Here is a 144,179-nt window from a genome sequence, read left to right as displayed (position 1 = left end):
TACATCAGAGAAATTGAAGCAGAACAAAGGAGACTAAGGCACAGGGAATGTAGACCTGAAGAAAGGCTAGTCACGGAATTGCAGGTGCTGGAGTCCAGGAAACACAGGGCTAGGTAGTAGGTCAATTGACTGTGAGGGAACAATTGATCTAAATTAAAGTACTAGGTCTGGAGCTTAGAAAAGGAATAGCCCTACTTCCCTAAAGACTTAGGGAAGTCTCTTGCTGAGAAAGAGCTTAATTTGGACTTGTAGAGACAACCAATAAGAAAGTATAATTATACTAGGAGTGGGGCCCAAAGGTAGGACCTTTTTAATGAAAGGGAGTGAAACAGAAACTCAAAGAACTTGTTTGTGTTCAAACTAATTGTGTTATGGAAGGCCTATAGCAAACCTAACCTCCATGCCATCCATGTTTCAGACAAAACCATTCTTCCCACATAGGTCTAGGAAGATTCGCTCAAATGCCCATCACAGGACATGTGGAAAGTTTCCCCATTCACGATACACTTCTGCAGTTTCTCAGCACGCTTACCTTCTCACGGTCCTCTTTGATTCTAAGTTCTTGCTGCTGCTAAAGGAGTAATTCAATAAAGCAGTCAGAAAAGAGCACACACTCTGGAGTCAGACTACCTCGGTTCAAATCTTCTTTTATCACTAATTGGCTGGGTATCCTTGGGCAAATTACTTAACCTCTCTGTGCCTTAGTCTACAGTTTGAAAAATCGAGTCCTTCCTTGTACCTACAGGATTGTAATTAAGATTTAAAAAATCGATATATGTAGAGCTTTTAAAGCTGTGTCTTGTGTGTGTTATCTTGCTGTGCTGTCTTTGATTTCATGCCTTCTTGTATCTCACCAAAGATCCATTCACATGAAATCATTGAGTATGTAGCAAAGATTACTGGAGCAGTACTCTCCAATAGAAATATAGTGTGAACCAACTACATAATTAAAAATTCCATAGTAGCACATTTTAAAAAAGATAAAATTAACTTTAATAGTATGTTTTATTTAATATGTCCAAAATACCAATAAAATCAGTTTTGACCAATAAGATATTATTATTAATGAGATTTTAAAACTTTCTTCTCATTCATATAGCCTTCAAAATCTAGTGTATAGTTTACACTTGGAGTGCAGTTCAATTCTTTCGTCACATTTCAAGTACCGAACAGCTACCTATAGAAGCCATTATATCGGACAATGCAAGTCTAGGGAGCCAGGCAACTTACATTTAATTATTAGATATCTTTGTTTCCAAAAGTCTCTTCCCTGAGGAACTTTTAAAGGCCCTGGCATTCTTTTTTTTTTTTTTTTTTTTTTAATTTTTTTCAACGTTTATTTATTTTTGGGACAGAGAGAGACAGAGCATGAACGGGGGAGGGGCAGAGAGAGAGGGAGACACAGAATCGGAAACAGGCTCCAGGCTCTGAGCCATCAGCCCAGAGCCTGACGCGGGGCTCGAACTCCGGACCGCGAGATCGTGACCTGGCTGAAGTCGGACGCTTAACCGACGGCGCCACCCAGGCGCCCCAAAAGGCCCTGGCATTCTGTGGAATGTCCTGGCCTCTTGATATCAGTCTGGTTTCTCTCTCTTTTCTCCCCTGCCTGTGTTTTCAGGACCAAAGAGAAAGAAATCAGAAGGAAACAAATGCACCCAATGATTATGTAGAGCAAGTCAGCTTTCCTCAGCCCTGAGCTCAGATCCTAGCCTCTCCTTGAAAGACAGGCAGTCCTTGATTTGCGCAGCATTGTATTAACTCAAACTTGCACATACCGGAACTGTGTATTTGCTTTGCACATTGTTTTGATAACTGAGCTGGGACTGCCTGTAGTACTTCTAAGGTTTTGATTTCTTTTATTTAAAAAAATTTTTTTTATGTTGATTTATTTTTGATTGTTGATTGATTTTATTTTTGAGAGACAGAGACAGGGGTGGGGGAGGTGCAGAGAGAGAGGGAGACACAGAATCCAAAGCAGGTTCCAGGCTCTGAGCTGTCAGCACAGAGCCCAACGTGGGGCTCAAACTTACCAACCATGAGATGGTGACCCAAGCAGAAGCCAGATGGAGGATTAACTGACTGAGCCACCCAGGCGCCCCAAGATTTTGATTTCTTAGACAAAGACTAATCTTCTTCTGGTCTCTATGTGGGGAGTAGGTGGGGACAATGATTTTGTTCTTTTGGTTATAATTTATTATTTACGATCTGAGGTTTTTGTGCACAGATTTAAATTATCTTGTTCCCATATATTGATTTAGTGTGATTTATACTGCTGGGGAAACACTAGACAAAGGATTCCATTGCAGAAATAAAACAGTGTAGTATTCCCAGTTTCAAAGAAATGCCATTTTCTTCCCCCCTAGGGTCAGAGTGGCAGAAAGTTGCCCAAATAGTAGGAGGGAGTCCCCCTGGGGCTTCCTTAGGTTTATCCATTTTATCATTTGTTATATTCAGAGGAAATTTAAGATTGTAAAAGTAATTGAAAAATCTCTATTTTAATACCTGAAATAAAATTTTGAGTGTCATAGTTCGTAATCAATCAAACTTAAGACATGCTTTAAAGGATAATGCATGATCAATGAGTCAATCAATCAAATTAACAACAAACTTTTACTTAGAGCTTTTGTGTTGAATGAGGTACCAGAAGATGAAATCTTGAAGTGATAGCATTCTACTGTTCATTGAAAAGATCCTTGATATAGCAAAAGCTAACTTCATTATAAATGTATTTCATTTCTAATGGATTTATTATTATGTCTCCTCAGGAAATTCTTGTGGCCAGACTCATTTGTCTTTGCTCAGGTAGAGTATAACTGATGGCCCAGAATTTTTATATCAGAAAAACCAATGAATCCCATGCTTTGACACATTACCAGTCCAATGAAAATCCATGTATATAGTTCATATTATATCTTTCTAGAATGAATGATTGAGCAACTATATTACTTCACTCTGGCACCATAATATATAAACAAATTTATTGTAAACATAAGAGATATTTTAAAATACTATCATTATTATTATAAGAGGTTATGGAAATATGCTTTGATAAAATCTGTAATTGAGATTTTTTTGAAGAAAATATTTTGGGGAGAAGCATTTTTCTATTTGTGGTACTCATGATCTCTGTCAACATTTTTTTTCCCCCTCTCACACATTCATCTGAGACTCAAAAGTGAAAGACACCAGTTGAGATAAAAAGGAAAACTAGCCATACAGTGCTCTGACATTTTATCTACTGGACATGCAGAAAGAATCTACACAGTGGAATGTTTTTTCCCTTGAAAAGCTTTTTCATTTTCCTTGCTTCTCTGACCTGCACTGTGTAAACAATTCCTAATCACTAGCTAGCTCTGATCTCTCTCCTGAGCTCAGGTCCTGCATTCCCCACTGCCAATGGACATTTGCACTTGGACCACATTAATGCTCAGCATGTTTACAGCATGTCTACAGTTGAATTCCCATTCTTCCCACCTACTATTTCAATGGTAACCATTCTCCAGCTTACCTTGACTGAAAACTGCAAATTCACTGCTGAAGTCTTTTTTTCCCTCTAACCTCTATCTGTCAGTTGATCCAGTTGTTTCTTTGAAAAGTCTTTAGCAGCTTCCTGTTTATTCTGCCCTTCTTCTAGTTGAGGCTCTTATCCCATATATGTGAACCACAATAACTTTCCCATCTGGCCTCCTTGTGGCATGTGTTTTCCTCCTTCAGCTTGTTCTACTGCTTCCACCATAATTAGTATATTAAAATAACCAGAGGGAATACAGACAGTTTGAGACCAATCATGAGAAAATAGGACCAGAAAGGGTGTGGCTGATGAATGCTGTAGGACAGCCAGATAAAAGGTCAAATTCAAAGAAGCATAGACAGGGTGGAAAGATCAGTGGTTTTTATAGGTTGAGCAGGGAAGAAGTGGAAGCTCAAAAGGTTCTGGTGAGTCAGGAAGGATCAGGTGGTGAGACAGTTAAAGTTCTAGAAAAGGAAGATCTTGAGTCTCAACGTCAGAAACAAATAGTACAAGGGACCAGGCAGGATAGCTATTGCATCCCAAATAGTTGGTTAGTTCCCTCAAGGCTGGAACTATTTGCTAAAGATCTTAGCACCGTCCTTTCTTTACTAAAGCATGTCTCACACACACACAGAAAGTTTTAGTCTCAGCTCTGTTTACTTTCCCTACTGCTGCTGGATTACCCTGGACCTGTTGTTGATAACCATAACCAGAAGCAGTGATAGGATTGGGCATGAACTTTAACCCTTAAACAGATTCACTCTACTACTTTTACCTAGAGGTCCCCTCTATAGGTGGTAATTCCTAATTGTATTAATTGTATTAATTAGCTACCTTTTAGTAGCTCCCTATTCTCAACCAGATGAAGTTCAAACTCCTTATCTTGGTATTCAAGGCTCTTCAGACACTGAATCCAAACTAATTAATTCTCTATCCCGCTAACATCTAGTATTTCTGTCTAAATGCTCTTCTCTGCTTTGTCTGTCAAGCTTTATCATGTTGATCTGGAGTCAGACTGAATGGAATGAAATCTTTGTTTTACCATTAACTAGCTTTGTGATGTGAGAAAATTACTTAACCTAAGTTGTAGTTTCCTCCTGTGTAAGAAAGTAATGATAATGTACCTATGTCATACAGTTTTGATACAGATTAGATCAGATAATAAATGGAACACATTTATTATACTTGCTGGGACTTAGTGATAATGTAAGTAATAAAAATGTTAAGTGAATAGTATTTCCCCAAACTTACTCATCTTTCAAAGTCCAAATCAAATACTACTAGATAATATGCTGTGCTGATAAAGAGTATGGGTTCTGGATTTGCATCCTAGCTCTGCCACTTAAACTAGTGATAAAACTGTGCAAATTTCTTCACCTCTGCAAATGGTAGTAATAGTATTTCCTACTTCATAATTTTGTTACTCGGTTCTGGTAGAGGATAAAGCCTGACCATGGAACATAATGTGACTGAGTTGTTCAAACTGCATTATTGACTAGTGTTATCTGAGCTACTGAAGCATAAATTAGACAGGAGCAGCAACATTCTCTTATAATATGGTAATGGCTATTGGATATTGGGTTTGAGGAGGTCCAGAGGCATAAGGAAATTGCATAAGCAGGTGGTCCAGATTCATATTATTGGCTCTATTGCTTTGATGCCTCTCTCTCATCTCATATCTTTAGCGTCACAGAGAATTCCTCTGACTAATTCCTGGAGGAGGGAAAAAAAATGTGGGCCTGTCTTACTTGTGTATCTGCATGGTATACTGGCACCAGGCAGGAGTAGATGCTCTTGCACTGAAGCCTTACTTAATGGAGACTCCAAAAGACAGGGGTAAAAGTGGATATATATATAATTTCAATAGGCAGAACTTTAGGTCAGACTGGTAACTCACTTTGGAAAGTGGGTATGGAAAAAGAGAGCCTTAGTCACAGATCAAAACTTATTTGTGGCCAGGGGCTACTGGGCAGGCCAGAGGATCAGGCTCTTGGAGATATATATAACTGGAAAATTGAAGATAAGAAAAGATATATACTTGGATCTCCCAGAAGGGCTTTTTCCTCTTTGAGGAATGTTTTTCCCCATGATCTTCACATGACTTCTCATCTTTCAGAAGGAATGTGTTTGGAACTCAGGGGTTCTCTTGGGTGCATGTTTATACTTCCTTGTCTAATAGTTCTGTTCAAAGGAAAATACCAACAGACCCAAAATGACAAGGCCACCAAATACTTAGATCCTACAGGTCACACTTCCACATAAAAATCCCTCTGCAAGCACCTTGGCTGTAAAAGAAACATGGACTGTGTAGTGGAGGAAGGCAATTTAGTTTCTTGACCAGCTATAGGAGTGGGGACTGAAACAGCCATGTTTTACATTAATTGATAATTTTGTGATCCCTCTTTTTTTTTGCCTTATTACTTAATATAGAAAATACTGGTGATTTCTAATGTTTGAAATGTGGTAGTATAGCCAAATTATCAACTTATGATGGATGTTTAGTCCCCTAGGTTGAAGGTATAAACTTTTTAACCAGATGAAGGACAAACATAGATGCTGAAGAACAAACGCAGTAGACTTTCATGGGTGGCATCTATTTATTCTTCTGAAATCACACTGCCTTCCCCCCACTCTACATCTTAAGAAGTTGACCTCTCTAGATAATATCCTTAGCCAGAGCTGTAACAGAGTCCAAGACCAGTGTTTTATCCACTAAATCATACATAGTTGCCTCTTCCTGAAGATGCCTTTGTTCTCTCACTCAAGGATAGGAGACCCAAGTTAGCTGTGATGGAGCAGCTGAGGTACCCTGTGGCAGTGTCCAGCAACAGTGGATGCATTTAATGCCAGTGATGGTCAGGTACCATGATGATATCAAGTGATACGATTGGTGCATAGCTGTGTCTGGTGGTGATGTCCTGGATTATTCTTCCTGATGTGTAGCCCTCAGAGCCTCCTTGGTTTCAGCCTAATTTTCCAACCTGTTCCTTCATCTTTCTGCCAATTCTCTGAGCTACTAGGTATCTTTAAAATGATCCAATAAATTCATTGTATTTTTTTGTTTTAGACTGCCAGATACAGCTTATATTCTACATGGTGGAAGGGTGGTGTCAACAAGCAAAGAAATAAGCAAAAGGAATATCAAAAAGTGATGGTTATATAGAGAAGACTCAAACAGGTTTACTGAGAGATTATTTTATATCAGGTGTTCTGGGAAGACCTCCATGTGGAGATGATATTTAAGATGAGATCTGAAAGATAAGAAGGAACCAGTCATGTGAAGATTATGAGGAAAAACATTCTTTAATAAGGAAGCAGTTACTTCACAGGTAGCCTCAAGGTGGGGAAACAAACTCAGTATGTTTGAGGTACCAAAGACAGAATAATTGACAGAGAGATATGAAATGCTAAGAAGGGAAGGATTACAAGGCTTTGATGCCTATGGTGAGGAGTTATTCTAAGTGTGATAGGAACCCATTAGAGGACTTTAAGTGGGAGAGTGATGTGATGGCATTTACATTTTAAGACCATGCTTGGGTTACTGTTTGGAGAATTGACTGAAAGGGGAGAAGAGTGAAAATAAGGAGATTATATGAATTAGGGTCATAGCCTAATGATCTCATCTCAGAAGGTTCAAGAAACTTTAGTGAAGGAATTACTTATAGAAGAGTGGGGAGGTTCAAGGCAATCTGCAAATCTATTAAAGCACCAAAAGACTGGCAACAGCAGAAAGCTTCAGGCCTCCCTCGGCCTGAAAAAGAAATGGTAAGAAATCATGGAACCAGAGCTCTGGGAGAGTCAGAGTTGCAAGAAGTTGTTCCACAGAGACTCTAGTCAAGGGGAGATATATCTTCAGCCACAAATGTAGTGCCAAAGAAGGATGGAAAGGGAAAGAAATACCTTGGCTTTTCTTTTACTTTCTGATTTTCTGCTGGTGTTTCTTTGACCAGAATCTGGCTGGCAAAGGAGTCTGGATGTTGTAGTCTGTAGAGCTGGACTTCTGGGGTACAGAGCAGGACACAGAAGGATTTAGATTAGATCCAGAGAAGGTAGTGGGATGATAAATAGAAATAACTAGCACAGAAACCAATTAGGAGGCTAATTGCAGCAGCCCAAATGAGAACAACCTGAGACACTTTTAGGGACTTTTAGTGCAAATAAAGAGAAGTGGATGAATTTAAGACATTCTCCAAAGATAGAAAAAATGGGACCTGTTCACTTAACCAGATATGGGGATGGGTGAAGGAAGGGAAGGAGGAAAAATCAACAATCAATATTATTTTACTGTGAAACACAAATAGTTGTACCTAGGGAAGATTCTGTGGGTAAAAAGCTAAGACCAGAAAGATGCTCCCTGGATATCTCATAGCAAATAGGCTCTTTGGGGTTTTAGATTGGGTGTACTTAAGTTGGAGACATGAAACATCCAATAATAATTTATTAGGAAGTGGGTTAGCCTATATGGTAAAATAGGGTGGTTCAGCTCCTTCCAGAGAAGTCTTAAGGATGACATTGAGATTGCTGGCTCAAACTGGATTATTAATTTATCACATTTTTTCATAATTGCATAAATATGCTTCTCCTACTAGCTGATTCAGGGCAGGGACTGGGTCTTATTTATCATGTTTTATCCAGTTCTTAATCCATTGTAAGGGTTCATAGAGTAGGAATGGAATAAATTCTTGCTAAATCGTCCTGAGTTGACTTTGAATAATAATAATAATTAATAATAAAATAATAATAGTAATAAAAGTGTTCTTATTTAGTTGTTATGGCAAGTAGTAGAGACCATTTAAATACTACTTTCTCTTTTGTTATGTTTTCATTTACTTTAATTTGGGTCATTTTTTTAGATGTAAAAATAGCTGAATGAAGCAGAAGAGAAGAGACTCAGATATTATATGTTGAAGTAGGAACTTGCTTTACCTTTTGCAGGACATTTTTGTCCTCCTAATTTGCTTTCTTCTTTTGATTGAGAATAGATAAAAGGACAAGGATGGAGAGGAGGGAGACAAAAAGCAGTGGGGGTGATGTATAACCCAAAGTGAAGGGAATATAGAGAAGATGAAGAAGGGAAAGGAGAGTGGGGGCCAAGAGAGGAGGGAATAAAAGCAACAAGAGAGGAGCTGAGGAGTCCATCACTTTTCCTGACTCCATTCCCATTGTTGTTGGTTTACGTTCAAACCCACCCCACAAACACAATTTAAACATGAAATCCTTAATGGAACAAGAAACTCTTGGGTGCATGCAGGTGGTACATCTAGATGAAATGACTAAGTTAGAACTAATAGCCTTTCAATTTTGGTTTCATAGCTTCAATTTAAATGCTCCTGCTGTGCTTTGTGAGGTCTAAATATAGTCAGCATATCTGTTCCATAGCTTCTAAGTTATTAAGTGTAGATTTGTCTCCATGAGACCATGCTACCAGCTGTCTCCCCTGGGCACCCTGTGGAGAAGTATATTCAGTAAATGTGGGAGTGGAGAGAGTCATGCAGGTGTGAAGGTCATTTACAACTTGAACTTCTATGGGTCAGAGAGGAATTATTTTTCCCCTTTCCCCTCTTTTATGCACTGTAGAAAATTAAAGCAAAAGGATATTTACAATCCAGGTAACAATGTTAATGGCTGCATTGCTCAGCATTCAGCTGTGAACAAAATTGTCTAGCTATATAGTTGGAATCCACCCTAGTGAATTTATGTAGAAAAGAATTTATTCTAGCATATCAAATGGCTTACAGAATTGTTGGGTGGGATGAAGCAACGAATAATATGTTGTGCTTTCAGGAATGAATCCCAAAGCCACATGCAATATTGGACCTTTAAAGATGTTGCTGCTTTTTCTGTGATCAGGAAGCTGTTGATTTCAGCTCAAACCACCATTGCCACAGTCAGGATAGTCTATGATTAGGAAATTCTTGCTACTGCTGACAGAGCTTGAACCACACCACCTCCTACAATCTGTACCTATACCTGTAAAATGGATGGCTCGTATGCACCATTCATTAAGGTGATGACTGGAACCTTTGTAACCTTTTCAAATATAGCCAATGGAAAACAAATGTCTCCAAAATCTTGGTTGACAGCAAAAACAAAAACGACACCAGAAAAAGAGGAGAAGAGAAGAGTGGCATATTTCTCACTTTTGTTTTTCACTTTTAGGCAAGTTACTCTTACTTCCAAAACTACATCACCTTCAGGTTTTGGCAGTAATTTCTTCAATATGACACCAAAAGCACAGGTAACAAAACTGAAAAAACAAACAAACAAAACAAAACACAACAAACGGACAAAAACGAATAATCAACAGAGTAAAAAGGCAATCTACAGAATGGGAGAGATTATTTAAAACCATATATATGATAAGGGGTTAATATTCAAAACATATAAGAAAGTCCTACAACTCCTTTTAGCAAAAAGCAAAAAACAAAACAAAATAAAAAACCCAAACAAACCCTTCAAATAATTCTCTTAAAAAATGGACTTGAACAGAGATTTCTCCAAAGAAGGCATGCAAATGGCCACCAGGTATATCAAAAAGTACTCAACATCTCTAATCATCAGGAGATGCAAATTAAAGCCACAGTCAGAAATCACCTCACACATCTGTTAAGATGGTCATTATAAAAAAAAAAAAGACCCAGAAAATAATGAGGGTTGGTAAAGATTTGGAGAAATTGGAACCTTTGTATACTGTCAGTAAGAATATAAACTAATGCAGCTGCTAAAGAAAATAGTCTAGAGGTTCCTCAAACAATTAGAAATAATTACAAATTTAGGGGCACCTGGGTGGCTCAGTTGGTTGAGCATCCGACTTCAGCTCAGGTCATGATCTCACAGTTCATGGTTCGAGCTCCGCATCAGGCTCTGTGCTGACAGAGCTGTGGAGCCTGCTTCGGATTCTGTGTCTCCTTCTCTCTCTGCTCCTCTCCGGCTCGCACTCTGTCTGTCTCTCTCTCTCAAAAATAAGTAAACAGTAAAAAATTTTTTAAAAATTACAAATTTAAAATATGATTGGCAATACCATTCCTGGGTATTTATTTCAGAGAATTGAAATTGGGATTTCAAGGCGATATTTGCATTCCTGTGTTCATTGCAACATTATTCACAATAGTCATGAGGTGGAAACCACCTAAATGTCCTTCAAGGATGAACGGATAAAGAAAATGTGATTAAATGTATCTATATATATACAATGGAATATTATTCAGCCATAAAATAGAAGGAAATCTCGTCATCGGCTCCCACACTGATGAACCTTGAGGACATCATACTAAGTGAAATAAGCCTGTCACAGAAAGACAAATACTATAGTATTCCATTTACATGAGGGATTTAAAGTAACTGAACTAATTGAAGCAGAAAGTAGACTGGCGATTGCCAGAGACAAGAGGGAGAAGGAAATGGGGAGTTGCTGTTCAATAGTTAGAAAGTTTCAGTCATGCAAGATAAAAAAGTTCTAGAGATCTGCTGTGCGACATGGCTCTTATACTCTGCTTATACGGTCTTAGCAATACTGTACTGTACATTTAAACATTTGTCAAGAGAATTGATTTGATCTTATGCATTTTTTACCACAATAAAAAATACATTTATGAGCTATATTCTGTGTGCTAGGTACAGTGTGCTAGAGGATAGATAACCACAGGGAAAACAAACAGAAACAAAAATGTGCTGTCACCGTTCTGGAAAACAGTGTGGAGGTTCCTCAAGAAAATTAAAAACAGAAGTACCTCATGACCCAGCAATAGCACTGTTAGGAATTTGCCCAAGGCATACAGGAGTGCTGATGCATAGGGGTACATATACCCCAATGTTTATTGCAGCACTTTCAACAATAGCCAAAATATGGAAAGAGTCTAAATGTCCATCAACTGATGAATGGATAAAGAAGATGTGGTTGATATATACAATGGAATACTACTTGGCAATGAGAAAGAATGAAATCCTGCCATTTGTGGCAACGTGGATGGAACTGGAAGGTATTATGCTGAGTGAATTAAATCAGTTTTAGAAGGACAGATATCATGTTTTCACTATGTGGATCTTGAGAAACTTAACAGAAAACCATTGGAGAAGGGGAGGGGAAAAAATAGTGTCAAACAGAGAGGGAGGGAGGCAAACCACAAGAGACTCTTAAATACATAGAATAAACTGAGGGTGGATGGAGGGGCCGTGGGGGAGAGGGGAAATGGGTGATGGGTATTGAGGAGGCCATTTGTTGGAGTTGGAGTGAGCAGTGGGTGTTGTATGTGAGCCAATTTGACCATAAATTATATTAAAAAAGAAAAAAAAGAAAAAAAATGTGCTGCCAGCCCTCACAGGACTCTTGGTATCTGGTAGAAAAGGATTTAAAAAAGAGCAGTTATATAGGATGAATAATTCTAGAGATCTAATGTATAGCATAATGACTATAGTTAATAATATTGTATCAAATACTGGAAATTTGCTGAGAGTACGTTTCAGGTGCTCTCACCACACACACATACACACACACACACACACACACACACGATAAATATGTGGGATGATATTCTAATTAGCTTGACTGTGGTAATCATTTTACTCTGTATGTATATATATATGTATGTAGATATATATGTATATGTATATGTATATATATGTATATGTATATCTATATGTCTATATATCTATGTATATACAGACATATAGATATATATGTATATAATACAGATATATATATATCTATATATATAGATATCTCAAATATACATATCTATATATATCAAATCATGTATACCTTTAATATATAAAATTTTTATTTAAAAATAAAATTTAAAAATGAACCAAAATGAAACCTTATAGTTGCTATTAAAATAAACTAAGCCACCTAAACAAACAATGAAATCACCTTCAGAATCCTACACTCAAGGGATTGTGGGAAATACAGACTTTAGCTTTCCAGCTTCTGTAGTAAATAAAGGAAGGTATGCTAGGAGGTGGCTAGAATGATAGGTAAAACCAACTCACTATATCCACTACAATATTTCAATTTCTGGTCTTTGCATTTGGGGCAGATGTTATTACACATAGGATGCAAAATAAATTTCCAAAGGAGTATTCAGATGGCAATTTAGAGTGTAATAGAGAAAAGTGTGAGCCTCAGAATAGGACAGGCCTGATACTCATTATCTTTGTGACCCAGGGCAAGCCATTGAACCTGAGTTTTCCCATCTGTAAAATAGAGATCATAAAACTTATCTTGCAGTATTATACAGAGGATTAAATGTAAAGCTTCTGGCATCTTGTGAGTGTTCAATAAAGTTACTGCTGTTGTTGTTTTAATGAACAAAGAGGAATGTTTAAGGTTAAAATTAAGTTTAAAACCCTGAGATTATTTCTAAGTTCTAATGGAATCTCTGGAAATTGAAAATTCTTTGTATAAGACACATTTTCTTTGGAATCAGCTACTTTGCTACAATGCAAACTTCATGTGCATCATATCCACACCCTCTTGCAATGTGATTTTGTAGCTCCTCGTATCAAGAGCCTACCTGTTCCTGCCTTAAATCTGGGCTGGCTTCATGCCTTGTGTATACTAATAGGATATAGCTGCAAGCAGGTCGTGCCCATTCTCCAGAGGCCTTGAATGCTTCCTTCCGTTCCCTGGGAAGCCTGCCCCCACCATGGGAACGCTAGCCTGCTGGGGGATGGGAAACTAACTGAGCAGAGGGCAGTAGTTACAGTTGAAGACCCCTTACGCAGGCCCCCAGTCTGCTCTGCAGTTGACACATGAATGAGCCTCTTTGTGACCAGAAGAGTCACTCAGCTGACTCTCATCTAAATTAGCCATCCACAGACTTTTGAAACAAATCAGTGGTTATTATTTTAAACCACTAAATTTTTGTGTTGTTATACAGCAAAAACTAATTTAATAGGTTACTATCATTGTTATTTTGGGAGATGACCGGAAGGGAAGTTGTTCAAGGAAAACCCTTTTTGTAGATTTGTATAGTCTTCCACTCCCACCCAAACCAAATTGAACATTGTTATGCTCTGAGAGCTTTGCCATTGACACTGTTTCTCCTTCCCTCTGGTCTCCTTGCTACAACTGCCCCTAGGACCTCCATCACCATTTCCCACTTTATCAGGACACCCTTGCTGCCTACTTCCCCAATATTTTGGCTTACATATCTTCTGCCCTTTTTAAAAGTGCAACTTCGGCCCAGCGAGAGGATAGAAGAGAAGACAGTAGTGAAGAGTCAGTCTTGAATTCAAGACAAGTGTCCTACCTTGAAAAAAGAATGATCCAAGCACCTCAACAAATGGGGAATGGTAGATGGTTGCAGAAAGGCAGTGTGGCAGCTGCACTAACATGAAACTTTTGTATGTTGTCTTGGGCATAACAGGCAGAGCATGAGTTAGAAGCTCTCTTCTATTCTGAATTTTCAAAGTGTCATCATTGTATTAGAAATCACAGATAAGATGGGGAAAAGATAGGCTTGAGCATTTAACAGATGTGGGCTTACATTTCAGCTCCTTTATTTAATGGAACCTGAGATAATTACCTCTCTCAGATCAGTTTCCTCTTTTATAAAGTGGGTATACTATCATCTTAAAATGCAGATAATAATAGTCTAAGGATAATATCTTCCTTGTATGTTTATAGCAAACAGCGCGATGGAGCACATAAAGGACCTAGAACATTTACTGTGCCAGGCCCTGTTTCCAAGGACGTTGTTTTTATTCCATAGAAACACAAAGCACATCTCATCTCATCTATTTGCACAAAAGTTTTTGGTGCTTACCGGTAGACAGAGCTCTAATTCTTGTTTACTGATGAACTCTAGTGCCTCACACAAACTTAGACATTTGATACACATTTATAGGATTGATGAATGAATTAAGGATTGCGTGAACCAATGGTTCCAAGTTAGTTGTTCAAAGTACTAAAAAAAGTGATGAAGTAAAAACAGGATGGGATTTCAATTACTTTTTTCACATAGACAACAATTATTTGGTGTCTTGTAAACAGGCAGATGTTTAAATGTTTGCATTGTTCTGCATAAAATGGAAAAATGATTTAAATAAATGAAAGTAAATGATACATGCTCTACAAAGGATGTGCAAAAATAAAAATGAGATATCAGATGTAACTGTGAACTGAAAACTTTAGTGTCTGATGTAAGAGCTGTCAGTTACCACTACCAGTTTATATTACAAGGAGAACATAAATATTATTCCACTAGCTTCATAAACTGTATTGGGATAAATGCTCTTTGGGGGAAAAGTTGTTCACTAAACAAATATTTACTAAGGGCCAACCAGGCATTGTGCTTGTTGCAGATAAAGAGCTTAAAAAGCCATGGTTTCTACCCTTGAAGAGTTTTCATTCTGAAAACGGAGGCAGACATGGAGCCACTCAAGTGAAATTTCAGTGTTTCAAATGTTTCTGCAAGGCTCTTTTGGCACTGTGAATGCTTTTGCAGACTTGCCTTGCCCTCACTATGCCTTTTTCTCAATATTTTGATTATCAGTTTCTTTGACATTATCGATTTAATATTCAGTTCCCGGTGGATGGTTTTGAGAAGGAAAAGTTGATAGAGGTTGACCTTGTAGCCCTTAGTGGCTGTGAGGCTGGACTTCCATCTCCCGTCGGGGTACGCCCAAGGCTTGTCACCAAGAGTAGACATAAGTTCCTTTGGGCTGCGTGCAGGGCTGGTGCTTGGTGTCAGGGGCTGGGCACCAAGAACTGTGCACTGGGGAATAACAGAAGGATATTGGGAAGGTGGTCCTCAGACCTTGAGAACACCTTTTATGCATGTTTCTTGATTATCAACATCTAATTGGGTTTCTTGTTCTTACCAACTTGTAACCTTTTCTCAGCTATGATCTCAAATACACTCATAAACTTCTACTTGCAACTCCTGGATTTTACATGTCTATTTATAACAAAAATAATACCAATAACAACCACTTGTATTTGCTGACTACAAGAAGACCCTCTTTTTTTTAAAAAAATTTTTTTAACGTTTATTTATTTTTGAGACAGAGAGAGAGAGAGCATGAACGGGGAAGGAGCAGAGAGTGAGGGAGACCCAGAATCGGAAGCAGGCTCCAGGCTCTGAGCCATCAGCCCAGAGCCCGATGCTGGGCTCGAACCCACGAACTGCAAGATCGTGACCTGGCTGAAGTCGGACGCTTAACCGACTGCGCCACCCAGTCGCCCCAAGAAGACCCTCTTAAAAATCTTATTAAGAAGTAATTTTTTAGATGGGAAAACTCAGGCAGAGAGAAATTAGGTCATTTGTCCCATTAAATACAGTTAGAAAGTAGAGAAACAAGAATTTGTGTGCTTAAAATGTTTTCTTGTGGATAGTCGCTTAATATTTTTTGAAAAACGATGTACCTTCTTGTACATTGTTAGGTTTACATCTATTTTTAATTTATTAATTTTTAAACAAGGAGTATTTTTATTACTATTATTATTTTTTTTTTTTTATTTTACAGAGAGAGAGAGAGAGAGAGAGAGAGAGAGAGAGAGAGCACACAAGCAGGGGAGAGGGATAGAAGGAGAGAAAAAATCTCAAGCAGTCTCTATGTTCAGCGCAGAGCCCACACGCAGGGCTCAATGCGGGCTCCATCCCACGACCCCGGAGTCAAGACCTGAGCAGAAATCAAGAGTCATCTGTTCAACCAACTGAGCCACCCATGTGCCTCAAAGATTATTTTAAAGAACAGTTTAATATATCCAGGAAACTTACAAAGATAATACAGAGAATTCCCCTACTCCTACAGCTAGTTTCTCTTATTATTAACAGCTTATCATTATTATGGTACTTTTTTTTTTTTTTTACAATTAATGAACCAATATTGTTGCATTATTATAAACTAAAGTCCATAGTTTATTCAGATTTCCTTAATTTGTACCTAATGTCCTTTTTCTGTTCTGAGGATCTCATCCTGGATACCACAGCACAGTTAATCATCATACCTCTCCTTGGCTGTGACAGTTTCTTAGACTTTGTTTTTGATGACGTTGACAGTTTTGAGTAGTACTTGTCAGATATATTGCAGGATGGTCCTCTACTGGGATTTGTCTATTGTCAGGATTAGACTGGGAGTAATTAGTTTTAATCATTATTTTAATTTTTAATCATTAAAGAAATGTAAAGAATGTAATTTCTGAAATACTTCAATGTGCATATTTTAAACAAAACTGTGAAAATGCTCTTTTAAATGTACCCAATATAATCTAAATACCATGGCAATTTCGTAGCCGCCACCAATCAGTTTAAAAATAAAAGGAGCTCTTTTTTCATTGTAGGAAATTGAACATCATTTTCTCCCTTAGCTCTAAATTTTAGTTCACTTCCCTCACAGAGTTTTGTGTTAAGAAAACATATTTTTATTCTTAAAATTCTTTTATGGACCCCCATCATACTTATTTTTCACAAAACTATGTTTATACATTTAAATTAAAATGTTTTATTATATTAAAACATATGATCTGGATCATTTTTTCACTGAATTGTGGGTATGCAATTTGATCTAAATAATATGTGCATATTATAATTTTGATAGCTATTTAACAAAGATAATTTAATTAAGCACTTAATCAATAATTTGTACTTTTTTTCACTAATTAATGTACTCCTAGGTAAATATTTGTTATTTGAGTAGCATAGGGAGGGTTCAGCATCAATTCACATAGATAAGTAGATGAAATGGCAATGGATTTTGTTATAGTGATGTTCGTTAGTTTTTTGAACACTTTTTGAGTAACACACCAAACATCTCAAAGTGGTCTAGCATCAAAAATCATTTTTAATGATATATTAGGTGAATATTCTACTAGGTTTGCCTTCAATTTTGTTGAAAGCAAATAATTGAAAATCAACTCACTTGCAAAGATTTGTCACCCAGTTGTTGGGGTCATTCATTTTCTCAGTTTCTGGGAACTGTACCAAAAATGGTTTCCAATACTTTTCAAATGGCTGTTTATTATATCTGTTACTTTTGCCCTTAGAGGCATATGGCTTAATCCAGTGCACTCAGAAAGAACTGAGCCATGAAATAATAATTTCAATATATGTTGCCAATATAATAGTTTTATAAAATGCTTGTCTCTTTCATATCCCCTATGCTTTAAATATATTTTTGTCAAAACCTGAGGCTTCAAGTGTAGTTCATTCAGTTAACTGAAAATTTCTACTCTGCAACCTAATTAACAAAGCCTGTCCTCATTGACAAACCAATCAATCAAATTAAGCTCAGTCATTGTTAGAAAAAGTCTGGCTTTACTTTTTTAATTCAACTAATAAGGTTAATACATGTGCTTCAACAACTATTATAATGAACACTGAAAAACAAATTATGGAATGAATCTTACAGGATAGATCACCAAAAGCAGTCAAGTCTTATTTAAAATTGTATATAATCAGGGTATCAATTTTTATAAATCATGAAGCAAAATATAATCAGGGTATCTTTGTGAATCATAAAGCAAAACATATCTATATGCTATTGTTTTTTAATAGATTTTATTTTTAGAATAGTTTGGGTTCACAGCAAAATTGAGAAGAAGGTGCAGAGATTTCCCATATAATCCCTGCCCCTATGAATGCATAGTATCCCCCATTATCAATATTCCCCACCAGAGCAGTTCATTAGTTACCATTGATGAACCTACATTGACACATCATCACCCAAAGTCTATAGTTTATATTTGGGTTCGCTCTTGGTGTATACATTATACAAATGTATAATGACATGTATCCATTATTGTAGTATCATACATTGCTGCCGTAAAAATCCCCTTCTCCTATTCATCCGACCCTCCCTACTAACCCCTGTCAACCACTGATCAGTTTACTGTCTCCATAGTTTTGCCTTTTCAAAATGTCATATAGTTGGACTCATACACTATATAACCTTTTCATATTGGCTTCTTTCACTTATAATAGACATTTAAGTTTCCTCCATGTCTTTTCATGGCTTGAGAGCTCTTTTCTTTTTAGTGCTGAATAATATTCCATTATCTTGATGTATCATAGTTTATTCACCTATTGAAAGACATCTTGGTTGCTTCCAAGTTTTGGCAATTATGAATAAAGCTGATATAAGCATATGGGTGTAGGTGTTTGTGTGGAAATTTCAACCCCTTTGGGTAAACACAAAGAGTTACGATAGATGGATTGTACAGTAAGAGTATGTTTGTGACTGTTTTCCAAAATGGCTATACCACTTTGCATTCCCACCAGCAATGAATGAGAGTTCCTGTTGCTCTACAACCTCACCAACAATTTGTGTTGTCAGTCAGTGTTCTGGATTTTGGCCATTCTAATAGAGTGCAGTGGTATCTCATTGTTCTTTCAACTTGCATTTCTCTGATGATATATTATGTGGAACATCTTTTCATTAGGGTCTTTTGCCAATTTTTAAATAAACTTGTTTGTTTTGTTAGTGTTGAGTTTGTATGTTTTGGATAGCAGTCTTTATCACATATTTCTTTTGCAAATGTTTTCTCCCAGTTTGTCGTTAGTCCTCTTATTCTCTTGGCACTATCTTTTGCAGAACAAAAATTTTTACTTTTAATGTAATTCATTATTTCTATCATGGATCATGTCTTAGGTGTTAAAAATTTATTGCCAAACCCAAGATCATCTAGGTTTTCTCCTATATTAACCTCTAGGAGTTTTATAGTTTTGCACTTTGAATTTAGGTCTTTGATCAATTTTGAGTTAATTTTTGTGAAGTGTATAAGTTCTATTTCTTAATTTATTTTTTTTGCACATGGATATCCAACTGTTCCAGCACCATTTATTAAAAGACTATCTTTTTATCATTGCATTGTCTTTGCTCCTTTGTCAAAGATCAGTTGACTATATTTATGTGGGTCTATTCCTGGGCTCTCAGTTCAACTCCATTGATACATTTGTCTATTCTTTCACTAGTATCACACTATCTGATTTTTGTCGATTTATAGAAAGTCTTGAATTCATGTAGTATCAGTACTACAACTTTGTTATTCAAGGTTGTGTTGACTATTCTGAATCTTTTGCTTCTTTATATAAATTGTAAAATCAGTTTGTCAATATCCACAAAATAACTTGCTGGAGTTTTGATTGGGATTGCATTGAATCTATAGGTTATGTTGGGAAGAACTGACATCTTGACAATATTGTGTCTTCCTACCAATGAACATGGAATATCTTTCTTTTTATTTATCTCCTCTTTGAATTCTTTTATCAGTTTTATAGTTTTCCTCTTATAGGTCTTATACATGTTTTGTTAAGTTTATACCCAAATATTAATATTTTAGGGTGCTAATGTAAATGGTATTATGTTTGTAATTTCAAATTCTGCTCATTAATTGCTAATACATATAGGAAAGTGATTGATTTTTGTATATTAACTTTGTATCCTGAAACTTTGCTTTACTGCTTATTACTGCTAAGAGATTTTTTTTTTTTTTGGTCAATTCTTGGATTTTCTACACAGGTAATCAGGTCATCTGTGAAAAAAGACAGTTTCATTTTTTGCCTCCCAATAAATATACCCTTTATTTTCCTTTCTTGTCTTATTACATTAGGTAGAACTTATCGTGTGATTTTGGAAATGAGTGGTGAGAAGGGACATCCTTGCTTTTTTCCTGATCTTAGTGGGAAAGTTCCTAGGTTTTCACCTTAAGTATAATGGTGGGTTTTTTGTAGATACCCTCTCTCAAGTTGAGGAAATAGCACCCTATTTGTAGTTAACTGAGAGTTTTTGTCATGAATCTGTGCTAGATTTTGTCAAATGCTTTTTCTGCAGCTGTTAATGCAATCATGTGATTTTTTTTTTCTTTAGCTTGTTGATTTGATACATTACACAAATTGAGTTTTGAATATGGAACTAGCCTTGCCTACCTGGAATAAATTCCACTTGGTTATGGTGTATAATTCTTTTTATATACATTTTTGGATTTTATTTGCTAATATTTTATTGAGTATTTTTGCATTTATTTTCATGAGTGATACTGGTCTGAATGCTTTTTTCCTGTAAAGTCTTTATCTGGTTTTGATATTAGGGTAATATGCCTCATAGAATACATTAACAATTATTCTCTATGTTTCTATTTTATGAAAGAGATTTTATAGAATTGATTTCTTCCTTATGATTTCTTTCTTAAATATTTGATAACATTCACCAGTGAGGCCATCTGGGCTCAGTGCTTTCTGTTTTGGAAGTTTATTAATTATTGATTCAATTTCTTTAATAGTTATAGGCCTACTCAAATGGTCATTTTCATTTTGTGTGAGTTTTGGCAGATTGTGTCATTCAGGGAATTGGTCCATTTCTTCAAGGTTTTCATACTTGTGAGCATGGAGTTGTTCACAGTATTCCTTTCCTGTTTTCAATTGCATTAATTTCTGCTTTCATATTTATTATTTCTTTTATGCTTACTTTTATTTTCCTCTTCTTTTTCTATTTTCCTAAGATGGATATTCAGATGATTCATTTTAGATCTTTGTTCTGTTCTAATATATGCAATCACTGCTATAAATTTCCTCTAAGCACTAGTTTTGCTATATTCCACAAATTTTCACGAGTCATATTTTCATTTTAATTTAGTTTAAAATATTTTCAATTTGTCTTGAGATTTCTTCTCTGACACATGAATTATTTAAAGGTATGTTATTTACTCTCCATGTATTTTAGGATTGTGCAGTTATTTTTCTATTATTGATGTTTACTTTAGTTCCATTGTGGTTTAAAAGCAAGGATTGTATGATTCCTATTCTTTTAAATTTGTTAAGATGTGCTTTATGTCCTGGAATGTAGTCTATCTTGGTGAATGTTCCATGTGAGATTGAGAAGAAAGTGTATTCTGCTATTGTTGGATAAAGTAGTATATATATGTCCTGTATATCCAGTTGATTAACGTCGTTGAGTTCAACTATGTTCTTACTGATTTTCTGCCTACTAGATCTGTCCATTTCTGATAGAGTGGAGTTGAAGCCTCCAAATATAATAGTGGATTCTTCCATTTCTCTTGGCAGTTCTATCTTTTGCCTCATGAATTTTGACACCATTGTAGGAGCATACATATTAAAGATTGTTATGTCTTCCTGGAGAAATGACTCCTTTATTATTATGTGATGTACACCTTTATCCTTGATAATATTCTTTGCTTTGAAGTGTGCTCTGTCTGAAATTAATATAGCTATTCCTGCTTTTTTTGTTTAAATTAGTGTGGTATATCTTTCTCCATTCACTTACCTTTAATCTATATGTTCATTATATTTAAAGTCAGTTTCTTATAGACAACATATAGTTTGGTTTTGTTTTTTGATCCACTCTGACAATCTGTGTCTTTTGATTGGTGCACTTAGATCAGTGATGTTCAAATTTATTGTTGATGTAGTTAGATTAATATCTGTCATATTTGTTACCATTTTCTATTTGTAGCCTTTGTTCATTGTTTCTACTTTTGCTGTCCACTCTTTCTGCAATTTTTTTCATTTTTTTGAGCATTTTACATGATTCCCTTTTCTTTCCTTTCGTAGCACATTATTATTATTATTATTATTATTATTATTATTTAGTGGTCTCCCTAGTGTTTGTAATACGCACTTACAACTAATCCAAATCTGTTTCAAATAATACTATACTACTTTACAGGCAGTGTGAGCAATTTATAATAAAATAATCCTAACTCTTCTCTCCCATCCTTTGTATCATTGCTGTCATTCAATTCACTTATATATAAGCATACAAATATGTATACACACACACACACACACACACATGCATATATATAGAGTATACAGGTCTGAGTTTCTGACCTATATTATTTTCCTTTTCTCTAAAGACTTAACATTTCTTGTAAGTCTTGTCTACTGGCAACAAACTCCCTCAGTTTTTGTTTGTTGGAGAAAGTCTTTATTTCTTTAGTCTTTATTTATTTAGAAGCATAATTTCACAGGGCACAGGATTCTAGGTTGGTGGTTTTCTTTTCTCAACACCTTAAATATTTCATTCCATTCTCTTCTTCCTTGGTTTCTGAGGAGAAGTTGGATGTAATTTTTTTCTCTTCTGTAAATGAGGTGTTTTTTCCTTTGGCTTCTCTCAGGATTTTTTTTTCTTTATCTTTGATGTTCTGTAGTTTGAATATAATATGCTTAGGTATATTTTTTTTCTTTGGCATTTTCCTGGTTGGTGTTCTGTGAGTTTCTTAAATCTGTGGTTTGGTGTCTGACATTAATTTGGAGGGAATTCTCAGTCATTTTTCTTCCAAATATTTCTTCATTTCCTCTCTTTCTTCTCCTTCTGCTATTCTTATTATGCATATGTTACACTTTTTGTACTTGTCCCACAGTTCCTGGATATCCTGTTCTGGTTATTTTTTTTCCCTTTTTTCAGTTTTTGTTCTCATTACTTTTTAATTTTGGAGATTTCTATTGTGATATCCTGAAGCTCAGAGATTCTTTAGTTGTGCCCTTTCTACTAATAAGGCCATTGAAGACATTCTTCATCTCTGTTATGGTTTTTGATCTCCAGCATTACTTTTTTTTTCTTGGAATCTCCTCTCTTCTTACATTGTTCATCTGTTCTTGCATGCTATCTACCTTATCCATTAGAGACCTTAGCATATTAATCATAGTGATTTGAAATTCTGTCTGTTAAGTCCAACATCCCTGCCATGTCTGGTTCTGATTCTTGCTTTGTGTTTGCAAACCGTGGTTTTTGTTTTTTAGTATACCTTGTAAGTTTTTCATGATAGCTACACATGATGAACTGGGGAAAAGAAACTGCTGTAAACAGGACTTTAGTAAAGCGGTGGTGTGAGGGGAGGGAAATCTTCTATGGTCTGTGATTAGGTCTCAGTCTTTTAATGAGCTTATGCCACTGGGCTGTACACTTCACAAGTGCTTCTTATTCTGCTTCCTCCCAGGCCTCCCCACAATCCCCTCACCTCATCCCCACCACTCCCCAGTTTAGGTGGAATAGACAGGGTGGCTAGAAACAGCTGGCATTGGATATTTCCTTTCCCCCAGGTCAATTAGATCTGATACCACCCCAGCAGATTAGGATCTGGTTAAAAACTTGTCCTGAGGGCAGACATTGTGAAGAACGGAGAACTCTGGCATATTTCAAAAACTGTTCATTTTTCTCTCACCCTGCCAGCAGCACGAGGGAGAGTTTTCTCCAATATTTACTGTGAGAACCTGGTCAAGCTCTTACAGGGAAAGTTTGGGAGACCCCTCTGACTTGAACCCCCTGGAGATTTTAAGTCTCCAATATGTCTACTCTGAACTTCTATCAGTTTGTCGATTAGAGTTTGAAGTTTCCTGCTCTGGCACAGGTTCCACGGAGCTTTTAGCTCATGTGTTTCTGCTCTGGTAAGCTGCAATTCTCCGTGTTCTTCCATCATCTTCTTTGACTTTGCAGGCAGTAGTGTGCTCTGTGACCTTCTCTTATACCTTATACCTAAGTCTTATACCTAAGAGTTCTTAGGTAAGAAGAGTTGTTGATTATTCAGTTTGTCCATCTTTTTACACGTTAGTTAGGAGTGGCGACCAGCAAGCTCCTTGCATGCGGAACTAGAAACCAAAAGCTTATGTCATGTTTTCATTTTTAATTTGTGTTAATGCAATGTGATGGATAGGTAAAATAAGTAGTTGTGAAAAACGTAATAAATCAAACACAGTGTGCCTTTCCCAATGGGTTTTTAAACATGTATTGATCTCTAATATGAGTTTCTGGGAAGTGTTAAATAATCATATATAAATATTCATAACTCTTAATTTTTTCATATAATGATAACATTTTTCTATGTATTTTCTGAAAGAAAAATATTCTTATTACTATACTTACCTGGCAACTGGCATATAATTTTATATTATTTAATAGGGGATAGAAAATATTAACCACTTTATAAGATGAACTATTATATCATTAGAATAAATATTTTACAGTCTAATTTGATAAGCTCCACTTTAATGTCCTCACTGAATAATGCACATAAATCTAAAATAAATCATAAAAGTTTTATTTGTGAAAGTACTTTCCATTTAAACTTAAAAAATTGAATACACTTAGAGAATATTCTTAAAAGACTGAGCATCACCAAGCTATACTACTTTGGCAAAAAGGTACTTTTCTTTTAAGAATATTATGAATATCCAAAAATATTTCTCATTTTGCTCATTTTATAAGAGCAATTTTTAGCTTTTAGTGCTTTTTAACAATGCTCTTTTTACTTTGCTCTCCTTAGTTTCTCTCACAGGGAAGCAATTTATTTTTTGAAAAGAGTCTGGGAAAGGCAAGAGGTGGTGACTGCCCACTCTGTAATATATGTAATTCTGGAACATTCTTATAAGGGTCAACTACTACCATATTTCTAATACCATATACTTCATTGTTATCAGAAATATACGTAAGACGCAGGAAGATAGGGAGACAGAATCTTTATTAACTAACCAAGGAGACGTTCCTGCAGGCACACTCTAATCTTTTGCTGATGCCCTAGATGTTTTTACACCTTAGAACGATGGCACAGTTAGATTCAGGATGAGCCATTTCTTATACAAAATGGGAGAAGACCTACTTTAACAGGGGAAGTTGGGGAAGGAATCTATCTGATGATAGGAAAGAGTGCTCATGAAAACTGAGGATATGAAAATAGATTCCCTTAAAATTATGCCTGAATATGAAGACCACATCTTATATCTATCCTGTTCCCATTCCAGCTTTGTTTTTGCCACAGAAATTTTGTTATCTTGACATTGCTAAGTGATATTCCATCCCTGCTCTATTTCCTGCTTTGTATATTTTAGCTCTATCTTTGAAAAACAGAGAACAAGAAAAGAGCCTGTTATAGTCATATCTTTCCTCAACAAATAATGCCCCTGACCTCATACTCAGTGTTTCTAGTAACATTGCTATTCTTTCTAGTTGTGTCAACTCTGGCCCTTCAAGGGCACTCTAGTAGCAATTGGAAATTGCAATATGACCAAATTAGTGTGCTAAGGTAATAACTGTAGACTGAGTACATCTTCTTAAAAAAGTCCCAAAATACATGCACAAAATAGAAAAATTAGAAAATATAGCAAGAAACCAGAGAAATATTGTCACCCAGAAATAACTGCTGTGAATATTTTAAAGCATATGTTTAATTCTATATAGATCTACCTACCTGTCTATCCATCTATCATCTATCTATATCAACAAATCTATCTTTGAAATTAAACAATGCAAACTATTTTAAAAATTAAACTTTTAACTCTCCAGCTCAAGCACATCTTTTTAAATAAATGCACCTCTACAATATGATTTTTAATAGCTGCAGAATGTTCCATTGTATTATTGAATCACAATTTAATCAATCATTTCAGTACAGTTGGATTTTTAAGTTGTTTTTAATTTTTTTTACAGCTCCAAAGACTATGTGATTAACATCTTTGCAGCGAAATCTTCTAATATCCCCTTAGTTGTGTCCTTGGAAATTACCCATGGAAGAGATAATTCTGTATCAATATTTAAGTCTTTGATACATAACCTCCAGAAAATCATATCCATATACACTCCCACAAATGACATATGAGAGTCTGCTTAAGAGATTATTCCCTTCACTTGAGTAAAGTTAACAAACCCAGCTTTGGTAAGGAGTGTGTGTTAGAAGTAAGAGAATGTGTAAGTTGCCTACTGATTTATGTGTGTGCAAAAATCTTTTTCTAGATGAAAAATTACAGAAACCTTTGGATTTCCTGCCTTGCTTGGTAGTCTCTTCATGTTGCCTGTATTTATGGGCTTTTTAAATAGATCTTTAAATACATACAGATTTGTGGCCAACCAGTCAAGATAATTATTCTGCCACATAGGAAAACGTGTCTTGCTCTTGGCATCTAGATAGTTTGAAGCTTTGATTAGCTACCTAAACTGCAGGGTCCTGAAGTTTGGCTTACATTCTTGTCTGAAGAAAGTTTGTCAGCTTGAATATCAGGAAGTAGCAGAGTCAGATTTACAGGGGCAAACTATTTACACAATGCAGATGAAAACCTGGTTTTCTATTCTTTATTTAAAATTATGGCATCAAAGCACCAGTGTCCCCAGTGAGTCCAATAAATAGTTATTGCCTTAAAAAGTTTCTAGCATTGATGATGATAGAAATGGGATATTGAGAGAGGTTGTGACATTTCTTTCCTTAAAAAAGCATGGAATGAAGCCTCGAATTGTCATTAATATGGAGTTATTTCTTCCACAGCTATAAGTATGACCAAAAGAAGGATTATGAAACACACAATATGCATCGGTAAAAAGGCTGTCTAAAGATAGAATAAAACCAGGGAAGCATATGTCATAGAAAAGAAAAATCACTGGATTTGCATTTGGACTTGAGTTATTCATTTTTCCATTCATTTTTTTCTTTGAATTTTTATTTAAACTCTAGTCAGTTAACATATAGTGTAATATTGTTTTCAGGAGTAGAATTCAGTGATTAATCACTTACATATAACACCCAGTACTCATCACAACAAATGCCCTCCTTAATATCCATCACCCAGTTAGCCCATCCTCTACCCTTTCTGTCCATCTCCACCCCTCCTTTTGTTCTCTCTTGTAAAGAGTCACTTATGGTTTGTTTCCCTCTCTTTTTTCACCCTTTCAACATGTTCATCTGTTTTGCTTTTTAAATTCCACATGTAAGTGAAATCATATGGTACTTGTCTCTTTGCCTGACTCATTTTGCTTAGCATAATACATTCTAGCTTCATCCATGTGGTTGCAAATTTCACAATTTCATTCCTTTCGATGGCTGAGTAATATTCCATTGTGTATATACACTACATCTTCTTTACCCATTCATCAGTTGATGGACATTTGGGCTCTTTCCATAATTTGGCTATTGTTGATAACGCTGCTATAAGCATCAGGGTACATGTACCCCTTTGAATCTATATTTTTGTATCTCTTGTGTAAATACCTAGCCTAGTAAGGCAATGACTGGATCATAGGGTAGTTCTATGTTTAACTTTTGAGAAACCTCCATACTGTTCTCCAGAGTGGCTGCACCAGTTTGCATTTCCACAAACAGTGCAAGAGGTTTCCCCTTTCTCTGCATCCTTGCCAACACTTGTTTCTTGTGTTAATTTTAGCTATTTTGACGGTGGTATCTCACTGTAGTCTTTTTTCTGTTGTTGTTAATTTATTTTTTTTAATTTACTTCCAAGTTAGCATATAGTGCAACAATGATTTCAGGAGTAGATTCCTTAATGCTCCTTACCCATTTAGCCCGTACCCCCCCCTCCCACAACCCTTCCGGTAACCCTCTGTTTGTTCTCCATATTTAAGAGTCTGTTATGTTTTGTCCTCCTCCCTGTTTTTATATGATTTTTGCTTCCCTTCCCTTATGTTCATCTGTTTTGTATCTTATAGTTCACATGAGTGAAGTCATATGATATTTGTCTTTCTCTGACTAATTTCGCTTAGCATACTACCCTCTAGTTCCATCCACGTAGTTGCAAATGGCAAGCTTTCATTCTTCTTAATTGCCAAGTAATACTCCAATGTATATATATATATACCACATCTTCTTTGTCCATTCATCCATGGATGGACATTTGGGCTCTTTCCATACTTTGGCTATTGTTAATAGTGCTGCTATAAACATTGGGGTGCATGTGTCCCTTTGAAACAGCATATGGGTAAATACCTAGTAGTGCAATTGCTGGGTCGTAGGGTAGTTCTATTTTTATTTTTTTGAGGAACCTCCATACTGTTTTCCAGAGTGGCTGCACCAGTTTACATTCCCACCAGCAGTGCAAAAGAGATCCTCTTTCTCTGCATCCTCACCAACATCTGTTGTTGCCTGAGTTGTTAATGTTTGCCATTCTGACAGGTGTGAGGTGGTATCTCATTGTGGTTTTGATTTGTATTTCCCTGATGATGAGTGATGTTGAGCATTTTTTCATGTGCTGGTTGGCCATCTGGATGTCTTCTTTGGAGAAGTGTCTCTTCATGTCTTTTGCCCATTTCTTCACTGGATTATTTGTTTTTTTTTGGGTGTTGAGTTTGATAAGTTCTTTATAGACTTTGGATACTAACCCTTTATCTGATATATCATTTGCAAATATCTTCTCCTAGTCTGTTGGTTGCCTTTTAGTTTTGCTGATTGTTTCCTTCATTGTGCAGAAGCTTTTTATTTTGATGAGGTCCCAATAGTTCATTTTGTATGAGCTATTGTTCATATAGCCATACATCCCATTTCATGAATATTCCATAAGGTATTTATCCATTTCATTGTGGATGGACATTTAGGTTGTTTCCAGTTTGGGGCTATTGTAAATAATACTTCTGAAATTACACTTGTCATTTTCATTTGGCACATACAGTATGCATATCTTTCTGGTAAATTCTTTCAAGTGATAATCTCCATCTTTTAGTTAGAGTGTTTAGTGTAGATACATTATTAGTATTTTAATAGCTTCCTATCTTGTCTTCTTGCCTTTCTCTAGTGCCTTTTTCTACACTATATAGCACTCCTTCTAAAATTCAAACCATATCATTTATATTCTTTTTTTTTTTTTTAATTTTTTTTCCAACGTTTTTATTTATTTTTGGGACAGAGAGAGACAGAGCATGAACGGGGGAGGGGCAGAGAGAGAGGGAGACACAGAATCGGAAACAGGCTCCAGGCTCCGAGCCATCAGCCCAGAGCCTGACGCGGGGCTCGAACTCCCGGACCGAGAGATCGTGACCTGGCTGAAGTCGGACGCTTAACCGACTGCGCCACCCAGGCGCCCCAATATCATTTATATTCTTAAACCATTTCAGTTGTGTTCTGTTCCTCTGGGAATAAGTTGCAAGCTCTTTACACGAGCCACAGGGCCTTCTATGATCTGCCTTCTGCTCACTGCATCTTTGACTCTGCTCCTGACAAGCCTTGTTTCACCTCTCTTTCATAAAGTGTGCTCTTTCATAAACCATTTATTCTGCTATAAATCCACTTTTCTGTCACTCCTTGCCCATCTCCCTTTATGCCCCTTACCATGGACATACATACATACATACATTTATTATTTATTTATTTATTTATTTATGTGGGAGAGAGAGAGAGACAGGGACAGAGACAGAGAGAGAGACAGAGAGAGAAAGGAAAAGACAGAGATGAGCAAGGGAGAGGGGAACAGGGAAGGAGAGAGAGAATCCCAAGCATGCTCCACCCAATGTAGGACTTGATCCACGGCCCTAGGATCATGACCTGAGCTGAAATAAAGAGTTGGACACTCAACCGACTGAGCAACCAGGTGCCCCTCTCACCATGATTTTATATGATTAACTCCTACTTATTCCTTAAGTCACATCTTATAATTTCTGAGATGACACTGAAGGTTGAATTGTCAAATTCAGAGCACGTGGACAATTGCAACACTAAAGTGGAACATGAAAATGCCTGACCCATCAGCAAAGTTACCAAAGTCTGGTTGTCCCATATTAGGATGCATATTAGAAAATGTGAAGTTCTAAACAATGCTTGAATAATATGTACAAAGGAGCTATTTCAGTTGCAGAATATCTCCTGTATACACCCCATTAATCACATAGCATACACAACATTTTCTAGTGAGCTGTAAATTCCAAGTTTAGTTATAATAAACACACTAGGTACACTATAGTTAGACAATTTCATGAAAAAGACTTGCCTCCTGCCCAAAAATATACCATTAGGTCTCATGTTTACAAAGGGATTTAACTGTGGCATCTTTTTCTAGGCATCCCCCAGAGGAAGAAAATAGAGTTCAGACCTGTTGTGAATCCTTCCATGTCCAGCTTCCTAATATAAGCATTTCTGACCCTCTAAATCTGGTCACATGTCTCTGTTAATATTTTCATAGTTTCATGTATCTCCCCTCCAAATGATTTCTGGTGTCCTAGAACTTCTTGGTTATTTGTTTCCTGTAGCCCCTTCAATACTGTAAACCCCCTTAAGATGGGGATTGCATATATTTTATTCACCATTGTATGTCCGGTGCCCAGCACCCTTTTGGGGCATGTAAGGACTCAAAAACATTTGTGAATTGTTAAATTGTTCAAATATATCTACTTCTTTAAAATAAGGTCATTTGTTTACTCAGTATGATATTGCTGGTTTTTCAGCTCATTTGAATAAAGTTTATATATAGATAACTTTGATGAATGATTCTAGCACAGCAGGAAGAAAAAGATTCATGGGCTTCTTGTCTAAACCTTGTCATAATAATTAGATTTCATATTCTCATTGAATATAAGACATAATATGTCTTTGACCTTTCCAGATATATTTTATTCCCAGACATATTTCCATTGACTTTCTTTATTTAATTGTCCTTTTTGGGGGTCATTTTCCCAGTCTTCTCCTGTTTTCCACCCATATCTACTTGCAATTTACATTTCCTTTATGTCTTTCTTTAAAATCCATTCCCTTTCCTTAGTTTTTGTCACCTCATTGAGAGGATTTTAAAAATTAGATTTCCCTTGCATTTGAACTTCAGATTGAAATAGTCAGGTTCTTGTTTCTGTCATTGGTGCTTTAGATCTACCTTTGCTTCACAAGGCTGACCTCCAGTTTATCCGTGAAGTTGACAGATAAGATTATGATATGATTGGTAAGACTCAAAAGATTATGGGCTCTGCTCTTTCTAAATGATGCCAAAGCATCTCAATGAAAAGAGATATATTCATTCATTTATCTGGATTCAAACAATACCTCACTCTAATACAATTCATAATAATAATATCAAGTTTATGTGACAGCTGACATTTTTCTGGAACTAAAGCACCATTCATGAACAGAATATGGTTTTGATTGCTATTACATGCGTTCTTTTGAATTTGACACGCTTATGCTTTCTTGTGCCATGGAATTGTCCAGTTGTGATAGTCCTTTTCCTTTTCTCTATTCAAATTATTGGTAAGTCTGTCCAAACAGCATTTATAATCTCAGTTGGTCTTTACTAAGAATACACCATTTATGTGTCTAGTCCATCTCTGTTCTTAAGCCGTTCGCCAGTCTTATTACTGGCAACGGAGGTAGTATTCTCAGTGTCAATGTAATTATAATCATAAATGCAAATATGGGAGGTAAAATTATATGGCAATAGTCAACAATGAGGCAGTCATTCACATGTTTAGTTTTCTTCAGATACTTATCAAATAGATACACAAAATTTAAAAATTTTGTAGAGAGCTACTGGACACTTGAGATCCCCAGAGGTCTGCATATAGTGGTTTGAGAAATCGTAGGCTCCCCTTTCATTCTGACACCAGTGACTCTCAAAGTTTGTCCCCAGAACAACAGCCTCTGCGTCACCCAAGAACTTGTCAGAAATGTAGCTCATGGACCCCATCCTGAACCTACTGAATCAGCAATTTTGGAAGTAGGGCCCAGAAATCTGTGTTTTGGCCTCTCAGGTGATTTTCATACATGAAAGTTTGAGAATCACTGTCTGAGGAAATGCCATTTGCCCAGGATAGAAAATGAAAGTAGGGCAATATTGTTGGGTGTGTTCTAAAATATGCATGTGACTTGATGTATATGGTGTGAGTAATTTAAACGATTATGCAATCTCAACTAGACAGTAGGGTAGGGTTCTTACAAGTTTCAAGCCCCATGAGGTCAGTGGCAAAACTAAAATAAGGCTATTCTAAGACCAAAAGATGAGGAACTGATACTTACCTATGAAGATGAAACTAAGCCAAAGTGGGGGTCAGAGAGCAAAGATGTGAAAGTCAGCAATTAGGAATTCAAGATCACTGAGTATGGATAAGCTAAACCTAGGTTCTTAAACCAGTGGCAGACAATAATTTGTTGACTTTCTGCTGCCATGCAGCATTTTTTGGACCAGGAAGACCCTGTTATTGTGAGAGAGCATGCCTCTGTTATCTTTAAAGCTTTCGTATCCTGACAATTATGGTTTAGAGAGGTATGTTAAAGGCTATTATATGATGTTATATTTGAGGATGTATCAGAATCTTAAGATCAGTTGCATCCATCTGTCTACCACCTGATATTTTAGGATTCAGTGGGAGCTTCCATATCTCCCAGAAAATTTTCCTGACCCTATAAGGATAGGTGAAGGGTTCCTTCCATGTGCTCCATGATGCCCTGAATTTCTTCTGTCACAGAAATCACATACTGTAATATAAGGGGCTTTTTAGCTACCTGTATTCATACATTCATGACTAAGATTTATTATGACTTGTGTACTTAATAATACACAGCGAGATGTGAAGGGAAAAGACACTGGCAGAGTCTGGAGGACTCCATGTTCAGACTTCCCATGTTTTTTTCTATCCCATCAGGTAACACATGTAACTCATTTCTCTTTCCCTAGAAATGAAAATGAAGTAAACTGTGTGCAATATTTCTGCCTAGTGAAGTGCATTAGAGACATAGTGCCCACAACTCTTAATGGGGGATGGTCACATAAGCATTCTGCATAGCGCATAACAGAATTCCGGATGCCCAGAAGGAAAGCACGTGTATGGCATAAGCTTTCTAGCCACAGTCTAGTCCTGGTCGGTTAACTATTGACTAGGAACACTCTGAGAGCCAAGTACTCACATGCCAGACAAGGGTGTATCTTACAAGCAGGGTGTTCTGGAGATAGCACTGTCAAACCTTCTATGCGAGCTCTTTTCTGCAGAAGGCCTATATCAGCCATAGCCCCTGCTATTTTCCCAGCAACTAGTACATTGCCTGAGACATAGAAAATCTTTAGGAAATACTTGCTAAAGGAACTTACTAAGTCAAGAATGATAGATCCACATAGTCTAGAAGCTTAGGCCTGATCGTTTGTGTTTGTGTGTGTGTGTGTGTGTGTGTGTGCACGGCATGGCACACACACACAGTAAACATGCCAAACACTAAAAAATGCTCCACAGATTGACTTTAAACCTTTCCTAAGAGTTACTTAAGTGCCACAGTGCTATAGTGCTTTAGAAGGTTGTGTTTCTGGATAATTTGGTATATGTTTTAGGATGTAGGTCACTGACTCACTGGAGCTCTCTTATTATTAATTTTTTAATGTTTATTTGTTTTTTGGGAGAGAGAGAGAGAGAAAGTAGGGTAGGGGAGGGGCAAAGAGAGGGAGAGACAGAATTTAAAGCAGGCTCCAGGCTCTGAGCTGTCAGCACAGAGCCTTACATGGGGCTTGAACCCACAAACTGTGAGAGCATGACTTAAGCCGAAGTCAGACGCTTAACCAACTGAACCATCCATCCAGGGGCCCCTGAGCTCTCTTATGACCTGACAGAGGATCTAAGGCTTGGTCCAAACCTTAGAGCACCCTTCAGTGAGGCCTGGGGGTGGGGATGGGGCTGAGGATAGATATGCAAAAGCATAGGATTGAAACTGTCTTCTCTTCCAAATTATTTTTAGGGGTAAGGAATTCCTTCCTTCTTCCCTCCCTCCTTCTTACCTCTCTCCTTCCCCTCTTTCCCACCTGCCTGCCTTCTAATCTCTTGCTTTTTCTTGCTTTCTCTTTAACACATGGGGCTATGTCAATCCCCTTCTTGGGATTCTCTCTCTCTCTCTCTCTCTCTCTCCTCTCTCTCCCTGCTCCTCTCCGATTTGTGCTCTCTCTCTCTCTCTCTCAAAATGAATAAACGCTAAAGAAAAGCAACAGGACTTAAATTCTTTCTGTAATATTTTTCTTACTTTCTTGTCTGCTAGATACTCTACTAGGAATCTGGTGGGGAAAAGACAAGTATGATTTGGCCTCTGCTCTCAAGGAACTTAGTGAGAAAAGCAGGCGTAAACACACATATAAGAAGATTTCAGTATGATAAGTACAAAAAGGTAATGTTGTGTAATTATAGAAATGGCAGACAGGAAGAAGTTATTAGTTCTCTATATAGAAAGGTTTCAGTGTGAGGTTATTTGTAAATTGGGTTTTGAAGAGTGAAGAAGAGTTGCCTAAATAAACAAAGGGAAGATGTGGTCAGGAAGAGGGAGTTAAAACCAGGATCCTGTTCATAATTAAAAACACAGAATGAGACCATTTACTTCCAGCAGTATTGTGGACTGACAGACTATTAGCTCCCTGCCACAGCAAAACACTTTCAAAATTATGTGTGTGACTCACAAGAAAGTATAGAAAACCTTCAAGGGCCAGAAAATAAGAAGAGAATGTTGAAATCACAGAACTAGATGGACACAGACATGGAAGCTGATGCTACTTTGGGGATAAAAGCCTTATTATTAACCCAGTGTTGTAGGTATCCATGACGGCTGGGCGGAAAGACTAAGTTTGCAGTATGTGGCTCTACGTTAGGCAATACTCACAAATTGAAAAATGCTAATAAAAGCAGAAGACTTGTACTAGAGATTATCCTTATTTGCAAATCTCTTTGCAAAAAGGCAGTATTGCATAAATATGCAGATGATCCATATAAAATAAAAATGCTATGGGATTGATTATGAATATATATTCAAATTTCTGTCTGTGATAGTCAGTGCTTTTGAAATTATATTGGCAAGTGTAAGAACCAGAAGATATGAGAGAATATAAATAGGAGGAAATGAAAAGTGGAAAGGTGAGCTAAAACTAACTTAATAATTCTAGTCCCCAGTCACTGTCAAGAGCTTGGATAATAACGAATTTGTATTTTCCATGCTTCAGCCTTTTGCTAAGAATCAAAATCCTTCCAAAAGCTAAGATAAATAGTAGTTCCCAAGACAACTCTCTGAAGCTGTACAAGCAAACTCTTTGAAGAATTTCCATAAAATACAAATGATGACTGGAAAAGTATGGAGTGATTTAGAACCCACACAGGAACATAAATGAAAATAAGTGAAATGCTGTCAAAAACAAATAGAAAGTGGCTGCAGAAATAAGTCACTAAAAGCAGGGAGGTGGTGGAGAATAAAGTCTTTGAAAGATTTTCCTATTGCCATAAAAAGTTTGAATTTCATAACTCACTCTCTTTGAAAGCTGTTCATTCATTCAGGCGTGCATTCTTTCACTTAATAAACACTAGAGTCCAGGTATGTGACTATGTCAAAAGCTGAAGCCGTAAAACTGAACAGAACTCATTCTGTGTACTTCTGGAGTTCACGGTCTGAGGTAATGCCTTCATGTTACAGGTGATTGTAAGACTGGGAGCTAAAGGCTATAAGAAGAAATAGCTGTGACACACATCCTGGGAAAGGGAGTGGGGAGGAAACTCTATTATCTGTTTATTTGAGAGAGCTGCATGAACTGGGCTTCTTGTCAACAAATATGTTTAAGTGTACACTATAAACTGATGAAATAGAGCCACACTCGAGCGTGTCCCTGAGGACCGAATGAAATGATCCCTGGGATAAACATCTGCTTATTTCCAGCATCCTCTCTTCATCTTTAGAGTGGGGTGCATGGGCAGAATTGTGCGGAGTCAGTGAACAAGGCTATTTCACATTCTTTAGTCAAGATTAAGGAGCCATCATTTTCCTTAGAGTGGTTCCACATGCTCTGCACACGCCATCCACCCCAGAGAGGTTGTGAAGTGGAGAACCTGGAGAAGACATAGGTTTGGGGGCTTCTGAGTCCCTTTCTGAGCTTCATAAGTGAAGTTGTATACAAATTGTACTCCTATCTGTGTATATTCATGTCTATGTATATTCCAGCCAGTGTATATGCAATATAACAGCAAAATAAAAAGATAAGCAAAGCAAAAACAATAAACAAAGGTACAATAACATGTATCAAAAGAGTAAATTAAATCATATGAATTTTTGGACATGGGGCTGTGTCCGAGCATAGCATCTTCCCTTTTCTGTCCAGCACTGGGGTTACACAGAGAATTCTAAAACATATGACTACATACTCATGGAGCTGTGGTTAGGGTGATGATTAAGAGTGTAGGTTCCAGAACCTGGGTGGCCAGGTCTCAGTCTAGGCAGGGCCACTGCCTACTCCTCAAAGACCCCAGGAACAGCACTTAATTTAGCAAAGCCTTAATTTGCTTATCTGAAAAATGGGGATGTAATTGCAATTTTCAAAATGTTATTTATCACAAGGATTATGTGATGCGTGCAAACAGCTTAATATGTGTGAAGATGTTGAGGAGTGATGATGATGATGGTGGTGGGACCACCCAAGCTACAGGACTGAGGCCTAAATGGGGAACCCCTTGGTCCAATGGCTCTTGAAGTTTTTAGCCTATTAGCGTCATGTGATGCAGGGCCAGTCTCATGGTGTGTGACCTGTGTAGTTGAATGGGGCCTCGTTAAAGAAGGGTTTCATACTTGGTTTCATGTTCCACTGTTGCCATCCTTAACCTTCTTAATTTTAAACAACTGTCCTATATTTTTTATTTTGAAATGAGCCCTGCAAATTATGTAGCTGATCCTGCCTGAGGAGTATTTAAACATCCCAGTGCCTAAGTTCCAACCTATATCACCACATCAGAGTCTCTGAGGCTGGGACCAGAGATTCCTTTTCATTTTCTAAGTTCCATAGATGAGACTCATATGTAACAAAGTTAAGATCCAGGGCCTTGGTTTTCTGGTGGATTGTTAGCAGTCCAGAGAATTTTTTGCCTCTGTGGTCTATATGACCTTGATGAGGGAATCTTGTTTTTTTTTTTTTTTGGTATGAATTTCTATTGTAGGAGAATTAACATATATTCTCCAACTTTGAATCATATCTAGAACAAGCCTGCACACACTGGGATGTCTGCTAATTCGACTGCACAATGACTGGCCCTAAGTCAGACCATAGCTAACTTACTGTCTTTAATCTGTAAAATGGGGTTTATAATAACACCCACATCATATAATTGTTGTAAGAATTAAATGAGATAATTCATATTAGATGCTTAACAGAAAGCCTGACACGTAATAAGTATTCATTAAATGTGAGGTATTATCAATGTTATAATTTTGACAGGTTGTTTTTGGCTTGATTAGTGATGGAATCCTTTGATGACCTGAATGGCTCCTATCACAGCAATAGCAAGATACTTGTTTCAAAGTCCATATTTAGCTATTTTTTTTAATGTTTCCTTATTTATTTTGAGAGAGAGAGAACGCATGAGCCAGGGAGAAGCAGAGAGAGAAGAGAGAGAATCCCAAGTAGGCTTCATGCTCAGCACAGAGATCATGACCTGAGCTGAAATGAAGAGTTGGATGCTTAACTGAGTCACCCACGCGCCCCCATATTTAGCTATTCTTTAGAGATATAAGTACAGCAGGCATTTAGTCAGAGGAGGACGAGGTAGAGTGGCTCGAGGCAAGCCACAGCACAACACAGAGGCAAGTGGCGAATAATTTACTTATGCTGCCTAGCCTTCAAATTATTGGAGTTTTCCAAAGCATCATCTGACCAGGTTTCTCAGACACTCCTCTTTTAAGGAAGACATGGCTAATTGGAAGAGAAAACGGTTCTCAGTCCTCATGCTCTGTGCACATCAAAAAGTGCCATCTGGGGACACCTGGGTGTCTCAGTCCGGTTAAGTGTCTGACTTCGGCTCACGTCATGAACTCGCAGTTCGTGGGTTTGAATTCCATGTCGGGCTCTGTGCTGACAGCTCAGGGCCTGGAGCCTGCTTAGGATTCTATGTCTCCCTCTCTCTCTCTGCCCCTCCCCTGCTCATGCTCTGTCTGTCTGTCTGTCTCTCTCTCTCAGAAATAAATATTAAAAAATAAAAAAATAAAAACATGAAAGTCATCTGTCACTCCTTTCCTCTTAGTCACTACCCCAGCCAACAAAATCTTTCTATCGTCAATTGATGTACTTATATTTTCTCCTTGATCATTATTTGCTTATTCTGATGGCCTTCATTTTTAATAGTAAAATGACAGAGTGGAAACCACAATTCACTTTATTTAGAGCCTCAAATACTGCTGTGATGCAGAAAGATAAGTTTTAAGCCTTAGAGGGGGATGAACACAAAGAGATATATAGATGTTGTTGAAAGGCATAAACAAACCATAAAGTTACAGCCTTTGTTTAAAATTTTTAATTTCCTATTTCCTCCATTTGAGAGATCATTTGGCATTTTGCTAGTACCACTGTGAGAAAAAGTTATGAATGCCTTTTGGTAGAGAATTACAAACAACTGTGTAAATACTAATTTAATTAGAATTCAGCAGGAAAGCCAAAAGCCAGAAATCATTTATCTGCCTGACACCTGGTTGTCGTGTTTATTTGGCAGGGTGGTTCTTAACCTGGAAGCACTTCAAAAGCACTTGGTGAGCTTAGATAAAATCGCACTGAAGCTTTGGCTCTACCATGGGCTGGTTGAATTTGAATTTTGGGGATGGGGTCTGGGACATCATTTTTTCCCCTTTTAAATAGACACTTTTTTAGAGCAGTTTCAGGTTCGCAGAAAAACTGAACAGAAAGTACGTTTGACCCTTGAATAACCATAGATTTGAAATGCACAGTCCCACTGTAAATGGATTTTTAAAATAAATACAGTATAGTTAATATATTTTCTCTTATTTATGATTTTCTTAATAGCATTTTCTTTTCTCTAGCATATATTGCAAAGATACAGTACATAATACATATAACACACAAAATCTGTATTAATCAACTGTTAATGTTATAAAGCTTCCAGTCAACAGTAGGCTATTGGTAGTTAAGTTTGGGGGAGTCAAAAGTTATATGCACGGTTTTGACTACACAGGGCCTTGGTGCCCTTAACCCATGAGTTGTTTGAGGGTCAACTGTACAGAGAGTTCCCATACCCCCTGCCTCTACTTATAGCCTCTACTACTATCAACATCCTACACCAGAGTAGTATATTTGTTACAACTTATGAACCTATATCAACACATAATTGTCACTAAAAATCCGCAATATACATCACACTTCACTCTTGGTATGCATTCTATGATTTGGACGGATGTATGATGACATATGCCCGACAATGTAGCATCATACATTTTCACTGCCTTAGAGGTCCTATGTGGTCTCCTATTCATACCTCTCTCCCTATTAATCTCTGGCAATCACTGATCCTTTTACTATCTCAATACTTTTGCCTTTCCCAAATGTCATATTGTTGAGCTCAGTGTGTAGTCTTCGCAGGTTGGCTTCTTTAATTTAGTAATTTGTGTTTAAGATTTTTTCATGTCTTTTCATGGCTTGATAGCTCTTTTCCTTTTAGCACTAAATAATAGTCCATTGTCTGGAAGTACCATGGTTTGTTTATCCATTCACCTATTGAAGGACATTTTGATTGCTTCCAAGTTTCGGCAATTTTGAGTAAAACTGCTATAAATATCCATGTGTTTTTGTGTGGATATAAGTTTTCTACTCATTAGGGTAAATGCCAAGAAGCACAATTGCTAGATCATATGGTAAGAGTATGTTTAGTTTTGAAAGAACCTGCGAAACTGTCTTCCAAAGTAGCTGTACCATTTTGCATTTCTACCAGCAGTGAATGAGAGTTCCTGTTTCTCCACAACCTCACCAATATTTGGTGTTGTCAGTGTTCTAGATTTTGCCCATTCTATTAGGTGCATAATAATATCTCATTATTGTTTTCATTTGTGTTTCCCTAATGAGGTATGGTGTGGAACATTTTTTCATATGCTTGTTTTCATTTTCATTTTTTTTTGGTGAGGTGTCCATTCAAATCTTTTGCCTATTTTTTACCCAGGTTGTTTATTTTTATATTGTTAATTTGTAAGGGTTATTTGTATATTTAAGATAATCTTTTATCAGATATGTCTTTTGCAAATATTTTCTCCCAATCTGTGGCTTGTCTTTCTTTCTTGTGATGGGTCATCAAATAATAATAAAAATTTCCCTAGGTGATTCTAACATGTAGCAGGGTTGAGAACCTCTAGTAGAAATGAGAGGAATTCTTGTAGAACTCTCAAGGTCTACATGCTTTAAGGGTTTGAGAAAATGCAAAAGCATTTTTTTTCTTTTAAAAAGCTGTATTTGATTCTAGTTGAACTGTATCTGTAAACAAACAATAATATTGACACTTGGTTTAAAAAGTACACACAAACATACCTTCAACCATGTAGGCATAAGTAAACTATTTGTTGGTAGAACCAACATGCTCAAAACAACTTCAAGGCTCCTAGCTCCCTGGGCATGAGCAAATTTGGTGCAAAACACAGTGTGGCTTCTTTTTCTCAGTTGTTTCTCACTTTTAGGATTTCCCCACACAGCTCAGCTGTTTGGAGTTCCCCTTGCACACCTATGTTGGACCTGAGTTCCCCTGAAAGGCAGCTGCCTTAGCCTTCCTTCATTCCCAGCTGAACACGGGGAGCTGTTCTTTATTATTGTTTCTGCAATGAATCCAGCCCCTATTCACTGCTGCCTTCAGGTGCCTGAGGGACCCAAACTTGCCCCTACAGAATTGAATATTTCCGGAAGAGACTTCTGCTTTGACTCTCTACCTTTACAGAACTGCCTGCACAAGTGTAGAAGGAATTGCAAATGTCTCCTTGACTTTAATTCCTAAAAGCCTCCATCGGTCTAGAACCTGCTTGCTTCCTCTAGGCGTGCCTTCCTGGCCCCTGTTAGATTCTGACACCAAACGGTCCCCAAAACTGCAAAGGCTGTCCTTCCAGGCCAACTGTATGCAGGGGCAACTGTATAAAGGGAGAGCAGGAAAAGGACAGAAGTGGAAAGCATTTAATTATTTCATAACCACTTAGAGTGAGCTATGGTATAAATTATCTGGATTAACCCTGCGTGAAGTCTCTTCACACAGTAGCCAATGATCCTTACTTATATAAGTTAGAGTAGGTCACCCCTCTTAGAAATCTCCAGTGGTTTCTTAACTCACTAAGTCTAACGTCCTTATCATGGCCTGGAAAACTCTATGGGATCTGTACCCCATTAGTATTGCTTCTCAGTCTCATGCTGCTCACTGAGCTTCACATGGTTTGGCCTCCTGGCTGTTTCTGGGACACACCACACACCTCAGTTTTATTTGCCATTTCCTGAGTCTTGGCATGGTCCCCCCTTCCCTTCCTTATGGGAGAGACAAGTTGACCCTGTCCATTTAAAACACCATCTCTACTTACCTCTCTACTCTCTCCCCTTACTCTGCTTTATATTTTTTCGTAGCATTTATATTCACCTGACACATCATAAAGTCCTCGGTTTATTGTCTGTTTCTAGAATGCAACCTTTAATATATCAGAGGCTTTGTGTTGTCTATAGATGCTTTTCCAGTGCCTAGATCAGTGATTATTAAATCTACATTGGTCTCAGGTAAAGTTACAGGACATGTGTGGAGGGATCTTTCAGATGGCACCTCTCAGCAGAGATTTCTCTCTGGAATGCTAAAGACAGCTGTCTGACATTTCCACTTGAATGTCTTAGCATGTTAATAGATTGTAAGTCACAGGAGGATGGGGACTCTATGTTTTGTTTACAAATTTCCCTTCAGCACCCAAGAGAATGCTGGTCTATAGCCTGTATTCAATATATATTTGTTGAGTGAATGTTCAAAATTGAATCCTCTCTCATCCTCCAGTCCAGCCATAAACCTGGGAGTCAAACCTGACTTCTCCTTATTCTTCATCTTGTACATCAAATCATGCATCAGTCTTTATAGACTGTATCCCATTTGTATCTATGAAATATATACATTTCTCTCTAATCCAATGGCCATTGTTCCAGTCTAGGCTTTGCATATCTACAATATTCCTGGCCAACAAAATTTCTGATACAAAAATATCAAAGATTATTCCTTCTGGAAAGAGAACTAGAGAATGTCTGTGGAGATGTTTCTAATGGAGATAGTCTAAATTTTCAATATTTGGTACTTCATGGTATGAATTTTAGCGATTTTGATGTAAGTCACAGATTAAGACTTGTTTTGGGGTGGGGGCATCAGGTGGATATTTTTGAACACTGCGACAGAAGATGAGTGTTGAGGAATGACTGGTGAATATACTGCACATGACTGATGGCAGAATGCAACACACTCTTCAGACCTTGCAGCCTATGGAGAAAACTGGAAAAAATCCCACAACTCTCCACAAAAAAATATATACATTGAATTTTTTGAAGCTCATCAAGAGAGAGCAAAGGAGCTGATGTCCCAGAAGGCTTTCACTAAGTTTCAAGTAATGAGTCATTTAGAAGGAACATCTGTTGCATCTAGAAATGGACTATTGGGAGCAAAAACATTCATTGGAAAAGAGAATTTGAACCTATGTCACAGGCAGTTTCACAAATAGTTTCTAAGACTAAAATAAAGAGAATTAGATTCAGCTCTCATGGTTACCAATGTTCTGTCGCATCATGCCAATTTTACTGTTTTTGTTCTATTTTTGAGCTCTGATCTTTAAAATTCTCCTGAGAGAAATGATCAGAATGGAATTCTGAATGTCATTGTCATTTGATGACATGTCATCCAAAACTCTGTTCTCTAAACTCAGCATGCACATGCATTTGTTTTTCTGAACAGTGCTTAGAAGACCACCTGTCTAAATTGAAATTAACACCACCTATCTAAAATAGGCTGTCAGTGGCATTATAAGGTGATGAAAAGGTAGTGGGCTTTGCAGCAAGGTCTAACATGAATTTTGTCTCTGCCACTGATGAGCCATGGGAATTAGGGATTACTTCCCTTTAATCAAATGAAATTGCCTCATATGTAACATGGGGAACATAGAACCTGCCTTATAGATCTGTTGTAAAGCATATGTGAGTATTTGATGTACTTATTACAGAGTAGTTCTAAATGTTTTCTCTTCTAGCTTCACAAACTCTAGGCCAACTCAAACAGTCTCCTCATGAACATTCTGGAAGGGATTTCTGATGGAAGTGCATCTCGCCATGTTCCTTGGACTCTGTGGGCGGCCACTGTCACATGTGGTTTTCTGATAAATGGTATTTCAGAAGGGATCTCATGTACTTGATAATCAGAAGAAAAAAGTTTATTAACCATTTGCTTGACATTTGATTTTGCATACAAACAATTAAGCACTAATATTCCACTTACTTTTTGACTGATTTCTATGATGCAGGAACTTTTTATACAATATTTCACTTAAATCTCAAAACAACCAGACTCCATTTGCATCTTTATCACTGCTATCTACAGAGGGAAGCCAGGAGATGCAGAGTTTTGCTTACTGGAAGTAAGTAGCAGATTCAGTGCTTAAACCCAGGCCTGGCTCATTCTAAAACTAGGCACTTTTCACTTCACCACTCTGCCTTCCCAGATCATGCCTCCTGAAATGTGTGTTTTGAGGCTCTGGGATTATGTAATATACCCTAATCAATATGTTCATATTATAATTTTAAGATGTTGCTTTCCATTGCTCCCTTCTGTGATCATTAAACACCTCCATGTTATCTTTTATCACTTCAAAAAATTTTATTTCAACTTAATGTCTAAATAATCCAAACTCATACTTCTAAATTGTATTCTTCCTTCCATTCCCATGTCCATCCTTGCCTCTCTCCCTTCTCCTCTCCTTCCTTTGGCCATTCCAGCCCATTAAATATTACATGTGAATGTATAAATATATAGAAATGTATAAAAGAACTCCAGATGTCCAGTCAAGAAATAATGCTGAGACAAACATGGCTCCTTCCCAGTTTTGCCTGTTTCTGGGTCTTTCTACGTACCATTCACCTTGTAAACTATGGGCATGTATCTCAAAACTACAGCAGCCTGGACTAACACTTCTTCCATGTCTTCTCCATGGTCAGGACATATCTGGTCCAGGCCAAGAGTCTAAAGCCCTTTCGATTTTAGATGAATACCCTCTAAATGAAAAAAGCTATTTAATAAGCTGGCTTTTACTCCTTTTCTTCTGCAGAAGCAGATTTTATCTAATTTTCTTCTCCTTGGACACATTTCACTAATCATTTAACTAGAGCTTTTGTAGTTTATTCATGACATACTGCATGAAGAGTTGGAAATACCCTGGGCCTAAGTCACTAGATGATGCCCTAAGGTACAGAGGATTGCAGAATGGGAAGGAATGAAGGGTCAACATATATACAAAAAACTAACTGCAATCAAGTGAAATGAAATGAATTCCAATAAAAAGGCATTCCTATGGGTATATGTGATTTTGTTTAAAACTAAGTTTTATAGAAAAAGGGAAAATAACCCCTTAAATGATTAATAATAGCTTCATGAAATTATGATATTAGTTAAAAGGAGTTTTCTCTTGGGGTGCCTGGTTGGGTGTTGGTTGGGTGTCTGACTTTGGCTCAGGTCATAATCTCATGGTTCATGAGTTCAAGCCCCGCATCAGGCTCTGTGCTGACAGCTCAGAGCCTGGAGCCTGCTTCAAATTCTGTGTCTCCCTCTCTCTCTGTTCCTCCCCCACTTGCTCTCTCTCTCTCTCTCTCTCTCTCTCTCAAAAGTCAATAAAGATTTTTAAAAAAGGAGTTTTCTCTTGAGTTTTTCTGTGAAAATGTTCACCTAAAGTGATTTACCTGGCTTACTGGTTTCAAGGCCTCTGATCTTTTCTTGGCATTTGGTTAGAAATCCTTCATTCACAGGGGTGCCTGGGTGGTTCAGTCAGTTAAGTGTCCGACTTCGGCTCAGGTCATGATCTCACGGTTTGTGAGTTCGAGCCCCGCGTCAGGCTCTGTGCTGATGCCTCGGAGCCTGGAGCCTACTTCGTATTCTGTGTCTCCCTCTCTCTCTCTGCCCCTCCCCTGCTCATGCTCTGTCTCTCTCTGTCTCTAAAAAATAAATAAATGTTAAAGAAAAATTAAAAAAAAAAGAAATCTTTCATTCATAAAAATATCACCTGTGTAATAATTTAATGAGGTTATAGAGAACAAAAATCACAGTTGAGCTCCTTTATGTTGCTCATGTCCTAAAAATACATGCTAAAGAATATGTATGCTTCAAAAGTATATACCTAAAAAATATATTAAAGAATATGTCTAATAAAGGATAGGTATATGTTAAGGATGATGCTTTAGTTGGTAGAATCAACTTAAACATGATGGAGATCACATGTGTTATCAGAGTCAAATCCTCAAGCACCTGACATATATACAATAGTTATATGCCTCATATTTCAAAAACAGTCCTTATTTTCATATCTTCTGCTATCGTATCAGATGCCATGTACATGTATGGCACATGTCTCAAGTTTTGGATTGGGAAATACTATCAAAGTATACCTGAGTAAAACAAGAAATAAAACAAACAAACAAACAAACAAACAAACAAACACAAGAAAATCCAACTATTTCCTGTTTTCAAGAGACCCGTCCAAGGGAAAGAAAATCAGGGTGCAGAAAGGCTGGAAATAATAAGATGACAAAAAAATGTACAAGGAAAATAATACCAAAATAAAAGAGAATGTGGTGATATTAACAGAGAAAAATCACATATCTATGAATTATTATAATGCATTTTTCTGGAATGAGAGTATTAAACAAGACAAAGATACTGCAAATGTTAGAGGACAGAGATTTTATATCAAAAAGTAGAGATGGGCTATATAAATCTAGATGCACAGCTATGAAGTATGTAAGCAAAAATATTAGAAATATAAGAAGAAATGTACACACCTACAACTGTTGCAAAACAATTTAACACACTTTTCTCAGAGATTAACTAATAAATCCTAAAAAACAATATAGCAGATTTAAATATAACTATCAAACTATATCTAATAAACATATAGAAAACTTTGTATCCATGAACTGAGAATATACAACCATTTTATCTATATCTATATCTATATCTATATCTATATCTATATCTATATCTCCATATACATATATCCATGTATATGGATATATCCATATCCATATATGTGTGTGTGTGTGTGTGTGTGTGTGTATAGGCAGTCTCACTAAGAAAAGATTCTACATATTAGTCCACAAAATATAAAAATTACTTTAAAAATGGATGTGATAAGGGGTATGTTATTTGATCAGCAATCAAATTAAAACTAAATAAATGAATGGCAAAAATCTAATCACTTTGACATTTAATTCTTTCTAAATAAATTTCAGGTTGAAAAGGAAATCAAGAGAAATTAAAATTTATACTATAAGCAAAAACAAGTGAGAACATGATTTGAGCATAACGCTGATATCAAAATCGAGGTAATAACAACACATGGGCACATTCACATATACATCCAAAGGCTGTTAGACCACTAACACAGAAGACATAACTGTGTATTTACTTGAAGATGATAAGATTGGAAAAGCAAAACAAAATAAACAAAGAAAAAAAACCCAAAAGATGTTAGCTGTCTAGATTCAAAGTCAACATATAAAATTGGTACAATTTTCCATATATCCAGAATAACCAATTTAAGTCAAGTCAGTGGAAAAGAATACCATTTATAGTAACACCAACAATCTATAAAGATCTCAGGAAAAAACCAAAACAAATAGTAAGTAAGTGTTGAAATCCTATCTGCAGAATACTACTTTAGTGAGAGACAAAAAGGGAGACTTGAAAAAAATGGAAAAACACCATATTTTAGCATGGGGAGGTTCATTACAGCAAAAGTTCACAAATTCATAATTTGATTCATTTTAAATTAAAATCATGGTAGAAGTTTTCATGGAATTTGATAACTGTAAGAGAAACACACAACAAATTTGCTAAAAGAAAAATAGGAGGGTAATTGCACTCTGAAATTTCAAATTAAACCATAAAGTTAAGGTAATTAAAATACAGTGGTACTGGGCAAGAAAGAAATAAATAGATTAATTTATATGAGGAATCTAGAACCAGGGAAAAAAAATATGTGTGTGTGTGTGTGTGTGTGTGTGTGTGTGTGTGTGTGTATTAGGGTGTCAGCCCAAATGAATTCTCCAAACAACTTTAGGAGTTGTCTGATTCTCTGAAAGCTGATGCCAAAGGAGCTGGCCTAGGAGATGTGACCAAGAGTATGGATGGTGCTTATGACAAATGGGCGCTTTCAATCCTTGAGAAAATAAGAAATGCTTGAATTGATGTGTTAAAACAATTGACTTTATATTGGAAAGGTTACTAAATCTTATTTCTTTCACCATATTTTAGGTATTTCAAAACATTTCAAAATTTAAAAAATAGCACTAGTGACAAACAGTAGTGAAATTTTTAGCACTTTGACATGGGTAAGACTTTCCCAAGGAAGGTAGAAAGCACAGAGATTAGAAAGGAAAAGATTAACAAATTTTAGTACTAAAGAATTTAATTTGCACAATAAAAGATACCATAAAGCACATATGACCAAAAGGAAGAGAAAAATAACCACTTAGAACATTTTCTAACCACTTAGAACATTTTTTGCTATAAATATAACAAAGAATATTCAAAGTATATAAGGAACTTCTATAGAGCAGTGAGAAAACTCAGTCAATCCAAGATAATGGACAAAGACCATGAAAAAGCAATTTACAGAAAAAAAATAATAAGGTGGGGGGAAGAAAGAGAGGGAGGGAGAAAAGAGACAGAATGCCCACCTTTATTAGTAATAAGGAAATTGCAATTTTAAATGATTTTTTTGGGGAGAGGTCAGTCAGTTTTAGGAAAAAACCTTAAAAGATTGATATATTCAGTGTGGGTGAAAGTGTGTCATGATTACTTTCCTGGATTGTTGGTTGGAGTGTGAATAGGTATAGCCTTTTTGGAGGCCAATTTAGCAGTATGTTTATATTTATAATGTGTTTCCCCTTTGACTTAGTAATTCTCTTTGAAGCAGATATAAGTTTTCTGGGAAGTATATGCAAAAACATCTTCATAATGATGCTCACGGAAACATTGTTTGTGACAGTAAAATGCTAGGAACAAGCCAGAAGTCACTGAGAGACCAATGAAATTAAATCATGGTATAGCCATCCAGTGGAATAGTATGTAGTTAATCAGTGTTTCCAACTTGAATAAAGTATGGATCTTCTCTAAAGAAATTTTTAAAAGTTAATTCCCACAGTAGTATGAGGAATATTTACAAGAATAGACTTTTAACTATATAAAAGTAACTTAAGTGAAAAAAAAATCAGGTTACAAAATTACATATTTAATACAATGCTTTTTAAGACAACAAACTCAAGCTACATATTTGCTTTCTCTCTTTGAATGCACAGTAAAGACTAAAAATCGTATCAAAGTGTTGATAGTGGTTACCATTAGGGTTTGAATTAAGATAATGAAATATAGTACTTTCTTTTTCTCTTGTTTTTTTTTAAATCTCTATGATTATACTTTCTTTTATTTATGTTTCAATAAAATTGTGTTCCCTCCTTAACTTAAAAACAAAAATAATTTTAGAAAAGAAAAAACCAGGGGGTGGCTGGGTGGCTCGGTTGATTGAGCGTCCAACTTCAACTCAGGTCATGATCTCACAGTTTGTGATTTCAAGCCCCGCATCAGGCTCTGTGCTGACAACTCAGAGCCTGGAGCCTGCTGAGAATTCTGTGTCTCCCTCTCCCCTGCTCCTCCCCTACTCACGCTCTGTCTCTCAAAAATAAATAAATGTTAAAAAAAATTAAAAAGAAAAAACACCATTTTTCTAGGATTTCTTTTAATCTTAAAAAATTTACTCAGGGATGGGAGTTTTGAGATTTCAGAAGCAAAGAGAGCCATACTTAATTCAAATGCATCATTGTAAAATGACTTTTTCATTAGTGATCTCTGAAACCAAGTAATCAAATCATGAGATGCATGAGAAAGTCAAACATTCTTTGTTAGATTTTTGAAACATCATTTGTCACTCTGGCTCACTCTGAAATATTCTGTTATCTGCCTCATTCCATAGAGTGCTGTGGACAAAGTTCAGCATTCATTTTGCTACATATGAAAAGTGCTGCAGGAAAGAGTATAATAGTAGGAGCCGAGGGACCTCAGAGCTCACCACAGTTTAGGGCCCAGGAACTAGTCAGAGAGGATTCAATGGCTGTAACACCAGACAAACCCATCTTTCATTCTGATGTAAAAATTAAAATGTGTGAATTCCTAACTTGGAGAGCAGGAATTAATATCTCCATTTTGCAGATGAAACTGAAATTTAGAGGACTTCATCTGAATGCAAAGTCAGAGTAATTTATCCTGTCTGGTAGCACATTAATTTTTGGTTTCTTATTGGTTACAAGACTTACCCAAACACCAGGAATTGGGGGGAACGAGTGAGATGTACTGAAGAAGAATGCTGGTCTGAAAAATATTAAGGTCAAATTGAGTAAGTAACAATTCACATAGTAAGAATTAGGTAATAACAAGAATGTAGTCACTTCTTCAGGGCTGGCAGGATTAGGGCTGGTAGTGATGGGATGAGCAGCTAGCAGCATGCTATCTATGATGGGGGGGAATGAATTAATAGCTCACTGGATGGTGTGGTACCTTAATCTCCTTTATAAAGTGATATTAAAATTTTTTTAATGTTTGTTTATTTCTGAGAGAGACAGAGACAGAGTGTGAGCAGGGGAGGGGCAGAGAGAGAAAGGGAAACAGGATCCGGAACAGGCTCCAGGCTCTGAGCTGTCAGCACAGAGCCCAAAGCGGGGCTCGAACTCACAAACCGTGAGATCATGACCTGAGGCGAAGTTGGACGCTTAACCAACTGAGCCGCCCAGGTGCCCCTATAAAGTGATATTTTAAATTGCTATGATTCAAAATTTACATACACATTGCAACGAGGAGCTCCTATATTCATATAGTTATTTATTTATATTTATACATCTAAAAATATATTTTATATGAAATTTATCTAAAAACCAAAGCTAATAAACAAAAACCAGAAACCAGAATCATAAATACAGAGAACAAATTGGTGGTTGCTGGAGGTTAGGTGGATGGGAAAAATAGGTGAAGGAAAGGAAAAGGTACAACTTTCTAGTTATAAAGTCACTGGAATGAGTACAGAGTCGAGGATTAGTCACTAATATTGTCATAATGTTGTATGACGACAGATGGTGACTACACTTATGGTGGTGAGCATAGCATAATGTATAGAATTGTTGAATCACTATGTTGTACACCTGAAACTACTGTTACATTGTATGTCAACTATACTTTAGTAAAAAATGGCAATAAGGAAATCCTGTATACCATTTATATTTATATTTACATTTATTTATACTTTTTTCCAACTCATTTGAGAGTAAATTGGAAACATCATACACTTTTACCTCTAAATAATTCATTGTACAATTTATAACAATGGAGATGTTATCTTAAATCACTATAGTGCATTGGTCAAAATCAGAAAAATTAACCTTGATACAGTACTATTATGGGATATGAATATTTGAATATGGACCAGAGTCTGTATTCAAATTTTTTCAGTTGACCTCAAAATTTCCTTCACAGGTATTTTCTACCATAGTCCAGGATTCAATCAAGTATTACCTTTACATATTTTAATCTTCCTAGTAGTCAAATAACTATTCAAAAACTAGTTCAGCCCTATATCTGCTGGGTATCAGTGCTAGGCACTGTAACCCATTAACATAGGCTAGTGTCCAAATCTCTCTCAGAGGAGACGGAGGGAGGCTGGGGCTGGTAGAAACAAGTGGGTCTAGGGCAGGGGCTATATCTGCTACAGTATGGTCAGGGTTCACCTCATGAAGCATTTAAGGTAGATTAACATCAGTAATCTACAGGTGAAGAAAGAGACCTAGGCTATAACGTGGCAGAATAAAGTCTATAATCTCTTGTTATTTACTGACTCCTTTACAACTTACCTATTCCTTTCCTGGAATAATCTTAACCCGTTTTCTGCATAGTAACATTCTTTGACATTGCCATGCTTATTCATATCTTGTGCTCTTGCCCATAAAATTCCTTTTTTCTCAAAATGCATTTTTTCAGCTCTTTTCTCTATCTTGAAATTTTACCTCTTTTATTAAAAACATTTTTTTTAATGTTTATTTATTTTTGAGAGAGACAGAATGTGAGCGGGAGGTGGGGGGGCTGAGCTGTCAGCACAGAGCCCACCTGATGCGGGGCTTGAACCCACCCGCTGTGAGATCATGACCTGAGCTGAAGTCGGGTGCTCAACTGACTGAGCCACCCAGGCACCCCAAGATTTTACCTATTTTAAAGACCTTTCTTAAACATTGCCTTCTTTGTAAGAGCTGTCCTGAGTTTACCACTTAACTTAGTCTGTGTGATTCCAAAGCACTTTGAAGATCTGTAGATTAAAAAGCACGCTTTGGGATGCCTGATTGGCTCATTTGGTTAAGTGGTTGACTCTGACTCTTGATTTAGCTCAGGTCTGGATCTCACAGTTCATGAGTTTGTGCCCCACATTGAACCTGCTTCAGATCCTCTGTCTCCTTCTTTCTGGCCCTCTCTGGCTCTCTCTTGATCTCTCAAAAATAAATAAACATTTAAAAAAAAAAAGAAAAGATTGAAAAAAAAAGCACATTTCATTGTAGCTATACATAGGTCAATTCACAATTGAGGATAGGGGTGTCTTTGACCTAGCACAGTGCCTGACACAAAGTAGATACTTAATAAATTATACTTAATATGAACTTTCATAATTCATACATTCACTGCCTCCAATTGGAATGGGTTCATGAACTGGAGAATGTGGATTCTAAGCAAACTCTCAGAAGTTAACACTTTCAGGCAGCTGATATCTGAAGGGTTTATAAACTCAAATCATTGCCTTAGATCACAAAGTCTGATTAAAAAAACAACAGCGACAACAAGTAGTTTTTGGAGTCCAGCAGCCTAGGCTTTAATCAGATCACATCAATTCTTCCAAATAGTGAAATGGATTTTAGCCTGAACAATCATTCATTCAATTTCTACAGAGTACAGCTTGCATTTGGATATATGCAGGCTATTTGATCATACCAGTTTAATTCTATTTTTAATTCTGGAGAATGCTAGGGGTCCTGGCAGAAACCCAGGGTGGGTACCCTGAAGGGGTTCAGGTTCAGGCATATCCAGCTGTGTCTGAATGGCTGACAGGGTAGAGTCACCAGCAATCGATTTCCTGGAGGTGATCTAAAAGCCTTATTGTAAGAAGCTCACCGCCAGTGATAGAAGAGTAAAGGAAGTCTTGTACCATGGCATATTTTGAATTTAGCAAGAATATGACTTCTGGCACAACACTACTGGCATCAATTAAGTAAAATGTGAACTCAGACCATAACCATTTTTCTTTTTCATACTACTTGAATACCGATGACAGAAATACTTTTAGACTTTCAGAAAGTTGCTCTCTGAGGTTGCTCAAAATATAGATGTATGCCTGCAATTTTCTGTATAAGCTACTCCCAGGCAATGTTGGTTCATAGCTCCCCTTTTTCCTACACCCATTTCCTCAGCAAAATAATCTTCCCACACAGCTACTAAGCCAAGGACGGCTGGCTAGCTACTTGACATTCATCGCCCTTCCCTCTTTCCTGCCAAAGTCCTCATTTTGCTCAGGTGTCTATTTCTGCCCCTCACAGTCTATATGATTAAGAGGAAACTGACACAATCCCCAGAACAAAGGTGGATAATAATTAATCTTAAAAAACCAGTACATGGCATTCCCTTGACAACCGTTTCTGATGCAGGAGCGGGCTTTTGACTTTTTTGGCTCAGACTAAAGTGAAAGACATATTCCATCATTGGGCACTCATTCTGCTCTCTCGCTCTCTCTTTCTAGATGTGAACAAGAAACCATGTTGCTATAGTTGCTGCTGGCAACCATCTTATGACCAAAACAAGAAAGACTCCGAGGACAGAGCAAGCCTTCTAGATGGCAGAGCAGAAAGTTAGGAGAATCTGAGTGCCTGGGGTCACAGCTTGAGCTACTAAACTCACATCACCCTGCAGTTGACTATTGTATTTCTTGCTATTTGAAATAAGAAAGTTCCTTATTGTTTATGCCTGAATGAGTCATGTCTTCTGTTACTGCAGTCGAAACCATACCAACTGATGTATTATAGAAACAGCTAATTATGAAGGCGGAGAACACAAAATTTTGTGTTACACTCAAAGTTAACCTGACTCATTTAGTGATTGCATAATTGTTATCACACCCCATAATAATTAGATATAGATTATGAACAATGCACACAAAGAACTAATATTCCAAGGAAGGTGACATGGAGCAATAAAAAGCATACCTTGTTCAGAATCGTGGGTAGAAATCCATTCCTATTTCTAAGAAAAGGAGCTACTCATGAGTTTGTGATCAGCTCCCAACTGAATGGTGGGTAGAAATCCACTCCTATTTCTAAGAAAAGGAGCTACTCGTGAATTTGTGATCAGCTCCCAATTGGAAGGGCCTGTTGTTTATTGAGTACTTGCTGGAAGCTGGGTGCTGTCCTGCATGGTTTTACACAGCCAGATTCCAGCAGTCATTAAGAGCAGGAGATGTGGAGTCACGCAAAACTCGCTCCATTGGTGCAGGTGCTGGGGCTGCTCAGTTTTGAATTGAAAGAGCAGAGGGGCTGCACATCTTCCCTCTGCTTCATCCAAATTCCACACTTGGATTCCCAAGATTACGGACTGTTCTCTTAGCTAAGTCACTGTTTCCCAGTGCACTATGCTCCAAGGCCCGGCTCCAGAGGAATTTCCGATCAGCCAATGCAGTGTCAGAATCAAATCTTCCATACAAAGTGCTAGGCTCCAGTGTTACGACTCTGTCAAAAGCTTAGAGAGCTACCCTTTTCATCAAGGTAAGTTTATCTCAGCTGCCCCCTTGCTAGTCTTTCCCAATGAAACCTGATCAGTGCACTTCCAGAAAGTTCCACCAGGCCTCCCTGAGTTCTTGTCTAAGGGGGCTGTGCTCCGGCTGTGACCTCTGGATTCCTACATAACTCTTCTGAGATCATGACCCAATCCAGCTATGAAAGGTTTTGTTTTACAGTAATCTAAGAATGCTCACTTTCCAATGCTGGAAAAAAAACAAGGGGGCTGTTCAAGTAATCCTTCACTGGATAAAAGATTTTAAATATTTACATAAAAATAACATATTCAAATTATAAACATAAATAAGCATGGAAAATCAGATCATTACACAAATGTATCTTTTTATTTCTATTTTTAAAACATGTTTATTTATTTATTTAGAGAGGTAGAGAGAGAGCATGCAAGCAGGGGTGGGGCAGAGAGTGAGAGAGAATCCCAAGCAGACTCTCAGCTGTCAGCTCAGAATCCAAGGTGGGGCTCGAACCCACGAACCATGAGAACTGAAATCGAGTCGAACCCTTAACCTGACTAAGCCACCCAGGCACCCCTACACAAATGCTATATCTTTTTTAATGGTCCTATGAAATTCCATCTATAAGAGTACCATAATTTACTTAATCTTCTAATGTTGAAATTTTAGATTGTTTATTTCTGTTATAAATTCCTTTGCAATGAACATCAGCATAAGTTTAAATGCTCCTATAACATTTAAAAAATTATTTTATCTATTTTACTTTATTTTTTTGTTCCTGTAACATTTTAAAAAGGGTTTTCAAACTGAAAGACTGAACTCAGAGAAATCCAGGCTTATTGTAAAATGAGTTTGGGGATTGCTTTAGAACATGTCGCTATGTCTACCAGAGAGATTATGAGCTAGAACCACATAGCTGTTCCTTTTCAGTACAAACACTTCCCAAGCAATGGGTCCTAATTCCTCCTCCTTGACTGTTCCTTTGCCTCTGTCATGTTGGACTCCATTTGACCCCCAAATATACTTCCTCAGTCTTCTGTGTCTCCTCATTGCTTTCCTCAAGGTGACCCTTCTTGATGCAGAATGAACAAATCTTTTAGAATCTCTATAAGAAATAAAGAATTTTCCTTGAGCCCAAGTTAGGACAGCTGCCCAGGAAACACAATCTTCACAAAGAACAGAGTACTCTGGAGAATGAACAGTTTTTACTGTTCTATGCTTTTTACATCTTGTGAAAGCTCAAAAGATTAGGAATCACCAGTGTTTACATCAAAGAATGCAGGGGGTAGGAGCATTGATCGAGGTCCTAAGGACAAATGGTTTTCCTTTAGGCTACTCATTCATACAACAGATGTACAATGCATGCTTGGGGGGCCGCAAGTGAGGCTTTTGGTTTAAACAAAGTTTTTGTATAGTCATGCTGACTTAGAAATCTAAAATGGCTTCCCTCACATATCAGGTATTTAGAGAGTTTTCTTCCATTACCCTTGATCAAGGCCTTGCTGCATTTTCCCAAGCTAGGCACTGGGATGCTCCCATGAGCGGAGGTGGATGCTTCTCTGCTTTCTTCCTCAGCTCTTTTTAGAACTGACTGCTTGTATCAGTCCTGCTCTCAGCTGAAGCACAAAGAGGTGAACACACCACACGAGAGTTTAAAAGCATTCAGGGCTGGGGGCACGCGGGTGGCTCTGGTGGTTAAGCTTCCGACTCTTGATTTTGGCTCAGGTCATGATCTCACGGTTCCTGAGATCGAGCCCCTCAATGGGCTTTGCCCTGACAACATGGGGTCTGCTTGGGATTCTCTCTGCCCCTCCCCTGCTTGCTCTCTCTCTTAAAAAAAAAAGGCAGGGGGTGGGGAAGTGTTCAGGTAGGGAAGAATGAAGAGCAGTGCTGAGGCCAGGTAGCTGAAAACACAGGAAAACCCATTTTTAGAGCACAGATCTGGCACTTTCCTGGGGGCCTGTCAGCCATGACATTCTGCCATGGTGCTTTCTGTCCTCTTTCTGACCCAGGATAACATATCAGCAAGTGTACCTGAGCTGCAAGTTTTACTCATTTTTATTTGCTATCTGCAAGTGTCTGGGCTCCTACATTTTACTGAGATGCATTGGCTTCTGACTCTTTTTCTCCTAATTCTTCTTGGGTCTCCTGGAGCCTAGGTGCCTCTCTGGCATCAGGCTCTCTTCCCAGTGGAGAGGCCGCGTTGCCCAGTCATTTATGCAGTCATACATATTCATAGAAAAACGTAAAGATGGTTTTCTTAATTATACTACTTGATGCTGCTGTGTGTCTCCCAATTTTCTGTGTATGGTTTCATCTGTGTAACAGGCTCTCTGCATGAATTCAGCACCTCTAATTGCTGGGCAAGTTCTCCAGGAGAGGAGGGAATATGCAAGAAGAAAAATGGACTTCCAGGATTCTGTTTAAAGAATGCTTATTTGACTGGTCTTAATTGGGTTCAGGGGGCCTGGCTGAGCTGCTGCTTTGTGATTTGCATGTAGGAGCCAAAATTAAGCTTCTAATTTGCATCCTTTGTTTGCTAACGAAAGTTCTATTATGTATTTACCAGCAACCGAAGATTTAGACCTCACTTGCTCCTGAGACCACTGTAAATGGAGGCAATGAATAATTTGATGGTCTCTGACACATGGAGAGAGAAATGCTATGGCCTTTCACCATAAAATTGAATTTTGTGAAGCGATCAGTAAACAGTTACAGATTGTGGAGAAAGTAGAGTGTAGTAGATTCAGTGGCCTCTCTCTAAATGCACTAACTAAAATCAGTGGATCTAGGTTTGTTGGTTAGAATGCTGTAACCTCAGTCTGGTCAATAGGATTTCAAAAGAACAGCTGGAAATCAGAATAAATACCACTGAATACATTTGCTTTTAGCATCTTAATAGCTAAATTTCTCTGTTTGATTTCAAAATTCCATTTTGATCAGATGTCAGTTGGCTAAACTAAGCAGCTTTTTTTCTTTCTGTTCATTTGTAGACTAATGAGAGCCAAATATATTTAATTTTGGCCCTTCCTCGTTCATGCCATCTGAATGCTTGAGGTGACCACTGACTGAGAATCTGAGGCCATGAGTGATCATGTCTAAAGTTAGTACCAAAACTTCTTGTTTGGGTCGTGCTGAACTCAGATTTGAAGCAAGCTCAGGCTCCCTTGAACTTTTCTTTCCTTTAATGTTTGCTCTCTCACGTCCCCAAAAGAATCGAACTGGCACATCTACTTAATTTGTTTTCAATACAACTGTAATTTTCACTGTATTTAAACTGGGATTCAGTCTGTCCCTCTGCTGGGCCAGGGACCTTCATCATTTAAATTCATGAGTTGATTTATGTTAAAGGAGTAAAAGACCAGAGACAGAAATTTTGTGAAAAGTGTCTGAAAGCAAAGATTGGAAAGAGGCAAAGGACCGTATGGTGTTCTTCCTCAACCTTACACCTAGGTTGGATTTGATCTTCTAGCAAAAGAATGTTTGCAGGTGGAAACCAGAGCCGATTTTTATAGAACTCATTGTTATACAAAGAACATAAGCAGTGGTATACAGAACTGAGTTTATTACAAAAAACGATATAAAGTAGGGGAAAGAAGCATTTTATGTGGAGCAGAAGAAGTCGTGCAGCTCTTTTTGGCAACTCAAGAGCCTTGCATCTTTTGAAGTCAAAAGAGATGGTTCCATGGGTAAAAGTATTTTATCATGGTGAGAACTGGCAGCAGGATAGCTGAGAGATGCTAACTGTTGGTGGTTTGGATTAATGAGGAGGCTGAGGTTGAATAACAAGATCACACAGGATCTGAACAATGTGATACATCCCCAGATCTGAATATAATAACTGAATGGGACGTTGACACTCTCTGGTCAGGCAGCTCAGTTGACCAGCCAGTGAAATTTAGTATTAATGTGGTTTTATTTGTGTCCATGGACTGGTAAAATGCAGGAAAATTCAGAAAAATGCTTCTTATTCTTTTTTTTTATAAAGTTTATTTATTCTGAGAGAGAGAGAGGGATAGTGTGAGTAGGAGAGGGGCAGAAAGAGAGGCAGAGAGCAGGCTCCACACTGCCAGCATGGAGTCCCACGTGGGGCTCAAATTCCAGAACTGTGAGATTAAGACCTGAGCTGAAATCAAGAGACAATGCTTGAAGTGCCTGGATGGCTCAGTCAGTTAAGTGTCGGACTTCAACTCAGGCCATGATCTCATGGTTTATAGGTTTGAGCCCCACGTTGGGCTCTATGCTGACAGCTCAGAAACTGGAGCCTGCTTCTGATTCTGTGTGTGTGTGTCTCAAAAATAAATAAGCATTACAAAAATAAAAAAAAAAAGAGTCATATGTTTAATCGACTGACCCACCCAGGTACCCCTGAAAAATGCTTCTATTTCAGACAGCACAAACACCTATTTGGGACCCCAGATTTCAATTCACTTGGAAACAGAGACATTGCACTCTTACATTAGGGGACTTAGAGTTAATGTCAAATTATTGGCAGAGAAGATCACTCTTTTGCTGCATCTCCATCATTTCAATATATTTGCACTTGATATGCTTTTCTAAAATCTGATAGGAAAGACTTTTTTATTTGCTTTGTGTCATTTCAACCTGTCGTTTCAAGACTGAATGCAGTATCCTGCGGTGTCCTCCTAGGACTGATACAAACAAATGCCTTTGGGCAGTCTGGATGGTTTGCGGGATGAGTCGCTACCCTTTGACAGAGAGAGGAGTGAGAAGGGAGGAGGAGGAGGGAATGGGAAGGGGGTTTTGGTGAAACTTCTAGAATGTGTACTTACAATGAGAACAGTAAGAAGAGGTACTAAGAGAAACCCTTCAAACATTTAAAGAATCTGTCACCCTTTAGCAACTTAAATATTTGAGTAACTGCCTATCTAGTACATGTAGTGTATTTTGTATGCCACCAGCCATACTGTTGGCGCATTGTAGATGCTTGCTACCCATTTGTTGCCTTCAGTGGAATTATGTGGATGCCATTTTTCCTAATGGACTGAATTCCCTTTCCGATTTTATAGATAGATGGCCCTTACCTCAACTTCTTTCTCAGTGCTTGCTTTGTGGAAGCAGCAGTTTTGATGCTGCATCTCAATCCCTCTAGCTCTTCTAGGTGTTACTCTATTTACTATATAATACCAGTCACAAGACATAACAATATTCATTTTTATAAAAATCCAAACGTATGTAACTGACATAAGAAATGAAAGGGCAGCAATTCATACTGGTTCAAACTAATGTACATCACCCTGTTATCAGCAAACAGAAGGACAGTATGAAGTAGAACCTGGATGAACAATGCGTGATGTGGGTCAACTTGGCAAATGTCCAATTTGAAAGAAGCTGTAGTCCACCCATTTGGCTACCAAAATCAGTGTTTCCCCACCCTTCATATCTTGGCATTAAAATGAATGTGTTCAATGTTCCATGCAAAGGCACTGATTCTTGCAGCTGTCTCAAGTCCTTCTGGTAACTCATTACATCCTTCCCAGAGAAAATGATCATGAATGAAATAAGGGCACTTTTATTAAATACTGAATATTAAACACTAAAAGAACTTTTTCCCCAATAGGTCCAACACAGAATATGCTATTTAGAAGAGTTATTTTCATTGACCCTGGGTTTTTTTGTTCCTGTTTTTCTTCCCTTCGTCTGGCTGTTATGGCGGTGTCTCAGGATATTTCTGTATATCTCTGTCCAGTCACAGCTGAGAGCATTAAGAAGCTAAACAAACAAAAAATGAATATTCTAATAGTTATTATTGACACCCATTTTCATTTTTTCCCCCAAGTTCAAGAGTTAGTCTTTCTCAGAATTTGGAAGTTGCCACAACCATGTCACCTACCATAATAAGACATGTGATATTCAAGGTTAGTGTGGTATAAAAATTGAAACACCATTTTAATGATCAATGCTGGAGTTTCTCTGAGAGTAAGTTGGTGAAGGCAGTCATTAGAAACACCTTGGAGTTAACTAGAGTCCATTTTATTATACCTGAGAATGACCAAAGTTGTATACTAGATACATAATATATTTTAGATGATGAATAAATGTGTGGATAAAGTGAAGAAACAAAGATGTCTATGGTTATTCTCAGCTTCCTATTATTTTATACTTATGTAAATTCTGTAATCTGGGAGTGTGTGTGTGTTTGGGATTAGGATGGAGCTTTTCTGGTTTACACTGCTATGTAACAAAATATGAAGCTGACTGACTCCAGTGAGAGCATGCAAAAAAATCCCTGTTGCACTTGAATTATAATTTGACAGTTATACACTTTGTGAGTGATTCTGATAAGAGGATTGGCCTAATTTTTCCATTTGATTAATTTCTTAAAACTATAAATGTCAAAATGATTTTGGGACTCATAGGGGAAACATTCTAGATCAAACTGCTTTCCTCTTGGACTTTCATTATCAACATTAAAAATTTTTGTAATAGACAAATTATTTTGGAATAGTTTAGATTTAAAGACAGGTTCAAAGTGAGTACTATCACTCTGCTTACTTTCTATTTATTCTAAACCAGAAACGAGTTAAGCAAAATAGTATTTGTCTTAGCTCATTTGTGCTGCTATGATAGAATACCATAGACTGAACGGCTTATAAACCAGAGAAATTTTTCATAGTTCTTGAGTCTGGGAACTCCAAGATCAAGGTACTGATAGATTTGGTGTCTCCTGTATAGATGGTAACCTTGCTATGCCCTAATCATGAAGAAGGAGCAAGGAAGCTTCTGGGGTCTCTTTATTAGGGCACAAATCTCATTCATGAAGGCTGTGGCCTCATGACCTAATTACCTCCTGAAGGCCCCACCCTCGAATACCATCACTTTGGGGGGTAGAATTTCAACATATGAATTTCAGGCAGATACAAATATTTAATCCATAATGTATTATTATTTTCATGCCTGATAGTTTCAGGATGTGTTTGTTTGAAAGAAAACAGTCCAACAAAATTCCACTTTTTAATGAGCACTACCTGATTTAGACTGTTATTTTTGTTTTTGATGTTTTATTGCAAACAAGTGAATTTTCCATTTTTCTACCACACTCTTCTGTCTCCACACCATCTTATGCCTTCTTCATTTGTTGAGGTGTGTTTTGAACACCTCCCTTTCTGTCTTTTCCACCTGATACCTTCTCTGCTCTTTCGTATCTTACTACCATTGAATGTTCAGTTCATGTCCCACCACCTCTCCAAGGCCTCCTCTTGCTGGCTTAACCTGGAGTACTTTCTATCTCTTCTTAACTTTTTTTTGGCAACTATTGTCTGTTTGTAAATAATTGGGGAATTCACCATGCATTTCTCTTTTATTTCTCTTGGCATTTTGAACTGCTAGTTAAATCTTGTGCTGTTACCTAAATTTTAAATGTTTGCATTTGGTCTTTTCAGCCAGATCATAAATTATTGAGGACAATTCTTAATTGCCTTTTTTAAAATTGTAACACATAGGAAAGTGCTTTATACACAACATTTCTCAGTGAATATTTGTAACTTGATATGGCTGGAATTCCTTGTTTTGAGTCTGATTAGTAATTATTAGTGTTGAATGTATATCCTTGGTCATGTATCTTATAACTACTTTTATGTATAATTTAATTTAATCCTCACAGTGCATGAATAAATCAGGTGTTTCTATCTCTGTTTTACAGATGCAATGTTTTTATGTTGGGTTACATACTTACAAATTGCATAAGGGAGAATGAGGGGACAAAAATGAATTGATAGGACCTAATGTGGTTCAATAGTTACAGAGAAACAGCTTTTTTTTGTGAATCATAAACTGTGATATATTAGAGGTGTAATAACTGATATACACATGCAATGTTAGCTCTTTGAGATTTTAGAAAGCAATCTCTGATTGGAAATACAATAAGATCTATTCTTGGTGTCATTTTTTGATGATGGCAACTGACCTATTGCTTATTAGACATCCATTTAAAAAATCGTAGCACTGAATGGTACCTAAAGCAAAGCATCAGACAAGGATCTGGGTGGAATCATTTGGAGGTAAATTCAGGAAGCAGAAGTGAGAAAGTTGGGAAATTGGGACAAGGAAGGCAGAGAAGTTAATGAAGGGTATGTTTCTGAGTTGGTTGCTAATAAGGAGAATGGAGGCTCCACCATGCTGAAGAACTAAAGAGCCATTTTGAAGATGTCTCAGAAATATTCCACCAAAAGAGAGCGTGGAGCATGTATCCATCATTTCTTTTCTCTCACTGTTTCCCTCACTTTTCCCTTATCATTTCTTGTCCCTCACTGAAGAGGCATTAACTCCTTTCTAATCCTTGGCTACCTATGCTCAAGCTGAGTAGTTTCCACAGCTTTGGAGAAGGCTGTGACGAAGAAAAGCAGCCTCTCTGGAAAACAGTGTGGAGGTTCCTCAAAAAATTAAAAATAGACCTACCCTATGACCCAGCAGTAGCACTGCTAGGAATTTACCCAAGGGATACAGGAGTACTGATGCATAGGGGCACTTGTACCCTAATGTTTATAGCAGCACTCTCAACAATAGCCAAATTATGGAAAGAGCCTAAATGTCCATCAACTGATGAATGGATAAAGAAATTGTGGTTTATATACACAATGGAGTACTACGTGGCAATGAGAAAGAATGAAATATGGCCTTCTGTAGCAACATGGATGGAACTGGAGAGTGTTATGCTAAGTGAAATAAGTCAGACAGAGAAGGACAGATTCCATATGTTTTCACTCCTATGTGTATCCTGAGAAACTTAACAGACGACCATGGGGAAGAGGAAGAAAACAAAATGATTAGAGATGGAGGGAGCCAAAACATAAGAGACTCCTAAAAACTGAGAACAAACTGAGGGTTTATGGGGGGTGGGAGGGAGGAGTGAGTGCATGATGGGTATTGAGGGCACCTGTTGGGATGAGTACTGGTTGTTGTATGGAAACCAATTTGACAATAAATTTCATAATAAAAAAAAAAGAAAGAAAAGCAGTCACCTTGGTTTGCTGGATATGGGAGAGTAGCCTTGTGTGAGGAGCTGTTCACCACAGCTGTGCTGAAATAACAGGAGCTGAAGAGGAGATGGCGCACAAGGCTCCACAAGTGGCTGCTACCCACAAAGCAGACCTATTTTCACAGATTCATCTACGTCATCTCACCTCGCATAACAAATCTAGAAGCAAATTTGGCAGTTTTGTGGAGTTTATGGGGTAGACACATTGAATACTGAGTAGATTTTCATGTTAGAGGAAACAGTATTGAATCATGAACCTGAATGTTTTAAGATTAACATGAATAAGTGGGTGGTGTTTGAGATTTAGGAGGTCTGGGACTTTTCAGTGTGTATATGCAACCTACAAACTTAATAGGTATTATCTGTGGTATAAAATTCTTTCTTTTCGTTAAATTTAGTTCTTTAATAAACACAGTCATATACATCCCTTAATAGATATTGTGGAGCATTCATTTTATGCCAGGCACTGTACTAGTCACTGCACTTTGCTGACCACAGGGAGCAAACACATGTCCTCATTGATTTTTTACAGCATTTTCAGGAGTTCTGAGAAAGATGAATATGCTACTTGGTATAATCCCACTATACTAATTATCTGGAGAGACTAAGAAAAATTTACATAGGATGCAAGTACTAAGCATCATATATAAGAACAAATACTTTGAAAGGTAGGTAGTGTTAGTGGTAGCAACAGTGTTTTATTATTAAATAAAGAGACTCAAAGAATCCTCTTTTGTTCACTGAGTGCTACCGGGCTTCAAGTATATTTTTTATTTACTTTTCCATGTGTTCTTCAAGTGTGGAAGAGTGAGGTCATTCAAGTGAAGCTTGAGATTTACTTCATCAAGCATTTCCTTTTACATGCCCAAATGAACTTTATCAAATGGAGTCTGTTTACTAGAATGATGGCTCCAGGGACTAACTAAACTAAAACTAAAGTTCAGTTCAGTTCACACAGAGCTGAACTTTATAGTCTGTGTATTTTTGCCCTATTTCACATATATTGGAGATTACTTGGAATCAAAAGGTAATGGAGCAATCGGCTTTACAATAACATACAAGTATTTGAGTTTACTTTGTTATTGTTTAAAAAGAGACAGAGACATTTGAAAAAATTACTTCAACAGTGTTGCTCAAACTTCAGCTTATTTAACCCTTATGGTTTTTGTCTTAGAACAACATTGAGTTCATTAATATGAATGACATCATGAATTTGATGAGGTAGTTATATTTATTCATTCCAATACACATTAAACTTATTATTAAAATTGGAAATGTCTGTGTATTACTTATAATCATCTCAAAACAAACAAACAAACAAACAAACAAACAAACCCTCAGTGCTCATGTTGAGTGCCACTGGATTAAAATGAAGTCTTCTAGGCAAGTGGTTTAGGGTTAAGTTACACCCAAAATTAAATAATTAGGAAAAAAAGAAAGCTAAAGAGCCAGATCTTTCAGTTTGATTCTTTATTGTTCACAGTACACATATTGGAACACACACACAGTTTCTCACAGCAGCACACATAATACTGCACTTTCTTATAGAAGAGTCTTTGTCCCTCATGGACACAGCAGTTAATTCCCACGAAGTGAGTCAGCATATAACTTTCTAAAACTGATAGAAGGAAGCCAGTACATTCAGAAGCACACCATAAGCAACATGCAGGTCTTTGATGTTGTCAGAAGTAATCTGAAGCTAAGCAGTACATGCTTTTTGATTTTATATTTAATCCTGAAGCTTAAGTTCGTGAAGGGCCTAGGTTCCTGAGCTAGCTCTGATCTCTATGTTTATCACAATTTGATAAGTCCAGAGTTGTTATGGACCCTTGAATAATATACATAGGTATAAATACTTTTATATATTGTGACAATATGATATAGAAACAATACATATGTATACACATATATTTTTCACTTGGAATATTAAGACTATAAGAACGCTTTTAGAATTATAACACTTATGAGACAGTGTAGTATATTTTCTATAGATAGCGAAATTCACAAAGTTTAGAAAACAAACAGTGCTGACCTAGAAGCTTTTATTTCCCTCCATATTCATATTCATAGCATATGGGTGAATATTTTCTCACCAAAAATAACTTGACTTCATTCATTTTTTCCCCTTACTTGGGGCTTTATTGGTGGTGGCAAATATAAAGGACTAGCTGTCTTCCTTGATTAACCCCTTAGGAAATGGACTTGCTTCAATTTTTTTTAACGTTTATTTATTTTTGAGACAGAGAGAGACAGAGCATGAACAGGGGAGGGGCAGAGAGAGAGGGAGACACAGAATCTGAAACAGGCTCCAGGCTCTGCAGAGCCCGACCTGGGGCTCGAACTCATGGACCATGAGATCATGACCTGAGCCGAAGTCGGACGCTTAACCGACCAAGCCACCCAGGCGCCCATGAAAATGGGCTTGCTTCAGATATCTATCCTTAATGTCCAGAGGTCTTCTCTAAGATCTATTGTGTCTCCCTGCCTTCACTCATCTTATTTCTCCCATGTGAACTGTTTTTCCTTTAATGACCTAAATCAAATGTATCCTTAAAAGAAGTCCTATCTTTTTTCCAAAGTCCTGCTTAATTAATCCAAGTCCCACTGAGGCCCCTTTTCCTCTGAGGCACTCAGTTATTTATAGTCTGAAATCATACAACTTGGCTTCCAATTACATATTCAGTATTTCTTATGTATTTCTTTGTTCATATGTTGTCACTAAATTATAATCTCCTGGGGACAAAGACAATGTGTTTGCCTTCTTAATTTTTCATTATTAAATTAGGAGAATTATTAAATTAGGAGATGAAAGTGCTACTGAAATTTCAAGCATTATGCGTATATAAGGGATTGTTCTGACCACGATCCAGTACACTTAATACACTTAATGCAGTGCCTTTCACTGAAAGGAAAACTGTTTAAAAACAAACAAAAAAACCCAAATAGAACTAGTTATCTTATTGTGAGGATAGGTTTATAAGCAAATTGGGCATCACCAGATTTTAAAATATATTCCTTAGTTTGGGATTCATTGATTTGTTCATCCATTTAACAGACAGAGACATCATCCAAGTTTAAATAACTTGTGGAATACAAAGATGAAATAGGCTTACTCTCAAGAGATTTTCCATGTAGTTGTTTATTAAGAATTGTGCAATAAGTAAGAGCCTTGAAGGCTCTACCTGAGGGACCAGCACTCAGTGGTTTTCAAGATGTGGTCGGGGACTACAGGCATTAAAATCACCTAATAAGTGAGAATCTATTGGGGCAGGGCCAAATAAAGTACATTTTAAGATAAGTTTCCAGGTAATTCTTAAATGTACCAAAGTGGGAATGGTTTATTATTCCTGGCTATGGAGTGAACACTTGGCTTCTCACTGGAGCACTTAATGTCATTCCAGAAATATAGAGAATGTTCTTGTTGACTTCTGAATTCAGACCTCTAGTTAGGTGGATTCTTATCCTGTTGCCATGTTGTATCTGTTTTTCTATTTTGTTTTTAAAAATTTTTTTTTAACGTTTATTTATTTTTGAGACAGAGAGAGACAGAGCATGAACGGGGGAGGGTCAGAGAGAGGGAGACACAGAATCTGAAACAGGCTCCAGGCTCTGAGCTGTCAGCACAGAGCCCAACGCGGGGCTCGAACTCACGGACCGTGAGATCATGACCTGAGCTGAAGTCGGTCGCCCAACCGACTGAGCCACCCAGGCGCCCCTGTTTTTCTATTTTGGAAAGTCTCCATTTTTATCAGTATCAGTCCATAACATTCTTGAGAAAGTTCATACTCTCTCTTTGTTGCAAGTCAGAGAAAAGTCATATGAACAAAAGTTAGGTCCATTATTCTGAGAGGAACAAAATAATCACTTATGAATGTTGCTTCAGGGATCAAATAAGTTGCTGCTCTAGCCAGCTCCACTGCTTAGCACATCCTTCTATTATAATTTTCAAAGTACTTTCATTTCCATTATTCTAGTTGAGAGCCTGTGGTATGGACTTGACCCAGATGTTCCTCCATGAGGTCATACAGGCAACCATTATGTGAATTTGCTCTTTATTGGTCACAAAACTGTCTTTTGTTTTCTTGCTGGATCCAGATTTGACAGTTATAACAATGTGTTGTCCCAGCTGTACCATTTCACTGAGCCCCTTTATTTTTCCGGACCTGATTTCTAGAACATAAATCATTCACTCCAGATTGGATTTTCCATGAATGTATTTGGTGTAGAAGAATGTAAATAGGCCTAACAACACTGTAGACAAATATTTACAGCTACTCTTTTCAAAAGAGATTATTTGAATATTAGAATTAGAACCATCAAGATTTATATTACATCAGATAGCTAACCATCTCAGAAACAAAACTATTCCCCAATGTGCAACTTTGTAAATGAGATCTTCCTCTGAGTGATTTGAGATTATTCTTATAGACCAAACATATAAACAAAAAAATTACAGGGCCTTATCTGACCTTTTTCCCCCTGTGTAATCAATGAAATTAACATTTAAATTAATTGATACTTCTAAATATAATTCATAAAATAGAATCACAATACATAAGCTATTCTAACAACTGCTTCTTAAAAAAACATTTCTGACATCTCCAATTCATATTCTAAATATTGCCAACAGTTATATCTTGAGATATCACATTGGTTTTGTATTTCCTCACTGGATTGTGAGATCCTTAAGAATAGGAAGAGCCGTTTGTTCCCTTAAACGAATTCCTGCAGTAGTTTTCATTTATGAAGCCACTATTGGCTTCTCACTGCAGCTCTGAAATGCCAAACCTCGGCTTGTTTCTGTGAGGAAAAAGCCACATCAAGCAGCTCAACACCACACCTGAGCCCCACTGTGAAAATGGGGACATAACTAGAAATGCCAGAAGCATCAGTTTTTCCATACTTGAAACATGATCTCATGAAAGTGTTCAGAAGAACAAGATATTTTCTTACATATAAATATATTTGAAAGAACATTTACACTTTCACTTAATTCATGTCCAGGTTTAGTCTTGGATGATAGTCCGATGAAATAAAGTCCGATGAAATTGCCTGTTCAGAGGAAAGTCATCTTTTAGGAGAAACAAAAACTTGATAGGCAGGAGGGGGGAGGAAGGGAGGAGAGAAAAATGTGTTTGTTACTATAGAGCTCTGTAAGACTTTTTCATGAGTATTATTCTAAACACTTACATTCCCTCAGCCAAATCTTGGTTTGGATGGCTATTTACTGTGGACAACTAAAGATAAGAAAAAAATAAATTGCAAGAAATTTTCATCCTCTGCTTCCTTCAAGAGAAATGAGTGATTCCAAACATTTGAAAAAAAATTTTCTTTGAACCTAGGGCTGACTAGTTGTTTCTGGATGCTCTCTCTTTCACATTGAATTTCCTTATTCCATGCATGAAGATTCCAACTCCTTTGTGAGTTGTAATTGAGAGGCAAAAATAATGTCGACTACAGTATTTATAGAATTTACAGAATCATTGGTAGACTATTTAAAATCTGATTTTCCTCCAAAAAGTTAATCCTTTCTCTCTTCTATCAAATTTATAGATTTAACAGTTTATAGTGATGTAACTCCTTCAATCTTTAAGAGCAGACCAAAAGTGTTTGGATTCAGTTTTACTAAGACGTATTGTCCTTAGTATTCCAACACATTCAGCTGAGAATTATAGAATTCAAGTTTAAGATTCAGTCACACTAAACCTTATGGCCATAGTTTTCCTTTTGCTTTACCAGTTATGTAGCTCAAACCAGCCACTTGTTTTGAAATATTTTCAAGGTGTATTGTTCTGTTCACTTAGCCCGTTTAAGGGTGACGATGGTTTGGACTTCTCTCATTTCTCTTCAAAATACCTGTGTTGGAATTAAGCTCTAGAAATACACTCCCAATACAGATGGAAGAAATCTTAAGAGGTAATTTACGTTTGCTTGTTTTATTTGTAATCTGTGACCTTTACCTAATTACCTCAGGTGCAAGATCTAAACAAAGACACTCAACAATTAATGAAATTGGAAGTAATAAAATAACCCAAGGGATTTTATTAAGGGAGGCCTTTAATAATATTGCTCTACTGCATCAGCAATTTTTTTCAAGCTCTTTATTTTTCATTTGATGGTGTATTAAGTTTTCATGATTTATGGAAATACTTTATGATTTAGTACGGTGTGATAAAGGATACTTTAGAAAGTCATATCTTTTCTGTGTAAACCCAGTTATCTATTGGACATTGCATGGGAACATTTAATTTCATAATGACATTTGCTTTAGAGTTGAAACACTATGAACTATGTTCTTTTGAATGTCCCATGTGGTCTAAAACTAACAGGTTATTAAAAGTGGAAATGGAAAGACTGAGCCCATCAATGAAATTTCCAATGGTGGGCAGAGTATATTGTGTTCTGTGTACAACATGTAAAACTAATTGTAATTTTTTTTCAACATCTAATATTACCACTTAGCAAAAAAAAAAAAAAAAAAAATATATATATATATATATATATATATATATAGTATATATATATATATATATATATATAGTTTAGTTATTTAGGCCATCAGTTCACAAGCTGCTATTAGCATGCAGGATTGAAAAAAGAGAAACAAAAAAGAAACACATTTTTCATTTTCAGTATCTACACAATTTAGAGAAGCTGTATCAATCCCTGATCCTTGGTTTTAGCATCAGAGAAATAAATCACAGCTATAGTGAGACTGTGATGAAGATAATGTGATTTAAGTACCTACCAGCAAGCCTGAGACATGCTCAGTAGATGCTCAATGATATCAGCTCCTTTCCCTAATGAAAAAAGCTAATATATTCCAATGCCTTCTGTTAAGCAATTTATGCACACGTGAGTATGAGTTCGTATGCATCTGCACATGTGCCTGTGTGATTTGGGGTTGGGTCACTCTGGTGCTTCTATTCATATGATTCTAAGCTTAATATTTAGTCCAGGATGAAAAGTCAGTTAAAATAGATTTCTTGGTATCATACAGATAGACTTTTAGTGTATTTCCTATAGATATTTGCTTGCATTTGCTTACTCATACAGGGACAGGATAAGAATGTCTTCCTGGAGGAGATGAGGCCAGTTTTCTCAAAAGCATATTCTGCTCTGATGCTCTAGATAGCAGAGTCTCCATGTAGCAGCATTTTAAAACTGAAGTTTCCAACAGAGAAATGATGTATTCTTCATAAAGAAGGTGGGGAGGGGTCATTGTCATTAGCAATTAGGTCTCAAAAAAAATCCATGAAATAGGAATATTGGCTGGAGCAAGGAAGATGCCAGTCTATGGGGCACCCAGGACTTTTTGACTGTGTCATCAAAAATGAAATATTACTGAACCATCACCAAGGAGATACACTTGGAGATGCTGATTGACCAAATACCAGTAGGTGAGTCATCTGGAAGGAATTAAAGTAGGATCTTGACACTATGTCTTGGACAGATTCACATTCATACCTCTCTCATAATCACAGGAATAGAATAGCAGGTCTAAGTCATACCTAGAAAAAGATATCAATAATGAGATGAAATCAGTTTTAGCTCTATTGAAAGTAAAGCCGACAGACTTTTGCATTGTTTTGACTTAAAATCTGTAAACAAAATATCACTAGCATAAAAACAACAACAACAACAACAACAACAACAACAACAACAAAAATCTTCCAAATCTACAAATGACAAGCAGGTGGGAAGGAAAGGTGGTTGCAGACAAATTAAAAGTCCGTAGACTACAATGCTCTGTGGGGAGTCTTCATCTGGAAGTGTAATAGTCAGACTCTGGCTGACTTATAACAGCAACAAAGCTCTTGAGCATGCTTCAAACTTTTTAAGCTAGATTGACTAGAAGGATTCGCTTGACATGGCTCAGTAGTTTATACACAAAGAATGCTCAAAAAGGATTTTCTTCCTTAAAAATTTTAGAGAAAGAGTAAAACCTTATTTTAAATACTCACTCTTGTCCTGTCTCTGCATTTCAATATTACTCACACATTAGTTTGTATCTTCATAGTTATTTAATAGATTTCTCCTGTCTCACCCATCATTTAGGAGGTTCAAAGAGTTGGTTCAGAGTCGGATTCATCTAAAAATGAAATCTACATGTCTTCCCAACTTGTAATTCCAGCTATATTGAGGTTTATTTTCCATTAAAGTTGAATGATGACATCTACTTTATAAGACATAAGAATCTTCCAGGGGATGAAAGGTGCAGCCTAGGGAAGATAGTCGATCCTATTGTAATAGTGTTGTATGGGGACAGATGGTAGCTACGTTTCTGGTGAGCACAGCATAACATATCCAGCTGTCAAATCACTATGTTTTACACCTGAAACTAATGTAACACTGTGTGCCAGCTGTACTTGAATTTAAAAAAATCATCTCAGAATTTTATAAGCATTATGACATTTGTTTTTGTTTTCCATATAGTGAACATATTTGTCTGAAATCTCATTTTTACTCAATAAACAATTTTTTTCTATTTTCCCCTGTAGTTTCAGAGATGCATGAAATAGCACTGTACTTTGTTAAAATGAAATGTTAAATGCAAACATTTAAACACTTACATGTTGTAAATTACCAAATGGACAAGTAATTTGGGGGAGTTTGAGAAATTACATTTATTGTGAATAATGTTAAATCGATGTCTAGATTTTATCTAAACTTCACAGCCCCAGGAAATATAGTGAGTTTCTCAAATTAAATGGAAAGAGCTTCACTGTCAGTTTCTACCATTTGGCTCTTTCACAAATCTGCTTCATTTTTTGTGAAACATTTTTGTGATACTAGAAGGAAAATATGAATCATTCTCATGTGTTAAAGTATCTTGGGCCAGGATTTATTAGAACGTTGGCAAAGACTTTATCTGCTCTGTCTTCACGTACAAGTATTGGCTGTTTCCTCTTGGGCTGATAACGGCACAGATTCTCATTTACTTTGTGGTCCATTCTCTTCTTATTCATGAATCAGCTTTGATTAAAGGTTATTTCAGAAGCCAAGCAGGTATCATCAAAAGACACTTTTGTGGCAGACAAGTAAGTGTCAGTGACAGTGATATCATCAAGCTCTGTGCTGAAATGATCTGACTCCTTGATGACACTGTAATTTAGGGCCACACTGTAGTTAGCGGGTTTCTCCACTGGCTTCTGCTTGCAGTTGCAGAGCTTTCTGAAGGCTGCACGGAATTTCTGGGACATGAGATTATAAATCACTGGGTTGATGGCACTGTTGAGATAAATGCAAATTCTGCAAAAGAGCAAGAACCAATTTTCTTGGAAAGGGCTGGAGAGAAACGAGTTGACAACGACAAGAGTCCTGTAGGGCATCCATAAAAGGGCAAACAGAATTACAACCACTGCCAGCATCTTGGTGACCTATGGAGAAATAAAGAGAAATGCACTGCAAACACAAATGAAAACAGAACAAACAAATGGAAATAAAAACAACTCCCTCCCCCCACCCCCCTGCAATTATTTCCCAAGATGTAGTCTGAGACAAGGACTTAAATGCAGGTGGTTTATTTGTGAGATCATCCCAGGAAACAGGATTAAGGGTAAAAAAAGAATGTGATGGAAGAGGAAAGCTAAGATGGGGTGATGGCTCCCACTGTGCATTTCAGGATTATCTGTCCAGGGAAAGAGAGGCCCTGGCATCTGTCCACTGGCTGCCATCTCCCTTTTGTTGAGGAGTGCCCTTAGGGGCTTTAACTGGTCCATACATTCAGAATTCTCCTGCTTGGAAACTCCTGGGGGCTTTAGAAAGAAACTTGAGGCAGAGAAGCTAGACAGGGGACAGTGAACACCAGAAACAGGATGCTCTCTGCAAATAGGAACCATCCACTATAATAATGGCTGCAATCAGAGTCCAGCTGAGAGAATGTGACACAGGCCACCATAAATGTCTGTGACAAGTGTGGGGAAACCTAGGGTCTAATCCCATCTTTACTTACCTTATATATGGCCCTGAGAAATGATTTTAACCTTACAGCTTGTCTGCAAAATGGAGCCAGTATTGCTCCCTTAAATCCAAGGAGGAACGTAATAGTTTGAAAAGGAGAAAATGTCTTTTTAGAAAGCCAATGGTTATTGAATGTCTACTATGTGCCAGACACTAGACTAACTGCTTTGCATATGTCACTACATTTAAAAAGCTGAAAACACAGGGTGCCTGGGTGGTGCAGTCAGTTAAGCCTCTGACTCTTGATTGTGGCTCAGGTCATGAACTCACAATCATGGGATTGAGTCCTGTGTTGGGCTCCCCGCTGGGTATGGAGTCTGCTTAAGATTCTCTCTCCCATGCTTGCTCACGCACATGCTTTCTCTCTCTCAAAAACAAACAAAAAACCCACATTTAAAAAAAGAGCTGAAAACCTTCCAAAATATGTATGGCATCTTCCATTTTTCAAGTTAGAAAACTAACGTGTAGGTGCTGGTGAGTACTTTGGCAGAAATGGCAGTCTTAGAGTTGGGATCGGAATCTAAGTCAGCCCAGATCCAAAGTTTTGCCCTTCTCAATGCACAACTTTCCTTCAGCGTAAAGGGAGATGCAAGATGGAGAAAATAAACTTTGAAATTTTACGTGGAGCTGACCCTACTCCTAAGAACAGCAATGCACAGGAGCTAGGACAATAGGTAGGATGGACTTGATATCCAAGATTGCCCAGGGACAAGATTACCAAAGAGCATCGTTTAGAAGATTCTTCTCTCACCTTCATGCTTGGTGAGCAGCTGGGGCTTGACCTGGACCCAGAGTTAGGTCATTTGGCTTTGTCTATATTAAGTGGTTTTAAGACCTTAATGAAATCATTCATCTGTACTTCCATTTCTCTATCTGAAAATATGCCTGATCATAGTGTTTCACTTATGTCATAGAGATATTGAGAAAATAAAATTTAAAAATAATGAACATGTTAAGGGCTTTGGAACTCTAAACCACTATGAAAATGCTATCCTTTGATTAGTGACAGTATAAAGAGGACACAATATTTCAATTCTGTGAAGGGCATGTTAAAATTGTAGCTGTGGTTATCTTTTGGATGGGGAAGGTAATTGATTGCTCTTCTTCTAAAGCAACACTTTACATATTTAAAAATAAGTTTTTAGGGGTGCCTGGCTGGCTCAGTTGGTGAAGCATGTGACTGATGATTTCGAGGTTGTAGATTTGAGCCCCATGCTGGGTGTAGAGATTACTGAAAAATAAGAAAAATCTTTAAATAAATAAATAAGTACATACCTACATAATTTTCAGTTATTTTTAGTCTCTCACAGAGTTTGAGAATTTTCAGCTTCCTTGGCCCAGACCTTCCAGATGTTCTGAGCTTGAAAACTACCCCAAATGGAAGGAACTGATTCTTCCCTCCTCATCCCTCCAGACTTCCCAGCTGTTTTACTGAAGTTAATACCAGCAGCCTCTATCTTGTTCTGGTGTCGAGGGGAATCCTGTTTTCAGAGAGGGCTTTTTAAAGTTCTTTAGTGTAGAAATAAAGATTCCGCATCTAGACATCTACTCTGTCATCAGTATCTACTATAAATTCATCTCCCTACCTTGTAATAGAATCTATACCTGGTAATAGAATCCATCAGGGTCTCCTGAGTTGGAATACCTCCTTTTATCTCTAGCACTTAAAAAAAATTTTTTTTAACATTTATTCATTTTTGAAAGAGAGAGACAGAGTGTGAATGGGGAAGGGGCAGAGAGGGAGACACAGAATTCAAAGCAGGCTCCAGGCTCCAAGCTGTCAGCACGGAACCCGATGTGAGGCTAGAACTCACAGACCGTAAGATCATGATCTGAGCCGAAGTCGGCCCCCCAACCGACTGAGCCACCCAGGTGCCCCTATCCCTAGCACTTTTAACCTTCTGACACTGAGGCTCTGTTTCACTCTTAGCCATATCTCTTTTGCCTCAGCTAGGAATTCCCCTTGCATCCTACATTGTGGAAGTAGATACTTTCTTGCTGTTATTCTTTCCAGATCTATAGCAACTGTCTCTTTCCTTGACTCTCCAAATATAATCTATGGCTACAAATAGCCTTAGTCTGTCTTTCTTTCTTTCTTTCTTTCTTTCTTTCTTTCTTTCTTTCTTTCTTTCTTTCTTTCTTTCTTAAACCATTACAATCTCTTTTTGAACAACTCCTACTACTTCCTTGCAGTGATACCTATGAGCTATCCACCTCCTCTCAGGTTCCTGTTTCCTCCCTTCTAGGGCCATCTTATCACTTTCTTGAAGCTCTCCCTGCCCTCCAAGAATGGTCCCATGTCCCCTCTTCTGCTTCACTCATTGTACCCTGAGCTTCTCTTCAGACTCAGTGCACAGAGTTAACACTTCATATTTTGCTCGCTGTGGGTAGAGAAGTTGTTCTATGAGATGGTGTAATTTTCACATTGGTTCATATAATACCAAGTAAAATATTCCAGAGATTCTGACTTCTTTCAGAGATAAGAAGGATTTACTCAGTCAAGAGGTTAACTGAAGCCTAATGTTTTTCTAAGAAGATTTTTAAGATTATAAGTAAATACTTTAATTGGTCTTAGGAAATCACTTAATCCAGTGATAAAGTATTCTGCGCTTCAGAGGGAGCTACAGTAATTATCATCTTTGTCATCACCATCCCTGCCTTTGTCTTCTCTCTAGTACTCCAGGTTCTCTGACATCAGGTCACTGCTTCACACTCATTAACATCTTCCCACTCCTTGCCAAGGACTCAGCATTGGATATTTGAATCTGTGCTTCCTGAACGATGAGATTGGTACCATCACATTTAAGTTCTTTATGATGGCTCATCATAAAGGTATGTAAACATTATCTTATTTAATGCTTGTAATAACTCCATGTGTAAGCTAGTGTTAGCTCCATTTTGGATATTGGGAAACTGGGGTTTAAAGAATCTGTGTGATTTGTCTAAGGACACTACATGAGTAGTGAGTGACAAAGTTGTGACTCAACCTAAGTCTACTTAAGCCAAAACCCACGCTCCTTCCTTTATACTTTGCGTTCTCTCTCTCTCTCTCTCTCTCTGAAAGTCTTTTGCATTTCCAACTATGAGATTTCTACTGGGTTATCCCCATTCTGGTCACTTAAACCTTTAACTTCTTCTAAGTATAAATCCAACATACTTATTGCTGTTAAATTTCCAACTTAAAGGTTGAATTTCATCTGCCTTTGTGTTTTTCTCTACAATTGTCAGGTGAAACATTGAACCCACATTTAATAACTACCTACCTGTTTTCACTTAATGTCACTGAGGGAGCATTGTTTTTAAGAAAAGCAACATGTTTCAAGGTTAATATTTCTGCCATATGCTTCCACAGTTTCCCAGGAAAACTTTGACATCACTACCAAAACTTTTTATTGCAATGAGCTATATCTGTCCACTTCTCCAATATATGGTAATCTTCCTCAGGGCATGGGTAAGTTTATTAATTTCTTTGTCCTCAGGGATTTAGTACAGTGTGTGACATAAGATAGCCCCCAGTAAATGCTGAATAAATTCAGGCATGGAAAGAATTATTTCAAAATATAGCCATGATCCTTTTCTGGATTGTAATTCTCTAACATATTGTTAGGGGATTTTTGCAAACATTTGACTTTGTAACATTAAAAAATCTGTTTTAAGTGGAGATTGGTTAATAAATAAAATGAGTTCTAAATACATTTCAGTTTTTGTTGAAATAAATATATTTTTTAAAATGTAAGGAAGTGTGGAGTGAAATATGTTTCTAAAATTGATGAAGTGGAAAATACATCTCCAGTGGGATAATAGAGAATACATTTAACTCCACTTGTAATTAATTCCTAGAATTTTTTATTGCATCTAATCACTTTCTAAAATATTCATAAGTTTTTAGTGTAACCATAGCTTAGATTTTAACAGCTCTTATTCAGTATAGAAGCAAACACCTAGGAAAAAATGTCCTGGTGTTTGTCTTTCATACCCAATTAATTTCACTGTGGTTGTTGAAGTTTTATTTTTGTTGCTATTCCTTATCGCAAATAAAGTGACAAATATGCAAATTTGAAAATATCTTTGCGCCATTGTTTTTAAGCATTGACATTTTTGCTAGGGCAATGTATGGGATATGTGATAAGGTGAAAGATTGCTTCTTTACAAGCCTCTGTACCAGAATGTGAAGGTCCTTGAGAAACAGTATGACACAATCTTCAGGGAAAAGGATTTCACAACATACTTTTGATTGGGAAGGAATTTATCCATTCATTTAGGAGATTCGTTTGCATCCCTTCTGGGTGCCAGTCAATGTCCCGGCTCTTGAGGATTTGACGGTGGTCCAGAGAGACCTTGCCAACGGCTTCATGTACCTTATAATCTGATGGGCAGATAAAATACATTGTGATGAATCCTAAGACAGAGAAAAGTTTTGGTTCTATGAGAGTACCTGATCTGGAATTGAGGTTGAGTGGTGGTTTGTGACGGTTTTCTGGTCTCAGTGACATCTAAGCCAAAATCTGGAGGTAAAGAGAGGCAGGAAGAGTGTTCCTGAAGACACTGGATGTGTATGGTAACCTGGAGGCATGAGATAGCGGGGCATATCATGGGGGCCCGAAGTGATTTAGTATGCAAGTCCCAATTGCAGATCACGTGACTAAATAGAGCTCTCTCTCTCTCTCTTCCTCTAGGAAGATTTACAAAAAGCCATTATTTTTATTACATTACAAAAGTTATCAGTTTTCTCTGATGAGGTGCTGTCACACTGTGGGGTGCCTGGCCTTCCATGGCTAGGCCAGAAGGAGAGATGGAGCTGGCAAAGGAGACACAGTGGTGAGTTCTGCAAATGTCAGCTCCATGAAGCCCCATTAGTCAATGAGGAGGTAGGCAGCCATTTTTGCACAATATACTGAGGGCAAGAAAAGGAAGCTGGAAAAGTCAATTGATTAAAACATAGTGTTTGGAGAGAGAGGGATTGCATACAGAGATAGTTGAGGGGAAGAGCAGGGTGGGAACAGGAGGAGCTAAGCAAGGGCCTCTGTCTTTGGCCACCATAGTGAAGGGTTATCTTTCTCATGAGGATCAGCTTGAATATTTTAAATCAAGCCCTTCTAGGGGTGCCTGGGTGGCTCAGTTAAGCATCTGACTTTTGCTCAGGTCATGATCTCACAGCTCTGTGCTGACAGCTCAGAACCTGGAGCCTGCTTCAGATTCTGTGTCTTCCTTTCCCTCTGCCTCTCTCTGGCTCTCTCTCTCCCTCGCTCCCCACCCCCACCTCAAAAATAAATAAACATTAACAAAATTTAAAAAAACAAATCAAGCTCCACTATTTACACTTTACTTTTCACTGTAATTATGTGGAACAGTGGTATACAGTGTTCATAAAAGAGTTTGGATTCAGTCCTTTTCAACACATCCTTTGTAATTATTATAAAGCCTCTAGATAAAGACTCTAGTAGAGATTTTCTTTCTTTCTTTCTTTCTTTCTTTCTTTCTTTCTTTCTTTCTTTCTTTCTTTCTTTCTTTCTTTCTCTTTCTTTCTTTCTTTCTTTCTTTCTTTCTTTCTTTCTTTCTTTCTTTCTTTCTTCTTTCTTTCTAATGTGAACTGCACAAATTTCTATCTTTGACTGTTAAAGTTGAAATTATGGTTCCTTCAGGAAATACTAGTTCAACTCTGCATATATGTGCTGCATGTGAAAAACCAGGCCTTTTGGGTTCTTTATTTCAGCCCGCTAAGGATCCTTGTATTATTAACTACTATCCCATGTACTATGATGTTTACTTTAAATTCTAAAACTATTAACTAATGTTTGTATATTGTTTTTTAAAAAGTGTTAGATTTATATACGGGAAAGTTGCAAAGATAATGCAGAGTTTCCATATACTTTACACCAAAGTCCCCTGTTATTAATACCTATCATTAACACACCTAAAAGTGTGGTGCATCTGTCACAATTAACAAACCAATATTGATAATTTTTCTATGGAATTAGTTAACTTCATACTTTATTCAAATTTTATTGGTTTTTCCTGGTTCACTTTTTCCATTCCAGGATCTTGTCCAGGATACCATGTATTTATTAATCATCACATCTCCTTAGGTGCCTTTGAGCAGTGACAGTTTCTCGAACTTTCCTTACTTTTGAGAAGTACCAGTTAGGTATTATATAGACTATCCCTCAATTTGAGTTTGGCTGACATTTTTGTCACACTTAGAATGAAGGTATGGATTTGGGGGAGGAAGGCCATAGAGGTGAACTGTCATTCTCAACACAATACACCAAGGGTGCATGTTATCAGCTTGACTTATGACTAATGTTAACCTCATATTTTGTTTTATTTAGACATAGATTACATACAATTAAATTCACCCACACTTAAAATGTATAGTTCAAGTTTTTAGTATACTCACAGAGTTGTGCAACCATTACCACAACCTAATTTAAAATTTTTTTTTTGACATTTATTTATTTTTGAGACAGAGAGACAGAGCATGAACAGGGGAGGGGCAGAGAGAGAGGGAGACACAGAATCAGAAACAGGCTCCAGGCTCTGAGCTGTCAGCACAGAGCCCGACGCGGGGCTTGAACTCACGGACCATGAGATCATGACCTGAGCCGAAGTCGGACGCTTAACCGACCGAGCCACCCGGGCGCCCCACCACAACCTAATTTTAGAACATCTTCATCATTCTGAAAAGAAACCCCACATCCATTACAAGTCATTCCCACCTTCCCCAGCCCTAGGTTGCCCTAGGCAGCCACTAATATATTTATGTCCCCATAGATTTGCCTATTCTGAACATCTCATAATGAATAGAATTAGTCTTTTGTGGTATGAATGGCTTCTTCCACTTAGCATAATGTTTTAAGGTTCATCCACAGTTGGGGCATGTATTAGTACTTTATTTATTTTTATTGCTGAATAATATTCCACCCTATGTATATGCTACATTTTATTTATCTGGTCATGTGGCTGGTTTGCACTTTTTACCTGTAATGAATAATATTGCTATGAACATTTGTGTACAAGTTCTTAATGTGGATATATGTTTTTATTTTTCTTGGGTATATACCTTGGAATGGAGCTGCTGGGTTGTATATTGCATTTTAAGTTATAAAGCATTCAAGAATATTAAACATTTAATCATTAGAACAATTCTGAGAGATAATTATTAATATAATACCTGGTGAAAAATCCTAATTGACTTTATAGACATATCAGGACTCAACAAAGATACAGAATAAAGAAAGACAAACCTAAAACAGTTGGGATTAGTCTTAGGCTGCTCTTGAAAATTGGAGAACAACAGCAAGACAGAAAAACGTGAGTGAGAGAAAATGGATATTTTTGGAGAAGTTTATTATTTATTTATACTTATAAAATTTTCACTTATCAGGTTAGCCTGTTTGGAGTGGGTTCAAGAGATGGTGGAAGAAGTGGATAGTGACTATAAAAATATCTTTTGAGAGTTTTGCTGGAAAAGGGACTGGTAATATAGAAGAGTTGCCAGAGTGGGATGCAGAGTCAATCGATTTTTTTCAAAAATAGAAGATATTATATCTTTGTTTACTGAAGGAACAATCCCATAGAGAGGGGAAATTTTGTGATCCAGGAGAGAGAAAAAGAAGACAATTGGAAGAACTGTGTTCATGAATAGGGAATAGTACAGGGTGCACAAGTGGTGAGGTTGGCCTCTTCTCAGACATATACATGAAAACAATTTTTTAATATCTTCCCATTTTCTCCTTAGCCACACTCAATCTAAAAGATCAAGATAATGCAGGAGAAAAATGTCACTTTTAAGTCAATACCCTAAATACTGAATAGGGTTCTAATAGCAGCAAATTATTTACTTCCTTGGAATTAATGAAGTACTTTCATTGTCATCAAGTTATTTTGTATTTTTTCCCTATGAAATCTGTAGGACAGGTGTTACTGTTCCCATTTCATTGAAGAGGGACGGAAATTGAGCTCAGAAAAGTGCATAAATAAGGTCATACAACTCGTATATACGTATAAACAGCAAAGCTAGTTATTGGACTAAGGTCTTTTGATGCTACAGCTAGTTTTCTTTCTAGATAATTCCAAAAATCAACATGTATAGTGAGTTGAAGACTTCTTTTGTTATAAACAATGTTGATGAAATATTTGGAAAGCATAATATTATTGGCAGGAATCATTGGTAGCCCTAGGATTACGTGTGTTTTTTTGCCCAAAATTGGAGTGCTACATTTAGAAAGTATTGATTAGGGAGAAGACAGTTGTCATAACAAGGCAGATAGGGATCCTTCACACCAATCTACTTCCTAGGGAAAAAACCAAACAATAAAATTTAAAATGAAAAAGTAATTAAATGGAATAAAAAATAAAGTGAACTGAAAACTGCTATTTCAGGGGTCACAGTGCAATTAGCATGTCATTTGTGAAGATCTGGTTACATGGGATTTGGGGACATTTTGATTCATTATCAGAGATTAGCTTATTAGTCTGCCCAGGAAGTCACAGGGAGTTAACTGATACCTCAGTTCTCTGGAAGATTTTGTTGGAATTCTTGTACTGATTCAGAAAAAATTCTGACTTTTGATTTTATGTTTGATTCAGAAAAATTCTGTGCATGGTCATGGGTCTTGCTATTATCTAGACATTCTTCCTTGGGAGAGAATCGTGGTGGCATAGTCCTGTATGTTAGTGAGTGGCAAAGTGGAGTGGGTACAGAGGAAAGAGTTAGGGTTGGGGTGCAGCGGCTTGGTTTCACAATCCATCTCTGACTCTGAGGAGATTGGGCACATCGTATGACCTATGTCTGAACCTCATTTTCCAGAGCCGGTAAATATGGAATCTATATTTATCTCAAAACTCTCCAGTTCCAACATTCTAAGAAGATATAACTTATATATTATGGTAACATAATATGCAGACATATTGTGCTCATTTTCACATAACTGGGGGTTATTTGGGGGCTGTAAGGCCAGGCAAAGGGAAATAGTCCCTGGAGCATATGTATCCGTCAAAGTGCTGATAAACTATAGGAATAAATTCAATTCCTAACAACAGTGATTGTCAGTCATCATCTTAATTGCTGCATTCACAGGGAGGATTCTCTGAAGTTTCCTGAAGTGCTGAAGAACTTACTAGAATTCATTTTAACTTTCTATAGCTAATTAAGAACAAGGTGCATCTCTAGACCCAAAACCGTGGTCTCCTAACCTTTTATTATTTTCCCTTAAAAATTTTTTAAAAAAATATTTATTTATTTTTGAGAGACAGAGTATGAGCAGGGGAGAAGCAGAGAGAGAGGGAGACACAGAATGCAAAGCAGGCTCTAGGCTCCAAGCTGTCAGCACAGAGGTGGATGTGGGGCTTGAACTCACGAACTGTGAGATCATGACCTAAGCCGAAGTCAGACGCTCAACTGACTGAGTCACCCAGGCGCCCCTATTATTTTCCCTTTTAAAGTTTATTATAAGTGGGGCACCTGGGTGGCTCAGTCGGTTGAGCGTCTGACTCTGGCTCAGGTCATGATCTTGTGGTTTGTGAGGTCAGACCCCACATCAGGCTCACTGCTGTCAGTGCAGAGCCTTCTTTGGATCCTATGTTGCCGTTTCTCTCTGTCCCTCCCCTGCTTGTGCTTTCTCTCTCTCAAAAATCAATAAACATTAAAAATTTTTTTTTCCTTAAAGTTTATTATAAGTGAAATACTGTTGAAGAAATTGAGTTATAGAGAAGTATTGGGACATCACTTTAAGAAGAAAGCCAAATAAGTGAATCCTCTTTAAGGAGTACTGTCAACGTATGTATGTATGTATTATTATCATTATTATTATATTTATTTTTAAGGAATACTGTCAATTTAAAGACTGAAGCTTTGAAAGGAATGCTGAGCCAAAAATTATTTAATAACAGGTACCAGGGTCCATTCAAACATTTGGCCGAAATTAAGTGGCAGAATATAAAGATTTCAGGGCAATCTTTTTTTTTTTTCAATATATGAAATTTATTGTCAAATTGGTTTCCATACAACACCCAGTGCTCATCCCAAAAGGTGTCAGGGCAATCTTAAATACTAGAAAAGCTTTCTTAAAACTAAAACTTTAAACTAGACTTAAACTAAAAGCTTTCATAAAACAAAGCCATGTAAAGAGATGACAACCATATCAGTAACTTGTATTTGAAGATATTTACCACTTTTATAATGAATGATCTTCACGAGTGTCATCACAGGTAACTTTAATTTGTGAATCATACGCTCTTTACTTGTTTTGGATCCCACATTCTATAACACCAAAGTTCTGGTTTTGGCTTCATGACCAAAGTAAATCATCAACAAACTTTTATTGGATCTCTAATACATAAAAGGTTGGGAGAAGTCCTTAGCAAATATGCCTGCCACATAATGAGGGCTCAATGTACAGTCGAATCATTACTGAGTAAATACTTACTTTTCTTTAATATTTATTTTTCACATCTGTTAAAATATAATTGAAAGGCATTTATGGGTTTAGGACTCTTTAAATCAGCAAAGTGCTTTAGTTCCTGTACTTCTGGCTGGCATATTCCCAATTTCAAAAAGCATACTCCTTCTGGACACATTTTCTTGGTCAATGAATACAAAGCCGTTAGCTTTAATATTCTAATGCCATTCTTTGAAGAGTAACAATATGTTCTGTGTTTGGATCCTGTCCATGTTCTCCTGCACTGCTGCATTTTAACAAAGTGTTCTGTTACTGGGAATATTTTGCTCTCAGATGGCCTTCAGCAAAGTGATCAATGACCCCTTGCATTTGTTACATTAATTGAGCCAGTTGAGGAATATATTTGATGAGACAATTATATAAATCTGAATTTAGGTAAGTGTCTACACTGATTGGGAGCTCTGGGATTTTCCTCGCCGAGAGTGTTCTGTCTGCTTTGTTTTGACTTGGAGCCTGGCAATACAGTTTTTAAAAGACAGTTATATTCAATGTGGGGTGCTTCATACTAAGGAGTGAGATCATTGGTAAGGTTTAAAAATTGAATGATGGGGCCACCAAAGGGCTTGGAATCAACTCAAAGTCAGTTAAAGTACAATAAAAGTGAATGAAGTCTGAGTGGTGATTCATGGTGGAGAGACCATGGAATGTCAAATCCTGCCTTGTGGATTACAGATTTCTTGGCAAGAAGCCACCTAGGCAGGATAACTCATGGGTTCTTATTCCACCTGTGAAGTACTATATCTAAATATTCCATTAAGAAGAGTCACTCTAGCTAGAGCTACAAAGTATTTTCTGGGCTCTATTCTGATTAAGAATGTCCATGGAAAATATTAGCAGAGATTCACAGTAGAGAAAGCTTGGTTGTATTTAGTGATGCTTGAGGAAGGCGTAGTGATTAAGGGAGAAGTAGGGATTAAGGAAACAAATAGTGGCACAAGATTTTTGAGTATAAATTTGCAAGTGTGGTGTATCCAGTGAAATTGAAAGAAAACTTTCCTCCACAACTGTATAGGTGCTGAGAAAATGGACTTGTCAAGCAGAGCTGTTTTCTGAGTAAGACATTTGTGGAGACAGGAAATTGGGCTCTATACCCCGGTGGGGGGGAGGTTCATGGGCCAGTGTGGTCATGAGCTGGCACTGCCCTTGGTAAGATACCTGAGCATGGCTGAGGGGTGGAGTTATAGAAGGACATACTTCCATGTAGAACACCATGTGACCGTTCCTCTGTGACATCCACAGTGCTCCAGAAAATTTACAAAGCATCACCAAATACCAAGTGTGAGGGCACTTCTTATGGGAAACAGAGTTCTGCATCCAAGTCTGATGTGGGATGAACCCTCAAAGCCTGTACTTTCTTTCATGAGCAAAGTTAGAGAGAGGTACAGACATGTGAAGAGTGGAAAAAAGCGATGGAGCACTGAGATGTTCTAGTTAGTGGAACTCGAGTTCAGGGCTAAATTATACCAAAACCTCTTAGGGTAAGAGAGACACTGAGTAGCTGTAAGCCTCATTTTTTGAGAAATTCTGAGAGTCTCTGTTAGAGGAGCACTGTGCAGTATTTCTTAACATGTTTCAGTATGGAGATAGGAAAACAGGATGAAAGTGCAAGGCATTCTTTACAAAAAAAATTTTTTAATGTTTATTTTAGAGATAGAGAGAGAGACAGAGCATGAACAGGGGAGGGGCAGAGAGAGGGAGGGAGACAGAGAATCTAAAGCAGGCTCCAGGCTCTGAGCTGTCAGCAGAGTCCAACGTGGTGCTCGAACTCACAAGCCGTGAGATCATGACCTGAGCTGAAGTCACTTAACTGACTGCCACCCAGGCGCCCTGAAAGTGGAGGGTATTCTAATCTAGCAATAGGAATTAGCAGGCGAAAGGGGAGTAAGAGCATCCAAATATATGCAATGCCTACTGTGTGCCAGGCAGTGCGCTTGGCATTTTCTTCCTAAAAGCCCGACTTTGTCTGCACTTTACTGGACAAGACTGAGGCTTAGAAAGTCGTATGCTGATGAATGAAAGCCACACTTTAAGGGCATGTGTATTTCACTGCAAGTCTCCCTATTCTCTTTACTATAAGACCTTGAATTTGGGGAAAATTTTTTTAAAGTTTGCAAAACCAAAAAACAAAACTTGGGTTGAAAGTTGGGAAGTGGTGAAGGCTGTAAGAGAGTGGAGCAGGGAGAATGAAAAATGAATTCCTAGTTCCACCCAAGGGTGTATGCCTCAGCCCCTTACAGTGATTCCATTCCTTCTGTGCCACTAAGTTCTGAGGGAGCATGTTTTTTGAATGTTTCCGATTTAGGGGCTCTTCTGCTAACAGTGGAAAACAGCCCAGGGCTAGGTAGCGTTTGTAGCTAGCCTTGAGGATTTGCTATAAAACTTACCACAACACTAGCAACTACTGTGGTGTGGAGATTTCAAGGTTGGTTACAGTCTGATAATTGGGAGTGATGAAAGGCTGGCTCCCCTCCTGTTGCTTGTATGTTTTCTTGTTCATAGGATGCCGATGTTTGGAAACATGCTGGGAAGGGGACAACTCAGCCAGCAGAATTGGGATTCAAATTATAATAACATCTCAATTTAGAAAATAAAATGTCACTCTAAATTCTTTCAGTATGAGCCATACTGGAACAATGCTACAGTTCATCTGCTGTGGGTTGAGTGTGCTATTTAGCTTCTAAATGTTCTTGAACTTCCAGGTAAATTATTGGCGAATGGCTAAGCATGTGGAAAAGCCTGCCCTACTGCCTCGCTTGGGTTTTCTTACCTTTGCTCTCTAGAATGTGTTTAGTTCTTCTGGTCATTTTTCTCTTTGGAACCAGACCTTGGAGATTCTGAATGAGCATCTTGGCTGGCTCTGAGCTGAGAGTCCAGCAGCAGGCTCTAACACTTCTATGAAGGTATCGGTCCTTTCCGAGGGAGCTATTTCCCAATCTCATCTCTCCCCTGTGCTTCCCTGGCCATGCAGCCTGGTGAGGGTTGGCACCATAGACAGTGACACACACACACACACACACACACACACACACACACACACACACACACAAAATCCCTCAGTTCACCCAGCAGGGGATGGGAAATCAATGAGAATATTTTAAAATGTAAAATGTGAATGATGGAGGGGGAGAGAGGTAATCTCTAAATAGAAGTAAAGCTCTCAGGGCTGCCAAAGTTTTAGTGCATATTTAGTTGTCTTGCTCCTAAAGATCTTGGACATAGTACCTCATCATAGGGTTGAGAGCACCTGGAAGGCAGCCACCTTCTTCTCTACCTGTGTCTCTCCTGGGGGAGACCGCCTGTAGCATGCTTGTGCCTGTCAGGAGTTATGGAGCTAATGTTCCAGCTGTCCCAAAAGAACTCACAGAAACAGCCAAATGGGGAAAATACATTTCTTTTCTTCAGCAAATCATAAATTTAGCACCTTTCCTTGATTTTTAGCTCTCTGATGGGCTAAACATGGGACTCAGAATCAGATGATGTGATTTGAAATGTCAGCTTTACCAACCGTTGCCACTCAAAACTTGCTGAGCCTTGATGTCTAGTTAATAATATATGAGGATTAATTGCAAGGAGGATGTGAAATCACATTGAAACATATACTAGACCTTTCTACTATGAGGTGCTGTTACATCCCTTATCCTGTCTTGAAATGTGCATCCTTGGTAAGGGGTGCTAACTTTATCACTCCTTGTTAGCCTAACAGATTGAGTGGAGCTACTTTGCATTTATCTGCTTTTACTGGTTTGATTAAAAACCTACATGAGTCTACAAGGCATATGATGCAAACCACAGCATGCTGGGCCTAAGCTATGATGCCCACGCTTTTATCACAGATTATTAAATCATTAGAGTTTGTTTTCAATGGTCTTGTCCAGGTTGTGTTAGTATAGTAGTTGAGGGAACAGGCTGGATTCTAATTCTAGTTCTGCCTCTCTCTAGCTATATTGGGCAACATATCTCATGCCTGTAAGCCTCAGTATACTCACCTGTGAAATAGGATTAAGTGTAAAGAATACATGAAGTAATTTAGGTAAAGCACCTGCAAAGAGTATGGTCTTCAATAAACAACAGATAATTTTAATCATCTCTGGGAAAAGTGGAGGATTTAACCAAACAGCAGAGAAGACTATGACAACAACAACAACAACAACAACAACAACAACAACAACAATTCCTTATTGTATGCAACAGATCTTAAACATAACACCAGGGACTTTATTGAATTATTTAATCTTTGCATTATTTATCAAGTAGGTATTATTTTCATTTTATAGATGAAGAGAAAGAGATACAGAGAAAAGAATATTAACTTTCTAGAGAGTGGCAGGTACTAACCTTTCCTTGGGTTGCTTTCTCACATATCTCTCTGTTTAGTTCATGTGAACTAACCATCCCATTCTGAGAGGATGCTATAGCTTCATTTGTTTATTTGTTTATTGTCTCTTTTTCATTCTTAGAATGATAGCTCCTTCAGGATCCCTGCCCCACCTATATACATGGAGCAACATGAAGGTCTGGCATTTAGTATGTACCATGAATAATCAAGAAATTAATGAATGAATGAATAAACAATTAACTAATGCTATTCTAACTTTTGCTTCTTCCATGCAGTTCCATCCACATGGTTGTTTGGTACTTCCAGCCCTAATCACAAATGTCATTGTTATTTTAGGTCTGATTGCTTTTCTGACACATAAGATCTTGCTGGCAGGAATCATGTGCACTGCATATTTTTATCTCTAGCCTTTGAATCAAGGTTTGGCATAAAAAAAAGTGCTTGGAGTTGAAAATCAAGAGGAGTAGGGGCCAATATGGTGGAGAAGTAGGGGGATCCAAAGTTCCCTCCTCTCACAAACAAAGCAGTGTTGAAGCTAAAGGATTTTGAACTCCAAGAATCTGGGAGGAAAAGAGACAGTCACTTCTAGGGACCCACGGGGACACACTGACAGGCCATAGGTGTGTGATCGTGAACTGGGAGAGATAAAATAAATGGATCCCCTTCTGTGGAGAGACAAAGGAAAGAGAAAGAGAGTCTGGGGAAGCATAGAACTGTATCTGGACAAGAGAGAAACCTCCGGCTGGGACTGAGGAAGATCCAATCTCTAACTGAGGGGCTTTCTCAGGACTGAGGCCGGCTGCCCGGATCGTGCCCCTGGCGAGGAAGTGAGCCAGTCCCAGCCTGGGTGGCTATGTCAGGGGTGCAACCCACAGTAGGAGAAAGTGATCCCCTCCCTGGAATGCTGTGGGACAGAACAAAGCCTGCCTGTGTCTGTCAGCCGGGGACCACACATTGGGCCGTGCAGAGCGGTGCTTCCCCAGTACTGGGGCACGTGGAGCAAGAGTTTGAATCCCAGCTGAACACCAGGGAACAGGAGTCCATGGAGCAGGACAAACTGCCTGGTTTGCACCCACAGCACAGTGAAGATGGCACAAACAGAGTGGTTTGGAGTCCGTGGAGGAAATACTAGGGGGGTCATCATTTTTCTCCCCACAACAACCAAGGTGGGGCCTCAGGGATCAGACCTTGGGGCCCACAGTGGAGGCAGGACCCACCCATACGAAACCACACCCCTCGGTGCCTGGTAACTGTGTATCTACTAGAGCGGGACTGACGCTGAGGATCCCAACAGCCCATCCTCCAGACCAATGCTATTGCATTGCCTGATTTCACTCTTGGACAATTTTTATTACGTAGATATATTCTTCCTTCCTTTTCTCCTTCTTATCTCTTCCCTCCTCTAGTCTGGTTACTCTGGTTGTTGGTTTGTTTAAGCAGACATATCTAATGCATTCCCTTGATACATGTTCCACACCTCCTTCTTTATTCTCTGTTCTCTGTCTCTGGATTAAGCCATATAGTTTCTCTGGTCAACTTTATTCTTTCTTTTTCCCCACCCCTGTCATTTCTCTCTTTGTGTGGGGTAAGGCCTCTTCCATCAGCACCTCTCCACCCTATTGTTTACTTGTAGCTGGTGTTTCTGGGTTTTTGTTTTTGGGTTTTTTTTTTGTTTGTGTGTGTGTTTGAGTGTTTTTTTTTTTGTTTGTTGTTTGTTTGTTTTCCTTTACAGGGGTACTTCAACAAACAAATCAAAGCACACTTGGTAGAGGGTTCAAAACATCACTATGAGTAGGGAGATAAAGTAACCAAACTCACAACAACAGACAGCAAATAACACTCTCCAAAAAACACCTCCTGAAGGGCCAGGCCCTGGACAGTGTATGACCCCTCTTTAATATAGCAGTGCTCACAGGTGCAGGATACATAACAAGTTTTAAAACACATAAGGGACAGAAAACTAGCCAAAATGACAAAACAGAAGAATTCTCCTCGAAAGAAATTCCAGGAAGAAATGACAGCTAAAGAATTGCTCAAAACAGATATAAGCAATATAACTGAACAAGGATTTGGAATAATAGTCATGAGATTAATCACTGGACTTGAAAAAAGCATAGAAGATGGCAGAGAATCTATTGCTGTAGAGATCAAGGAACTAAAACATAGTCATGATGAATTAAAAATGCTGTAAATGAGGAACAAAATAAACTAGAGGTGGTGACAGCCAAAACTGAAGAGGCAGAGGGGAGAATAGGTGAAATAGAAGATAGAATTATGGACAAAAATGAAGCTGAGAAAAAGAGAGATAAAAAAATTCTGGATCACAAGGGGATAATTAGAGAACTAAGTGACTCAATGAAATGGAATAATATCCGTATCATAGGAGTTCCAGAAGAAGAGAGAGGCAAAGGGGCCGAAGGTGTGCTTGAATAAATCATAGCTGAAAACTTCCCCATTCTGGGGAAGGAAACAGACATTGAAATCCAGGAGGCACATAGAACTCCATTCAGACATAACTTGAATGGATCTTCTGCATGACATATCATAGTGAAACTGGCAAAATACAAAGAGAATTCTGAAAGCAGCCAGGGATAAACAGTCCTTAACCTACAAGGGTATACACATAAGGGTATGGATGGACCCATACTTGAATGGACCCATAACCAGCGAAGAAATTGAATCAGTTACCAAGAATTTCCCAACAAATGAGTCCAGGACCAGATGGCTTTCCTGGGGAATTCTACCAGACATTTAAAGCAGAGTTAATACCTATCCTTCTCAAGCTGATCCAAAAAATAGAAAGGGAAGGAAAACTTCCTGACTCATTTTATGAAGCCTGCATTACCTTGATTCCTAAACCAGGCAGAGACCCCACAAAAAAGGAGAACTACAGGCCAATATCCCTGATGAGCATAAATTCAAAAACTCTAAACAAGATACTAGCAAACCGAATTCAACAGCATATAAAAACAATTATTCACCATGATCAAGTGGGATTCATTTTTCGGCTGTGGGGCTGGTTCAATATTTGCAAAACAACCAATGTGATACATCACATTAATAAAAGAAAGGATAAGAACCATATGATCCTGTCAATCGATGCAGAAAAAGCATGACAAAATACAGCATGCTTTCTTAATAAAAACCCTCAAGAAAGTTGGGATAGAAAGAACATACTTAAATGTCAAAGAAGACATTTATGAAAAGCCCACAGCTAATATCATCCTCAATAGGGAAAAACTGATCGCTTTTCCCCTGAGATCAGGAACATGACAGGGATGTCCACTCTCACCACTGTTGTTTAACATAGTGTTGGAAGTCCTGGCATCACCAATCAGACAACAAAATGAAATAAAAGGCATCAAAATTGGTAAAGACAAAGTCAAGCTTTCACTTTTCACAGCTAACATGATACTCTACATGGAAAACCTGAAAGACTCCACCAAGACTCTTAGAATTGTTACATGAATTCAGCACAGTTGCAGGGTACAAAATCAATATACAGAAATCGGTTGCATTTTTATATACCAATAATGAAGCAACAGAAAGAGAAATAAATAAACTGATCCCATTCACAATTGTACCAAGAACCCTAAAATACCTAACCAAAGATGTAAAAGGCATATATGTTGTAAACTATAGAAAGCTTATGAATAAAACTGAAGAAGACACAAAGAAATGGAAAGACATTCCATGCTCATGGATTGGAAGAACAAATATTGTTAAAATTTCAATACTACCCAGAGCAATCTACACATTGAATACAATCTCAATCAAAATTGCACTGGCATTCCTCCCAAAGCTAAAATTTTTATGGAACCAGAAAGACCCCGAATAGCCAAAGTAACATTCAAGAAGAAAACCAAAGCAGGAGGCATCACAATCCCAGACTTCAGCCTCTACTACAAAGGTGTAATCATCAAGACAGTGCTACTGGCACAAAAACAGACACAGAAACCAAAGGAATCAAATAGAGAACCCAGAATTGGACCCACAAATGTATGGCCAACTAATCTTTGACAAAGCAGGAAACAGCATCCAATGGAAAAAAGACAGTCTCTTTAGCAAATGGTGCTGGGAGAACTGGACAGCAACATGCAGAAGAATGGAACTAGACCACTTTCTTACACCGTACACAAAAATAAACTGAAAATGGATGAAAGACCCAAATGTGAGGCAGGAAACCATCAAAATCCTAGAGGTGAAAGCAGGCAACAATCTCTTTGACCTCAGCTGCAGCAATTTCTTCCTCAACACATCTCCAAATGCAAGGGAATTAAAAGCAAAAATGAACTATTGGAACCTCATCAATATAAAAATCTTCTGCAATGCAAAGGAAACAATCAAAACTAAAAGGGAACTGACGGAATGGGAAAAGATATTTGCAAATGACATATTGGATAAAGGGCTAGTATCAAAAATCTATAATGAACTTTCCAAATTCAACACCTGAAAAACAAATAATCCAGTGAAGAAATGGGCAGAATACATGAATAGACACTTTTCCAAAGAAGACATCCAGATGGCTAACACACACATGAAATGATGCTCAATGTCACTCATCATCAGGGAAATACAAATCAAAGCCACACTGAGATACCACCTCACACCAGTCAGAGTGGCTAAAATGAACAAATCGGGAAACTACAGGTGCTGCTGAGGATGTGGAGAAACGGGAACCCTGTTGCACTGTTGGTGGGAATGCAAACTGGTGCAGCTGCTCTAGAAAACTGTATGGAGGTTCCTCAAAAAATTAAAAATAGAGCTACCCTATGACCCAGTGATAGCACTGCTAGGAATTTACCCAAGGGGTACAGGAGTGCTGATGCATAGGGGCACATGTACCCCAATGTTTATAGCAGTGCTTTCAACAATAGCCAAAGTACAGAAAGAGCCTAAATGTCCATCAACTGATGAACGGATAAAGAAGATGTGGTTTATATATTCAATGGAATACTACTTGGCAATGAGAAAGAATGAAATCCTGCCATTTACAGCAACGTGGATGGAACTGGAAGGCATTATGCTGAATGAAATAAGACAGTCAGAGAAGGACAGATATCATATATTTTTACTCAGATGTGGATCTTGAGGAACTGAACAGAAGACTATGGAGGAAGGGAAGGGGGAAAAATAGATACAAGCAGAGAGGGAGGGAAGCAAACCATAAGAGACTCTTTAATACAGAGAACAAACTAAGGGTGGATGGGGGAGAGGGAAAATGGGTGATAGACACCGAGGAGGGCACTTGTTGGGATGAGCACTGGGTGGTGTATGTAAGCCAATTTGACAATAAATTATATTCATAAAAAATTAAAATGAATGTGTAAATATTCAGTCTCAAAAAGGGGCAAAAGAGATCAAACTGGAATTAGGGTGAAGAACATTTTCTGGGGAACAGTCTGCTATTCTGTAAAAATAAACAATTGTTAGAAATAATGTTATGAAAAACTTAGGGAATATGAACAACTGAAGAGATGCTAAGTCGATATGATTTATGCTGAGGTCACTGCCCATTACTGATGGTGACTGATACTGCATTAATATATACCAAAGTGGGGTTTTCCTTGAAAAGATAAAAATCCACTTTGACAGTCATTCTTGTGCTGTCTTACCTCTCTGCTGTCACATTAAGTCATCTGTGGCTTCTTAGTCACTCATAAAGCTGTAGAAAAGTATTTTTCTGGATGTCACTCTGCATTTTAGATTTGTATTTTTAAATTTTTAAAAAATTTTTAGCATTTTAAAATTATTTTTGAGAGACAGAGACAGAGCATGAGTGGGGAGGGGCAGAGAGAGAGGAAAACACAGAATCTGGAGCAGGCTCCAGAATCCGAGCTGTCATCACAGAGCCCAATGTGGGGCTCAAACCCACCAACTGTGATATCATGACCTGAGCTGCAGTTGGATGCTTAACCAACTGAGCCACCCAGGCATCCCAAGATTTGTATTTTTAGAGTCCATTGAAATCAAGGATTCTCCCATATAATGGACAAAGAATTTTCTTTAGGGGATATAGAGTCAAGATGATGGCAGGGGATCCACTAGCTGCTAATTTAGGTTGCCTGTGATAAGCTTGAACTTTCTCTTTTGTGGTAATTCTTGTTTTCGTAGTATTTGTTTAATATTTATAATTTATTTCTTGAGCACATTTCATGTACCTGTACTAAGTATATATTTTCACAAATAAACTTTTATGTATGTATCTATTTATTTATTTTTAAATGTCTATTTATTTTTGAGAGAGACAGCACACATGCAGGGGACGGACAGAGAGAGAGAGGGACAGAGGATCCCAAGCAGGCTCTGTGCTGACAGCAGCGAGCCTGATGGGAGGCTCAAACTCATGAACCATGAGACCATGACATGAGCCAAAGTCAGACACTTCACCGACTAAGCCATCCAGGTGCCCCACAAATAATCTTTTAAATGGGAATAGTTCAAGGCCAGCAAACCTCTACTGTAAGGAGCCAGACAGTAAGTATTTTAGCCTTTACGGAGCCCCCAGTCTCTGTCATAACTATTCAACTCTACTGCTATGATGCAAGAGCAGCCATGAACAACACGTGAATGAACAGACACGGGTGAACTTTATTTAGAAAAACAAGCAGTTTTTCTTGCACCTGGATTTGGCCCACGGCTGTAGTTTGCCAACCAATGGAATAGTCAAAAACTTTCAGTCAAACAGATAAATGACATATAACCCATTTCAATCCACTGTTATGATTTATGGCTATTTTTTTCAAATTATTCATCTAATTATCAATAGCTCCTATGAAAAATATGGACCAATAATGCTGGCTCTCAACTTTGGACCAAGGTTGTTTTAAAATTTGATTTCTCTTATGACAGAAGCATCATGAACATTACCACTCTAAAAACTGTCACCTACAAAATATCATGCCAATACAGTCCTTTTAATAATCCTGGAGCAGCTTTCCCAGAAGACAGAAGACGTGTGCTCTTACGGATGATGAGTTCAGGCATCAGTTGGAGACAGTGCACTTCCAGATTGATGGTGGTGGACCCGGCTGGCCCAGAGCAAGCCTGTCCCTTGGATCTCATATCAGATTCTAATTTCCCTGTGCCAAATACTCCTCTTATAGAGCAGCCACTCTGTGTTGGAATCCTGGCTTCAGCATTTACCGGCTGTTGGACGTTGGGCTCCTTTCTATTTCTGAGTTTTAGTTTTCTCTTCAGTAAAAATGGTGAAGGACATTCTACCTATCTCCAAGCGTGGTTGTGTGGATAAATTAGATCATGTTTATCAAGGGCTTCTGTAGTGTTTGGAACATAGTAAAAGCTGTAAAAGCAAAGCTCATTTTGAAACTAACAACAAAAATCATTCATCACTTACTGTGCATCAGACCCTGTTCTAAGTGTTTCATTTACATATCAGCTCATTTAATCTCGACAATAACATCCTGAAGAAGGTGCTGCCATTAACCTCCATTTTACAAATGAGGGAACTCACATACACTCACAAGAGGCAAAGCTGGGATTTGATCCATACGGTTTGCCCCCCTCTGTGCTTCACCATGCTGGCTGCCATTGAAGAGCTGGAAGTCTCTTGTCCTATACATCCCTAAAAAGGCAACTGCTTCTTACTCCTTAGGTGGAACTGGGTAGACATTGTCATATTTTCTCTGACAAGAAGGAAGAGAACAAGCACTGTATACAGATAAGGTAACACCGGTCACGAACCTCTCTCAGTGCCTGACCTACCTAGAGGCCCCTATTCCCACCATTGGAAACTGTTTCTGTTCTGAATTAGAATGAAGAATGGCTCTTCCTCTAGAATAAGTGTTATAAAAGTTCATGAAAGATAATTGAATAGTATCACTGCTATACTTCCTGTGCATAAAAGCTAAATGATGTATGTAGGCCAGCCTGGTGTTGTAACATTTCCTTAATGGGAAAAATCCTGTTGTTTCAGGCATTGATTTATAAAGGACATTAGCTAGTGTCGGCATATAGAATCAAAACAACACTCCATTCTGACGATGGGCTATTTATTTTAAATCACTGACTACCCTATTTAAAATCATCTCCCTCTTATTTCATATCACCCTCATATGCTTAATTTTCTCCAATATCTGATATACTATGTGTATATGTTTATATACTGTGTGTATTTATTCTGTTTCTATCCTCCTCCTTAGAATGTAAGCTCCACAGGACAAGGATTCTTGTCTTATTTATTCACTCTTTCAATTCTGAAACAGTGCCAGGAACACTCAAGACTGTGTTCAGCACATTTTGTGGAATAAATGAATTGATGTAATTGTCACATATATAAGAAGTACCCTTTATCTTAAAAATGTTTATTCATTTTTGAAAGACAGAGAGAGACAGAGCACAATCAGGGGTGGGGTGGAGAGAGAGGGGGACACAGAATCCGAAGCAGGGTCCAGGCTCTGAGCTGTCAGCACAGAGCCCGAGGCGGGGCTCAAACTCACAAACCGCGAGATCATGACCTGAGCTGAAGTCAGATGCTCAATTGACTGAGCCACCCAGGTGCCCCAGAAGTTTCCTTTTTCTTAGGCAGGTATGGCCTAAGATATGTACCTCATCTCTGAGATACTAGTACGGTGGGTAAGTGGTGGGTAAGGGTGAGGAAGTACAGTATAATGTTACTGTCAGAGGCTTTAGATTAGATGCTAGGATTAGATCCCTGTTCTTCCATTATTTAAAAATGTTTATTTATTTATTTTGAGAGAGAGAGAGAGTGTGCACACAGGGGGAAGGGACAGAGAGAGAGAGGGAGAGAGAGAATCCCAAGCAGGTGCCACGCTGACATCACTAACAGTTCATAAGGCTTGAACTCACAAATCATGAGATCATGACCTGAGCAGAAATCAAGAGTTAGATGGCAAACTGACAGCCATCCGAGGTACCCCTCCGTGTTCTTCCATTTCTTGATTGGATGACCTTAAGGTTAACGTTGCTAAACCTCAGACTCCTCACCTTTAAAACTGAGATGATAAATTATACCTATGCTATAGGTACAAATGTGATGATGTGCAAAAATTCCTGGGCAGCATACCTAGCACATGGAATGAGCTCAGGAATACCAGTCACCTGAAGGGTGGATAAGCGACTGCCAACCAGGCATAGGACATGCTATTTTCTAGGTTATATTGGCAGGAAGCAGCCTGGTGCATGATATTAACTGAGGCATCTCGGCTAGAATATTGAAACAGCAACTCAAACTGGGATGGGGAGGTTTTGAGGGCCACTTGAGGGAAATTTTCAAAACCCTCTATGCTCCTGGGGAGTTGGCATCATTGCCTCTCTTTACAGTTTGGGTTGGGGTGTGTTTCTGTACTGAAGGGAACATTCCCTGTTCCTCAGGGATTTGGAGTAAAAAAAAATCTGAAAATAAATTTACAATATATTACTAAGGTATAATATGATCAAATCTTTCTGATGACTGTAAACATGCAATATGTATGAAATGTTGGCTAGTTAGTACACATGGGGTGAATCACTGCTCACTCAGAAGCTTTTGTGCACAGCGTTTCCCTAGCATGACTATACAACAGCTTACCAAGATGTTTTACTTCCTTTTTTTTTTTAATTTAAAATTTTTTTTAAATTTACATCCAAATTAGTTAGCATATAGTGCAACAATGATTTCAGGAGTAGATTCTTTAATGCCCCTTACCCATTGAGCCCATCTGCCCTCCCACAACTCCTCCAGTAACCCTCTATTTGTTCTCCATATTTAACAGTCTCTTCTGTTTTGTCCCCCTCCCTGTTTTTATATTAGTTTTGTTTCCCTCTCCCTTATGTTCATCTGTTTTGTCTCTTAAAGTCCTCATATGAGTGAAGTCATATATTTATCTTTCTCTGACTAATTTCACTTAGCCTAATACTGTCCAGTTCTATCCACATAGTTGCAAATGGCAAGATTTCATTCTTTTTGATTGCCAAGTAATACTCCATTGTATATATATACCACATCTTCTTTATCCATTCATCCATCAATGGACATTTGGGCTCTTTCCATGGTTTGGCTAATGTTGATAGTGCTGCTATAAACATTGGGGTGCCTATGTCCCTTCAAAACAGCACACCTGTATCCCATGGATAAATGCCTAGTAGTGCAATTGCTGGGTCATAGGGTAGTTCTATTTTTAATTTTTTGAGGAACCTCTATACTGTTTTACAGAGTGGCTGCACCAGCTTGCATTCCCAGTTTTACTTCCTTTTTTAAAAACAGTTTTTATGTATTTACTTTGAGAAAGAAAGAGAGAGCACATGAGCAGGGTAGGGGTACTGAGAGGGAGAGAGAGAATTCCAAGCAGGTTCCTTGCTGTCAATGTAGAGCCTGCTGTGGGGCTCGATCCCACAAACCGTGAGATCATGACCTGAGCTGCAACCAAGAGTAGGACATTTAACCTACTGAACGACCCAGCCGCCCTAAATGTTTTACTTCTGAGTGAAGACATTTCTATTGCTTTTTAGGAAAAAATGATTTTGTGAATTTTATCATTGCTAATTATCATATTTAAGTCAGCTTTATGATAAATTATTGTTTTTGAAAAAATTATTTATATTCCTCAGTGTTACTAAACAATTTGATTCTATCCTTAATATTGAGATCATACTGGGCCAGTTTAGCTGAGGCAGAAAGGTAATATTCTCGAATAAATGGAATTCTAATTACAATAGCTTTACTCTAACTCTTTATGAAAGACAGCACGACTATCTTAAAGTGGGCTTACATTTAGGTATCAGTTTGTCAAAATGAGAGTACCTTCCTTTAATGCTACTAAGAACTTTGTTTTTAAAAATTTTTTTTAAAGTTTATTTCTTTGTGAGAGAGAGAGAGGGAGAGTGCAAGCAGGGGAAGGGGCAGAGAGAGAGGCAGTCTAGAACTTCTTAATGACCATTAAAAATTATTTGAGAAGATAATTCATACCATCACAGCCCAGAATTTTCTGTCTTTTGACTAACTGGGCATAATAGGAACATGGGTTTTCTTTTACTATCTCAGTCTTCATGATTAAAGAAATAAATTCAAGACTGCATTTTCTACTTGTGGTATGCACATAGATAATTGTCTACATCAAAGCATGTTTAGGATGGGTACAATAAGCCTGATGTGATTTAATAACCAATCTTAATTAATGATTCTGAGGAAATGAGTACAATTGGGAAGGAGCCAGCAACAGAAACTATTCATTAGCTTAAAAGCCATAGTCCATAACAGAGTTTTCCACATGTCTGAAGTTGGGGTCTGCATTGGATTTTGAGTGGCTGCCACAGACTCCTTGAGTTGGGAGAGCTCCCCCCAGAAGAAGCAAACATCGTGTGGGATCTAGTGCACTGATAAAGAGAAGGTTATATGGAACCTCTGTGCCTTTTGCTTTTCATAGCTCAAGAGTCTTGGTGAGGCACAAAAACGCAGTATGCTTGCCTAAGAATGAGAAGAGCCAAGCACCCTTGATCCTGCCAATCCCTGTTTATTAAGAGTGTTTGCACTTCATAATGACCTCTTTCTATGACACAAAGTCAGGAGCAAAGTAAAGTCAAGAACTGTCTGCAGAATGGAGTTGTGTTACTTTTGTCAAAAGGCTAATTGCTTTTAAATATGTTCCCAGCATCCTTCAATTATATATTGGAAAGAGCCGGGATGTTTGAGGGGAAGGAAAAAGAATGTGGACACCAGACACATCAGTTGAGGGTGCTGATAAAAGAGAGACCTGGCTCAAGATTGTGAGAAAGGAGTTGTTGCCCATGAGCTGGTCCTGTTCACAACATTTTTGAGTAAGGGAATTATTGAGGCACCTGGCTTCTATTGATTTGGAGCAGGACTTCAGATGGAACTTTTTGGCAAATGTAGACATCTCTGCCCTTGGTAATGCATCAAATCTTATCTGGTCACACCCTTTATCATAAGACCCTTGCCTCAACAAAAGGGAATGAAGTGCTAAATGTAAATTGTACTGGCTGTGGGTGTGCCATTCTTTGTAACAGAAAAGGAAACAACCTTGAAGGCAGTGAACTGGATCATCTAAATGTGGCACCACACACATAAAGACCTTAAGGATTAGTGCTTTTGGTTGCCTAAACAAAGGGATGGACTTTCCTAATTTGCCTGAGATATTTACTGGGAACGAGTCCAAGAACTGGCCCATTGCAAAGTGTTAGATGTCACTAAGAAATTCAGATTGCCTGTAATATACTATCACACCAGCTCCTTGTTTCTAAACATGAACTCTGCCTCTCCCACTCCCCACAGTGGACTGCCATGCCTCCACCACTGCCTCTTCATTCTCAGGGCATGATTTTCCATTTGGTTTCACCAAGAAAAGAGAGACCAGCTTTTGAGAATTAACCACCTCCTGTCCCCTAACCTAAAAATAATCTGCCACCATGATCTTCCTTACCTCTCTTCCTGTGTCATTCATTCTTTCTTTAATTGACTCATTTATCCATTCATTTGACATTCATTGAGATTTCTATGTGCCAGACACTGCAAGGTGCTGTAAGTGGATGAGTGAATTCCACTCAATCCCTGCTGCCAGGAAAGGAAAGAAGCCACCTTTCCCTCCCCAAAGTGATTGCTTTGCTTATGCTCTTTCTGGTATTCCTTCGCACTTCCTCGGGGACCATGCCCTCTCAACAGCGAGTCTGGCTTGTGTATCTGCAAATAATTCCTCCCACTCTGCTAGCTCTTTCCTATCAGGATTTAAAGGCTTAAGGTTTCTCCTGTATTAAGCAGTAAGCAAAATAAAATAAACAAGAATACCCTGTCTTTTTTTTCTCCCTGTCATTACCGTGCACCCCCCCCCACCCTTCTCTCTTATAATCGAATTTGTTAAAACAGTTGTCTACTCTTACTCTCTGTATTTCCCCTCATCAATTCATTCACAACTTCATGAAATCTAATTTAATTCCTCTAACACTTTATGGAAATTGCACTCACAAAGGTGACCAATGCCTGTTTGGGGTGCTTTTTCAGTCCTTACCTTTACCTCTTTCTATTGACCTTTATAGAAAGTGTCCTTCAGCTTTTGTGATTCTACTTTCTCCTGGCTTTCCTCCTCCCTCTCTGACAATTCCTTCTCTTTATTTTATAGGCTCCTTCATCCCATCTCCCCAGAATTCTAGCCTCTCTAGGGTTTCTTTTCTATTCCACAAAGTTTCCCCTAATAATCATGTCTACCCCAGAGTCCCCAACAAACCATCTGGACACTGATTGCCCCAAATCTGTATCTCCAGGCCAGGTGTTTCTTCTAAGCTCGAAATCTATACTTCAAACTTTGCCCTTGTGTTCTCTACACACTTGAAATGCAACATGGGCAAAGCTAAACTTAATATGCTCACTGCCCTGAAATGTGTTCCTCCACTAATTGTCCTCATTTAGGCAAATTACACTATCCAATTAATAACAGTACCTAGAGTTTATCATTTCCATGTTCCAGGCATGCATGGTGCTTTATATGGATTTTTTCACTAAATCCTAATAGTTACCTTGAGAGATAAGTCCATTATTAGTGTCCTTTTTACAGGATGTGCAAAGTGAGCCAAATTAACTGGCTCACATCCCGTAGTCAGTGGCCAACCCTGGCTCTGCTGTAGTGCACGGGACTCCAGAATGCAGACTGTCAACTATCACACTACTTTCTCAGTGGCTCAAGGGACTTATCTTTGATTCTCTCTGTCCCACTTTCTGCACATCTACTCACACAAACTCTATTGATTAGATTCTAAATGTATCTATTTCTCTCTATTCTTACTGCCATTTACCTTATAATGTGAAGCCTGTGTAGAGTCATTCAGATTATACCATCCATATTGTTGCAGCCCTCTCCTAGCTAATTCCCTTGACTTTGGTCCAATCCTTTGCCTACAAGAAGACAGCAATCTTCCTCAAGCACAAATCTGATGATAATATGCCTCACCTTACAATCTTCTGATGACTTTGCATAGCCCTTAGAATATTGTTTAAATCATTCAATATCTTAGATAAAAATTTTGTTTCCTTGTCCCTGCCTGTCTCATTAGACTCATATTTTGTTGTCCAGTCTTAATGAGCTATGTGCATTTCTCTGGGTTGATGGCATTCTTTCTGGACTCCCAGCCTTCCCCTGTATAGTTCCCACTGCATAAACCATCTTCCTTCCCTTCTTCACCTACAAAACTTCTATTAATTTACAAGGTGAAGCATAAGAGTCCTCTTTTCCAGAAAGCCTTTCTGATGCCCATCTGCCCCTAAGCCATCTAGGTCAATAGAACAGAATACCACTCTGCTTTTTCTGATGATAACATTTATTCCTTTGTAGCTTTAATTATTGGTTTACTTTCCTGTTTTTTCCTACTAGACTGTGAACTTTTTGTGAGCAGGAACTGTAACTTGTTCATGTTTGCATCCTAGTCCCTAACACAGTGCCTGATATATAGTAGGTTTTCAATTAAACCATAGATGAGTAGGTGCAAATCTGTCCTTACTTCCACTCTTTTCCTATTCCATATGATAACACACTGAAGGGATTGTAATAATCTAACAAGGACAACATCTCCACTGTGTACCGCAGTTGGATGATACAAAAGTATTGATTTGATTGCTCTTAATTAATTTAATAGAGAAATAGCTGGAGATCCATCCTAGCACTTTATAGTTTCTGGTTAAATATTTCTCCTGTAAATTCACCCTGAATCTGAGCCCATTCCCATCTTTCCTGGTAGAACAGAAAATATTTCAGTGCCCATTTTTTTCTCCCGCCCTCCCTCATCCACATTTTCTGTATGCATAATCTTCCACATTTGCCAGGTCAAATCAGTCACAAAGCCAAACTCCAATCAGAGCAAGATGGCAGGGCATCAGTCCTGCACAGTACTGGAGGCTCCAGTTACTTGACTTTACAAATGATCCTTAAAAAGTCATGGGGTCCTCTGCCTTTACCCTGCTTCTGTTCTCTCTCACCCTCAAGATGGTGCTGCCTTTCTCACTGAGTCACAGCCGCCTTCCCTAAGCTCAGAGCTGCTGCCTGCAGAAAATATGCTGAGTTCTCCCAGAGCCATAAATCCCGATAGAGCTCCAACGCCGAAGTGCAGAATGGAGAGGCACAGGATGCTTCACCTACTTGCAGTCACTACACAATTATGCTCAGGCGAGCTATCCTAGAGGGACAGCCTCAAGTCACCGGTGCTGCTTATGAAAGGTTGCAGGATTTTCTTTCCCAAAATGACTTTTTTTCTATTTTTATTTCACCTAAACAGGGCTGTCAGGGGTTTTGCATTATTCATTCTATTTTGTGTGCACATTTAGTCTTGTCTAATTTTCAGACAGAATTTAATTTGTAGTTTAAGTTCTTATGCACCTTGCATGCAGCTATGAAGAGCTGTGTTTGACTCTGGTGGCAAGGCCATGACTTCCCGGATTTAGATAAATCCACTGACTCTTATAATGGAAACTTCCCTCTCTCCTTGGTTCATTCTTCTTTCTTTATTTTCCCTCCCAACTGGAGGCAAAGCATCTATTATAATTCTGCCTTTGGCCCTCTGGCCATGTTCCAAGAGGGGAAAATAGGTCTTTTTATCCAGCAAAGACTCCAGTCCCCTTCCAGCCTCCTAATTATAAAGATTCCTCCAGAACTCAGTTTTTGTTAGTCTGTCCTTCCCTCTCTTTAGATTCAATCCAAATTACACCTTCTTTCCATTATTCTAATGATCTCTGAAGGCACATATTTGATCCTGACCACTCCATTCACAATGTAAAAACTTCCAAATCCTAAACACAATGGAAAAATGATCCTCCTCTGACAGTGAAGATTTCGGACAGTGCTTTTGACATCTCTCCCTCAATGTTTCTCTCAATTTCACCATTTGCAGGCTTCAGAAAAGAACTGCCAGAGTCATATTTGACCCTTCCATCATCCTCATCCTTTAAACCCAGTCCTTACCCGTTCGGTCATTTATCAGTATGTCCCGAAGTACCACAACAGGCAGTGTGGACACAAAAACGAACCAGATAATGTTGCCGCCTGTGTGGGACACACGATCTGGTGGCAGAGACATCTGAACAAATTATTACATCAACACAGTGTGCTGCACAGATGTGAGAACAAAATGCTGCTGAGGGGAGGGAGAAACCTCAAACACTTGCTGCCAGTGGGCTCTGGAAAGCCTGCTCTGAGAGGAGATCAGTGAGGGGCGGATTCGAAGTAACGGGTCCAAGAAGGAGCTGCAGAAAGCTTCCAGCTCAGGGTTTGCATGCTGGCTTGGACCCATGACAGAGCGGGTCAGTTTAGGAAACTGCTCCTGGAATGGGGTGCTGGGGATTGAAGGTGGGTTTGGGAGAGTAGACAGCAGATCATAAATGTCCCAGTATACCGTAATAATGATGCTGCAGTTATGCCTGTAAGACACAGGATATTGGTGATTCCAGGCATCATAGGGATGTTATCAAGTGTGCATTTTAGAGGATCTGAGCAGCACTCTGGAGGGTGACCCAGAGGAGGGAGATTAAGGGCCGGGAGACTGGTTGAGAAGCCCGGGCAAGAGCCTGGCAAGGCAGGAGCCGGCCTCCCCATCTGCAGCACAGAGGGGCAATGAAACACAGGTGCGGAGGAAGCAGTGCTAGAGAGAAGACAGATGTCAGACAGGGGAGAACTTTCAGTGGAAAACGTTGCAGGTATAATGGTATGAGGAAATCAGGGAGCTTTGAAATAGGCACTGCAAGCACAAAAAGAAGGAACTGCTTATGGTCCTGTACAGGGACAGAGGTCACCAAGGCTGGAATGGAAACTCCAAGGGCGGCTGAGCAGCTTTGTACAGCGTGCACTCTTCCGTGGCATCGCCCAATGGAGAGACCAGGGAGCCGCCAGCTAGGTGCTAGTGGGGATGCTGTGCTGGGTTCCTGGTCTCATCAATGCATTCCCAGCCTGCGTGTCCTCCACATTTATATCCCATGTCTCACTAACATGGACCTTTGGCTGACATCTAGCTCATCTCATCACTGTTCTTCAGACAGAACACGCATTTTTAAATTCTGGGCTTTTTTCTCCTATGGATAATACTGTCACATATTTCCCTTCTCCCTCTTTTATCTGGGAGAACCTCTGTTATCTCCCCTCCATAACCCTCTTAAAACCTCTGGACCCCTTTCATCCTACCACCTCCAGGAAACTTACTTAAACCTCCACCAATCCTACCTTTATTTTCTTTTTTCTTGCCCTTATGGTTGATATTGTATCAGCTCTGGAGCAGGAGTGTGGGTTCAAATCCTGGCTTGCCACAGCCGGCTGTGTGACCCAGAGCAGGACACTTAGCAGCCCCTGATGACTTCGCATCCTCTTCTATAATTAGTTACTACTTCCCATGATGGTTGTGAGAATTTAATGAGTTAGTTCAAATAAAAGAGTACAGAATACATAGTAAAAAGTCAGTGACACTTAGCTTCTGTTATGTGTGTGAGTTTTATATTGCACTTATATTTCTCTCTGGGCACGTAGTAGGAACTCAGGAAGTATTTACTAATTTGATCTCATTAATATGCTGTTAGATGATCCTGGAAGATCTATCACTTTTATAACCTCTTAAATTTGTCTTCCTTGGGAAAGAATTACCCTTTTATATTTTTGCTATGTCATGAAAAAGGAGGGAGTAACTGACATTCCAAATATAGCATACAATTTTAATATAGTAAATAAGAATTACTGAATACTTCTTATGGACTAGGCATTGCCTCACAAGAATCTTATGAATGGGTATCATTAGTATCCTATTTTACATATGAACAAACCGAAATATCAAGAAGTAAAATAACTTATCCAAAGTAAAAGAGCTGGGACTTATGTTGTTCTTTCTTTCTTTTTCTTTTTCCTGTTTTAGAGAGACAGAATGAGCAGGGGAGAGGGATAGAAGGAGAGAAAGAGAGAAAATCCCAAGCAGGTGTGGAGCTGGACGCAGGGCTTGACCATGGCCCTGGGATCATGACCTGAGCTGAAATCGAGTTGGATGCTCAACTGACTAAGCCACCCAGGTGTCCCTATGTGTTTCTGACTCTAGAGCTCACGCTCACCTACCTCCCAATATATATCCAATATACGGGACCTGTTGATCCAACTACAGCCAGAGGTTGAAACGTGAGATGCACAGATAGGTGTGGTGGCGTAAAGAGTGGGGATGGCTTTACAGGTGGGAAAAAATTGCATGAGCAAGGTTGCAAAATATAAATGAGACTGGTGTGTACGGGAGAATCTGGTATGACATGCCTGAATCTACGGGGAAGGAATGAATACAGATAAGTCTGCTCTTTTTTGTTCTGTGCAGGTGACTCTTACTCTGTGGGAGGCTTGCTTTCCAGCCTTAAGCACACTGTTCACCACTCTCTGTTGCCTCTTCTGCACACTGTACAGCCTAACCTTCTATTTTTCCAACTGTCTTCAATGGCAATCTTTGATATTTCACTAGAAGTTCCTTAAGATAGTGACTACCATTGGTTTTCCAGAGCAATCCCCGGCATGAAATTGGCACTCAATAAATGTTTTTTGAATTGAAGAAATAATGGATAAAACAAAGCCAAAATAATGATGAAAGGGTCAGACTTTAGAGAGTTTTAAGAGCTAGTCAGAGGATATTGGGGATATTCCTTTTGAAAGAAAATGATGTGTGCAAATTGTTTTAGGAAAATTAGTCACATAGGGATGGTCAGATAGATTTATTCTCATTTTTATACATCTACTGACATTATTTTCCTTCCCTGAGGCGCTATCCCCCTGCCTCTCTGCCCATCCTGTCCAGTGCAACTCTTTCATTACAGAGGGTATTTCAAAGGCTCATTGGAAAGCCAACAGGATTTTGTATAAAAGGTAAATTATTATTTGTGTCTTCCATATTTCTAAATTAGCCTATCCTGTCTGGGAGGGGAAATATTCATAAAAAGCCTGTCTACTCACATAGTCACCATCATACTGGGTAGTTGCTTGTGTGGCTACTTTAGAATAAAAAAGGGATTCAGTAGGGGTGCGGGGCTGCCTCAGTCAGAGGAGCATGCAACTCTTGGTCTTGGGGTTATGGGTTCGAGCCCCATGTTGAGTGTAGAGATTACTTACAGTGAAATAAAATAATTTTTTTTAAAAAAAGGGGATTCAATAAAAGGCAAGAAAATTGTAATTAAAAGCAGAGAAGACTGTAGCATAAATCCACAATGATTTTTCATGGAGCAAAATAATATTGGAATTGACCAAGCCCCAAAGTAAATGTGCATGTACTCTTTCACACTTTCATTCATTATATATGTAAAATTACATATGATACACACACACAAGTGTGCTGAAAAATACTTAACAGCTGGCTTGCCACAAAAAAAGGGGAAACACAGAATTGTCATACTTGCTGATTTCTGTAGTTAAAAAAAAAAAACAAAACTACACCCATGGCCAATTTTAAGCAACCAGTGTGACCAACACAGAGTTGGGAAGACACGCTAACAACCTAGTCTTCCAAAGCCTGTATTTTTTGGCTGTAACACGCAACTACGTATACAGACTTTTGGAAGTTTGCTCTGTGCCAGACACAGTGCTGAGGTCACTGAGGATACAAGACCCTACTCTTAAGGATGTTTGTGGCAGTAGGAAGCTGGACAGACTAATAATAATGATGCTAAGAATTACTAAACCAGCAGTATATGCGAATCATTATGGAAACATAGCTAGAATACCTAACATACATAGTTACAGCTAGGCATTCAGTTATATAAATTGCCTGAGAAATTCAGGAAAGGCTTGGTGGGGTAGCTGGGGGTACCATTTGATCTGAGACTCAAAAGATCATTGTGAGTTTGCCAGATGAAGGGCATTCTGGCTGAAAGAACAAGTTCAGAGAGCTACAAATAATTCAGTATCACTACAGCATAAAGTATAAGTTAGGAGAGCCACAAGAGTATAAGCTGAAAACATAGGAAGGAGGCAGGATCTTATTTGTTAATGCTAAGATGTTTAAATTGTAGGCCTCAGGGAACCATATAAATCACTTGGATAACATATCTCTGTGTTAGAGCAATCCCCTAGTGAGCAGTGTACAGAATGATTTGGGAGAGATTGGAACTGGAGCCTGAGAGGCTGCTGAGGTGTGTGCTGAATTTGAGCAGGTGGGCAGTGGCGAGGGAGGACAATGGTGGTGTGGACAGGGTATGTACAATATGAGAATTTGGAGCTAGAATCACTCAGACTTGGGTATACAGGGCAGAAGGCACCTTAGAAGGACTCCCGGATTTCTGGGTTGGGACTCTCAAATAAGAAAGAAAGAGGAAGGTAGAGGTTATCAAGAAAAATAATGGGTTTGGTCTCAGACATATTGGATTTGATGCACTTACATGATGTCCAGAAAACAAAGTGTTTGCTAGAGCTGCGTGCTGCAGACTCGTAACTGAGCACGGATAAAAGCAGGGAGAATTACAAAGGGCAGGGTTGTGGAGGCAAGAAGGGAGTCAGATGCAACAGGGTCAGGTGACCTTCATTAGACAACTGCTTTCTGTTGCCCCACTGCAATGACACCAGCTCTAGACCGTTCTGTCCCTGAACCTGCCCAGCCATCTCCCAGCCTCTGTTCTGTTGGGCTCCGTTCCTTCTTTCTCTCCTGGTCTTCTTGGTGTGGCTTTTAGACCTTCTGTCCATCTTTACAGGCTCAACTCAATGCCACATACTCCAGAAAGCCTGCCTCCTTTCTCCCTCATTTCACCTCTCCCCTCCTGATGCTGTGCCTTCTACCCAGAACACGATGGGCTGCTCAGGATAGTGTGTGCACATCGTCAATAGTGAGCTCCTTGAAGGTGAAGAGTTCGTCTCTCTATGTCCCTGTAGCCTCCACACTTAGGACAGTGTTAGGTGCTTTTTGGATTATAAGTGGATGTTTCATTAAAGTGAGGAAGATATCAAATATAAAATGCCCTACTGCACAACTTTGCTTAGTGTTGACCTTGCTCTAGCTTTATATTTCTCACCCTTCCCCCAACCCATAAAGAAAAGGTAAAGGAGCCTAAAGACATGGTGCCAGCCCAGCCTTCCTGCGTCTGGAGCTTGGGATATCTGCTCGCAGCTTGAAGAATTCACAAAAGGCTACGTAAAGAAATAGTTTGTCATGATCAAGGCTAGCTGATTTTAAGGTGTGTGTGTGTGTGTGTGTGTGTGTGTGTGTGTGTGTATGGCCAAATTAAAAATGCTGTAGGGGTACATAGGAGGCATATAGGAAAAATTATTTTTCTCTACTGATGAAATTATGGCTCGAAGCTGCAAATATAAAACTAGGAATAAACAATGTTCATCTAACCAAGGGACACAAAGCACATAACTGCAGGGATTTTCAATGAGTTGGTTTATGGGGTATGTACAGAGTCTTTCCTTATACAGGATGTGAATGGGAAAATAGAAAGCTAATCTTTGATAATAAAAATAAGATGGCTCACTTAGATACCTGTGTGCCAAGTGACAACAATCGTATTTTCTTCCATCTTCGAGACCTTTGTACTATGAAGGATAAAATCGATCCCAGACAAATGAAGCAAATAAAACAAATAGAAATCAAAAAAGGAACTGTGGAAACAGTCACAGTAAAACTTGAGAAACCCCTGATTTAGGCTTAACGCTGAAGAGTTTAGTACCATTAATTTGCCTGGTAAGATTAGCCATTGATGAAGCTGCCTAGACAACTTACAGGATTTTATGCTTCCAAATACCAGCACCACTGCCTGATATTATACCATTATGCCATCTTTCCCTCTCTTAAGACCCTTCCAGTGTCTTAAAGGATTTTCCTTGTTCAAGGTGTTTTCTTTAAAAAGTAAGTAGCACATTGGCGGGCCTGACTCTCGGTTTTGGCTCAGGTCATGATTTCATGATTCTGTGAGTTCGAGCTCTGTGCTGATGATGTGGAGCCTGCTTGGGATTCTCTCTCTCCCTTTCTGTCTGCCCCTCCCCTGCTCACACTGTCTCTGTCTCTCTCAAAAGTGAATAAACTTAAAAAAAAACCAAAACACCTTTTAAAAAAAGTAAATAGCACTGGAGCCAGGAATCGGAGGCAGGAATGAGGAGAAGAGAAAAGACATATTTAAGCCCTTTCTTTATCTCAGTTTTCCATTTTCCAGGAGCCCATCTCACTACTGGGGTGTGCCAAGGGGCTGGAGATCAGTGAGAAAGGACAGACAGGAGGGAAGGATAGTGGAGGGGACAGGTGGAAGGAGCTAAGATGAATTTTGTCACATGCATCTCATTAGATTTGGACAAGGAGTCTGTGAGTAATTGCTATTCCCCTTTTATTGATTAAAAAAGATCAAGACTAGGAGAAACTGACTCAGTCTTACCCATTTTCTTTTACTCTGCTATTCTCCCTGAGAATATTAATTTCAACATTTTATGTAAAGGCAGAGTATAAAATTTTATGTATATATATGTATTTCTGTATTTATATACAAAAGATTAAGTGAAAACATAAGGAAAAGAATATAAGCACGTGCTAATAAACTGTGGTTTGGGGAGGTGGAGTAAGAGATGCCTTTTTCTTAATCCTAGTTTTCCGTGTTTTCCATAATATGCATGATTGCTTTTATATCATCAGCAGCAACAACAGTAGCAACAACAACAAAAGGCATGTATCACTTTAAAAAGGAAAGCTGTGGGGCACCTTGGTGGTTCAATCAGTTAAGCATCCAACTTAGGCTCAGGTCATGATCTCATGGTTCATGAGTTCGAGCCCCGTGCCGGGCTCTGTGCTGACAGCTCAGAGCCTGGAGCCTGGTTCAGATTCTGTGTCTCCCTCTCTCTCTGCCCCTCCCCTGCTCATGCTCTGTCTCTCAATAAATAAATAAATGTTAAAAATTTTTTTAAAAAGGACAGCTTTGTTTCTTGGGCTAGCAATGTTCCTCTGGTAAGGTAGAAGGCTGGTAAGAAATGTATGGAAACAGAGACTGGTATTTTAAAGGCTTCTTTAGTCAAATAAAACCCATAATGGAAAATTTGCCATAAGCTCAGAGCTTCTATTTGGACTCTGTTCCACAGTTTTCCCACCAGAGAAAAGAGAAACTAATTAGAGTCACTGAATGCAAAAGAAAACTGGTAGTCTGATCCACACAATGTTCTGAGCACCCCTGCATTCTATGGAAAGTAAATGCTTGTACTGAATGTGTGTATCTATAGTACAGTCCATTACCAAGATGTTTCTGTGCCTCCAAAGTACCGAAGGATCCAATCAATTCTTTTGAAATATACAGCCAGTAACAGAGATATTTTATCTACACAATGCTCCACATGGGAATTGGCACTGAGTGAAGAGAGCTGAAATGTGACAAATGGGACCATTTAAACCTTATCCCCTCAATATCAAAACACCCAATTATAAAGCAAAAGATTTAGTCAATCAGAAAAATATTTTTTCTACACAGGCCCAAGCCTTGATTTTGAGTAATTTATTTCATTGAATTTCATTGAAATTCATTGAATTTATTTCATTGAATTTACCAAATATTTAGTCGGTTTCCTAAAATATATTTGAATCTCTAAATAATAGGGGGGGAAGATATGATCTGGATTTTCTGCATGGGGGATAAAAGTTGAAGACAAACGAAAATGCACGTTTGTCCCTTACATATAAATGCTCATTTATTTACTTTTTAAATGGAGATCTCTTAGGCTATGCATATTTGACTTTAATAACTTGGTTTGAAAGACCTGGCCCAGACAGAGTATTTATTAAAATGTAAATTAAACTTGCCGGAAAGAAAAAAAATGCAGAGAAAATATGGAAATAAAAGACCCTGGTCATAGTAGGTGGAGGTTTCAACCTTTCGAAGATTTAAGAAAAGAACAATTTTAGAAGAGAAAAAGGCCAAACGAAAGGTACATTGATTTTGGACAAAACGGGCCCCCCTGCATGGCTCTCACTCCCACCCATCGATCAGGGCAACTTGCGTCTTCTAGGCTCAGAGCCCTGACGCTGTGTTGTCTCCAGCCAGTGTGTCCTCTATGTTCACACTTCACCCTTTCTTTCTTTGAAACATATCTCTGGTTCACACCTTACTTTAAGTTCTCCTGATAGAGAATCTTACTACCTCATGCCTGAACCACTACCACCCATTTCCAAAGTGGTCTTTCTGCCAATGGTCTCCTGTTTCATCCACACATTGATCACCCCCCTGAATCATGCTGCGGACTGCTGCTTTCTGCTCACCACCCACAACTCCCTTCTCTGCCTGATAGTTGGGATCCTCCAAAGCCCCTTCTCTGTCTCTCTGTCTCTTAACCCCCCCCACACACATTAATACAATCTTTGTTTTTACTGCTCCCCCAAATACATCACTCATTTTAATCAACCAAATCAGTTAATACCATAAAAATCCCACTCCGTGTGCCCTTCCTTGTCTCCTTTCAAAACCCATAGCATTCTCACCCCAGCCAGGTCCTTTCCTGTGTGGAGTGCTGTCCTCTTAACTTTTACTTTGCAAAGGAGCTCCATTCTTTCAGAGCCTTTTCAAATGCCGCCTCTTCCAGGAAGCCTTCTCTGATCCCTTTAGCCCCATAATTTCCTTTCTTTTCTCTGAATTGCCATCGCATCTGTAATCAAGACTGAATTTCATGACATAATACTTAAATGCACTTCTATGGATTTATATGCCATCCTGTGTTTCTCAATGAGGGCGTTACTGGCATTTGTGACAGGGCACTTCTTCAACGCGCAGGCCTGTCTTGCACATGTCAGGACATCTGGTGCCTGTCACTCTTGAATGCTATCAGACAGTGATGTTATTGTGACAAACCCAAATGCTCCGAATACATTCCCAAATGCCTTCATTATTCAAAAGTTCCTTAGAGAGGGTACTATATCATATACACATCTGTTCAACAACTAAGCTGTTTAAATGGTGACTGTATATAGTATTTTAAAGAACAAATCTTTATTTCTCTTACAGTTGCCCACAGATTACAAAACTAGGAAGGAGGCTAATTGACAGTCAGGTGTTAATCACTGTTCCATTTCATACGATGTTTCGTTGAACCCTCATACCAAGCCTGGCTATTTATCTTTATTTTATAAATGAGGAGACTGAGCCTCACAGTGTTCTGCTTATTCAACGTCATCCTGTTTGATTAGGGCCCTGGCATTTAAGCCCAGGATTGTTTGGGACCAAATCTTCAACTTTGTCTCCTACCCCCAGCCTGTATAAAGAGACTATCTGTAACAGCTTTGAAATAAGAGTGTGAACATGTAACATAATTAACAATTTAAAATAGGTACTAGTGACTATAATTGAAAAGAAGGACATTAGTGCAAACATTTTTTTTAGAATTTATAACAAGAATATAAATTGGAGTCTAATGAACAAATTTACTTGCTGACCCCCTTTGCTGCAGACATTAAACCATGTTTGATCTCTAATTGAGATGTACATATTCTTTACTTTCTTAATGTATTTGTTAATGTTTGTCTTGGCAGATGGACAACAGATCTCTCTAAATTTTCCTTAATCAAGTTTTGGGTAATGGATGGCCAAACATGCCCTGTATTAGCTAGCACTGCTGGACCCAAAGCAATAGGGATCTAAGAGCTGGCACTTCCAACATCTTCTCTGTCTAGTATCGAGGTATCTTCAATAATAAATGTTCTATAAATCAAATCTCACAGTATCATTTAAAATGATACTCCTTTTAAATTACAGTTTCTTATGTATGCCATGCATATCTACAACACCTGTAATTATTAGTAGCTCACTTCAGTGTGTGCCCATATGTCCAATTAAAATTCTTCATATCTCAACTAACCTAGAGTTTAGGAAGTAATAGCGTGTATAATCTATATGCATACTTTTTAAAGCATGCTTCCTCAGTTTCTATCTATGCACACAGGAAGAACTGCATTTCATACAGGGAAAGAGAGAGAGAGAGAGAGCCAGTACTGTTGATTTCAAGTTTTCTTTTTCAGCCATGAGAATAAATGTTTACCATGTGTTTATTGTGTTTAGCAGAGAAGGGAAAGGAACTGAAGGCTAAGTTCATATGTAAATAGAGCTGAACGTGTATGTGGTATAAAAGTATTTCATTCCTATATTGTCTTATAAGCCTTTTCTACTGTAACAAAGTTGCACTCCATTCACTAGTAAAACCACTATTCAACCGTAACCACATCCACATTTGGTGATCTGAAAGCATAAAGGGATTTTTAGTTATGCTTACCAGGAAAAACAGACATTTAAAAAAATAAATCATTCTTTGTGACAAACAAATTGAGCTTGGTGTTAGCCTTTTTATCAGAACATTTCCTGAGCAAAGTGCTTTTTCAGCTTCTGCATGCTGGGATACTTTGCAGGGAGCTGGGGGAGAGGGTGATAGAAACTTTCCCCACTAAAACTAGGAAGTCCAGGAACTGAACCCCTCTCATTTATATATCTCAGTGAACAACTGTAGAATTATTGCTTTGACTCATCTTTTCTCAAACTACCTTATCAAATCTTTGTCATGTAATAGAACTTTTAAAGATATCCAGAAGCCACAAATGGTGTAGTTTGATAACATTTCCCAGAGAGTCACGAACATTTTAAAGGTGGATTTCTAGAGTTTCTGTTTATATTTCCCTCTATCTTAACAGCACCTAAACTGACACCTGCTGATATGCTATCACATTTTCCCCACCTATTTTTAGGTCTTTACTTGCTTTAGAGATGGATTTAATATGTAAAGCAGAAGCTTAAACTGTGAAACATTTGAATGACTGTATTTTCATTTTGCCATCAGCTAAGTAAGGCAAAGTGGACCCCATCCTGCAAGGGACTCTATCCCACATTTCTTCTGTGGACTTGGAGGCTTTGGTTTGCTTACCTGCTTCCTTGAAGATACTGTGCTGTTGAAACATCTATTAGAGGTCTTTGAATTCATATTCTTGTTCTGGTGGGTTGAGTCATTTTTCCATGTCTTAGAGTTTTCTTTAGGATCTGAAGGAATGGGATTTAAGAAGAGGATCCTAGCTATGAATCCATAGAGGACGGTGGCCAGTATCATCGGCACAACATAAAAGACACCAAAGTCCATTAGGTAAATAGGTGAGTAGTAATTCCTGGAGATCTTGTAGCCACAGGACACCACAATAGCATCTTTGTAGGTGCTAATATTGAGATCCAGCAAGAAGAACCAGAGCATACAGTAAATCGATGTGAAAGCCCAGACAAAGATGATGATCTTTTTGGCTCTGGAAAATGTGCAGAGAAACTGGGCTTTGATGGGGTGACAGATTGCTATGTACCTCTCAATGGTAAAGGCCGTGATGGAACAAGAGGAGGCATTAATGCCCAAGTACTGGAGGTAAGTGATGCAGAGGCATCCCACATAGCCGTAGACCCAGGACCCATAGATACTGTCTGTTATGTTGGGGAGGCCAGCAGCCACCAGGACCATGAGATCAGCTACTGCCAGACTCACCAGGTAGCAGTTTGTGGGGGTCCTCATGTGCTTGGTTCTCATGACCACCAGGACCACCATGATGTTGCCCACGATGCCCAGACCACAAATAACGAGCACAAGGAAGATGGTGACCACTTGGTATTCTAGGGCCACCACTGCTCTGGGTTGAAGCTGTGTTTGGTTCAGTTCACTTACTGTCTCGTTTTCCATCTTTAGTGACTTGAAGTTTCTCTGAAACACTTCTCAAAACATCCTCTTCCTGGTGTTCTGCCTTTATCTCAGTGGTTCTCTCCCCCTGTGAAGAGTTATAGTCCAAATTCATCACCGTTTCAAATGGGGCCAGTCACTGACAGTAGCTCTCTCTTCCGCTACTTTCACCTCTCGTGTTTCTACAGTAACACGGCTCACATGTACTTCTGAAAACTCCCTTTAAGGCAACCCTCGTGTAGGAAGGAGCAACTGTTTTTGACCAGCTTAATAAGAGGCACCTGTTTCCTCTTAATGGAGAAAAAGCTCGTAAGAGAAACAGAGAAAGCTCCCTATTTTGAAAGACTGCCCAGAAGGAAAAACTGAATGATACCTGCTCTCGCTGAAAAAGAAATACAAAGAGACCTCTTAGATGCTTGGGAAAAGTGTAAAGAAGAAAAATGTACCAGGGGGAAGAGGCTCAATGATGAAGCTTGGTAGGATTTTAGCGTTTGCCTCCTTTGCTCTCTGAGGGTGGGATGGCTTGGCTACAAAATAGCGAGTCTTTGAGCCTCCATTTCCCCATGCCCCCTGCCCTGCCTTCCCAGTAGAGGCCAATTTCTTCTCTTACCTTTTCCTCTGTGGCGCTGCCTGCTTTCTCCAGGTGGATGAAGCAGTAATAAGTCCAAGTTTCCAATCCTGCAGGAGGGCTCGTCTACTTTGTTGACGGGGATACCATTTAGCAGCGCTCAGTCTTCAGACCTGCAGTTCCTCTAAACCCTTGCAGTTCTTTCCAACTGCTGACAGACCACACAGCCGCAGCAGGAGCAGCGGCAGCAACAATGAGGCTGTCGAATCATAGAGCGTCCCCTAATGAGCACACATGCTCTCTCTCTCCCTCCCTCCCCCCGCCTCCCTCTCTGACACACACACACACACACACACACACACACACACACACACACACACACACACACCGGCCAGCCAGTCCTCACTGATTCAGTCTTCTCCCCTTGAAGGATTTCCTTTTAAACATGCTGATGACAGGGTCCTCGGTCTGTCTGGAAGGCTGAAATCACAAGCAAGGGTTCCAGAGGCAGCTGGGACTGTAGTCTCTTCTAGTCTAAGTGCCACAGGAATTCCAGTACCTGAGAAGCCCTGAAATATGTTCACACTCCCTGTGTGTGATGGGACTTCCGGGAGAGCAAATCCTTCTCCGTCCAGACACAGCCCTTGAAGCTTGAAATATCTGTCTGAACTGAAACCAACTTCTTTCTCCACTATGGAAACCCTTAAACTATTTCTCAAGTGAACCAGTGAAATTGGCTCCCTCCTCTCATATTACATGAATGGAAAATGAGTTAAAATTGATTTTAAGCCATGGCAGCTGTGATCTTCTGAGGCTTATAAAGATCAGTTTTTAAAAAATTCTTTGAGCTAAAAATATTGATTTAAACCTACATATGATCTGTTAAGTTTGTTTTTCAACTCTGGCTCTGCATAACTTCTTAGAATCTCTCTAACTGCTCTGGGTGCCTTTTCCCTATTCATCCACTTCTGGTATGCCAACCACACATACTACCCAGCAACGTTTTGTGTTCATTTATTTCCAGGTGGAAAACGCATCCTGTGGAAATCTAGGCCAGGGCAACTCTGGTACCACACCTTTCTTTCTTTCTTTCTTTCTTTCTTTCTTTCTTTCTTTCTTTCTTTCTTTCTTTCTTTCTTTCTTTCTTTCTCTTTCTTTCTTTCTTTCTTTCTTTCTTTCTTTCTTTCTTTTTCTTTCTTTTTGTTTTTAGAAAACTGTACTTCCACTTGATTTTTATTTCTCTAAAATCCTTATGGTTTTTTTTATAGAGGCTCAGAAAACATGTCTCCCTTCCACAGGCACCAACCTAATACTCCAAACGTTAATGTTGGTCCACTCTTATTTATTAACTGACAACGAAAAACAGCCCTTAGCCAAATTCCCTGTATGGTAAATGGTTTGATTCTCTGTTTTAAGATGTTTAGATGTTCTTCTTTCTAGATATCAATGGAAGTGTAGATTTTGAGTATACAGAACTATGGGGTGATCAAAGCCATGTTCAATGCTAGGTACCAATAAGATGCAGGGGAACTTCTGGATCATATTGAGTAATTTCACTCTCTGAACCACCAAGTGCTCCTTGACTATCTCCTTCTCTTTTCAAATCATCATATTACAAATTAATAACCCATGACCCAGATTCAGCTTTGAGGCATTTATTGTCTGGCTCATACAATGTAGGCTCAAGTGTGATTTAAAATAATTAAATTATTGTCTACTTTTCAAAATTGGGAGATTGTGTACTAAATCTGAATTTCCGCCTCTCATAAAAATTAGAAAGATCTGGCAAATGTGGGGCCACATTCCTGAATAGAAATAACCACCTGGAGTTGAGTAGTGGTTGTGGGTGGTAATTTGTGGGGGTCCTTGATACAGGATGTGCCCTCTTCTATTATCCTTACTCCATACTCGCTCCCTATTGTCTGTCACACATTCCAGCTTCACTTAGTAATCACACATACCTGGCCTCTGTAACCATCTGCGTCTTGGTTCCTTATCATAAGCAAGTTCCTTAGAGTATGAGCCAAATACACGTTCCTTCACCATGAGCAGGATTTCTGCTAGCATTATAGTTTCTTCCTCCAACTTGTTTAGCAGACTGGACAGGAGATGCCCTCCATGCCTCTCCTTCTGGACTAGAGGACAGAGATTACTCTGAGCACCCCTTTTCTTGCTTAGCCATTTACATTCTGGAATAAAAAAATGCTTTCTAAGGAGAAGGCATTACCTCCCTACTCTGCCCCAATGTCACCATCTCCAACCCAAAATACCTTTTGAAAAGTCATAGTTCATATGGCACATCTTCCCCTCACTCCCCACCCCCCGGCCCGTATTTTAGTTGGCTTTCAGGGCTCCTGAGAAGACCTTACTTCAAGTCTTACTTTTGGGTCATAAAATGAGGGCAGAGCCCATCTATAATGCTATCTGCTCTGGCAAATCCACCTTGACTCCAAGTCTTAGCACATTCTTCAGCGTTTCTGCAGGATGTTGTCAATCTGAGTCTCTATTCATTTTTTAGCTCATAATTGTCATGCTTCTACTATGTACCAGGCACCCAGTATGTAAAATTTTGTTTTTATCTTCAAATAGGTCATGGTCTGGTGGGAGAGAAGCAGACTTATAAACAGTTACAGGGATCTAGGCACTAAAAGCTTATGTTGAGAAGGTTCAGAAGTGCAGGGGAAGGCATCCATGGTGGGGGGCGGGGGCGGTGCAATGAGCTAAGGGACCCAGGAGGGCTTCAGAGGCAAGGTAACATTGGAAAACATTCCTGAAGAGAAGTACAGGTGCTTTTTGACAGGTGAAAGGAGGCAATAGGATAGATAAGGTCCAGCTGTGTAAAGTGGCAAGGATGGGGAGGGGTGCAATTTTATGATCTTGCTCTGGCCATGAGGAGGTGGCACTGGTGATGAGACAGCCAGTGATGGTAACCAGGCAGGTTTTCTCGTGAGGAGCCCTCCCTTCTGCTCTGACTCAGACCATCTTCCCCCTGCCCTGCCCCATACCTTGCTGTTCTTTCAACCCTGGAGGGTCCAAACTCTGACCTCACCGTCCTGTGAAGTTGTGGTTCTGTCTGTTTTTAATCAACTTCATGCTCTGTACAAAATTATATTTTCAAAGTAACTGAGATTCCATAAGCTAGGCTTTTCATTTGCAAAGCTCAATCAGATGATATCAAATAAATGTTCCCTATGTGTAAAGAACTGCACAAAATCGGGTTCAGTTAAAATAAATCTTAGGGGCCCCTGGGTGGCTCAGTCGGTTAAGCGTCTGACTTTGGCTCAGGCCATGATCTCACAGCTCGTGAGTTCAAGCCCCGTATCGTGCTCTGTGCTGACAGCTCAGAGCCTGGAGCCTGCTTCGGATTCGGTGTCTCCCTCTCTCTCTGCCCCTCCCCTGCTGATGATCTGTCTTTCTGTCTCTCTCAAAAATAAATAAAAACATTAAAAAATAAAATAAAATAAACCTTACATTTGAGTTGATTTTTTTTTCTCACACTAGTATTTTAAATTGTAAACCAACTGCAGATTTTATATCTTGTAAGTACTTCAGACTAGAGAGAAGTTTGAAAACAGTCCAGTGGCATCTGTTTTGAAAAAAAGGCTGATAAGTCCCAGCTAAGCCATGTAGATGGCAAACCCACACACTGCATGCATTTCTCATGCCCATTTCAGTCCCAGACTATTTTCTCTGACCTTATGCCCATAGTTAATGCCTTCTCGCCCACATGCCAGCCAGCCAGCAACAATAAAAACAAGCATCAGACTTCACAGGTTCCTTTGTAAGAATGTCCTTGGACTCCTAGTCAGGGCTTTCTTTTTGGTCTGGACTCAGACTTGCCCCTTGAGCTTCAGGAAAGATTTAGCACTTCTGCTTCCCACTCCTGGCACTTCTAATCACACGGCTTGCTCTCAGAATCTGGCTTTCCTTTTCGTGGGTACCCCAGGAAACCATCTGCTTGGTGAGTGTCTGTTCCTGAGACACATTGGCTAACATGATATCACATTTGCTGGGCCTGCCTACCTCTGCACAGGAAGAATTAGGGCAAGCCCCACCCTCATCTCTGGAGGTGATCTTAGCCATCTTGGGAGTAGGTGGCTGTCTACTGGTTGTCATGAATACAATTAATAGATAGATGACTTTTTATACATTTAGCAGTTCTCTAACTTTAGCATGCATCTGAGTCTCCTGGAGAGCTTATTAAATCTAGATTCCTGGTTCCATCCCCAAATTACTGCTTAAGTAGCTCAAGGATGGGACCTGAGCATTCCTTATAAACTTCCAGGCAATGCTGCTGCTGCTGCTCTGTGGACCACATTCTGAGCAACACTGTACTATATGACTTAGCTCAATGGTTCTGATGTGAGAGGTGGGGAGCGATGATGAATCAGAGTCACCTAGAAAGAGTTTTAAAAATGTGCATGTTGGGGTGCCTCAGTGGCTCAGTCAGTTAAGCATTCAACTCTTTTTAAAAATATTTTTTTAGCATTTTATTTATTTTTGAGAGACAGAGAGAGACAGAGACAGAGACAGAGCATGAGTGAGGGAGGGGCAGAGCGAGAGGGAGATAGAGAATCAGAAGTAAGCTCCAGGCTCTGAGCTGTCAACACAGAGCCCAATGCAGGGCTCAAACCCATGAACCATGAGATCATGACCTGAGCCGAAGTGAGATGCTTAACTGACTGAGCCACTCAGGTGCCCTGAAGTGTCCAACACTTGATTTCAGCAGAGGTCATGATATCATGGTTTGTGAGGTCGGGTTCTGCACTGTCAGCTGCTTGGATTCTCTCTCTGTCTCTTCCTCCTCTCTCTCTCCCTCCCTCTCTCCTTGCCCCTCTGCCACTCGTGCTCTCTCTCTCTCTCTTAAAACAAATAAGTACACATTTAAAAAATCTAACTGAAATATTAATAAAAATAAAAAGGAGGACTAGCTTAGTCCTGCTACATATTTTGGATACAGGTGTATTTCCTAGAATCAGACTAAGACTTAAGAAAGAGATTGGGACCCTGGACAAAAGCGGTTGACTTGTTCTTCATATATATACCATTGACCTAGTAGAAAGTGCTACATCATCTCTGACCCAGGGGCCAGTTGTCTGTAGAGAGCACAATTTCCCACCTGCTCACTACGGTCAACTGGCACTAGGGTCAGAGACGATGTAGAGCATCCGACTAGGTCAGTGGTTTGTACGGCCCAGACCACGATAAGGAGACAGCAAAATTTCAGGGGACACCCTAAACCTCAGCACATAATGTAATCAATATTTCCATGGACTGTTTTCTAAATTAGTATAAATGCAAATAAGCCTATGATGAATAAAATACCAAAATTTTAAATAAAGACATGATCAATATTATGAAAATTTCCCTTTCAACTCAGGCTCCAAGCCTTTACTTAAAATTTTACTTTTTTGCTTATTATGGTTTAAAAAATAGTACACTAAAGTTACATCCTGATTACTGTTTTCATGGACCCCCCCCCCTTAAATTTAGCACCCTCCCTTGCCTCGCCCTATTTTCAGCCTGAGTTTGAGAATCATCTGGAGGGTTTTTTAAAAATGCACATACTTAGGTCTCACTCCCAAATATTCTTTAATTAGCTAGCAAGTGAAGCCTATGCATGGTTAGGGCAACAGTGGTCTAGAATCACTGAGCTGTACCACCACATGTTGGTCTCTGGGAATGAAGGATTGGTGGTTCTTGGTGGTCCAGGCTGTGGGAGGATGAAATAAACTGCATGCAAAGCATGTGCAATGATTCAGAAAGGTGACAGCATCAGAACAATTTGGCAACAGAACAGTAGCACAGGACTCAGGTTCCTGAGAGAAACTGTAGAGCTATGCAGATTTCTAGGTTTAGACGTGCTGAACATGGTATACAGTCTGTCAACTTAAGGTTCAGACACAACACCAAGGTAAAGACTTGGTCATTGGAACTGAGATAGAAGGTCTGGGTTCTGGAAGTAGAAAACAAAGTCAAAACAGAATTCGATGCTGAATCACCTAAATGCTGACCTAAGGATCCTCCAGTTTCCTCTGTGCAGGTATAGGCTTCAGCCTAGAGCCTGGAGTAGGAGAAGGCATTTGGCAAACCACAGACAAATGTCAAAATCCATTTTTGCTGAAATGCAAATATTAGCTGGGGAAAATTGTTGGCTGTTGATCAACAAAAGAAAATACTTTATGTAATGGGGTTATGAAGTTGTGTTTGTGCTATTGGAAAAGACATGGTATCTTTTTACCCTAAATTGTAAAGATGTACAGTGAATGTGTCTTTTGGGCACAAGCTGCCCTTCCTTTCTGTTTCTCTATAACATATACTTTTATATTACCTAATGTCCCAGTTTGTGGAAAAAAATGGATCTTAGATTTAAAAACAAAACACGGTGGGGACACCTGGGTAGTTCTGTTCGTTAAGCGTTCGACTTCGGCTCAGGTCATGATCTCGTGGTTCGTGGGTTCAAGTCCCGCATTGAGCTCTCTGCTGTCAGCATGGAGTCAGCTTTGGATCCTCTGTCCTCCTCTCTCTCTGTCCCTACCCCACTTGTGCTCTCTCTCAAAAATAAATAAACATTAAAAAAAAAAGCACAGTAGAACTCAACTGAAAAAAACCTAAAAGTGAAAAGTATAAACACAAACACACAGCTCCTGCTTCTTTGCAGTCTGTAGCATTTGTAATCTGGTCAGGTAAAGCATGTTTAGGAAGAGTTAACACCATTTAGAAGTTTCCCTGAAGTGTTACTTGGAAGCATGACCCAAGTGGGAGATTTAAGAATGAGAATTTTAATCACAACATCCTACTTCTGAGCTTGTGTTTAATCTTGATTCATTGCATGCTTTATGGTACATTAAATCTATTTTTAAATATTTATATAATTCAAAAATGTACTGAAATTAAGTTATTATAAAATTCCATCTTGTAGCTGATCATATTTTTTTCTGTATTCTGGCTGCTAGGGATCTCAAGTCCAAACGTATGTCCTTACATGAATAGTTGTATAAGGCCTTCCCAATAAAATTTGTTTTTGCCTACTAAATCTATCGATTTAGTACTCGACCTTTGGTTCCTCCTTTGTTCTGATTTCTTTATTACGACATACACACAAATGCAGACACAAAACACTGCTTCCCAGATGTGTATATGTAATTTTTAAAAATCAATTTTATTGACATAGTTTACATAAAATAAAAATAATTCACTTTAAGTGTAGAGTTTTATGAATTTTGACAAATACCACCACAATTAAGATATAGAAAACTTCCATCATTCTAAAATGTTCCCTATGTTTCTTCCCAGTCAATTCTATATCCCTTGAACAATTCTGTGTTCAGGTAAATGCTGTTTAGCTTTCTATGTCAAGATTATATTTATCTTTTGAAGAGTTTCATGTAAGTGAAATTATACGATGCACACCCTTTGGTGTCTGGCTTCTTTAAATCAGCATAATGTTTTTCATAAATATCCATTTGTTGCATAATCCAGTAGTTCTCTTTTTTTAAAGTTTATTTATTCTGAAATATATAGAAAGAGAGCATGCGAAGGGCAGAGAGAGAGGGCAAGAGAGAATCCCAAGCAGGCTCTGCACTGTCAGCACAGAGTCTGATGCAGGGCTTGAGCTCACAAACCATGAGATCGTGACCTGAGCTGAAATCAAGAATCAGACGCTTAACTAACTGAGCCACCCAGGTGCCCTGTTTTCCTTTATTGATGCATAAATTTCATTGTATGGATATATGGAGATATCATATTTTGTTTATACATTCACCTATTGGTGGACATTTTGATTACTTTTAGGTTTTGGTCATTATGAATAAAACTTTTATTAATATCTATGCAAATACAATGTTTGTGGAAATATTTTATCATTTTCCTTGGATAAGAATTACTAAATTCCCAAAGAGTGAAATTATTGGGACATAAATTTGGCATATATTTATATTTTTTAAGAAACTGCCAAAATGTTTTCCAAAACGATTGTACCATTTTCATACAAATCTACATATTTTGTTTTCATAAAAATATTCATAATGGCTAGAGGTAAAAACTTCAAAGCAGGAAGTAACCATGTAAGTTAAGGATGAACGCTGTTTTGTGCATTTGTGTGCCCGCCAGCATGCAGCAGAGAGAATGTACAAAGTACACAGAAAAGGGAGTTTGTGCACAACACAAATTGGTGTATAAATGAGTAAATTAATTTTCTCAAATTATTGACTTAAAATATAATTCTTAGAATAGATGTAATGAGTAAATGATGTAATACATATCGAACACTCAGTCCAGCACTTGGCACATAATAGAAGTGTAGTGTATTTACTCCTCTGTAAATACAATGTGTTTGTCGAATATAAAACTGATATTATTAAACTTGATAAAACACCATCTAGAAATTTTCAAATATCTAAGTCATAAAGTGTGTCTTGCTGTATCCAATGGAGTTTTTAGCGGTTTGGGTAGGTTATATCTCTATGGAGATCCTAGTGGTATATAATTTTTATTCTTTAAAACTGAGTTCATGTAAAATATAACATTGCATGTTTTTATGCCTCAGTAATTTTATTAACTAATTAACAAAAATGCAAACATTTGTTCATTCATCATAATTATGTTCATAGCAAGTTAGAGAATTTGTGGAATTGAAATTCTTACTGATGGCTTTGAAATTATGATTGTGATATAGAAAACTCTGAAAAATTATGGCCAACTAATCTTTGACAAGGCAGGAAAGAATATCCAATGGAGAAAAGACAGTCTCTTTAACAAATGGTGCTGGGAGAACTGGACAGCAACATGCAGAAGGTTGAAACTAGACCACTTTCTTACGCCATTCGCAAAAATAAACTCAAAATGGATAAAGGACCTGAATGTGAGACAGGAAACCATCAAAACCCTAGAGGACAAAGCAGGAAAAAACCTCTCTGACCTCAGCCGCAGCAATTTCTTACTTGACACATCTTCAAAGACAAGGGAATTAAAAGTAAAAATGAACTATTGAGGCCCCATGAAGATAAAAAGCTTCTGCACTGCAAAGGAAACAATCAACAAAACTAGATGACAACCAACAAAATGGGATAAGATATTTGCTAATGACATATCAGACCAAGCGCTAGTATCCAAATCTATAAAGAACTCACCAAAGTCCGCACCCAAAAAAACAAATGAACTAGTGAAGAAATGGGCAGAAAACATGAATAGACACTTCTCTAAAGAAGACATCCAGATGGCCAACAGGCACATGAAAAGATGCTCAATGTCACTCCTCATCAGGGAAGTACAAATCAAAACCACACTCAGATACCACCTCACGCCAGTCAGAGTGGCCAAAATGAACAAATCAGGAGACTCTAGATGCTGGAGAGGATGTGGAGAAACGGGAACCCTCTTGCACTGTTGGTGGGAATGCAAACTGGTGCAGCCACTCTGGAAAACAGTGTGGAGGTTCTCAAAAAATTAAAAATAGATCTACCTTATGACCTAGCAATAGCACTGCTAGGAATTTACCCCAGGGATACAGGAGTGCTGATGCATAAGGGCACTTGTACCCCAATGTTTATAGCAGCACTCTCAACAATAGCCAAATTATGGAAAGAGCCTAAATGTCCATCAGCTGAGGAATGGATAAAGAAATTGTGGTTTATATAGACAATGGAATACTACTTGGCAATGAGAAAGAGTGAAATATGGCCTTTTGTAGCAACATGGATGGAACTGTAGAGTGTTATGCTAAGTGAAATAAGCCATACAGAGAAAGACAGATACCATATGTTTTCACTCATATGTGGATCCTGAGACACTTAACAGAAGACCATGGGGGAGCGGAAGGGGGAAAAAAGTTATAGAGAGGGAGGAGACAAACCGTAAGAGACTCTTAAATACTGAGAACAAACTGAGGGTTGATGGCGGGTGGGGGAGAGGGGAAAGTGGATGATGGGCATTGAGGAGGGCACCTGTTGCAATGAGCACTGGGTGTTGTATGGAAACCAATTTGACAATAAAAAAAAAAAAAAGAAAGAAATCTCTGAAAAAGTGATTTGTTTTAGTTGTTAGGAATTGTTGGCTAAAGAGTATCCTAAGACAGAAAGAAGAGTACAGATTATTGAAGTTATATATAATAATAATTATCTAATGATCAGGTCACTTAATTATCAGGTTGTTAGTTTCAGCAGGGTATTTGATGTCACTGATGAGATCATCCTAGCACTGATGTGCAGAAGGGACCAGGTCTCCACAAGGAAATGATTTCTAACAGCCTCACAAGTGGTTCAAAGTCACAGGAAAGTGGGTGGGGTGGAAACTTTGGGGTGAAAGTGATAGGAATGGAGGTTTATTTGAAGGAGTTAAGTAAGATCTGCTAAAAATCAGAAGAATAGCATCTTTGAGAATCAAAGGCCACCCTAATATTGGAAATGATTAAAAAACAAAAACACAAAAAGAGGCATTAATGTAGGACGAGTTTTTAGTTTGTGAAATCATCATAGTAATTTCTCCTAAGACAAGATGTTTCTGAGGTATTTTATTATATTTTTTTTCTTAAACTTCCCAGTCTGGGGGGAAATTCTTTGCCAAGAAGGACAGCAGGGAAGCAGTGTAGTGGATGGATCAGGAGATGACATTAAAGAACAATTTCTCGCCGTCGGGGGAGAGGTTCATTGGTCTGTCCACCTGTTTTTCCATTCACACTTGTTAAATGCTTACTTAGTGCGTGCCAACTATTTGATGGGCTCTGTGCCAGACACTATAGATAGAAATGTAAATACGAAAATCCCAGAGCCGCTCCCAGCCTGGCGGGAGTGACTTACATAAACCACCAATTATATTCCAGTGTGTTAGCTGCTATAATTGAGGTGTGTACACTTTTTTAAAGATGTACAGTGTTAGGAGAGGCTAATTGCATGTAAAATGGTTTAGAGTAATTTCAAAGACCAGGGAGAAGGTCAACAGGATGCAGGGCCAGGAGAAAAAAAAAACAAAAAAACAAAAAACAAGCAATAAAAGAGTTGGACAAAAGCCCCTGACCAACAAACTGGGGAATAGAGAAGTTAGGAGGCATAGAAAATTCTCAAAAAGACAGAAGCAGGTTCCTGGTCTCTCTCTGAGGATTTTCCGCAGTGAATGCTAATCTGTAACACACAGTACCTGACTCCCCCACCCTTGAATGTAGAACCCTACTGTTAGGGCTAAGGCATATGCTAAGTCCAGGGTTCTTGACTCAGACTCACTGGTTTTCAGTCCCGGTTCACTTACTGTCTGTGTGACTTTGGCAAATACTTTAGCTTCTCTGTGTCTCAATACCTTCCATTTTAAAGTAGGGATAACAGTAGTAGCTCTCTCACAGGGTCGTGTGTTCTTTTTAAGGATTACATGAAATAACATTAGTTAAAATTATTAGAACTCTGCCCACACACAGAGTGTACTGAGTAAATTTTAACAGTCAGTATACTTAAAGTAGAAGAAAAAGACTGCTGATTTTTGAGATGTGGGTTTCTGAACTTGTACCCGCTAACTGGTTATTGGTTTCAAGAAGCGGCAGGGCCAGCTACAGAAGCTAAATGCTATCTATACTGCAGAGAAATGATAGAAAAAAGAGAGGATATGAGTCTATTTAATGATGAAAAGCATGGATAGCATAGGTCCTTTAGTGTTGAACAATTTTTTTGAAATAAGTCAGGGAGGCTAGAGTGTCTAGCTAAGCATTATTATTTTCAAATTGCAGTTGAAACCCAGTATTTGATTGTGAAATCAATTTAAAGTTTCATGAAAAAATTTTAGGATGCAGATAATATAGTATTATTTCATAAATTTCTCATTCAAATAAGTAATAATATAATGGTTGACACTGACAAAATAACACTATATATGATAGTAAGAACTTGATGTATACTCAGTTAATTCTCATAACAACCCTAGCAGATAGATCTTATTATCAAATTCATTTTGCAGATGAAGAAACCAAGGGGTTAAACAACTTTACAAGGACAGAGATGATATATTCCAGAACCAGGGTTTAGACCTGGAAGTCTGTCTCTAGAAGCTATGAGGTGTATGATTATAATATAAAATGTACATCTTACTGTGGGTCTGGGTCAAAAGAATTTCAAAGCTACTATGATGAAGAAATGCACAACTCCCATCACGCAGAAGCTCTAGGTAAGTGCACTGTCTTTGCAGAATTTCCACTGGCTTGAAAATCATGTTAATGTTCATGTTACTTCTGAGTTTTAGCCATGCGATTTAATCTACTTAAGAATGAAAGAGGAACATAAGAGCATGCAAAAAAGTAAGACGTCAAAGTATTCAAGGACATGCTTTCAGAGAGAGAGAAAATGATGAACTACTAGAATGTGCAGGCCATAAAAAATTCCATTGGTATCATTCATGAAATGTTATTTCAGAAAATAAACATGTATTGTGCATCTTCTATTCCAAGTGTTGTGGGGAGCAAAGATAAATAAAACAGGGTCCCTCGTTCTCAAGAAGCTTACAGTCCAATGTGAGAGACAAACAAACACACACAAAATCTGAGTTACAATATTACCTGGTAAGTTTGATGATAGAATGTGAAGAAATGCAGTGAGCTCTTAAGTTGTACATAAGAGTGGCCACCAACTTGGCCTAGAGGATAATTATTTTTTTTTAATTTTTTTTAACCTTTATTTATTTTTGAGACAGAGAGAGACAGAGCATGAACGGGGGAGGGTCAGACAGAGGGAGACACAGAATCTGAAACAGGCTCCAGGCTCTGAGCTGTCGGCACAGAGCCCAACGTGGGGCTCAAACTCACGGACCGTGAGATCATGACCAGAGCCGAAGTCAGACGCTTAACCGACTGAACCACCCAGGCGCCCCAAAGATGATTCTTTTTTTATATTAAATATAATGTATTGCCAAATTGGTTTCCATATAACACCCAGTGCTCATCCCAACAGGTGCCCTCCTCAATGCCCATCACCCACTTTCCCCTCTCCCCCCAACCCCCCATCAACCCTCAGTTTGTTCTCAGTATTTAAGAGTCTCTTATGGTTTGCTTCCCTCCCTCTCTATACCATTTTTTCCCCTTCCCCTCCCCTCTGGTCTTCTGTTAAGTGTCTCAGGATCCACATATGAGTGAAAACATATGGTATCTGTCTGTCTCTGTCTGACTGATTAAGCCTTGCCATGATTCTTGAGAGTGGGAGAGAGAAAGGGGTATTTCAGGCTGAGAGAAGAACATGTGTAATAAAGGAGTGAGAAAGTGGAGCATGTCTATGGAACCAGGAATTATTTCACCTTACTACTGTGAGAAGGTCTTTTGAGATAAACATTTTCTATGTTTCTACAACATCCTAATAACTGAAGAAGTGCCAAACCTTGCCAAGGTGGTGGCATTCTGCTGGCTCTATTGAGTATGTGTAATTGAATAGTAGTGCAGCTGGAAAAAAGAAAATTTCTACAATATTATGCCTGTCCTTAATAAATTCTGGTTGAAATGGCTTACCTAAGGGGTTAGTGTACTTCAAAGATCAAAACACTCTCTGTTGATTGATTGTCTGACTTTCAAGGGAGATGCTGCAGGCAGCAACTTTAAACTCTCCTTGTTTGTGTCAATTAGATGGCGTTGTGTTCACCGCCTCTCCAGGGCACAAAAAGCCACGAGAATATTTTCTCCTCATTCTAGACACATGCTTGTAACAACATGTTTCAACAAGCAACATGAGCTTTTAGCAACCCAGAATTCAGTATAATGGGTAGTGATCCAGTGTCATTTTTAAAATTATTTTTCATGTTTATTTACCTTGGAGAGAGAGAGAAAGTGCATGAGCAGGGGAGGGGCAGAGAAAGAGGGAGACACAGAATCCTAAGCAGGTTTCAGGCTCTGAGTTGTCAGCACAGAGCCTGACATGGGGCTTGAACCATGAAACATACGATCATGACCTGAGGTGTAATTGAATGCTTAACCGACTGAGCCACCCAGGCGCCTCCAATGTCATTTTTTTAACTTTATTTATTTTGAGAGAGAGAGAGAGGGAATGCTAGTGGGGGAGGGGCAGACAGAGAGAGAGAGAGAGAGAGAGAGTGGGAGAGAGAATCCCAAGCAGGCTCCATACTGTCAGTGCAGATCCTGATGTAGGGCTCAAACTCAGGAACCATGAAATCATGACTTAAGCTGAAGTCAGACGCTTAACTGGCTGAGCCACCCAGGTGCTCTGATCCAGTGTCATTTTTAAAAAGAATCAGCCCATGCTTGGAAGAATAAGGAGACAAGGTGGTATGTGTCATAGAAATAAAAGCCTTGAGTGTCCCATAAAAGCTGTGAGGATCCTATAAATCAGCTGGATGACCCTCAGCAATTTGTTTCAGTTCTCCGAGCCTCAGTTTCCTGGTCTATAAAATAAAGGTGTTGGAATAATTGATGTGTCCTGGTTTTAAACGTCTGATTTTGAGAGTACTTTAGGCTATTCTTGAGAGCCAAGAGAAGAGATGCTTACGATTCAGGCAGCTAAGAGTCCTACTATAGCACCTCTCTTACCCCATCATCTCAAAGGAACCAAAATGGAAGAAGTCAGTTTCCCCTCTGAAGTTGGACAAAGCTGTCTTCTGAACCAAGCCCAGGAAGTTGAACCCTCTCCGGTCGTGCCTCTGGAATTTCATCACATCTGTAAAACTGCTGGGCTCCTACTAACAGCAGACAGGGGTGCTCTATTTGGCTCTCCTGTGTTGGTTTACCTCCACTGTGGAAAAGGCCCAAAGCTCTTCTGCATCATAGACTTAATGCCATTGGCTTACAGAGTCTGTGGAGACAAAGAGCTGCAGAAGAGAACCGAGCAGAAAAACCCACATGATGCCAAAGAATCAAGCGCATGTGGACCTTTAAACCCACTGTATGTATGCAGATAGGTCCCCTGGAGAATACAGGGTAAGATCTCCTCTCTGGAGATAATAATTTTATTTACCCCCTTGCTTTTTGTTCTTACAGAATGCATATTAATGCAAGAGAAAAACAGAGCTCTACTGGTATACTGATGCATATTTTATGGTTGTTATGTTGTAAGTTCATCTCTTTTATTGGTTACTCCCTTCACTGTGGCTAAGGAAATGCCAAATCCTACTCCTGTGCTGTTGCTATAGTGATTCCTGAGCGATAAAAGCCAGGCATGAAGTATTCAGGTGAAATTTTTATCCAACTAATGTTTAAATTAAACGTGGATTTTATTTATTAAAATATTTGAAATCCAGTGATCAGGGAAGCTGAAGCACTACTTTCCCAACTACCTTTGCCACTTCCTCTTTGATTGTTGTTTTAGGCATGTAGTTGTCTTCAGCTAAAGCCACGTACTTGAATTTTCCTATTCTCAGGTGAGAATCGTGCAGCCGCAGGGAAGGCAGTTGAGTGACTGGCTCAGCAACAGTTTAGCCTATTCTTCAATGGAGCAATCTAATTAAAAAGAGGTTTCATTGTTATTATTTTATTATTTTATTTCAGTATAGTTGACACACAGTGTTACATTAGTTTCAGGTGTATAGCACAGTGATTCAACACCTCTATACCTTATGCTGTGAGCACCACAAGGGTAGTTAGCATCTGCTATCATACAACGCTGTTGTATGATACCACATACATACATACATATCACATACGTATAATACCACAGACCATATTCCCTGTGCCTTACTTTTACCCCTGTGCCTTATTCATTCCCTAACTGGAAGCCCATATTTTCCACTCCCCTTCACCCATTTTGCCCATCTCCCCACAGCCCTGTTCTCTGGCAACTACCAGTTTGTTCTTTCTATTTCTAGGCCTGATTCTGCTTAAAAAGAGATTTTAAATGCTTCTTTCTCCACCCACTTGAACACTGGCCCCAGTATTCTTATAGTCGCAATAACTATCCTTTGGAAACTTGTTTTTATGTCTGGTTCCATTTTGTAGAATGTCCTTATCTAGTTTTGCTGGAATACTATGCTTATATTTCTATCCACACATTTCAAGACACAGTAAGCTAACCCATGGGTGGTAGGTCAGAACTTTGACACTGTGTCACATTCACACACGGAAGCAAAGATATGAGAATGAAATGGATGGGGATAGATGGAATGGAGGTTTTGCCAAGACAGCAGTAGGACAGATCATCACTTGGGTACAGCAAATCTGGAGAATTCTCCTCAGCCCTTGCTCAGCATTGCATGGACCAGGCACTGGGAAACTTTTTTTTTTTTTTTTTTGAGTGGGAAACTTTCTCAGTACTAGGCCAGAGAATAAATAATTTTGGCTTTGCAGGCCATACCACCTCTGTTGTAACTGCTTACGTCTGTCATTGTAGCGCAAAAGCAGTCATGAGCAATAATATATAAATGAATACACGTGGCTGTGTTCCTATCAAACTTTGTTTATGAACGATGAAATTTGAATCTCGTGATTTTCATCTGTCACAAAATACTCTTTTTTTGGTTTTTGTACCCAACATTTTAAAAAATGTAAAAACTATTCTTTGCTCATGGGCCACTAAAATAACAGGCAGCGGGTCTATTTGGCCAGCAGGCTGATGTTTGCTGAACTCTGGCATTGTATGTTAAGGAGATGGAATCTTGGGTGAGATTGTCTCTGAATTCTGGGCTCTTCCTATTTATCTGTTTTACCTTAGATAATTAATTTCTCCATGATTTGGTTTGCTCATGTGTAGAGCAACATTGGTAATGGTACCTACTCACAGAGTTTTTTAAGGTTTAAAAAAAGGGACAGATAGTGTTTTTCACATAAGAAATGCTCACTAATAGAAGTTATTATCATTTCACAGAGGGCCGCAGGGAACTATGGGAAATGCTCTGTCATCCTGGGACTGGACTGAAGTAGCCAGATTTGATATCTTCAAAGATCCAGGTGACCTAGAAAGAGAATATGACTGTCCTGCCTTTCTTTAGCAGTCACTAAAGTATTAGAGGCCTCCTTCCTTCCACCTGCCCTGGCCGCCTGCCCCTGGCCACTGCCTACTGGCCATCTACAGCCCACTTCTGATGAGTGTTTCCCTATAGAAATGGCTGCTTGTGTTCTGCCTGCCAACACCTTCTGCCACCCATAATTTAATCATCTTCATTTCCCTTCCACTGCAGTTTCTAAATGTTGACACGGTGATTTCAGGACTGGTATCATCATTTCAGATCTGATGATGGCTGTGTTTTATACCTCATAAATCCAGAGAGGCAAATTTTTGCTGAACATTATGCAGCTGTTGGGCAGCAGAGAACTGCCTTCCCAGAGTTGTATATGAAAATACAAAGTTATTTTTTTTAATGATGCTTGTTGTTTTCTCTCCTCATTTAACTGTTCCCATTTATTTCTGGTTCCTGGTCCTTTAGGGCAGCTTAGAGCTGAGGAATATTTGCTTTGAGGAGGAGTGTAAAGGATCTAGACTAAGCATGTTTATTTGGAGGAATTTTGAAAATATCTAGAGGCTATTCTTTTGATGATTTGCTTTCTTTTTTGATAATTGGTTTCAAATCTTTCAAATCTCTTTCTCTCAAGAGAGGCCAAATCAAAATCTTAATTAATTTTGTTTTAAATATACAAGCCACAAGAAGGAATGCTGTACCAAAATATTCACTCTCATTTAGGGAGAGCCAGAATTTTGAAGAATTTCATAATGGAGGCCTGTGACAACACTTTTTGTTGCTTCTTAGGAATGAAAAAGAATTTAGGTCTGTGATTCTCTACTGAGTTGTGTTGTAATTAGTTCAGTTTCTAAAAACTTAATTATTCATTGATAAAACTTTGGTTCTGGAGTCAGTTCTAATCGTGGTCCCGTCACTTACTAGGCTTTGTGGCTTTGAATATGTTATTAAAGGTCTCTCTGCTCAATTTCCCTCTCTAAAAAACAGGTGGTTAATAATCACCCACCCTGTAAAAGAATTGTAGAATTGTAAAGAATAAAAGTCACAATTCATATACAGTTTAGATGCCTAGCACAGAAGAATTCAGGGGCACCTGGGTGGCTCAGTCTCTTAGGCATCTGACTCTTGATTTCAGCTCAGGTCATGATCTCAAAGTTCTTAGGACTAAGCCCTGCATGGGAGGGACTCCCCACACTGACAGTGTGGAGCCTACTTAGGATTCTCTACCTCTCTCTCTCTCTCTGCCCTTCCCCTACTTGTGCTCTCTCTCTCTCTCTGTCTCAAAATAAATAAATAAACTTAAAAAAAAGAACTCAATAATGTTGCAGCTCTTTTTTACTCATTTATAATTCAGCAGGGAGTTCACTTGTCTGTACTATGCTCAGATCTTGCTCCCTTTCATTTACTGGGTGTGTTTTCTTGGGCAGGTTGCTTAACATCTCTGAGCCTGAGGTTTCTCATCTGTAACACGAAGATGATAATAGTGCTTAGGAGAAATTGAGTTAATACATTTAAAGCATCTAAATCAAGTCCTGACACAAAGTAACTGCCTAATCGGTGCTAGCTGTTATTATATTTGCAATTTGTCAAGACCCTATGGTAAATTCTGGATATTTTGAGACAAAAGACATTGTCACTCAGGGACAGTGTGGCAGACTCCACAAATGGTAAAGGAGAGCACGAGTAAGTCATTAATTGTAACACAGGGTGATGATGGTGATGACAGAGGTGTGCAGTGGTGGTGATTAGTTTAAGGTAACCGCCCTTAGGAAGGCAGGTAAACTCACGGTGGAGGGAGGTTGTGTGATCCAGAGGAGAGCTGGTGGAGTCAAACAGACCTGGGTTTGGTTCTTCTCCTTGCTCCTTACTAGTGAAGTTCCTTAGCACCTGAGAAGCTCCGTTTTCTTCTTAATAAAATGGCGGGTGATCTTACCCGTCTGCTTCTCGGGAAATACTATTCACTCCACAATGGGCAAATGGGAGATATGTGTAAACTATTGTAATTTTTACCTGAGAGTGGAAGAAGAAAAGACCATTGCCAAACTAGTACTAGGGTTAGAAAAGTAATTATCTCTTGATTTAAATAAGGCTTCATCTCCTGGCTTCTACAGACAAAACTTTAACATTCCAGTGTTAGCCTCTGAATTTATAGAGGTTCAAACAGCACAAATGACTACTGTACAGACAAAATAATTTAGCTCACAGGAAAAATATGATTAAAGTTTCCAGGAGAGTTATTTAAAAATTAATGCATTGGCTAGTCCTTGGTACAGACCTTACCTGGTGATTACTGTTTTACTGAGAACTCAAAGTGTTTTACTGAAAACTCAAGTCCAGCTAATCCCAAATAATAAGGATTCTGTGGTTCAAACACGTGGAGAAATTGTTGGTTAAACAGATTTCTTCATTACAGAGTGTTTCATACCTTTTAAAATTAGAAAATGTATTGGATATCTCTATGAAGGGATAGAGTATATAACATTTCCCCAATGTATTTGACCATGGAATTCTGTCTTCTCTTCCTTTCCTCCCCACCCTGCCCACTGTGTGTGTGTGTGTGTGTGTGTGTGTGTGTGTGTGTTTCATGTCCTAGTCCAGTAGAACTCTTTTGGAAAATGATGCTTTATCTTTTTATACACCCATATAATGCTCATATATGTCTGCTGCCTCCTACTGACATCCCTGCTAGTGTTCTGAAGGTCAGAATATACTATCATACCAGACACAAAAGTGTTCTTCACATCTCCTGAAACTTACAGGAGTCCTAGAGATTTTCCTTTGAACTGCTTATAGTGAGTTCATAATGAGCATCTTAAATTTTTTTTTTAAAGAAAACTTTCTCAAAGCATCAGATTAACACTTTGAAACAGGGGGAAAAACAAATAATAGGAAAAAAAAGGAAAAACGATAGTTGAAATCCATTGCAAATGTGTACTCTGAAAACAGTCTTTCATCTTGATTTGAAAGAATTCTGCTTTGTGCATTAATAAAGGTTTTCCCCTCCATCTGATTCAAGCTCATCGTAGAAATTACTTTCAGGTACTGTTTGTACAATGCTCACAACCAGAAAGAAAGCCTATACATGTTGCATAAATAAGGATATGCTGCCTGAAAACAAATGTATCCTTTCAAAGATGAATGAAGAAAACAGCCATGGCCAAGAACTAGAACGTTCTAACCATGGCCATGAGTTGCGAAGTACCTAAACACACAATCAAGGACTCATGTGAATTCTTCAAATCTGGGTCTATCTGGGAAAAAAGAAACACACTTTTGGTCAAAACTGTCGTTTCCATACATTTCCACACATATGAATTTACATACTCATGCAAAACCCCAAATGCACATAAATATTTCTGGAGCGTGTGAGCAGTTTCACGGCAAGACCCACTTGATGCTGGCAGGCACACTTGGTTGGTCTGCTGTCCTGAGCTCTGAGAGAGTCATGGAGCCCGATGGATCCATCTCTACCGGGGCCTTGTAACTACACAGATGGCAGTCCTGTTTTTACATGTGGTTTGGCGATAACCACTCAGTTCTTAATGAGGAATAAAAATAGATTTGATAAATTCAGTAAGACTGTAATTAATCTGTAAAGACTATAACAAATCTCCAATTTGAAGATCTTTAAAACTACCCAATAACTCATTCTACTTTTCCAATTTGTTCCCTCAAATTAAATTTGACCTGTCAAGCTGACATAATTCCATGTACATAGGATTAGTGAGGGGTCGCAGTGAGATCGTTCCAGAGCATAGAGCTTAGACTCCACACGCTTGAAGGCAAGCTAAATGAGGAAAGTGAGCCTCCCCCTTCATTTCTCAGTAACTTTTAATTTGTCCTCAAAACAGGAATGCTAATTTAGAAACACCTTGTTCTGCTCTTTCTTTACATTATTGAGAATCTGTTATTTTTAAAAGATTTAAGACATGAATTATAAAAAATGCTCCATTTTTATTTTTTTTTTAAATAGCAGGTACTTGGTTGTTCAGATTTATCTTAATTGGTTAAGAATATTTTGTGAGGAAAAAATAGAAGTTTAATGTTCTTACTTATCAGCAATTCCATATTCCTTTTTTTTGTTGTTCCCAAGGATCTTCTCCTCACAGCTAAAATAACTTAAACCTGACCCGGAGCCTCAGACCTGCCCAAGACCCTTTGATGTAGAACTGTTTTTCACATCCCCACTTTGCTAGTAAGAAAACAGACAAAAAAGGTGGTAAGAAACTCACCAGGCTTCTGTGGAGCAGAGCTGGGATTTGAACTCGGGTGCCCTGTCCTTGGAGCCTGTGCCCTTAACCACATGCTCTGGGCCTCTGCAGTGCCTACCATTTGAACAGACTCATTCTTTGGGACCTCCTTTACTTAAGCGGGATGGAAAACAAGAAGCATACGTGAGAGTGCTCCCTGCCCCCCCCCCCCCCCCGCCACTGTTGAATTCTAGAACATGAGCTCCCAAAGCAGCCACTGTAACTGTGCTTTCTTCCCCCATGACACTGTGTTTTTAAAAATGTTTGTTTATATATTTTTGAGAGAGGGAGAGACAGGCAGAGCGTGAGTGGGGGAGGAGCAGAAAGAGAGGGAGACACAGAATGTGAAGCAGTCTCCAGGTTCTGAGCTGTCAGCACAGAACCATACTTGGGGCTCAAACTCATGAACAGCAAGATCGTGACCTGAGCTGAAGTTGGACATTTAACCAACTGAGCCACCCAGGCGCCTCAGCCCCCACAACACTTTGAAGGAAATGGTATTCACTAGGATGCATAAATGCCACTGCATCTGTGAGATACTAGTCTCGTTAGAGTGTCATCATATTTCATATATAAAAATCAACATGGCTAAGTGACAAATACTTTTTTTTGAGAAACCAACTTCTTTTTTTTTTTTTTTAATGCTAAGGGGGAAGGTAGTACAAAGACAGAACACTGAATTGGTTTCATCACGGTTATGTTTTGCCTGGCATAACACTCTTAATGATGAAGACAGGAAAGTGTTTTGATGCTGGTATGATCAGGTGGATGAATCACTACCTTTAAAGCAATACCTGTGAGGAATTGTGGGTAATTCAGGCTCACATGCTGTAATATTCAACAGACACTGATCTGTGTCCAAAATAAATTCCTCATAGCTTCCTCCACTTCTGCAGGTCTCTGTATCCTTATCAAATTTTTCTTCTTAGGGCCCCTTCCTTCTCTTGACTGGGAAAAGGCCCTCTGATACACTAATAAACCCCTGTGTGTTTGACCCCTGCACTCTCCACAAGCTCGTTGAAATCGTGATGGCTTCACGTAGATCTCAACGTGCAGTCTCAGTCCTGTATTCATCAGTGTCCAGCTCCTGCTGATGGGCACCTAGCGCCCCACTGAGCTCTCATAACTCTCTGCACAACTTTTGCAGTAATTCACATTTCCTGCAAAGACTGCAAAACTTCTGTATCATCTCCACTGCTTCAGCTTCAGCGTTTGAAGACTTTCTTTGTAATCTCCATACTGTAAGTGCACAGCTTCAAAAGTATTTGTTGGCAATGTTAAATGAAGTCACCTGACACAAAATTAACTGTTTTCTTAAAGCCCACCCTCATATTGGATAATATTCTCATTCCTAAGGAAGGAAGTAGTATGTCATCTTGGGAAGTATGATTTGTGTAAGGAGTATTTCTTCTTAGAAATTGCAGCAGACGTTGCTATTTCCTTCTTAATATTTATTTCCCGCTGAGCAATGTACTTTGCTCTGGCTTTAATTCTCAGCTCCTCTTGAAGCTCTGAAATGCAAGTGGAAGTTGCTCTTCAGGATTTGCAGGAAATCTTCAAGAAATCTGTAAGGGAGCTGGGAGGTAAGTTCTTTGAATTTTTGTCTCTTCCTGGAAACTAGGTGCAATGGTTGAAGATCTAGTAGCCTTCATGGACTGTGAAGTAACTTTAGAGGTGCTAGGACTTATCTTATTGATAGAAGAAGCCTGAGTTTCTTATGTTCATGGACAAACCAGCTCAAGACTCCTACTTCTTTTACGTGAAAAAGAAATACTTTTTAACTTTGTTTAAGGTATAATTTTTGTTTGTTTCTTTAACTTTAATGTTATTTGCAGACAAATGCAATTCTAACCAATAGAGAAGTTAATTAGGCTAATTTAAGTGAGTATCCAATTAAATTTTAAGTGGCATAGTACAGGCAAAACATAGGAATTCAGTAATACCTTAAGACCTTCATAAGAGAATAAAGCAAGTTTCTAGTCCTAATTAGGGTGGGTTGTGAATCACTGGCAAAATAGGAAATGCAACTCAAAACTGTCATGAGCAATTAATTGGAAAATATGAGGAACAGCTTTGTAATACATCAACTTTGCTAGGCTGAACTACTTTTCTCAGAATTCCTTTTTCTGTATGTTTCCAGATAGGGTGAGCCACAAGGGAGCTCCTTGCAAGCTACGTGGGGGGCAGAAGGGAAGCTACACACACTTTGTAACTCACACAACATGTCCAACCCATTCACTTAGAGGCAGCAGTCAGGCCTGCAAGCATCCCATCTTCCTCAGGATCCTTCTTCAGCATCTCTGAATCCTGGGCCAGTTGTGTGTGTTTAACTCCATGATGAAAGGCCCTGATTTCCGTAGATACTTACATCATCAAGGTCAGACAGAGGCAATAGGCAACCTGTGTCAGAGGAAACCTGTGTCATCACAGGGATTTCAGTCTTTCCTTGTGGATTCCAGATCATGTTCATGGATTCCAACTTTTCCTTGCTCTCCCCTCCTTTATCTCCATCTTCCCTTCCTGGGAATGACTGTCTAACGAGCAGATTTTAAGCTCTAATGAGATGCAAAGACATTAATCTTGAAAAGACCACTTAACCAGCTGCCACAGTTGCAGAAGTTCCAATCTCTGTGACAAATCCCTTCAGTAAACTGTAGTGGTTGCCGTTTTTATTAGGATAGTGTCATAGGGATTAAAAAAGAGAGAGAGAAGATGTGATAAAAATCCATGGAAGAGGAATCATTAGAACTCAACAACTGATTACTCTTGATACTTAAGGGGAGATCGAGTAATGGGATGTGAATTCCAGCCTCCAGAAATCAAGGGACTTAAAAAAAATAAAGAAATGACTCTCCATATTGGTAAGATAGTAAAAGAAAAGCCTCATTAATTAGGAGAATCAAACAAGCAAGTGTGGAATATGGCAGAGATAAAAGTAAAAGATAGGGATATCTGCTTTATCCAGAGATAAAGCAGTCTGGAATGTGGCAGAGAAATGTGTAAATGAACATAAGGAAGAACATTAGCCATCCATAAGACAAACCCCTGGGTACATTGCTGAACTTGAATCTCTGAAGAGCCTTAACGGGAAATTTAAACAGGTGAAAATTGACTGATTGAGTCACTTTTGTTTGGAGGAACCCAACTCCAAGCTTGTGTAACCCCATGATCTTCTACTTTGGGGACGATACTGCTGCAGGTACCTGAACAGGACCATGAAGGAAATCAGGAAGGTAGCCAGGGTTGTAGTGTGGCTGAGCTGAATCAAGGGCCACTGTGGCTAATGGTACGTTAGCTCTGTGTAGCTCTGGAGATGGGTTCCAAGCTTGGAAAATGTCATGCAAGCTTCCCTACAGTCCCCGCACCCTCCTTAGATGCCATTCCCATTGGCCCGTAATGATTAAATACACAAGGTAGAAAAAAGTGAAAAGATCTCATTACCTTCTTTAAGACACTTTTGTTTCTCCAATGAAGAAGACTGAGTAGTAGGTACCATGCTGTTGAAAGAGTTAAAGGAAAAGTTTGGTAATTAATAAAACCAAATGAGATATGATGAGCTGCATTTCAGCAGGAGTAGTGCAAGGAATAATTGCACTTTCAATAGTTGTTCCCAGCAGTACATAACTGATCATCTCCCCTGTGTAGTGAAAGAATTAGGAAGGGACTAAGGAGAGGGTGGGGAAGCAGGGACAGCAAGACAGGACTGTGGAGGGGCTGTGCCAAATAGTCACCATGACCTCGCCTGATGACAGCTCAGCTGTCTGAGTGAGACATCCCCAATTATACCCACATTTTTACTGAATTAAGTGGGAAACAATTCTTAAGCTTTCTAATGGAGAAAATATTGATGTTCTGGCAACGTTTCTTTGAAGGCAACCTATGAAAGGGTTAGGATGAAAACAATCTTTTGGCTTAGAGCACCTAGGAAGCACATTATTAACACAAATATTCAGAATAGAAGGCACTGAGATAGAGACAGAAACTATTTTTGTTGACCCTGGTATGTGCCTGAAATGTTCAAAGTTCTGATGTCCTATTTGGGAAGAGAAGTTATTGAAGACTAAACATATCTGAAACCTGGAAATGATTTGGGATTAAGGTTTTCAACAGTTGATTCTATAAAGCATATAAGGAAATGAATGCAGAGAAAGGTTAGGCCCCTTTTCTAAGTTAAAGGAAGAGAATAAACATGGTGTTTTTTGTGGTCACCTTGCTTGACCCATGACCCAGGATCACTTCCCCCAAAGTGTATGTAATGCTCCTTGAGTGCCGTAGTCAAATTTAGTCAATATCTTGTCCTCTCCTTGAGGGCAGTGAGTGCCTCAAAGTAATAAGCATGATAAAACACTTTTTAGAATAGTTGGACTGGTCCAGGTATTGTTCAAGGCTTTTCTCCTGTATCCATTCATGTAGTCCTCATAACAATCCTATGTGGTAGGCACTATTATTATTTCCATTGTACAAATGCAAATGCACAGATATAGGCACAGCAAGGCTATACAACTGGCTCAAGGTCACAGAGCTTGTAAAGGGCTAACTGGAAGTCTATTTTCAGAATCTGGTTGTACACAAGCACATTGTGTAGTTACAAAGAAATGGGTTACCCTAGAAAAACAGCATCTGTATAATTATATGTGAAAATGCTCACTGGTGGAAGCAGTACTTAACATGATCTTTTCTTACTGATTCTTTTTGGACTAAGAAGCCATTTGCACTACAAAAGTTAAAGGGAGAGTTGGGCAACTCTCTTATGACAGAATAAATTGGAATGCCAGAAGAGATGTGAATTTTTATTATTGATTAAACATAAAGCTATTTGTGTATATGTTTGGACATGAAATATCTGCAAAATGAACTTTAACTTCATGTGTAATACTTCATTTTAACTTCTAAATTTTAGTTACCACCATGAATAGGTAGGAATACCACCTAGCAACTTCTGTGCTAAATTTTAAGATCAGATGAGAAAACATAGGTGAAACTTTTTCTTCATCAAGATTCTGTATGCATGACCATTATTACAATGGCCTTGACTATAGCCCTAGTGTAGCAAAGACCAGTATTCCAGTTTCATTGTGTAAATGAGAACCTTGAATGCTTGACTTGTTGAAGCGACAGCAAAAGTTGAATGCAAAGCCAGGACTTACTTGAAACCAGCAATTCTGAGTCCCAAGTCCAATGCTATTTTCATTATGCTTCATTATGTAACGATTTGGGATATGTTAAAGACAATTGCTATGTATTTGTCCAATATGGATAATGTAGAAAGACCAAGTGTCTCAATTGGTCCAGGATCAAAAAAGTTCTCTGGACATGGGACTTTTCAGTGCTTAAATCTAGAAAGTCCTCAGAAAACTGGGACTAGTGGGTCACTTTCTGTAACTCTAATTGTTTATGTGATTTAAAAGAAATACAACAGTTGTTGGTTTTAATGGCCATATGTTTATATAGGGGGAAAAACATGAAAAGATTAACATGCCATTAGGTGGGTTGTCATTGAGAGTGAATTAAAAAATAAATGGAAATATTTATTACTCACATTAAAAACTGAAAGAAATAAACATGGTGGAGTGTGACTGTTCCTCTTTCAACTCATTAAAAACATGTCACCATAAAGCGTAGGAGTATGGAAAAGCTTTGAAGGTGGAGGGAAGTTAGTGACCAGTGAGGTTTGAAATATTGTTCATAGACAGATGGGATATTTTTCCCTGAGTACTTTATGAGAATCTAATGAAGGTTGAAACAAAAACCCTGTTTTTCACAATTAAATTGAAAGTGTCAATGGAATTTTTATAATTATAGTTGACTCCTGAACAACATGGGAGTTTGGGGAGTCAACCCCTGTGCACTCGAAAATTCAGGTATAACTTTTGACTCCCCTCAAACTTACCTACCAGTAGCCTCCTGTTGACTAGAAGCCTTGCTAATAACATAAACAGGCTGTTAATGCATATTTTGTACATGATATCTGTTGTATACTGTATTCTTACAATAAAATAAACTAGAGAAAAGAAAATGTTAATAAGAAAACCGTAAGGAAAATACATTTACAGAACTACACTGTAAAAAATCTGCATATAGGTGGATCCACGCATTTCAAATCCATGTTGTTTAAGGATAAACTGTACATGGGTATGGAAATGGAGAATTTGGATTGCTACTTCTTGATCGCTAACATTTACTGAAAACCTACTCTGTTCCAGACACTGTTGTTCTACATTTAATCCTCACAACTCTGTGAAGGAGACATTATCATCCCCATTACATATATGGAGAACTGAAGCATATTCAACATGCCCGAGTCTATGGCAAAGCTATGATACAAATCCAAGCCAAACAGCTCCAGAGTCCATGTTCTTTTTTTTTTTTTAATTTAATTTAATTTAATTTAATTTAATTTAATTTAATTTATTTCTATTTATTTATTTTATTTATTTTTTTAAATATATGAAATTTATTGTCAAATTTGTTTCCATACAACACCCAGTGCTCATCCCAACAGGTGCCCTCCTCAATACCCATCACCCACCCTCCCCCCCTCCCACCCCCCATCAGCCCTCAGTTTGTTCTCATGTTCTAATCTCTATGCTGCATCTAGTTAAGAGCATGACAGGAAGTGGGGGAAATGTTTACTTATATAGCTCTCACTTTGAAATCATTTCCCAATGTATAAGAAGTGAAGTATCCGGGAAGGGCCATAAGGAGGAACAGCTACTGGCGGATCAGGGATGTTGTGGGGAAGGGTTACCGACAGATGCATTACTAATGGGAATCTTAGAGGCACCATTTTCCCATCCTCTTCGTCTTCTTATTAAGCAGTCTCCCCTTCAGTGGTATACTCTGAGAGTCCATAGCTCTTGCATTGTTTGAATACCTAAACAAGATGAAAAGAAAAAGAAATCCATGAAGCAGTTTCATCCTTGGCCCTGCCCCTGCCCCAGTTTCCTTGAGGAAATCTGTGGTTCATTCTGTACCTTATTTCTTTTTTTAAATGGAATTTTGTTAAGGAAGATTTTCCACAATTGGAATATGGGAGGGGATTATGGTTAATTTGTTATAGCAATAGCAATATTCTTGTAGAAAGTGTCCCGTAGAAATGACTCACATTCAAGATGGGGGTGAGAGAATGTTCTCTGCCTC

The 144,179-nt window shown here is 38.5% G+C and overlaps 1 protein-coding gene and 1 long non-coding RNA gene across 2 annotated transcripts; both read right to left on the bottom strand.

Moving 5' to 3' along the window:
• Nucleotides 1-67,193: 67,193 nt before the first annotated feature.
• On the bottom strand, nt 67,194-116,216 carry TRHR (thyrotropin releasing hormone receptor). Its single transcript, XM_004000058.5, has 4 exons — nt 115,972-116,216; nt 114,576-115,449; nt 69,746-72,377; nt 67,194-68,087 (listed from the first exon to the last, which is right to left on the bottom strand). Exons 2-3 carry the CDS (start codon nt 115,362-115,364, stop codon nt 71,970-71,972), a joined length of 1,197 nt encoding a protein of 398 aa, XP_004000107.1. The 5' UTR covers nt 115,365-115,449; nt 115,972-116,216; the 3' UTR covers nt 67,194-68,087; nt 69,746-71,969.
• Nucleotides 116,217-137,630: 21,414 nt separating this feature from the next.
• LOC123383098 lies at nt 137,631-140,536 on the bottom strand. Its single transcript, XR_006592463.1, has 2 exons — nt 140,481-140,536; nt 137,631-139,439 (listed from the first exon to the last, which is right to left on the bottom strand). It is a non-coding gene; the product is annotated as an uncharacterized LOC123383098 (long non-coding RNA).
• Nucleotides 140,537-144,179: the final 3,643 nt, after the last annotated feature.

The sequence above is a fragment of the Felis catus genome, chromosome F2 (assembly GCF_018350175.1).
Source record: "Felis catus isolate Fca126 chromosome F2, F.catus_Fca126_mat1.0, whole genome shotgun sequence".
Lineage (NCBI taxonomy): Eukaryota > Metazoa > Chordata > Mammalia > Carnivora > Felidae > Felis > Felis catus.
This window is presented reverse-complemented; position numbering and strand designations above follow the sequence as displayed.

What these genes read in the sequence shown, in the direction of transcription:
- TRHR (XM_004000058.5), bottom strand. Translation starts at nt 115,364, where the DNA reads ATGGAAAACGAGACAGTAAGTGAACTGAACCAAACACAGCTTCAACCC. An exon ending in CAGTATCTTCAAGGAAGCAG is followed by an intron (nt 72,378 to 114,575) that starts GTAAGCAAACCA and finishes ATTTCTCCATAG; the next exon opens with GTCACCAAGATGCTGGCAGT.